At 37.8% G+C, this 144,179-nt stretch overlaps 1 protein-coding gene and 1 long non-coding RNA gene across 2 annotated transcripts in view; one reads left to right on the top strand and one right to left on the bottom strand.

The window, feature by feature from the left end:
* The first annotated feature begins 11,549 nt into the window (after positions 1-11,549).
* ENPEP (glutamyl aminopeptidase) lies at positions 11,550-97,817 on the top strand. Its single transcript, XM_031010405.3, has 20 exons — positions 11,550-12,674; positions 24,172-24,313; positions 26,666-26,797; positions 42,278-42,398; positions 45,292-45,446; positions 45,884-45,997; positions 49,023-49,157; positions 50,987-51,052; positions 55,640-55,705; positions 55,847-55,998; positions 66,822-66,901; positions 78,400-78,536; positions 78,665-78,720; positions 83,810-83,960; positions 84,991-85,064; positions 85,174-85,278; positions 85,362-85,532; positions 88,927-89,067; positions 95,252-95,330; positions 97,013-97,817. Exons 1-20 carry the CDS (start codon positions 12,031-12,033, stop codon positions 97,163-97,165), a joined length of 2,874 nt encoding a protein of 957 aa, XP_030866265.3. The 5' UTR covers positions 11,550-12,030; the 3' UTR covers positions 97,166-97,817.
* A 34,839-nt stretch (positions 97,818-132,656) lies between these two features.
* Positions 132,657-144,179, bottom strand: part of LOC129532919 (uncharacterized) — a 20,595-nt gene continuing 9,072 nt past the window's right edge. Inside the window, exons 2-3 of the long non-coding RNA XR_008678860.2 lie at positions 140,785-140,888; positions 132,657-132,959 (exon numbers count right to left, since the gene is read on the bottom strand). This is a non-coding gene — a long non-coding RNA (uncharacterized lncRNA). The remainder of the gene's footprint in view (positions 132,960-140,784; positions 140,889-144,179) is intronic.

The following is a 144,179-nucleotide window of genomic DNA, read 5'->3' on the forward strand; positions in this document are numbered from 1 at the left end:
TTTTGTTAATTGCTCACATAAAGATCAGTTGGTGGTGTGGCGTTGGAAAGGAGGATGTGTTCATTTGGAAGCTCAGGCTCCTTCCATCTTGTGATGCTTCCACCTTCCATAAATGGCATTTGAGATCTCCCTGGATGGCAACATCATCTGGAGCCAAAGGAAGAGAGAGCACAGGATTACACAGATGGTTTTTATACACCAGGTCTGGGAGAGAATATACCACTTCTCTCCAGATCCTATTAGCCAAAACAGAGTCACATTTCCACAGTAAAGATGGCTGAGAAATTCTGTTCAACTGTGAGTCCAGGAAAATGGGAAATATATTTCATGAACAATTAGCCAATTACTGCCAATAAGCCAAAAGCTACCTTGAACCTCAAATGTAATTTTGTCTTTGATTATAAAAGGTGAACGTCTACATGGGTCAAATTAATCAAATTGTTAGACAAATGTCCATGTATTTTATTGCCATGTATGGACATAGTTGTTTTAGAGTCAGCAGTATTGAGTTTCCGATGCTAAAGAAAAGCAACAAAGCAAATAAGTCTGTAATAAATGACACATAGTCATTATGCAAATTATTTTATAGGCAATTGGGGAAAATGAGCAATGCCAGCCTTCAGAAAGACGTGGAATAGAAGGATCGAGTATTATGACTGAAATCACAGGAATGGTTCAGAACTTGAATCATAGCCAGAATCACCACAGGAAAATGATGTGGCCAACTTCCTGGATGTGGATGTGGGTAAAGTTACTTTATATCTATCATGCTATATTTGAAACACATAAAAAAATCATTGAGAAAGCAAAATAGACAATTAAAATAATCACATAATTAAAATCATCTAAAATTTGAGACGACTTGATGACTTCTTAAATCTATGATTTGTTTAAAAAATAGAATTACAATCAGTTTGCATTAAACAACATTAGTGCATCACACTTGGCCACCTTATTTTTGTTGTTCTTTCCGTATTCTAACATTTGTCATCATTTACCATATAAGCTAGGCAGTATTTATACTACCTAAATTACAAGGCTGCTTTCTGAACACGCCAAGCAGTTAGGGACACCCCCAGGACACTAGAGGACAAAAAGTAATGCAATGTCCACCTCAGTTGGCACATGTTGGGGTGGGGATTCTCTCAGTGTATTGATAGGCTTGACACCCAGATAAATACATGTGTTGGATCTTGTAGTACAGTTTTCATTAGAAACTGTATTATAAATGTGATTTGTTGTCAATGCTACCTGCAAAGGTCTGGATAGCCCATAATGTAGCTAAAATACAAAATTATTCATGGGGAGGTCTGGACTAGGCCATAAACAGTACCAAATTCTTTCTATTAGATTTGGAGTCAGCCTGCTATGGTAAGTGGCAGCTGGGACTCATAATAACAAACTCATAACTTTGCTGGATGCACTAAAAAGACAGCAAATAAAAGACATCTGGGACCAAGTATGTGCCATGAAGGTTGGTTCTATTTCATTCGGTTTCCTTCCTCTTTTCTTCCACCTGAATATAATTACCTTAACTCCCATCTGTTTCTATGATATTCTGAAGTACAAATAAAATTATCTTTTGGAAAATAAAATAAGGAGTTGCAGTACCTGAGCCATCTCTAGAAGCAGTGTGGGGTCTAGGGCAAATCATTTAGCATGTGACCCCTCACAGTAAACCAAGTCTGCTCAGGAAAAAAACAGTTAAAATAAATATTCGGAACAGCCATGACAAGAAATAAACATAAACTGTGAGCATGTAGCTGAATGGTTTTTCTACGAGTGTGAAGAGAGAAGAGATTTTGCTTCTGTACACATTTTAGCAGCAACAGTGAAACATTTTTCTTCTTATGGCCTATCCATCTGAGTCATTGCACTGTACCAACAAAGTAAGTCCTAAAATGAGGGGAGGCCAGTATGGGACAGAGCAGCTAGGTGATCACCGAAGACACCTGCTTCTCTCTCTAAGGGTAGCGTTGTTGATACCTATGTACACCAGCCCCCTTGATATTAAGAGTAGCCACATGGACAGGGTGCAGTGGCTCCTGCCTGTAATCCCAGCACTTTGAGAGGCCAAGGCGGGTGCATCACTTGAGGTCAGGAGTTAGAGACCAGCCTGGCCACCATGGTGAAAACCCGTCTCTACTAAAAATATAAAAATTAGCTGGGTGTGGTGGTGCATGCCTGTAATCCCAGCTACTCAGGAGGCTGAGGTGGGAGGATCTCTTGAACCTGGGAAATGGAGGTTGCAGTCAACTGAGATCTTGCCACTACACTCCAGCCTGGGTGACAGAGCGAGACTCCTTCTCAGAAAAAAAATAAATAAATAAAATAAAAAATAAGAGAAGTCATATGATTCCTTATATTAGATTAGAATAGATTAGAATGGCCAATGAGTATAAGTGAAAGTAATGTGCATGACTTCTCGGCTGAGGTGACCAGTCATCCAGTGGAAGCTCCTCATGTTCTCTTCTGTGGCATCCTTGGAGGCGATATGAAGAGGGAGGCACCGCAAGATGAAAGGAGCCTAAATCCCTGAGTCACTGCTTGGAAAAATGTTTCCCAATAGAGTTCTCCAACAAAGAATATGCACCTTGGATGTGGCCAGAGTGAGAAATCAATTTTTACTGTGTTCTATCACAGATATATTGGTACTCTTTATCTCGGCATTAGACTCATCTTATTAATACACAGCATAATTGGCCAGATTGGGGTTGGTCTGAAGATAGCTGGCAAGTGAATGATATCAAGTGTGAAATTTACAGGAGATTAGAGAAGGATTGATCATTGAGGTCTGTCTGGATCAATGAAGGTTTGCTTGGGAAGAGAGGTAAGTTGGGTCCTGAGAATGTATTAGAAAAGAGGGAGAGGAAAAGAAACCCAGGCAGGAGCACGGTGATGACAATGTGTAATTTATATCTTTAAGACATAAATAGATCAGTTTGGCTTGGAGGTAAATTTGAAAAGGGATTTTGAGAGGCTAGGAACCCTTTGGAGAGAAAGGAAGTGGGGTTTTGAGTCCCATACCAAGAACTTATCTTATCAGTGAGTGGGACTCACTGAAGATGTTTGCATAGTGCAATGGCAATGTGAAAGATGATTCTAGGAAAAAGTGAAGAGATAGGAGAGAAAAAAGAAAAGAAAAACCCAGCCAGTTAAGGTGCAGGAGAGGAGATGGGTGGCAGGTAGTGAAGGACAGGAAGTGAGAACTTCCTGTTCTCCTCAGCCCTGTCTTTCACTCTCCCATGAGTATCTTGCACTCAGGCCATGTTTGTGCTCCTCGAAGTGTGGCAGCAGTATTATCGTCCACCCAAAAGCCATTTTCCCCTTCTTATTTGCCAACAAATATTCCGACTTTGTGGCAGCAATGTGTCCTGTTCTGGAGATGTACTGGTGTTATTCAAGTCAGTCACTTCTATTACATTCCTCTCAACAGAATATGGTTGAAATTACAGAAGGAACTCATGATTCAGGCCTGGACAAGGCGATATCAGGGGAAGCCTGCTGAGGGCTTCTGGGAAAGATCTTCTTCACTGATAAAAGGAAAGAACTACCTAAGAGAAAATCTTTTACTCTTCTTCCCTCTCTCCACTTCTTACTTTCGAATGATATTGTGATAGTTGAAGCTGTGGCAGTCAGCTTGAGTCCACACAGTAGAGATGGTGGAATGAAAAGACAGGCAGAGCTTAGTTTCTTGATAGCATCATTGAGCGCCAAGGCATGTTGATAGTCTCTACCTCCAGACTCTTTTTTTGAGATAAGATCTCACTCCGTTGCCCAGGCTGGAGTGCAGTGGTGTAATCACAGCTCACTGCAGCCTCGACCTTCCAGGCTCAAGTGACTCTCCTGCCTCAGCCTCCCGAGTACCTGGGACTACAGGCATGCACCATCACACCCAGCTAATTTTTGTATTTTCTGTAGAGACAGAATCTAATTATGTTGCCCAGGCTGATCTCAAACGCCAGGGCTCAAGCGATCTACTTGCCTCAGCCTCCCAAAGAGCTGGGATTATAGGCGTGAGCCACCACATCCGGCCCCAGACTTCTTATGATGAGAGATAATTAGATGTCTTAATAGATTAAGCCACAATTAGCTAAATTTTCTGTTATTTGGAACTAGAAGAATTCCTGACTACTCCAAAATAAATTCCTTCTCAAAAGGTATTAATATCTAAAGTTTTTGTATGCTCCAACCCATGGTGGGCTGTAGCTGATGATTTCACACATGGAGACATATCTGAATCCTGAGTAAAGAGATTTAAACAGTGAAGCTAAGACCCTTACAATACATGCACATAAATATCTTAAGCCCAGGTACAAATGATAAACCAAGAATGAAAGAGTCACATGAAAACCCTTTAAAAGCTGAATGGAAAGCGAGATATCAAAGGAAATTATCTAAAATACAGAAGTCAAACAATCCACCAGACTAGCCATCACTGAGGACAGTAGAAATAAATGAGGCAAAGCATTCAGAAGATGGAAGGAAATTACTGTACCCCCAAGAAATAGTGTTATTTTGCCCTGGATTTGTATATCATTGACCTTAAAAAAGCATCTGTAATGAAAGCTTCAAAATCAGAGGTGGGTATAAGATTTCCCCAGACATAAATTTAATGAAAGATTCAAATAAAATCAGTGGGAGTCATATTGCTTATACAAAATGACATACAGCCTGTTAACTGAACAAATAATTTATTAACACTGTAAACAAATATTATGCCACGAAGACAACTGGAAAATAAACACACAAAAATCTTTGAAACCATGAGCAACATACCTCCCAAAGGACAAAAACCAAATTGTCAAGTATATCTTTAGAAAATCCGAAGTGAATGAAAAAAGAGAGTGTGTTCTTATTCAAAAAGCTAATATTCTATCTCATTGTGATCCTCTTTCTACTTGAAAAACAACTATTCTGTCCTGAGGCTAGGTTTTCATTTGTGTTTTTATTTAGTGCTTTTCCAACATTTGAAGTGCCTGGGACATTATGGTTTTCAATAAATGTTTGTTGAGTGAATATGTAAAATCTGCTGTACTCTTTTTCTGTGGCTGCTGTAACAAATTACTACGGACTTGGCTTAAAATAACAGAAATGTATTCTTTCACATTTTTGGAGGCCAGAAGTCCAAAATGAATATCACTAGGCCAAAATCAAGGACAGCAGGGTCATCTTGATCCAGAAGCTGTAGGGGAGAATCTGTTGCTTCCCTCTTCTGGTGACTGCCAGCATTCCTTGGCTTGTGGCTGCATCACTCCAATCTTAAAGACCAGCACCTTCAACAGCACCTTCAAACCTCTCTCTGCTCTGTCTTTACATCACCTCTGTCTGTGTGTAAAATCTCACTGCCTCCCTTTTATAAGGACACATGAGATCATATATTAGGACCTATCCTAATAGTACAGGATAATCTTCCATCTCAAGATCTTAAACTTAATCATATCTGCAAAGACGCTTTAAAAAAACTATATTTTTTAACATGCACAGGTTCCAGGGATTATCAAGTGGATATCTTTTGGAGGGGGGCATGTTTTTTTTTCAGCTTAAGACAAAAGCATTCTAAAAAAGTCATAAACTGAAAACAGAAGAGATGCTAAATAAAGAGAACAGCAACAGGAGAAATAATGTTTCTATTACCCATATGGATGACTTTGATCATCTTAATGCAGTTAAAGTCTTTACTTCCAAGGAAAACAAAAATTGAAGACAACTTTATTTTGTTAAAGTTAATGTGGCAATAAAGAAATTTTCAAACCAAACAGCTAGCACTAATAAATAAAAATTGTAAAATTATAGGCCTTTTCTTTGAAATAAATAATTAATATTACCTAAGGTAAAGAAAGGGTCTATTAGAATTTTTGTGGAGAACATAATCCAAAATAATCATTGCTAGTATAATTCACTTGGACTCTTTATGGAGTAAAAGAATATTGGATGAAATAGTTTCCCTATACCAACATTATTTTTGCAGACTTCTGCAGATAGAAGAGAAGAAAATATTGCCGAGAATTCTGATACCATAAAGGCTGAAAGGAAATGTTGAGTAAATTAAACATTTCAGGAAGTTTTAAAACTCTGCAGAATACAGGACTATTATTTAGTGCACTGAAAAAATATATATAATTTCAAAATTCTTAGAACAACAGAAATCTAGACTATATTATCACTATTATTTTTCTCCTGCTGTTTTTATATCCAACCACTTTCTCCCAATGCATTATTGCACATTAGGGAACTCAATACAAAAGCAGTTAAAAATTATAGGAATCATAAATATCTTAGTTTTATTTTGTTTGCTTTTCTAAATATTTTCAAAATCTCTACCTGCTGAGAACAAGGCAGGGCTTTACATATATGCCTTTAAGAATATTAAGAATATTCACTATTATTTCTTTTAAGGCTCACATTTTGAAGTTTATCTTAGCATTCCTTACCTAATAAATATTTGTTGAAAAGTAAATATTTATTTAGTCAACAAATATTTGTTGACTTATTGAATGAATGAATAAATGAATAAATAAATAGTGGCTGAGAAACACTTTTCTGGCAGCAGGGGGTGGGGGGGCGGGGGAAGCAAGTGAAGTGAACAGATTCTCTCTAGAGTGATCCAAATGGCTAACAGGAGCATAATTCTTGCTTGTGAAATGACATCTCTTGGCATTCGGGGATTAGTGGTGAGAGACATTATGAGCATCAGTCTGGGTATCCCAGAAAACTGCAGAGAATTCTCAAATCAGCCTGGAAACAACAAGGAATAGAGAAGATAGAAACGTATTGTTTCACTGATTTTTATTTTTATTTTTTATTTTTTTGAGACAGAGTCTTGCTCTGTTGCCCAGGCTGGAGTGCAGTGACGTGATCTCTGCTCACTGCAACCTCACCCTCTGGGTTCAAGAGATTCTCCTGCCTCAGCCTCCTAAGTAGCTGGAATTACAGGTGCCCACCACCACGCCCAGCTAATGTTTGTACTTTTAATTGAGATGGAGTTTGACCATGTTGGCCAGGCTGGTCTTCAACTCCTGGCCTCAAATGATCCACCTGCCATGGCCTCCCAAAGTGCTGGGATTACAGGCGTGAGCCACTGCACCTGGCCTGATTTTTATTTTTTATTAAATTATGTTTGGTGTGTTTTGGAGGTTTATTTTCCTTCTCATCTATTTTGAAAGTCCTCCTTTTTCCTCTCTCTTTCCTTTGCCTCTTGTCTCTTTCTTCTTCTCCTTTTCCTCATCTTTCCTCCCTCTCCCTTTATTGCGCCAGTCATTGGACAAATTCATCATTTTCCCACCAATAAAAATTAGATGTGGCATGCTGAACATTTTATGTCTGAAAACTACTCCTGACATCTGCATCAGTTTTCAGCTCTTGGAAAAAGTTAATCTAGTTCACTTAGTCTTAAAACCAACTGAACCTTTTAAAACAGTTGTTGACGCCAAATAAAAGATGACAAATAGGGCACAGGCATTGGAAATACAGGTGAATTTATCAGTATCATAAAGAACATTGCCAATATGGCTTTAGACCTCACGGTTAGCCAAGTCAGTTGCAATGACTCTCTCCTTTTTCAACTCTTACAGCTCACTAAACCTTTAAAGTTTGGAAATGCCTGAATTGACCAAGGGTGTTTATAGAATTTATGAGTTTAATAATAGTGGCCCTGTGGCAAGATGGAAAGAAACTGGTTCGGGCCCTCCTTGTTCCCTATGTATACAGCCTAATTTGCAGATTCTATTTCCTCCATTGTGAATCTAACTTGACACTTTTTTTTTTTTTTTTTTGAGACTGAATCTCACTCTGTCGCCCAGGCTGGAGTGCAATGGCATGATCTCGGCTCACTGCAACCTCTGCCTCCTGGGTTCAAGCAGGATTCTCCCACCTCAGCCTCCCGAGTAGCTGGGATTACAGGCACCCGCCATCATGCCCGGCTAAGTTTTGTATTTTTGCAGAGTCGGGGTTTCACTGTGTTGGCCAGGCTAGTCTTGAACTCCTGACCTCAGGTGATCAGCCTTGAACCATAGCATTCAGCTCAGATCACTGATTAAAGGGCCAGCCAAATAATCACACGGTAGTGTTAATTGCTGACTACATTTTCTGAGATGCTCCTAGTGCCCAGGTGAGCCAACAGCACATGTTATGGTATGGATATGGCTTGTTTGTTCCAACAGAAACACATGTTGAAATCGGATCCCCAGTGGCAGTGTTGCGAGGTGGGGTCTAACGGGAGGTGTTTAGGTCATGACAACTCTACCCTCATGGGTGGCTTGGTGCCCTTCTGTATTCTACAACAGTAAATGAATTCTTGCTCTGGCAAGACTGAATTGGTTATTGTGGGAATGAATTAGCTCCCGTGAGACTGTGCTGTCATAGAGCCAGGATGCACCTTGGGTTTTGCCACTTTACACATGTCTGCTTCCCTTTTGACATTCCCTAATGTTGTAATGGTGTGAAAGCCCTCACCAGAAGCCAAGCACGTGCTGGTGCCATGCTTCTTGTGCTTCCTAGCCTACAGAAATGTGAACTAAGTAATCCTCTTTTCTCTGTAAATTACCCAGCCTCAGGCATATGTTATAGCAACAAAAAACAGACTAAGACAGCACCGTGTATACACAGAAGGCCCAATAGCACTGTAGGATGTGTAATTCCTGGTACCTAATAGAAAAGCTTTAAATGGAAGCTCTAAGTGAAAAAGAGAGGTGCATACTTGGCCTTTGATGTTACAGTGAGTCTCTTGCATCAGTCTACCACCTATGGGAAGGAATTTGCCAAGAATTTCCTCACCTACTCAAGATCAGATGTGATTTCCAGGTCTTCACCCCAGGGAATGTCTTTCTAGTCTTTTCTGGAATTCGAACAGAGTTTCTCTCAACATTCCTGGCACAGTATGTCTGTTAACCCCTCCCATTCTGGATTATTATTTTTCCTTCCTCTCCTTGTTCATTTATTTGTTCATTTGTTATTCACTAAGCAATCAATAAACATTTATTGAGTATTGAATAGGGAACAGATATCTATTGAATGTTAAATAAGGAACAGGAGCAGATACTGGAATTTTAGTACTCAAAGTAGATCATGATAATGTATGTATCAAAAGGGATGGAGATTGTCATATAGAACCTACAGTAAACTGTTGTTCTTTCACTCCACTGGCTTGGACCTAATAAGTGGAAATTGACCAGCAGTAGTCTTTTGAAATTATTTATATCCAATGTAGATTCATTCAACGTTAAGATTACCCAATATCGACTATTTAATCTAGGAGGGTGCCTGTGATGGTGCACATGCTGGCCCTTCTACCTCTGCTCATCTGGCTGTATTAGGTAACCCTAATATGCTGATCCTCACAAGATGTGGTGCCCTTCATTGGATGCAGTCAGCTCACCGTTGGTACTAATAAGATACCGTGGCTAGAACTGGGCTGTGGACTCAAAACCTACACACACACACACCCCATATGTGGACTTAGGGTATTTTATTTCTTCTGGCAAAAAAAAATACATTTAAATAGTATATTCCTTATGGTAGAATTTCAGGCAGAGTAGTAGAGCTTTTTCATAGCAGGTGGCCATTCTTAATCTTCCTTAAGTGTACCCAACCCAAAGGTCTATTATCTTCTCTGTACATAAGACCTGGTGATAAGATTGTTGTCTTTCTAAATAAGGGCAAGTTTAAGAGATTTCATATATGTTTGCCACAAGGTCAAGTTTAAGAGATTTCAAATGTTTGCCACATCTGAGATTTTAAAAAATACTTCCAGTTTAACATAATTTTATGTACATTCTTCCAAATACTTTTTGCTTTTCCTTTCACTGTGCTTAGGTAAATTTGAGCCACATTTTTGCCTTTCGTTCCTAAGAAACATATCAAAATATTTGACCTATCAAACATTTATTGAAATGTCAGATGATCTTTTCAATAAAAAGAGGGTTTCAAGGGCTAAAATTCAGGAAGTTAATGTGCCAAACTTAAACATACTATGATCTCAAGAAGTTTAGGATTGCTTCAGAATGTAAAATTAATCAATACAAGATGGGCCTACAATTTAGAAAAACATATCCCTTTTTCCTTTAATCCTTTTTCTGTTACTACTATTTTGTGAGAAAAACAACAGAAATGTTACAGAGTAAAATGGACCTGTTTGCTTTTAAAGTTTTTTTTTGTTTGTTTGTTTAGTTTGTAATTTAGAACCGTTTGAAACAATGTTTCTCAGAGTGTGCTCTGTGGAACATAGGACCCTCAAAAGGTACCTCACCAGAAAAAGCTGTCTTGTCAACTAAATGGGGAAAGTACTCCATCGCGTTTCCTCTCTGGGAGGCTCATAATGTGTGTCACCATCTGGAGGCTCTGCAAGAATGGAGAGTAGTAAAAGAAGATTTTTCACTTTAAACCAGCATTGTTTGCTTGGCAAGTAGATCTGTTAATATCCATGGATTGTATCTGGGGAAATACCAAGTTTTTCATAGTTACTTAACCCTTGAATATTTATCCTCCTCAGAGCATGGAAGCAGTAGAATGCAATAGTTGATATATGGACTTTAATTTTTTTAATTTTATTTATTTATTTATTTTGAGATGGAGTCTTGCTCTGTCACACAGGCTGGAGTACAGTGGCACGATCTCTGCTCACTGCAACCTCCGCCTCCCAGCTTCAAGCAATTCTCCTGCCTCAGCCTCCTGAGTAGCTGGGATTACAGATGTGTACCACCACGCCTGGCTAATTTTTGTATCTTTAGTAGAGACAGGGTTTCACCACGTTGGCCAGGCTGGTCTCAAACTCCCGACTGCAGGTGATCCACCCGCCTCAGCCTCCCAAAGTGTTGAGATTACAGGCGTGAGCCACCACACCTGGCCAGATATATGGACTTTAGACTCAGACAACGTGGGTTCAAACCCCAGTTCTGCTATTTGCCAGGTGTGTGACCTTGAGCAATAGCTTAACCTCTCTAAATGTCAGTCCATAGCTAAGCTGCCAGTAAATATGAAGTTCATTGCGATTTTTCTTCCTGAGCTTGCCATTCAGAAACAAAATGATAGATTTGCATGGATGATGGATTTCCCAACAGGTCAATTTTCACATCTGGAATCTACTTTAAACGTGCTCTACCACATCAAAGTCTAAGGAAGTCAATCTCACTTGGAGGCACACTGCAGAGACAAGCAGGCCTTCTTCCTTGTCCCTCTGTCCTTTCAGACTTCTCCCCCTCTTGTTCCCTCTCTCTTTTTAAGCTTTCCAGCTCCACTACTGCTTTGGCTAATTTCTTTGGGTTCCCTCTCTCTCATTCACCCAGCACCAGCTGAACTGATATAGGGTTACCTGGCTATGCTTTCCTAATCTAATTCGACAAATATTTACTGAGTACCTAGGTGGGCCTTGAATCACCCTGAGCACCCAATTCCAGGATATGACTTCTTCAAAGGACAGAATTGGAATGTTTACATAATATGAGGGGAAAAAAAAATAAAAGAAAACACTTAGCTTCTTTGGCAAGCTATCTGATAAAATAGCTGAAATTCAAGAAGCCCTTTAGTTAGGAGGGAGAGATTGCGAACACAACAGGAAGAAGCCCCAGGCTGAGTGGCAAAGGTTGAGATTTTCTATCGTAAGCACACCTCACCCAAACGCTTGCTCCCTGAAAGCTGCTGACGGAGCTTTGGCGAGGGCTCATCCTCCCGTTGGCTGATAAGCGAAGCCCTGTTTTATATTTAACTCGCTGCAGTGCAGGAGGGGTAGGGGTGGAGATGCGTCGTTTATAAGGGGAGCTGTGACAATCTTCTTGCCAGCCCTCTTCCTCCCACTCGGCTCCTCTTACGGAGTCCTCATTCCACCCCCCTTGTTTCCGCATTCATCCTGAGTGGCTGGTGGGAACGTGAAAAGGGAGAGGAAAAGGCGCAAGAAGCCAGAGAGAGGGGTGTGGGAAAAGCGAAAACAGGCTGCCAAATCAGGGGATTCCTTCCAATTTAAAAAGGAAGTCTGCTGACGTTAGTTAGTTAAATTTAACATCTTTTTATGTGTAACACTTGACTTTGGAAGCAAAAATGAACTTTGCGGAGAGAGAGGGCTCTAAGAGATACTGCATTCAAACGAAACATGTGGCCATTCTCTGTGCGGTGGTGGTGGGTGTAGGATTAATAGTGGGACTTGCCGTGGGCTTGACCAGATCGTGTGACTCCAGCGGGGACGGCGGGCCGGGCACTGCGCCAGCTCCTTCCCACCTGCCTTCTTCCACGGCCAGCCCCTCAGGTCCTCCTGCCCAGGACCAGGACATCTGCCCGGCCAGTGAGGATGAGAGCGGACAGTGGAAAAACTTTCGACTGCCGGACTTCGTCAACCCAGTCCACTACGACCTGCACGTGAAGCCCCTGTTGGAGGAGGACACCTACACAGGCACCGTGAGCATCTCCATCAACCTGAGCGCTCCCACCCGGTACCTGTGGCTGCACCTCCGGGAGACCAGGATCACCCGGCTCCCGGAGCTGAAGAGGCCCTCTGGGGACCAGGTGCAAGTCCAGAGGTGTTTCGAGTACAAAAAGCAGGAGTACGTGGTGGTCGAGGCGGAGGAAGAGCTTACCCCCAGCAGTGGAGATGGCCTGTATCTCCTGACCATGGAGTTCGCCGGCTGGCTGAACGGCTCCCTCGTGGGATTTTATAGAACCACCTACACGGAGAACGGACAAGTCAAGTAAATATTAATTTTTGCTTTACCTCCCTTAAGCTCACATATCTGCTTTCCATTTCTTTTCCTTTCCTTTTCACTTTCCACTTTTAATTATTTTGTTGGTCTGATCTTGATCGGCTCTTGGTTTCAATTCTGGCTGTCCATCTGGGAAGCCAAAATTGCTGCCCTGTTGTATTTCCAAACCCTGTCATAAAACTTGAAAGTAGTGAATGAGCTTCGTAGAGTCAAAAGTCAGTGTAAGTCTTTTATTCCATCAGGAGAAATCATAATATACTGCACCCTATCTTGAAGATTTCCATAAATTATCTCAGGTTTGAGAACTGCCTTTGGTAAATTTCACTAGTGATATTCCCAGGCTATGTAGCAATATATATATAGCAATATATATGAACTTTTAAAGTGGTATTACACTAAATTTACGTGAAACATCAGTAAATTTCAGTTATTATTTTGTCCTTTTTTTTTTTTTTTTTTGTCCAATGTCTCTTTTTTGGAGAAGAGAGACATTGAAAAATCACATGTGATCCACAGAATTGTCTTTGTGTCTTCATCTGGAAAGGAAGACAGGACTGTGTTTTTTTCTGTCTCCAATGGCCAGGACCATGCTTTACACATAGGCTTTCAGGAAATATTCATTGAGTCCACACATCAGTGGCATAGGTAAATTTGGAGGCTTGTTGATCATGATGCAATGTGCAAACATAGTGCTAAGCCTTTTACAACATAAAAGATATATTAAGTAGTTAAATACATACAAATATTTGTATACAAATATCTATCTAGATAGATAGGTATTTATTCCACTTTCCCACCTATTTGTCTAGCCTTTGTATTGATCAGTGGCTACTACCAGAGCTATGTTAAAGGCATAAACTCTCTCACTGAACTCCGAAAAACTTCCTTCACACTGTGGATGTAGCCCTTGCATCAGGGAGGAAGGCTACACTACACCTTGTGTTGTCTCTGGACTGCTTTGACCTTTGCTGGCTTAGATTCTGAAGAGGTAAATGATTAAGAAAGCTTCTTGTCACAGTTTAGAGATGTGAGTCTTGGGCCAGTCCACCCACAAATATCCCTTTTTTTCTGTTGTTTTAAGCATCTTACAGAGCAAGCAAATTTTTTGGTCAAAATTCTTTCTATTGTTTGTCAGACAGACCCACGGACTAAAACAAAACATTTAAATATTCCTATATTCCTGTGTGGTAAACTGATAAATTGAGTAGAAGTGATAGTTTGAAGAAAATATCTGTAGGGGTCATGCTTATATAGATCTTATACCTTAATACTGCTAGCAAAAAAACACTCTTACCATTTACATATTTTTTCTGTTCATAAAAATTACATCATTGAAAGCATAAAAATTATCAAAAATGATAATCAAAAGAATCTGTAAGTAATTTCACTGCCCAGTGGTAATCCCTGCTAGCATATTAATGTATATTCTAATGTTTTTCTAGGCAATCAAACCTTTAATTGCATTATATCTGTCTATCTATATGCCTTTTTTACTTAATGTCTTGAGAAGTTCCCCTTATTCTTACATGTTTTCAAGAATCTGTTTTTTGTTCTTTATTGAGACAGGGTCTTGCTATGTTGCCCAGGCTGGTCTTGAACTCCTGGACTCAAGCAATGCTCCTGCCACCACTTCCCAAAGTGCTGGGATTATAGGCATGAGCCACTGCACACAGCCAAGAATCTGATTTTAAAGATGTGAAATATTCCATTGCTTGAATACATTGTAATTTTTTAAAACAAATTATATTGTTGAGCATTTGAGTTGTTTCTAGTATTTTATTATTATAAACAAATCATCAAATAACATACTTCTAAATACCTCTTTGTGTGTGCACCTGTTTATTTCCTTAGGTTAGGATATAGTCCTAAAAATAGAATTGCTAGGTCAAAGTGTACAAATATACCAAGTTGTATTAGTTACTTTGTTTATTGATAACATAAATAATACACATTTATTGAAGAAAACTCAGAAAACAGAGAAAATTATAGGAAAACATAAATTCATCCATAAATTCTTTACCCAAGTGTAGCCATTGTTAACATTTAGGCAGAGACTCTTTTAGTACTTTTCTGGACATAGATAGCTGTGGCATAATTATATTATACATAGTAATGTGTAACATGCTTTTTCAATATAGCATCAATGCTTTAAGATGTCATTTGATGTTCTTCCACAAATGACTCGATGGATACATGGTAGGCCATTGTATGACTACAATGTAGTTGATTCACTTTTCGATTAAATATGAGTATTTAAGTTGCTCCTATTTTTTCACCTATAAGGATCTAGAAGAAGGCGCATCCTTATATTGACTATCCTTGTAAATAACTATTTATGGACATTTTCTAATATTTAAGAAAATTCCTAGAAGATGGGCCAAAACTACCTGTGTATAAATGCATGTATGTCTGTGTATATATGTGTACATGCATATACATATATATGCATGAACATGTGTATGCATGTGTGTGTGTATCTCCAAACTGACTTCCAAAAAATATGCCCCAAACTCCATTTCCACCAACAATGTATGAAAGCGACTATTCCTCTGAGCCTTACTAACAATACAATGATTTTTTAAAAGTGTTTGCCAATGGTCGAGGGAAGGGCAATATTCTGAAGAATATCCACCTTAAAGAGATTCTAAAAATTCATTGAAGTGAAAGCGAGTCAAGACTTTTTAAATACTATTGCTAAAACTTTAAAACTGCTTCTTAGATCATAAAGACAAGAGAAATTTTATCTGAGTAAAACCATCAAAATATTTATAAAATAATAAAATAAAATTTTACACATATTAGGAAGGCCAAAAATTGGAACTATGTAGTTTCCATTAATAAGTTTCTATTATGTACTTTATAAGTCTAAAAAAAGCATTATATACACAAATACTCTCACTCTTTGAGTTATTTTAGTGTACCAGTTAATTTTGCCATAAAATATATACCAGAGAGCTGCCCTTCTGAAGCTCAGTTGACTTAACTTTTGATTGGAGATTACGAAATGATGGCAACATCGGTGAGGAAGGCTGATGCTCAGTTCAGTTCTCACTGAGGATTGGTGTTCCCAAGTTTGTATGTTTCATTGGGAGCAGTTGAAGCTCTCACATTACAAAAGATGCTGCCAGTTCTGTACTGCACACACATGGTTTTGGAACAGATCTGGCATCAGCTCAATAACCTCATTTAGGCTAAATGGAATACTTTTTGTTATCCTTGTCTGAAATATTTCAAGCATATGAGAAAAGTGCATCATGCTTTTTTTTCTAGCCTGTGAGTAATATTTTGGCAATGCAGCCTCTAGGAGTTCTCATCCACAGGCTCCATATAAGGGCCACCAGAGGGAGTTCACTGGGGGCAGTGCCTTTCTTTCATACCATAGAGTGAGCTTTGTCATATGTGACGTTTGTATCATTTTAAACGTCATCATAGTAATACATTTGAAGTACGAAGTCAAAATTATATTTTCTGACCTTAACGTAAAATGTAACTCCAGGATTGAGTATTAGCAGTTAGGGATATTAATGTGACAACCACAATGCAAACTAAACAGGATTGCACTCAGTAGTAACCGAAATTACTTAATTTCTGCAAATACAATCAGGACTTTGAGCTTCACAAACTTCACAGCTACCCAAGTTGCTTTCTCTCAAGATCGAGACATGGGGAAGAAAGGGGACAAAATTTAGAATTCCACATTGTCTTTCTGGGGACAGAGTTGTAGTGGGGCGTGGAAGGAGAAAGTTTGAGAAACATCCAGTCGCTTTTCCTTTATCGATCTACCTCTCCCTACTTGCTAGTCTATTCTTCAGGGTCTGAGGAAAACCACTTGGAAGGATTGGAACCTTTGGAATGTTTCTCTGACCACACCCTCCTTCTTCCCATTTTCTCACCGTGTTATGTAGGATTTCCAGCTGTTCCCTTCCCTAAAAGAGTTTCCCTCTACTCAAACTCCAAAGTATATATTTTCTTCTCTCCAAGATTTGGCTTTTCCTTGTCAGCATTTGGATTATGCTTACTTAGCACTTCCCAAAGTATGTACCGCAGAATTCTAGTTGCATGGGGATCTTAGTAGATATTACCAGAAAAATAGCAGGGGAGAGATTCTGTGGCTAAATCAGTTTGTGCAATAATACTAAATACAAAATGATCTGTTTTGGATTTTGTTTTTAATTATGGAACTTTTCAGAGACTTTTTTTTTTTTTTAAAGAGATGAGGTCCAGGCTGGGGTAGAACTCCTGGCTTGAACTCATGAGTTCATGAGTTCAAGTGATCCTCCCACCTGAGCTTTCCGAGTAGCTGGGATTATAGGGTTTTCAGAGGCTTTTATATGATAATGTCCTCTATGTAGTTTCCCAACTGTCTGTGACTATGGATTCTTCTGTGGGGTTCCTAAGAGTAGAGATATATGTCTTTCCTTCACTGTTTGGCACACAGTGAGCACTCAAATATTCTCAAATGGAATATATGGAAATATTTTCATACAAGCGCTCACATGACTAGTATCCTCTGGCAAATGCTGGGACACATTGCATTACCACAGCTCCTCTCCCATAAACGAGCCTAACTTCCACCAATAACATCTCTACATTCCCACTTAGGGTGAAAATTTTCCCTTGGTTCCTTTTCCGCCTACCCTGTGGAAGGGAAGAGTTTATATGTGTGTGTGTGTATATATATATATATATATATATATATTTGTACTTAGGAATGCAATCTCCATAGTTTAAAGGCAGAGAAACAGTGGAATTGACAGGAAGTACAACCGGAATTTTAGAGATCATTTCTAGTTTGGGCTTCCAAGGTGTTCTTCGTAACGCTAGTAGGATTTAAGCTGAATTTTGATGTTCTGGTGGGAGTTCAGCAGCAGAGACAAGTGAGAAACTAAAATCAGGCAAAAAGGAAAGGCACCAAGTCAGAAAAGCAGAGTGGGGACAAGAAAATTAGTTTGTAGGGGAAGTTTATATGAACAGGCTAGCTAGGTATCACTGAGGAAAACCCTTATGGAGGAAAAGGAAAAATAGCCATGATAGGCATTATGAAGGGGAAATTACCCCATGACTTTTTGGATACGGATGGCGAAAGAAAGAGTTAACTCAACCATACACTTGGATATGTGAAAGATATTGGAGCAATCCAGGACAGAGAAGATAAGGATCAGATAGGAAAAGTGATTTCAGGTTAGAGAAGAGAGGGCACAATGGAGAAAATAGTTTGGAGGTAAAGTAGTCAAGATTTGCAGATTGATTGACTATGAGGAAGGGTGAGTTAAAGTTGTGGGTCTAGGATACCCCAGCTAGCCTTCACCTCAATTGATATTGGAAATAGGTGGGAAGTAGCCAGGTTAGAAGGGAAGGTCATAAGTTCAGTGTCAGATGTGTTGATGGCTTGTCAGACATCTAGGAAGAGATGACTAGTAGGCACTTGCATAAGTATGTCTGAAGCACAAGGTTAGAGCTTGTAATAAAGATTTAGGAGTCGAGTGGAAACATCGGTGAGATAATCATCATTAAGTGTGTGTGTGTAATGTATTCTTACCTGCATGGATGTGTATGTATACTCAAGCACATGTAGTTTTGATCTTGAAATTTTTGTCGTATGTCAGTTTGTTCATTATATTCTTAGATTAGTATGCTGAACTATTATCCCATTGTCAATAAAAATGTCAATAAAGAATAGATTTTGGGTTGGGCAAGACGGCTCATGCCTGTAATCCCAGCATTTTGGAAGGCTGAGGTGGGCGGATCACCTGAGGTCAGGAGTTCGAGAGCAGCCTGGCTAACATGGTGAAACCCCGCCTCTACTAAAAATACAAAAATTAGCCGGGGGTAGTGGCACATGCCTGTAATCCCAGCTACTCTGGAGGCTGAGGCAGGAGAATTGCTTGAACCCAGGAGGCGGAGGTTGTAGTGAGTCAAGATCGCGCCACTGCTCTCTAGCCTGGGTGACAGAGTGAGACTCCATCTCAAACAAACAAAAAAAGAATACATTTTCTTTTTGGTCTTGTTTACTTGTTGCAGGAGGCTAAGTAAATTTCTTTTATTTTGGAAGCAAGAAAACAAAAAGAAATTTTACTTGACCTTGAATATCTTCTACATAGAAAAAAAACAATTGGAAAATAAAGTTAAATAACTAACTGGTTCATTCAAACCACCATAAAAATACATAGAGGTCTGAACAATCTAGAGGGGTTGTTTTTCACCAAGCTGCTCCTCTATGTATTTCTGGAACCCTTTATTTAGTCTATATAGACCCCTAGCAATTGTGACTACCTGTCCCGAATCAGAAGCTCTGTGTTTAAGGATTTCACTCAAAGCTTGCTGTTTATTTTACTGGTTCAACTTATAAAATTGCTCAGCACAGCCAGAGAGTCTTCACTGGAAACAGCATGCCAGATGATTTATGAGATAATTAGGTACCTTTTTTGGTTTTTTTTTTTTTTAGAGTCAATTCAGAGTGATCCAAGCCATAACTTGTGCCATCGCCCATTCTCCCTCAGTTTTCTTAAAGTCACCTTGATCTGATCCACTCAGAGATGCCAGAGAAATGCTCTTCCCTTTTGGAAATGACAAAATTGCATAGACTATCATTTTATTGTGCTAGGTCTAGTAAGTGACTTATTAATGTGGCATAGGGAGGCCCTTGTGGGAAGGTGGTTTACTCCAACACATTTGGTCTGGCGCGATAATTATTCAGGACGTACCCACAAGTCACTCCTGAACATATTGTGCTATTAGTCAGCCTTTTTCTCTTAATTTGCAACACAAGTCATCTGATTTTAATCACTGAATAAAATCTTCCCAAAGAAGTTGTGATCTAGAATTGTTTTGTATTGTTACCTCTTATTCCTTGTTTTCAACTTTGCACACACTTAGAAAAGTTTAGGGCCAACTGATGGAATTTAGGATATATAAAAAGGAGCTTTTGAGTTATTCTGAAGTTCATGAGAAAAAGAACAGGTTACCATTTTAAAAATGCTTATATTGCCTATAGTGTATATACACCAAGTAATTTTGTTCCAGTATATATTGCAGTCAAATGAAAGGATTTGAAATATTTCAGATTGTGAAAGTGCTATGTCAGAAAGCACGGTTAGCATTCTAGATTTATAAGATGTAGAATGAGGTATATCCTAACCACATTATGTAAATTTTAAGGGAGTTTCAAATGTATTACTACATGTAATCTACCCCTTCTCACTTCCCCATAACGCTGTGAGAAGGCCATACATGCTCTGGTGACCAGGTTTTACAGATGAGGACACTAAAAGTCTGGGGTTTTGTGACTTGGTCAAGATCACACTTTAGTAGCTGAAGTGGATTAGAATGTAAGAATGTTTGCTCTTAGAAAAGGGTTTTCCCCATAAAATCATATTGGCTCTGAACTTTAAAAAAGAAAAAGAAAATAAACATTATATAGCTCTTCGGGTTGATGAATGTCACTGTATCTATATCTGGGTCACTGTGATTGAGTTAGACTTGCTGTGACTGGCATTTGCTGAGAGGACCACTGAGCTGGACCAAACACACCGCACAGAGAACTCTCCCACACTGTTCTGTTCCATGTCTGTTGGCAAGCTCAGGAATACGTTAGTTTAGGAAGGTAGTTTTTGCCTAAAATCAAGCAGAATGTCTTTTAAAGAGAGAAGGTGAGAAAAGGATTGAAAATTATTTTCTTTCCTGGGATCTTAGGAATATATATTATATATATTATATTATATATATTATATTATATATATTCATATTCTGGCATCCAGCCAAGAGTAAAATAGAGTATTTGAAAACATACCCCATGGCTATAGCTTAGGAAAGTGTAATTCCACTTCCTCCTTCCTCTCACCTCCCACACACGAAGATGTGTGTGGTGCGTGCATGCACGCACGCACACTCACACACACTCATCTTCTCAAATTAGTCAGCTGGCCTATTTCTGAGGTGTGACTCAGAGGAGACATTCTTGCAAGGAGTGACTTTTCCTTTTCCCCTGCCTCTGGAAGACATCAGAAGTCAGAAGAATTCAGAAGGAAAAGGCAGCTGACTAAACATGGGGTTGGAGCTTCGTGGATCTTATAAAACTTTCAAACTCTGGGAAAGTGTACAGGCTTTTTTAGAGTCTGATATACTTGCAATTAACTACAATCTGCAAGATGTTTAGAAACTTCAATTGACTAAACTGTTAATGTCACAAAACTAGTCAATGATTGTTCTATTGCAGAATGAATTCTTAACTGAGGCTTTTCTTGGGTAACTTTATTGTGACATAATTTCAGACTCATAGGAAAGTTATAAGAATGGTACTAGGAATTCCTAGAAATACTTAACCTAGATTCACCAATTGTTTGCGTTTTAGCCTGTACCCCTTCCCCTTCCTTTCCAGAGCACATGGAAACATCCTCTCCCTTTACCCCTCGACATCAGAGCATATTTCTTAAGCACGGGGGCATTCTCTAAAATAAACATAGTACAGTCATCAAAATCAAGAAATTTAACATTAATACAACTATCTGATTCACAGTCTGTAATAAAATTTTATCAACTAGCCTAATGATGTCTTTATAAACGATTTTTCCCCCAGTCCAGTACCCAGTCTGGAATGGTGCATTGCACTTAGCGTCATGCCCTTTTAGACTCCTTTAAACTGAAACCAGTCCCTTAGTCCTTCTTTGTCTTTCTAAAGTTAATATTTTTGAAGAATACAGGCTGGCTATTTTGAGAATGTCCCTCAGTTGTAGTTTGTCTGATTTTCCTCATGATTTAAAAATGCAAGTTAAGTTTTTTTTTTTTTTTTTCTGTCAGGACTATCACAGAAGTGATGTGTCTCTCTCAGGAAATCACATTAGAGACACATTGTGCTGATTTGAACTATTATTAGTGATGCTTCCTTTGATAGCTTGCTTAAGGTAGTGTCCACCAAGTGTCTCCATTGTAAAGTTACAAGGTTTCTCTTTAGGTAACTTTCAGGGAGTTTTTGAAACCTTGCAAATATCCCTTCCTCACCAAACTTTCACCCCCTGGTTTTGGCATCCACTGATGATTTTTTAAAATAATTTTTTCCTTCAAATATTATTAGTAGGCAATCTACTGGAAGGAATAACTTTCCCTTCTCACCCATTTATTTATTCATTTTAAAAAATCAGTGTAAGGACTCAGAGATTGTTAATTTGTTCAATGAGTTATTATCCCGTTGTTTATTGTGATGTTCCAATACTCCCATAATTTGCCAAAGGCAGTCAAATCCTTGGCTGTAATAAGTCCTTGAATCAAAATAAAATGCATGCTCTTCTCATGATCTCTGATATTTTCCTGATCTGGCCTCTGCTGACCTCATGTCAAACTTATCTCTGGCTCCAGTCCGTCTGGTTCAGTGTTCTTTAGCCACACTGGACACCTTTCAATTCTTCAACCACAGCAGGTTCTTTTTCATCTTAGGGACTTTGCACTTACGGTTCCTTCTACTTGAACATGTTTCCCTGAACCTCCACTTGCCTGGCTTTTTCTCATTATTCAGATCTTGGCAAACCAAGAGATTGTGACCACTCTACCTAATGTTGCTTACCACTTTTCCTAGTCATTCTCTGTCTTTTCCAGTGTTTTATTTTCTATGTAGCTGTCATCACTCTCCTAAGTTATTTATTTATTTGTGTGTCTCTTGTCTAACACTCTGTAAGCAGTCTGGAATCTTATCTATACACGTAACTGCCAAATGGGTTCACCTTGCCCGCTGCCTAGACAGAGCCGATTATCAAGATGGGGGGAATTGAAATGGAGAAAGAGTAATTCACACAGAGCCGGCTGTGCAGGAGACTGGAATTTTATTATTACTCAACTTTGTCTCCCCGAGCATTTGGGGATCAGAGTTTTTAAGATAATTTGGCGGGTAGGGGCTTGGGAAGTGGGGAGTGCTGATTGGTCAAGTTGGAGATGGAGTCATAGAGGGTCGAAGTGAGTTTTTCTTGCTGTTTTCTGTTCCTGGGTGGGATGGCAGAACTGGTTGAGCCAGATACTGGTCTGGGTGGTGTCAGCTGATCCATCAAGTACGGAGTCTGCAAAATATCTCAAGCGTTAATCTTAGGTTTTACAGTAGTAATGTTATCCCCATGAGGAATTCGAGGAGGTTGAGACTCTTGCAGCCAGAGGCTGCATGACCCCTAAACTGTAATTTCTAATCTTGTAGCTAATTTGTTAGTCCTGCAAAGGCAGACTGGTCCCCAGGGAAGAAGGAGGTCTTTTCAGGGAAGTGCTATTATCAATTTTGTTTCAGAGTCAAACCATAAACTGAATTCCTTCCCAAAATTAGTTCGGCCTATGCTCAGGAATGAACAAGTGCAGCTTAAAGGTTAAAAGCAAGATGGAGTCAGTTAGGTCTGACTTTTTTCACTGTCATAATTTCCTCTGTTATAATTTTGCAAAGGAGGTTTCATACAGCAGCTAGAAAAATGTCTGCAAATGTGTACATGCATGCATAGGTGCTTGTGTGTGCACGTGTGTGTGTGTGGAAGGGACTCAATTAATATTTCTTGGATGAATGGATGATATAATAATTTAGCCTGATATTCTTTATGATATGTCTTTCTTAGTTTCCAGAATCCTGAAGGACAAAATTTTTGTTTGTACAAATTATTAATGAATAGAAATTACCATTTCTTTACTTTTATACTTTTTACTTTGCTTCATTTTCTAATAAGCCAATATACAATATTCTCTTACTGTAATATGTTTACGTGTAAAAAGTGTATGCTATTGATTTTTTTGAGCAATTACTCAGAAAATATTTTCACCTTGAAATTATGAAAATACTAAACATTAACATTTTAGTTTATACCAGCATATGCCTAGTTAGAGCCATAAAAAAAAAATGCTGCTCTCTCTTTTTAAGAGTGAGCTTTAAACTAGGACAAAGGTTACTTCACCTACGAGATTACTCAGCACTGCCTTTACATGGAAATGAAACTGGGGGTTTTGTCCCTGTTGTAACATAAATAACAAAGAATGTGCCATTAGGGACAGGGACGGGGGACTCTGGAATAACCTCCACTCTGTGACAGAAGACAGCTGTTCACTTCCCATAAGGGCAGTTAGACACAAGCTTTTAAGTTTGGCTTTGTGTTTATCTACTTGTTGCTCAATGGGTTTGGGGTGGAGAGAGTACTAGCTCATAATTGGATTTATTTTTGCTCCTCCACAGAGTTTTAGTTATGGCACCAAAATAGCTGTTAGGTTGATGCAAAAGTAACTGTGGTTTTTGACAAATAAATATGTGAATGAAATATCTGAAGCAATCTGACTCAGAATTTTTAAAAAATTTGTTAACCTAAAAATTCTGGGAAAACCTTTGACAAATATTTGATAGTCTTCTAGATGGAACCTCATTTTTAGAAATGTAATAGTTATAATTGCATAGCTGATTTTTTTTTTCCCTAGGAATAGAGACATAGGGGTTGTCAGAAGAGGCAGCATGCATTTTGTTTGTGTGTTTGTTTCTAAGGAGCATAGCGGCCACCGATCATGAACCGACAGATGCCAGGAAATCTTTTCCTTGTTTTGATGAGCCCAACAAAAAGGCAACTTATACAATATCTATCACCCATCCGAAAGAATATGGAGCACTTTCAAATATGCCAGTGGCGGTAAGTACTTTTTAAATGTTTTGTTTATGCAGAGTCTATTGACAACATTAGGCCAGTTACCTGATTTTCTGTGAAAGAGAACCCATTGAATTCTAAAACTAAATGTGCACTAATAGTTTATTTAGCCGAGTGAAATACATTTTGGCAATCTTTTTTCTTTGAGTACTAGAAGTCTGTAAGGTATCACAGTCCAGTAAGAAAGCCAGACTGGTGTTTCTATGCAAGAGACAATGCCATAGACACACACATCAGCTTGGGCTCTGCTTAGTTGCCAGGATCCGTGAGTCATGACAGATTACAGTAATGGCAAACTAATGGAATTACAGATTTGAAAATATTTGAGGGCTGCTCACTATTTAGTTTTCAGGTGAATATAAATCCAGTTTTTGTTTTGTTTTTTTAAAAAAGATAAAGCTACTACTTAAAAAAATCATCACTTAAATAGTGGGTTGTGGAAGCAAACTCCAGGGAACACTTTGCCCATAGACTCCTTTGGTGAGTGGGAAGTGCTTGTTAAATGTCTGGAGAAAAAAAAAAAAAACAGGCTATAAAAAAGGATGAGTTCATGTCCTTTGCAAGGACATGGATGAAGCTGGAAACCATCATTCTCAGCAAACTAACACAGGAACAGAAAACCAAACACCTCATGTTCTCACTCATAAGTGGGAGTTGAACAACAAGAACACATGGACACAAGGAGGGGAACATCAACGCCAAGGCCTGTCAAGGGGTGGGGGGCTAGGGGAGCGACAGCATTGGGAGAAATACCTAATGTAGATGACGGGTTGATGGGTGCAGCAAACCACCGTGGCACGTGTATACCTATGTAACAAACCTGCACATTCTGCACATGTATCCCAGAACTTAAAGTGTAATAAACAAATAAATGAATAAATAAAATTTAAAAAATAAAAAAGAGAAAAATATTTTAAAAGGCTGATAATTTCTGCCTGTATAAATTATTTGTTAACATAAAACACTTCTCTCTGTTATTGTGTCTCATCCCTATAATGGATAATGTTGTTACCTAGAGTTTCATTACCTCAAAGTTGAGGTTTACATACTTCACACATTCGACATGTAAAAGGGTCAGGCTCATCTTTAGGTACAATAATCAGAAGGACACCAGCCCCAAATTATGTCTCCCATCTTTCTGATCCACTATTTGAAATATTGTCATTAAAATTCATCTTTTTAAATGATAAAATATTCCTTGAAAAAGCAACAACAAAATAAAGCAAATAAACACTTAAGAGGATTAAAATGTACTCTTAGCAGCCATCCATGCCTCAGTGAGAGTTAATTATCAATTTGTTTTCTTCTAAGGTTTGATTGGAGAAGAAAGAGGAAAGGATAGACTTAAAGTATGACACACCAATCTAGATGAAGGTGGGGGGAAAAATGGCAAACTCACCAACTTCTGCTTAAGATCTTCCCTTATGGCCTTTTCACTGTGCAGAGTTGCACTTTACCTTCTACTAGATCCAGATAGTAGTCCTGGAAGAAGGAGAATATTCTGGGTTCTTAGGAGATCAAAACTAACACTACTAGGTTTTTATGGTAGAGTAATGTAGCTGGAGCCCCACCACGATTATACAAGGGCATGCACATCCGTGCTTGAAGTGTCAGCGTCACCCATTCTAACCCAGCCTCCCTCGCTTAATCTCTTTTTAAACCATCCCAAACAGAGTGGCTGCAGGAGATGTGGAAATTGTTTAATAATGGAAGCAGGAGTTGGGCAAGTATTCATGGTTGAAGTGTTAGGATTGGTAATCGACAGTGAGGACAGCAGAGCTGGCATGGACAAAACAAGCCAGATAGGTCAGTAGTTGTGTCAAGCAACAGAATCCTCCTCTCTGTCCATGGAGACCGAGCCACTGACTTTGGTGACCATACCTTTGGTGTTTGATGTAGACAACCAAAGACGGAAAAGAGAAGCCAATGTTCCGCTACACCAGGTACAGCAATTGCCCTCCTGCCAGTCGAATCAGCAAATATCTGAGCACGAGCCTGTTTTTCATTAGGAGATTGCAGTACTCTCAAATATTATGGTCAGCATGATGTGTTTAGTGTAGACAGATAAACTCCTATTCAACTGATAGTCCACTCAAAATTTTATTTCTCTGTGAAAAACCTAATACAGTGTGTAATTCAGTCAGTCTTTAACAGTTCTAAAAACAAAGTAAATTTTCCTATAGTCTTTTCAACATCACCACAAACAATTTGACCTCTAAGCTTTGACAAAGGGCTTCTGGCTAGAAAGCAAGGTTTGGGGCAACCGTTTATTTGTTTGTCTTGCATATATATGGTTGATATTTTGATCGATAAAAGTTTATCTTTTCTTTTCAATAGAAAGAAGAGTCAGTGGATGATAAATGGACTCGAACAACTTTTGAGAAGTCTGTCCCCATGAGCACGTACCTGGTGTGCTTTGCGGTACATCAGTTTGACTCTGTAAAGAGAATATCAAATAGTGGAAAACCTGTGAGTCTCATTATATTTTAAAAATTTACCACCTATGCATTTGTAATTAATTATCTACCTTTTTGGGTAGTTTTTTTTTTTTTTTTTTTCAAACAACATGCCAGAAAAGCCCATTAGTCCCCAGGGTCTGTGGACTTGATAATACATAGAACAATATAGAAAAATGTAGGCTGAAAGGATACAGGTAAAAAATAAACCAACACAACAGACATAGATATTTATGGCCTTAAATTATTTCAAGGGAAACATGTGCTGTAAGTCAAAAGCTAGCTCCTAAGTATACCAGCACAAATATATTAAAATGTTTGGGTATGCCCAATGTAATAAAATGTTTGGGTATATGTGTACCTCTCCCAGATACAGACTAGAGAGAGAGGAGGAAACCTGAGGTAAAGGAACATCCTTCGAATGACAAGGCACTGAAAAGTTTATGGCTCCATTCCTATATGTAATCAAAATAGGTAGCAACAAAGTATCCAAAAGCATTTTTTAAAAGTATGATAAAATATAAATAAGCTTTTTTTTAAAATATCAAGATGACTAGTTCAATAGTTTTCTTTCTTTCTTTTTTTTTTTTTTTTTTTGAGACGGAGTCTGGCTCTGTCACCCAGGCTAGGGTGCAGTGACACGATCTCAGCTCACTGCAACCTCCACCTCCCGGGTTCAAGTGATTCTCTTGCCTCAGCCTCCTGAGTAGCTGGGACTACAGGCACCCGCCACCACGCCCGGCTAATTTTTGTATTTTTAGTAGAGACGGGGTTTCACCATATTGGCCAGCCTTGTCTCTAACTCCTGACCTCAGGTGACCCACTGGCCTTGGACCCCTGAAGTGCTGGGATTACAGGCATGAGCCACCGAGCCCGGCCCAATCGTTTTCTTTTGAAGAACCACATACTTTTACCTAATTAATTTTTTCATTTTGGAGGCCCCCATTTTGCTTATGTCCTGAACATATGTTTAGGTTGTCTATTAAGCGAGTTAATTCACCTCTGTGTCATATATGTCATATATATAAAGCCTCATCATCTTTGCAATATAATTTTATAAGGAGGAAATCATCACCCCCATTTTAGAGATGAGAAAAATTGAAGTTTAATAAATTTAGGCTATTTATTCAAGATTACCCAGCTGGCAAGTGGTAGAAACTTAAATTCCAAACTCCTTCCAAATACTGTATCTTGCTTAGCCTTCCGATGTGTGATATTCTGAAAATATCTTTACCTCTTCATCAGTCACTGGAGGAGAGGGGATGGGTTCCTCTATTTCTGTGAAATGAACAAAGGGAAAATTTGCCTTTGCTTTGGTGTGGTAGGAGGTGATATTCAGATGTCCTCAACCTGGGTTGCCAGCATGCTGCCTATACCGTATACAAATTATAGCGAGTGGGCGAAGTCCACAGACCTTTTCAAAGGGGCTGCATATCATGAGGACTCATCCGTATTCTAACTTTCCCTTGACACATAGGTTGCTTTGATGCAACCTTCAGTCGTGGTAAAGGGAACTACCAGTGGCTGATAGATAATACTGGTATGAAAAGGAAATGGCATCAGAAAGAGGAAGTTGTTTTTTCTAGATTGTGCTGAGTGCAGTCGATGGCATTCCTCTTGCTTAATATAGAGGTGAGAACATTAGTCAAGCTTGGTTTTTTCTTTCCGTCTCATAACAAACATGCAATTTTCATCTGAAGCTGCTTTCTTCATCATTGACAATTCAATTGCATGACTGTCTTTCATCATGTGCAGGTGTTTCCCATACCAAGTTTTAAAAATTATTATTATATTCTGAGCAAATTTTTCTATTTGAGGTAGAAATACCAAGAGGAAACAGAAAGGCTAAGAAATTGTACTAAAGATGACAAAGTCTCATAGGTAAGAACAATGCATTTAACCAATCAGCAAAGGACATAGTACTTGGAGTTATTTTCTAATAGTGACAGTGAGCTTGAATTTCCAATATGACTCTATCACCAGGTCCTCTGACCAAGGACATTTACTTGTAATATTATACTAACTAGGTAAATCACTAGAGCCTGTACCAGTTAGTTAGCTGTGTTCTTAGGATGGATTTTATATAAAGGATTTGAAGTGACATAATGAAAAAATACAGTTTTGCAAAAGATCCCAAAATGTCCTGTAGGTGGTAATTATTTCTTAAATGGTTCTTCTATGAAAACTAAGAGCATAACATTTTGTTTTAAATAAGTGATGCGTTCCATCATTTGGGAGGGAAACAAACATAATATTGTTTTAATACATTACTGTCCAATCATCTATTTTATAAGAGATCAACAGAAGCCAAATTCCCTTTTGAAACTTCTCAGAGGCTCTGAGCCAGAAAAATTACAAAAAAATGAGATGTGCCACTTTCCCCTTCCTCCAACCCTTCCATAGAAGACAGGCAGCCAGAGTTTCCCCTCCTGAAAAAACAGTGGGGCTGTTTCCTTTAAAAGTTGAACAGAACCTTATGGGAGAAATTTAAGGCATCTAGTGTGAATGCAAATGCTCCACAGTGAGTTCCTCCTCTTTGGCATTTGGGAGGTTCCCCTCCTGGCTCCCTACCCACTCACTGTAAGTTGAAATCTGATAGTTGACACCCACCCAAGTACAAACTGCTCCTGGTATGATTTCCCACTCCAGAGAGTTACAGAAAAACCAACCTACTTAAATCTATTGAAATGTAACATCAGAGGAAACTCACACCAGCCTCAGAGTCCTACATTCTTAGAACTTAACAGACAAGCTAAGAATAACCAGGTATATGAGGAAAACAAGTAACATAAAAGAAAAACATCCAGGACAAATAGAAACACCGTGGGAGTAAATAGTGATAACTGGAGAAACAAAAGAAAATTCCGAAAAAGTCATAACAAAATTAAACATGCATACACACAACCTTTAATTAATATATTCAAAAATTCAAGAATATGATAGTCATAAAAGAAAAACCAAAAAGTGATGAGAAAACAATCAGAAATAGTAGTCAGAGTTTTAGAACGTGATTTCCAAAGCATGGCTTGGGTCTGATCCCCAGGAACCTGTTTCCGACCCATTCCTTCCAAAACTGGAGCTCAATATGCTTATAGCTTCCGATCCTTATGTCTTGTTCCCATTTTTATATTTTATCACTAATTTCTGAGTATTAGGATTAGTGGGGTCCATCAAAGCATCCCTTTACTGTACCACCTGTACCCAAAGTCCTTTATTACTTTTTTAGTAAAAAACAAAAATAAAAAATGAAGCCATGTATTTGTTATGTACACGATTAATAGGTGACTATTCTTATCCATTCTTCTTCTGACAGTATTATTCTGGTACATTAACCACCTGCTATTCATAATCAGATTATATTATGCAATCTAAGAATCTATAATGCCCTGATTCAACTTGCTTGGGTATATTCACCTCTCTGACAATAGTTCCTTTATATCAATAAACACAGAATCAATGCCTGCATTCTTAATAGTTTAGTTGGAGAGAGTACAGCAGACTTTAGAGTTGAGCCATTCATTATGTTTAAAATATCCTTGTTGCTCATGAGAAAAATTAAATTGGTTTTGAAGGTAGCTCAGAAGTCTTTTCACTCTTCATATTTTCTTTTTAAATTAATTGCATTGCATTTTGATTCAATGCTAAACAGAGTAACATGAAGAGTTACTTAGAATAGTTTAGCAACAATTGAAGCCAGCCACTGATGGAAGTAATTTTTTACAATTCTGCAAGAAATCTACTCCTGAGGCCTTCTTCAGGTTTAGTTGATTGATTAGGGTTTTAAAGTAAATGAAATCACTGAATTTCACCCCAGAAAAACAAACAAGTGGACACACCCTGAACTGTGCATAGTATAGAGAGATTATATGACTTTTTAGTTATGTGAACAAACTGTTGAGTTATTGTTTAAAAAAAAAGTAATCCTATTGTTCCTGCAGGAGTCATCAGAGAGGAAACAATATCCCCAATAAGCATGTCATGAACCTGAGAGTTCAGCACAAAGTTCCCCATTGGAATTTATTGCAATTCATTTTCAAACCAAGAACAACGCACATTATAAATATATTTTTGAGTTTTTTAAATTATAGGTTTAATTCATGTACATTATTGAAAATTTGGAAAACGCAAAGTAGGAAAAAGGAAAATCCCCCGTATTAGTATATATAAAATCATTTGAAGTTGTTAGGTTTGTGTTGCTTTCTGAGGTACAGTTGACCTACAGTAACTTTCCCAGAATGCTTTCGCTTTGCATGATTCTTTAAGGAATCAAATTCAGGACGAGTTAAATGGCAATGGTGGTCGGGCGCGGTGGTTCATGCCTATAATCCCAGCACTTTGGGAGGCTGAGGTGTGCAGATTACTTGAGGTCAGGAGTTTGAGAGCAGCCTGGCCAAAATGGTGAAACCCTGTCTCTACTAAAAATACAAAAATCAGCCGGGCGTGATGGTGCGTGCCTGTAATCCCAGCTACTCGGGAGGCTCAGGCAGGAGAATCGCTTGAACCCAGGAGGCAGAGGTTGCAGTGAGCCGAGATGGTGCCACTGCACTCCAGCCTGGGTGACAGAGCAAGACTCGGTCTCAAAAATATAAATAAATAAATAAGTAAATAAATAATAAATGGCACGAGTGATTTCGTTCCTGAGAAACAAAAATCTCAGGAGCCCTTGAATTTCTTTGGGGGCATTTGGCATCTGTATTTTATAAAGAAGTATGTGCAAAAACAAGAAATTACCTTGTTGGAGATTATTTCAACTCTAGTCAAGTTTTCCTTGGCTTTCCTGAACAGAGGAGGAAGTTGGGAGTAATTATTCACTAAGGGAATGCTGGTGGAAGATATTATCCATTTAATTAGGTTTGTACTATGAGCATATTAATTCTAATATATCAGTAGAAGGGATTATGTTGTACTTTCTTCCAAAAATCTTACAGGATGATCGCTGAATAATTGCATCTAGGATTCTCTCTGTGAATGGGTTCTTCCTACTGTCTGTGTCTTCTTACTTGCTTCCATCTTAGTCGGTTGTTTGCCTGGATTAGAAAGATAGGCTGAAGGCAGAGTATGTATGTATATATGCCATGGATTTTTAAAAACAGCTTATCTTTATAACAGTTTTAGGTTTTGTGCCGTAGACTTTGATTTATGTATTTCTCTTCATAGAAATAATCTTATTTTTTAAGTTTCATTGCTTTAATGCTCAGAGAGATATTTTTAAACTTCTTATTTTGAAATAATTTTAGATTTACAGAGAGTTGCAAAGACACAAGAGTCTCCATGTAACCTTCCCTTAATGTTAATATCTTATATAACCATTTATCAAACATTCGTCAAATCTAAGAAATCAATGTAATACAATACTATTAACTAAACAACAGTCTTTACATGGATTTCACCAGTTTTTTCACTAATGTCCCTTTTCTATTCCAGAATCCAATAGATGATACATCTACATTATACTTAGCAATGCTGTCTCCTTAATTCATTCTGATATATGACATTTCTCAGTTTTTTTCTTTTTTATGATCCTGACACTTTTTAAGAGTACTGTTCAGGTATTTCGTAGAATGTTTCTCAGTTTGGGTTTGTGTGATGTTTCCTCAAGATTAGACTGAGGCTTTGGATTTTGGAGAATACCACAGAGGTGAAGGGTCCTTTTCATCACATCCTATCAGGGGGTACATGACATCCTCATGACTTATTCCTGGTGATGCTAACTTTGATCACTTGGTTGAGATGGTGTCTGCTAGGTTTCTCTGCTTCAGTTTACTAGGTTTTTTTTTCCGTCTTCTGTTTTTTGGAAGCAATCGCTAAATGCAGTCCACACCCAAGGGGAAGAGAGTTAAGCTCTACTTCCTGGAGGGAGGAGTCACAAAGAATTTATGGATATACATTATGACCACCACAGTGATTAATAAATATTTAGGGAGTGATAATTAAAGGCTGTGTGAATATCCTGTTTGTTCTTCAGGTTTTGACCACTTATTGTAGCATTCCCCAGTGGATGTCCACAGCAGCTGTTATTGTGGTGTTCTAAAGGTGATTTTTCTGTTTTCCTCAGAATTATTTTTGACATATGGTCATTTCATTATTTTAAAAACTTATTTTGGCTGTGACTTTGCTAAGTTTTCAGAATAAATTTGATTTCTAGAACATTTTAATTAGTTTTTTTTAATTAATTTCTTTACTGGAAGGGTTATCTTTAAATGGAAGGTTATTAATCTTCCTTGAAGGAATCTGTTTAATTTAGTAAGCCATGGAGGATTGCTAATGATTCTTATTTTTTATTTAAATTTACAAAAATATAAACAAAATAATAAAAATAATGTAAGATTTTATGGGGTAATTTAGATTTTTTAATGTTCATTTTTTAATTTCTTAAAAATTATACTGCAGTAATAATCACTAAGCATCAGACAACTTAAATTTTAACTGAAATGGAAAGTAAGTGGCCAATAAATGCTTTGTGTAACCTAATGGCCATGCTGAGTTTCTTCTCAAACAGCAATTCATAGCAGGTGAATTCCGACTCAGAGTCCGAACATGTTTTGAACCAGCATAGCCACAGTGGAAAAAAAGGTGTTTTTTCACCTAAACTTCAAACCAAGGTTTTGCATATTCATACTAATTTATCTATGAGGAAGGAGCAAACTAAAATTTAGAAAGAATATATCACATTGATAAGGCAGAACTTAAAAAGAAAAAAACTGATGTATCACTATTCCTTTCAACTAAGTACCCTCCTCTGCTAACTTTCCACCTACCACTGGAAGAATATTTAAAAGAACATAAACTTTATAAAATTTAACACATTAATGGCGTGTTCAGTAATACCAGCTATGTACCTTAAATATGTATTTATAGATTTAAAAACAATATAGATTTATTTTCTCTTTCTCATCCTGGCTACCTCTTGATAATGAAACAGTTTCTTCAAACTGATTATTGTGTACGTTTTTATTGAGCATCTACTATGTGCACTGGAGGATGCTAAACCCTGAAGGGAGTGAAATATGCTGATATCTGTACTTCAGTTAAGATGTGCACCAGATACAGTCACCACTGCCCTGTGCCACCCAAGTGTGTTTTCAGGTCTTTCTTGGTGTTACTAGCCCTGAGTGCCAAGGATCTCAACTTGTTTTTGGGGGATCCTTTAAGCATGCTCGTCATTTAAAATGATGTGGCTCTTTGGAACAGCTCAGATGAGACCTTGCAAAAAAAAAAACCTCAAGAGGTAAATGGTGCTACTTCTGCGGGATGATCAGCAGTGAAAAGTCAGGCTGCTGTCAATAAGTAGAGTGACCATATATTTTATCATCTATAAATATATATATAATAAATAATAGAGGAGGTGTTATTAATTAAGCTGGAACAAGACGTATAAACAGGTAAGCAACAGATTTACATTCCAGGGACATTCCTGGGCAAACCTGAATGTATGGTCACCTCTATCAATAGAAAACACTCAATAGACAAGGACAATAAGGATGTGGATCCAGGGCACGGCGGGGCTGCGGCACTTTCCAGGTGGAACCATGCAGGGCCCTGCCTGGCTTCTGACCCAGGTGACGGTGGCAATGGTAACGGGCAGTCTGTTTAAGCTGATTCTTTTCTGTTCCATGGCCTTTCCAAGTTCAGGGTTCTCATCTCAGTCCCCTCACACTCTTTCAGGGTCTGTTTCAGGTCTTGTCCTTTCAACCTTCCCTCACCTTCCCTGGCCCAGGTAAATTTTGTCTAGTTTTTTGAGACAGAGTAGCCTGGACATCTCTTTATTCTCTTTTCAATTATTATTAGAGTTAAAAACCCTGTGGTTTGCTTCTTTCCTGGCCTTCTGTTTTTATTGCTAAAAGTCTTTTGAAACCAGGCCCTTGCAATCCAAAAAGTTTGGGCTTTTAAATGTGTTGTGTGGGCATCAAGAGCCTATTTTGAAAGTCAAAACCAACATTTATTTTTTTCCCTTGCATTTTTCAATGTTCTTACTGGCAATGTGGACACCATAGTGTGAGTATCAATCACATATAAGGAAGTATGCACACAGAAAATTACAGAGGTTAATAATTCAGTGTATTATCTCTCATGATACTGATACTTTTGATGCGACACATAGAACTATTACATGTCAAACATTGCTTATGTGCTATCTTATTTAATACTCGAAATAACCCTATGACATAAGTGTTGTTGTTATAACTGTTTTACAGCTGGGGAGGTCAAGATTCAGTCTTACAAGTAGAGAAAATAGGCAGCATGATATAGTGAAAACAAACTTTGTCCTGAACTCTAGCGTCAGTCCTGTCTTAGACTTCATTTTTCTCATGTATACAATGAGGAAGTTTATTTTCAAATCACCTTCAAACTCTAAAATTATAAATAGAAGTCTACAATCCTTATCCCAAACCCTCATGGCCAGTTGTATGTTGGAATTCAGAAATTTTCAGATTTGTGAAAGGTAATGTAGTTTGAATACTATATGTTAATGATTAACTGCAGTGGGATTTGGGGCAATGCCTTATAATCAGTGATACTTCTGCAGCAATTTTTTATAGTGAGAAAAATAAAGATTTTTGAAAACCTCTTAACAGTTCAGGTCATATGATATTGCCAAATTAGTTTGCTTAAACATATAAAAAGTTTTAGAACTCATTGGATTTATTAGTGTGGATTAGGGGTTGTGGGAACTGGACCAGTGAAAAGATTGGGGTAATTATCAGTGATGCAAAATATTTTTTCTATTATTATTAATAATTCTGGATTCATAGAATTGATGTGTGGAGTAAAAGAAATGTTGCATGGAAACTGCTTATCACATTCCTTGAAAAAATTTAAGTTCTCAATAATAAGACTAATAAGTAATCATAATACTATCGCTGAGCTTTGTGCTTGGTTTTGGTTGCAGGGACATAAATAATCATTGAAGATAAAGATGGTGCACAGCCTCATTAAATTGTTCAAGGAAGATTGATCTAGTGCATCTAGTCATGATTGTCAAGTGAAGTCAAGTGTGGCAAAGGGATACATAAAGGAAGTAATGGTAATCAACCAGGAATCAATTCTCATGGACTTAAGTTCTATCTCTCAAATGGTTTGAGACACTTGAATGAAAGGGATAACATTAAGAACTCTAAGAGCCTACATTACAGTAGGCTCCAATATAAGGGAAAAGCAAAAGCTGTGTTAGAGCAGATATATCTTACCTCCCAAAAGAATATCAGCTGAATAAGGCTGTATAAAGCCCAAAGTTTTTCCACTGATACTAGCTCCATAGATTCAGTGCTTTGAAAGACGACTGATGGTATCCAACAGTAGTATACCAGGTAATTTAATTTGCCTAGGGAAGTTACTATCTTCAAAAAGTAAATATATGCATAAAAGTTAGGTTCTTGAAGCCTTACAAACTTCATTTATGTTTATATATAATGTTTACATATAAAGTGATAAAGTAGACATACGAACTTTATATTTAAATGTTAATAGGGTTCTTAAATTTAAAAAGTCATGTATGACTCTTTTAAAAGATAAAGAAGAAAGAAAATACTTGTATGCATCCCTCCTCACTCCATGTTATTTCAATATGGGTAGTCACACACTTAAAAAATCATCTCAGTAAAGCAAGCACATAAACTAGAAAAATGTCAATTATTAAATAATGATGACAAGTCAGGGGTAATTGCCTGAACTTTATCATGGACAGAAGTGCTGAGGCTTAGCAGATGATAGGGGAGAGTCAGTCACCTCTGCCAAAGCCCAGAGAGAGGAGAAGGAGATGCAGATGGAGCATACATTAAAGGTGGGGTCAGAGAGCGGGAAAAGTGTGGTGAGGATGAGTGAAGGCATCAGCACAAGGGAGGATGCTTTCAAAATCACCAAATCCAAACATCACAGATGTTCTGTTGTTACATGGATTACAGAAACCATGTTGGAGCTTTAAATGACAGAAAATGTTGGCATGTTGGTAGAGTCTTTGATATAAAAATGTTTGTGATATATGGTAGTTAAGACACAGTTATGCTTTGGCTTAATACGTTACAAAATAAATGGGCTGTAGCTATATATTCTCTGATTGTTTGGCTCTGTTGATCAAAGTAGCAGTTATAGAATAAAATCTATGACCTGATTTTTTTATGGTAACTTCTGTAAAATATTTCTTTTTTAAACTTTTATTTTAGGTTCAGGGGTATATGTGCGGGTTTGCTATATAGTAAATTGCATGTCATGGGGGTTTGGTGTACAGATTGTTTCACTTCTCAGGTAATAAGCATAGTGCCCGATAGGTGGTTTTCTCATTCTCACCCTCCTCCCTCTCTACTTTCAAGTAGGTCTTGATGTCTATTGCTTCCTTCTTGGGGTCCATGAGTACTCAATGTTTAGGTCCCACTTATAAGTGAGAAGATGTGGTATTTGGTTCTCTGTTGCTATGCTAGTTCTCTTAGGATAAAAGACTCCAGCTTTATCCATGATGCTGCAAAGGACATGATCTCATTCTTTTTTATGGCTGTGAAGTAGTCCATGGTGTATATATACCACATTTTATTTATCCAGTCTACTGTTGATGAAAATAAGTTGATTCCATCCATGTCTTTGCTACTGTGAATAGTGCTGTGATGAACGTATGGAGGCCTGTGTCTTTACGGCAGAACAGTTTATATTTCCTTGGGTATCTATATCCTGTAATAAGATGGCTGGGTCATTTGGTAATTCTGCTTTAGTTCTTTGAGAAATTGCCAAACTGCTTTCCACAATGGATAAACTAATTTGCATTCCCACCAACAATGTATAAGTGTTCCTTTTTCTCTACAAGTTTGCCAGCATGTTATTTTTTGGCCTTTTAATAATAGCCATTCTGACTGGGTGAGATAGTATCTCATTGTGGTTTTGATTTGCAGTTCTCTAATGATTAGTCATGTTGAGCGTTTTTTCACATGCTTGTGGGCCATATATGAAAAGTGTCTTTGGAAAAGTGTCTGTTCACATCCTTTGCCCATTGTTTAATAGGGTTGTTTGTTTTTGCTTGCTGATTTAAGTTCTTTACAGATTTTGGATATTTTACCTTAGTTGGATACATAGTTTGCAAATATTTTCTCTCATTCTGTATGTTGTCTGTTTACTCTATTGATAGTTCCTTTTGCTGTGCAGAAGCTCTTTAGTTTAAGTCCATTTGCCTACTTATGGTTTTGTTGCAGTTTCTTTTGGCATCTTTGTCATGAAATCTTTGCCAGGTCCTATGTCTGGAATGGTATTTCCTAGGTTATCTTCCAGGGTTTTTATAGTTTTAGGTTTTACACTTTTTAACCTGTCTTGAGTTGACTTTTGTATATGGTGTAAGGAAGGGGTCCAGTTTCAATCTTCTGCGTATGGCTAGCCAGTTATCCCAGCATCATTTATTGAATAGAGAGTCTTATCCCTATTGCTTCTTTCTGTCAACTTTGTTGAAGATCAGATGGTTGCAGGTGTATGGCATTATTTCTGGGCTCTCTATTCTGTGTCGTTGGTCTGTGTGTGTATTTTTGTCTTAGTACCATGCTGTTTTGGTTACTATAGGCTTGTAGTATAGTTTAAAGTCAGGTAATGTGATTCCTCCAGCTTTTTCTTTTTGCTTAAAATTACCTTGGCTATTATATTTTTGGTGCCATATAAATTTTAAAATAGTTTTTTTCTAATTCTGTCAAAACTATCACTGGTTGTTTGATAGGAACAGCACTGAATCTGTGAATTGCTTTGGGCAGTATGGCCATTTTAACAATATTGATTCTTCTTATTTGATGTTATCTTTTTTTTTTAATTATTATACTTTAAGTTCTAGGGTACATGTACACAACGAGCAGGTTTGTTACATATGTATACATGTGCCATGTTGGTGTGCTGCACCCATTAACTCGTCATTTACATTAGGTATATCTCCTAATGCTATCCCTCCCCACTGTCCCCACCCCATGACAGGCCCTGGTGTGTGATGTTCTCCTTCCTGTGTCCAAGTGTTCTCATTGTTCAGTTCCCACCTATGAGTGAGAACATGCGGTGTTTGGTTTTTTGTCCTTGCGACAGTTTGCTGAGAATGATGGTTTCCAGCTTCATCCATGTCCCTACAAAGGACATGAACTCGATGTTTTCTTTATTTTTGTCGGACTGAGTTAGTTTGGGGAGCCAGTTTTTGAGCTCTGAGATTTTTTCTTCAGCTTGGCCTATTCTGCTGTTAATAATTGTGATTTCATTATGAAATTCCTGTAGTGTGTTTTTTTAGCTCTGTCAGGTCATTTTGGTTCTTTCTTATAACGGTTATTTTGTCTTTCAGTTCCTGTACTGTTATATTGTAATCCTTAGTTTCCTTGGATTGGTTTCAACTTTCTCAATGGTTCTCAATGGAATCTCAACGATCTTCCTTCGTATCCATATTCTGAATTCTATTGCTATCATTTCAGTCGTTTCAGTCTGGTTAAGAACCCTTGCTGTGGAACTAGTGTGGTTGTTTGGAGGAAACAAGGCAGTCTGGCTTTTTGAGCTGCCAGAGATCCTGCACTAGTTCTTTCTCATCTGTGTGGGCTGACTTTCCCTCAACTGTGGTGGCTGATGTTCCCTCAACTGTGCTGTAATTTGAGTACAGTCAGTTGATTTCTTTCCTGAATGTTTTCAGAGGACGAAGTGTTTGTGCTGGGTCATTATTTGTGGCTGAATTCATGTCCTTTGTTTCTCAGGGGGCGTTATGTTAGCAAAGTATTTTTGGTGCTGAAGTTTGGGCTATGATCCAGTAGATGGTGCTTAAGCATAATGGCCAGTAGTTAGGCTGTTGCTCAGCCACATGGCTCCTCTGTGTTTCCTCCTGATTGCAGCTGTGCTCTCCCTCAGTGCTCTGAAACTGTCTACTCCTCTCCAACTCGAGTACTGGCTGCAGATCTCAGCTTGGCACTCCTGGGCTGCTCACCACAGCCTTGGAGCAAGCTCAGGTTTTATGCTTCTTCTGCAGCCTGGAGGCAGCAGGGGAAGGGACCTTGGCAGTCGCTGTGGCAGAGGGCTTTTCACCGGTCTTTTGGAACTCCACCCCAGAGAAATGCAGAGCCACTACCAATTGGTGCAATCAGCCCGGGGTCAGGTGGTTGTATTGTGGGCCCAAGCCAAGGGCCTGCCTGGCGATGAGCAGGGGTAACAGGGGGTTGTGGCTGGGACAAACTGGCTTCTTTTCCTTAGGATGGCTGCAGCTTACTGGAGATATGATTAAAGCACTCAGGGTCTTTGATCCATACCTAGTCCAAGGGCAGCAAGGGCAGTACCATTGCAGCAGCCATGGCAGAGGGGCTTTCAGTTGCCTCTGGGAGATCCACCTTAGAGAAATGCAGAGCTGCTGCTACTGGGAATGTTCAGCCAGGGAATGGGGCCACTGCACTGCTGGCCTGAGCTAAGGTCCCTGCTTGGTGAAGAGCTAACCCTGATTATGAAGGGTCATAGATCACAGATGATCTGCAGACTGACCAGGCTGCAAAGACAGAGCATATTTCTATGGACTTGAGTTTCTCAGAAACAAAAGAGGAAGGGACTGCTTTTATTTTGATTGAATTTACATTAACATCAATCTTCTTTAAACACATTGCCTTCCACTGTCACCAACAGAAATACAAAAAAAGAAAAATGAATTACATTGTCTCAGAAGCATACTGCTTAAAGGGAGTTCATTTACTGACATGGGAAATGAGAAAATATTAGTGGAAAGAACACATTGAGTCTGTCTCCTTCCCATTGCTCCACCTACGGTGGGAGACCTCACCATGATCTTTCAACTTCTTTCACAATTCTCTTTTGCTCACCAAATGTTATGTGCAGCACCAAAGCACTGAATATGTAGACAACAGTGGAGCGGGTCAAGAGGACTGCCCTTCCTGAAGTTTTTAATTCAGAGAACAGATGTGATAGAAAATCTGAGAGTTTTGACACACCAATTAGTTCACAGAAGAAAAATTCTGAGACTCTTGGTTTATGACATGGCAATCCTGTACGAACGTGATGACTTTTATTTTAGACGGTTAATTCCCTTTACTCTGTTCAATGGCCAAAATCTGGAGCCTTAGTTTCACTCAACTTCTTGGAAAAATACCTGTCATTGTTCACAAAGAGGACAGGAGGGTAATCCAAACAGTTTCACTTTTTGATTGCTTAACAACTATTAGAGAAAATGTATCATCACTTCTGTAAGAAAAAAAAAACTTCTAAGAGTATTGAGATGATTGAGTGAGTTGTGCCGTCTTTGGAGGTGAAGACGAACACATCTTTATTTATGCAAATAAAGCAAGAATGCCAATTACCTAGTGGATGTGAGAATAGTGAGCCAGCACTGGTAATTTAAGGGATGCTCTTTCAGAATGTGTTCTTTATATTAGTGAATCATTCCAGTGTTCTTTGCTTCTAGGAAAAGGTGGTTCAAGATGTGTGCCTAAGTGAATACCAAAACTAGCAATGCATTGGGAATAATAAAGAGAGTGGGCAATATTTTCTTTTTTTCTTGTTTAAATCCTGAGTCAGCTGTTCTAATTAGGTAAATGGTCTTGAACTTACTAAATGATTACATCTTTTGCTTTCCTTGAGGGTTTTGAATCAGGTTGTAGGCTTAGCAGGTATATTTTATTTGAATTTCTCACAAACTTTTAGCAGACACTCGTTGTCTGAGGCATTGCTTTCTCTTTCAGATATTGAGAAATGCCTAAACACCTGTAATATTCTTGTCCAGAGACCACATCTGCTTTCACGACACTATGTTGAAGAGGATTCTTGAAAATTTTTTATAAAGTCAGACATGCTTAGAATTGGGGACAAAAATCTGTACTTGGTTTGATTTATAAATTATGTCATAAGGACACAAAGTAGTGACTTAGAGAATTGATGTAGCTTACCAAGATGACTTTCTCTCAGGGAAAGTTTGGATCATTATATTTTAGGCTCTGGAGCTGAATAGTTGGAATATCAGAAGGGTTATTTCAAAATAACTAGATAGAATAGCACAAGTAGATAACACGTATTCAGGGGCTTTTTACATGAGAAAAGTCCCATTAATTCAATTCCTCAAGGACAAATGACACAGAGAGAAAGAGACAGAGACAGAGAGAGAAAGAGCGCGCAAGAGAGAAATTGATAGGTGGGTATATGGATGGATGAATAGATAAATTCATAGATTTTAAGAAGATAATATATGTTCTAAGTAGAAAAAATTAATAACATTTTTCAAATGTCTGGGACATCGTGCCAACCGTTGTGTCTTACATTATTTCTAGTCACTAAAATCACTTAGTGAGTTGTGAAGTTTTATTAACATTTTGCATAAAATTCCTCCAGAGTCTCAGAGAGACTCACTTCAGTGATTTATGAGACAACACAGCTAGTATGAGGCAGAATTGGAATTCAAATTAGACATATCTGGCTCCAAAGCCCGCTTTCTTTCAAGTGTGTTATGCATCACAGTTTTTGTATTTCGTTGAATGAAGAATAATTTTCACTGAATTTTTTGTGTTTTGTTTAATAGCTTACAATTTATGTCCAGCCAGAGCAAAAGCACACAGCCGAATATGCTGCAAACATAACTAAAAGTGTGTTTGATTATTTTGAAGAATACTTTGCTATGAATTATTCTCTTCCTAAATTAGGTGAGGATCATTTTTTAATTTTCTTATTTTTAATATTGCCTTTGTTTTTATCTAAGTTAACTCATTTCTTCTAATTATGTCACCATCAGTTAACAGTTATCCTTAAGTCCTTTTATTCTATGCCGACAATATCTTGGGCTCAAGCAAGCCGCCTGCCTCGGCCTCCCAAAGTGCTAGGATTACAGGCATAATCAACCATGCCCAGCCTGTACTGTGTTCTTATCTGATGAATATATAATCTTGTGTTTCCAAATAAAGATGAAAGTATGTGCACAAAATGGCAGAGCTTGGTAGTGATGGAGCCACAAATAGCAACCCAGATCAGTTGATTTCAAAATCGGCATTCATCCCAATACTTGCTCTGCCTCCGTGTCATCAGCGAGTTAAAAAATAATAGGGATAAATGGTGTTGTAAGAGTCCCATGTGCTTCCAGTCTTTCCATTGTTGTACAAGGCAAATTCTAGATTCCCCAGCAGTTTAATGAAATACTGGTGCTCCTTCCAGCAATAATTTTTTCTAATACAGAGGGAGACATGCATTCTTCATAAAGCAAAAGTGGGGCTACAACCAAAATGGTGTGCATATGACATTTCTATCAATAGTGGAAATGCTTTATTAATAAGCTCAAGAGCTATTAACAAAGACTTTAAATATAACACCCATATAGATGTTTGTAGGGATGAAATGAAGGCAGTAAGAAAACAAATTAGCCAGCAGTTGGCCTCCCTGTTTCTGTTTCTGCCTTTACTTTAATAAATTATCAATGCACACGAGGGGAATGCCAAATTCTCTGCATGGGAATGGCTGTGGCTCAGAGCAAGCTTGTAGATGCTGCATGTCTCTTCAATGGATACAATTCTATTTTTTGATTGCTTAACAAATGTTAGAGAAGGAGCTGGAAAAAGAAACAAGTTTTCATCAAAATCAGAATATTGGGCCAGGTGCAGTGACTCACGCCTGTAATCCCAACATTTTGGGAGGCCCAGGCGGGCGGATCGCTTGAGCCCAAAAGTTCAAAACCAGCCTGGCAACATGGTGAAACCCCATTGCTACAAGAAATACAAAAATTAGCCAGGTGTTGTGGCACACACCTGTAGTCTCAGCTACTCAGGAGGCTGAGGTGGGAGGATCACTTGAGCCCAGGAGGTTGAGGCTGCAGTGAGCCATGATTGTGTCACTGCAGTCTAGGTGACGGAAGACCTCATCTCAATTTAAAAATATCAGAATAATATTTAATAAAATATTGTGCACATGAATTTAAAGATCCTTTGCCTTTTATCTCAGTTGTAGCACCCAGGATAACCTGAGAAGTGGAAATCTCACAAATGTATTACTCTCTTCTCCTCTCTTTCTTTCTCCCTCTCCCCAACTCCTTTATTCTGTTTTATGTGCATTTTCAACCCTCTCGGAATTAATTATATCTTAGACTCCTTAGAAGTGACTTCTGCATTTATTAGACTCCAAAGAGTTAAATATACAAGAATTAGTTAGTTATAATGCCAATACTGACCAAAAAAAAAAAAAAAAATGAGATTGCAAAAAATTCCTTTTGTTCAAGGATTAAGTGCAAACTGCACTCCACAACATTATGAAAAATATTGGCTCTTGGGGAAGATACCTCTCTACTTTTGAAATGACTGTCTTGTGATAAAATAACCAAACCTAAAAATGAGATAACATGAAAAGGAAACTACTATTGTAATCTTGACCTCTACTTAAGATACATCCCTCTTCATTCTTTTATAAAAACTTTAAGAATATTTATTTTGGCTGGGTGCGGTGGCTCACGCCTGTAATCCCAGCACTTTGGGAGGCCGAGGCAGGTGGATCACGAGGTCAGGAGATGGAGACCATCCTGGCTAACACGGTGAATCCCCGTCTCTACTAAAAATTCAAAAAATTAGCCGGGCGCGGTGGCAGGCGCCTGTAGTCCCAGCTACTCAGGAGGCCGAGGCGGGAGAATGGCGTGAACCCAGGAGGCAGAGCTTGCAGTGAGCCGAGATCGCGCCACTGCCCTCCAGTTTGGGCAACAGAGCGAGACTCCGTCTCAAAAAAAAAAGAAAGAATATTTAATTTAACCAGAGAGAAAGGGCCTTCTCTTATCCGTTAAGTGAAAAATCAATTTGTTTTCATTTCTCTGCCTCATTTAAATTATACATAATAATAAAGAAATTACATTCTGTTTACAGTTCATTAACTGGGGAAGCTGTATTTTGGCCACTAATCATCTGAGCATTTTCTGTCTTGGGATTTAACATAGAACTGATCAACACTGCCTCCTCCTGTCAGATATTATGTGTAAGACTATAGAAACTCCTGTCCAACATTTTAGAACTGTAAGGGAATCTAGAGAGAATATAGTCAACTCCATGTTTCTCCAATCGATTTAATACATAAAAGCGGATGATAAGCTATTAGATTGGTATTTCTATCAATATTTTATAGAATTAGAGAAAAATGGAGTTTTATATTCTTGAATAATCTGTGTCTTTGGATGGAAAACTATATCTATACACTTGGAAGCTCAGAACTTCTAAATACTAATTTGAAAACTTCTCTTTTTCCTCACGGCTTATCCCCTAAAACACATGTAGCTAATAAAAATGAAATACAGAGAGAAACAAAAGACATAAAATTATAGAGGCATTGCCATTATTGTCCTTCTTTAAAACAAAAGCAAAGCATTGATATCTGGAGCCAGCAGGGAATGCTCTATGGAAATTTTGAGTGCATTCGGACTGAAATGTTCACACACATGATTACAGTTCTTTACTCTAAGAAATTATTTTTAGCCTTTTAAAAAACATTCATCCAAATAACTTAATTTGGTAAGAAAAGCTATGAACAAATGGAAAGAATGTATTTCTCACTGGACTCTTTCTTCTTCTATAGATAAAATCGCTATTCCAGATTTTGGCACTGGTGCCATGGAGAACTGGGGACTCATCACGTACAGAGAAACGAACCTGCTTTATGACCCTAAGGAATCAGCCTCGTCAAACCAACAGAGGGTGGCCACTGTGGTTGCCCATGAACTTGTGCATCAGGTACAGAATCTTAGCACTGAATCAGCTTGTTTTTTTAAAGTGGCTTAAGACCACAAGAATAATTCAAATTATTTATGACTTAGCAAATAAAAAATAGCCAACTCAGAAAAACTTGCATGAAAATCTTTCTTGGTACTAATAAACATTTAGCCATAAAGAGACTTTGAACCACATTGTTTTGCCTTTAGGAAATACACACGAGGCCTTCATATAAATTTATGTACCCCAGTAATAACTAAATAAAGACAATAAACTAAAGACAATTTAATATCATTTAAATAATCAGAATAAAGCAGGAAATAAATGTTAAGTACAATGCCTGCCACTTCTGTCACAGTGACAATATTGGCACGGACAAATAAATGTTTTGACATTTTCTAGGCCTCTCTACCATACCCATAAGAATGTAATTATCTCTTTATTGCTTATAATTTCAGTGGTTTGGAAATATTGTGACCATGGACTGGTGGGAAGACTTGTGGCTAAATGAAGGATTTGCTTCTTTCTTTGAGTTTCTGGGAGTAAACCATGCAGAAACAGACTGGCAAATGGTGAGTCCTAAACACATAAACTTGAAATCTCTCTTTTCCTCATGCAAAGCAGATGGAAGCCTTTGGACTATGATAATGGTCCCGAGTCAGATGGCAAGTGCAGTGGTGAGCGGGGAATTCCACTGTGAGGGTAGGGTGGAACCAGCTGACTTCCACTGACTACACCTTGCCTACAGCCCTTTCCCAGTACATAGAAGGGCAGCTGATCATCACAATCTGGGGATATCCTTGACAGAGTCACTCAAAACACATTATCAAGGCAGGAAAAAAAAAAAACAGGTGGCATAGAAAATGTTAACTCTGTGTTCCAGAAAGTATCTATAGCACTAACCCTTTGAAAAAATGTCGGAGTCTCATTTGTGAACGACTTACTTTATTTCAGACAGATTGCAGAAACAGTGTGATGAAGAGATAACATAAATTTAGTAGTTAGATTAGTTAGATTGAAGTTCAAATCCTGAACACATCATTTCTTAGACGCATGACAGGGAATATGACCTTGAGCAAGTTACATAATATCTGTGTCCATTTTCTCCTTTATGAAATAGAACATTATTTTCTATCTTGTAAGCTTAAAAGCTCCCAAATGTGCATGTAATGACTATTAACAGGTAGTGTGTCCCTCAGAGGCCTAGAATAGAAACTTTTATGAACCCTAAAATTTTTTTTCAGAAAAGCTAGGTATAGTTGTTATTTATATCATGGGAGTATTCTTGATTGCGTATATGAGTGTGCAAATATGTGGATGTGTCTAATTACAAGAGGTTTTGTACTGTGTAAAATACTGCCCTCTACTGGACAGAACAAAAAAGTTAAATGCTTGAAGCCCTTACAGTTTCTCTAGCCTGCTTTACAAAGCGAAAAGGCTAATTTACAATTACTTCTTTAAAAATCTTATCTACATCTGGATTTTTTTCAACTATGGAACTATTGACATTTTGGAGTAGATAATTCTTTTTTTGTGCGGGACTTTCCTGTGCGTTATAGGATACTTAGCATCCCAGACTTTAATTAACTAAATGCCAGTAACCTGCCAGCCCCTGTTGTGACAACTAAAAATGTCTCCACATATTTCCAGGTGTCTCGTGGGGGGCAAAAATCTCCTCCAGTTGAAAACTACTCATCTACATGGAAAATTGCTGATTTTATAATTTATTGAAAATAAACTGTATAAATGGAAAATTGTGTTGTCCTTTATTTTCTCCCATACAGTATACTGAGGCCCTTATAGCAAACTGTTATAAGAAATTATAACATTTTAATATTGTCTAATATTCCAAGTTCTGTGTTTCAAAAGCAATGGCTGAATTCCAGAAGAATTTGCTATGCACTTCTTAAATGAAATTTAATCACATCGTTCAACACAACAATTAATTCATTCCTTCATCTATTCATTCATTCCTTTTTTTTTTTTTCCTTTTTGAGATGGAGTCTCACTCTGTCACCCAGACTGGAGTGCAGTGGAGCAATCTCGGGTCACTGCATCCTCCACCTCCTGGGTTCAAGCAATTCTCCTGCCTCAGCCTCCTGAGTAGCTGGGACTATAGGCCCTCGCCACCACTCCTGGCTAATTTTTATATTTTTAGTAGAGATGGGGTTTTGCCATGATGGCCAGGCTGATCTTGAACTCCTTACCTCAGGTGATCTGCCTGCCTTGGCCTCCCAAAATGCTGGGATTACAGGCGTGAGCCACCGAGCCCAGCCCATTCATTCATTCTTCATTCAGCAAATGGAGGACTCCAAAATGAATAATGAATAAAATACACTTCTTGCCCTTAAGGAGTTCTCAATTTAAGGTCTTGTGGATGGAAGGGTCAGATAGATAAAGATATTTTATAAGCGAGCTCAATAAATACCACAATCATGGAATACCTCATTTCACTGGTGAAAAATCGGAAGGCCAGGAAAATGATAGAACTTTCCAACATCACAGAGATAGGTGGTAGCAAAATCCAAAATCACACACACAGCTGGTATAGTCAATCTTCCTGACACTGAGAACAAGATCTTTCTACTCACCATACTTAAACTTCCTAGGTATACAAAAATCAAAGTCCAAGTCAAAATTATCTTGATTGGCAGTCATCACTTGACAGCAGTACCTTTTCTGTTATAAATGAAACCCGCATAATTGGAAAATGTAAGCTAATACAGCATACTCCTGTTTTGGAAATATTTTTAATTAAGTAGAGCCAATGAAATTTTTAAAGTTAGTAGTGATTTAGCAGAGTTAGATTTCAGAATCTTACTGCTTAAGAGTCAAAATAACTATAGCAGCTAATGGGTTAGGTTCTCATTCTGTGCCAGGTACTATGCCAAGTACTAACCATGAATTTTATCACTGAGTCCTGTGCACAGTTCCAAAAAGTACAGGCCATAATTACTTCTATTTAATGGGTGAGGAAACTTGCTTAAACTTACATATCTAGAAAGTAAAAAGACTGAGCTTTGAACCAAGGAAATCTGACAGTACTGCTAGGCCTGTCAACCAGTCTGTATTGCTGACAAAACCTAGGAGGGAAACGAGAGGTGATTAGAACTAAAGGATAAACTGCTAATATTTTCTTTCATTAATTATGAAGTATCCAAATTCCAATAACAAGTTAATATTAGAAAAACCTGAACATCAATATTTGGCAAATTGATATGCAACCTCTCTTAATTCTTAGACCAAATCTGTGGAGTGATGTCATCATTCTCATTGCACAGATATAGAAATAGGGCTTGAAAAGTTTGGCACATATCCAAAAGTCATACAGAAGTAGCAGAAGCAGAATTCACAGAAGTTGATGTCTTCTTGGCCTGTCATCTGGGGGAAAAATTAAAAGGAATTAGAAGTAGAAGAAGGGAATGAAATCAATATAGCTCAATCAGTGCAAAATATGATTAATTTGAAGACCTAATGTTTAAGTAACTTAAGTCATTTATATTTATTTTCCTCCAATTTTTCTTATATATGGTATTTTAGTTTATAAACTAGTATAAAGGAAATACTATATTTCTTTGGCTCATTCTTTCATTTCAGCGTGACCAAATGTTACTTGAAGATGTATTACCTGTACAAGAGGATGATTCTTTGATGTCTTCGCATCCAGTTATTGTGACTGTGACAACCCCTGATGAAATAACATCTGTTTTTGATGGAATATCCTATAGCAAGGTGGGAGAAATAGAACATTGTTTTGAACGTCTTCCTGTTTAGTGACTTTTCTTTTAGTGGATACCTAAAAATGGTAAGAATGGTCACACTGTGCCAGTGAGCTTTGGAAAACAGTGTAGAAGTTATTCTGAGTGCTGAATATTCAATAGTTTGTACTTTTCAGTAGAATTTAGTGCTGGTCATTGTCACAGAATTTTAAAAGAGATTTTTAAGAATTTCTCTTTACACATTTGTATATAATTATTTTCATTCTGATAATTTAATATTTAGACTTGAAGCATCACATTTCAAATTGTTTTATTTGATTTTTTAAAAGACAATAAATCTTTTTCTTCTACGTGGTCAACAAGAAATGCCATATATGTGCACAGCTTTTCTAGTAGAACATTTTCATGCCTGCAATAAACATTTAAATCCAACTCAGAAGGAAATACTTTTATTCCTTTTTAGAAGATGTAAAGATGAATTTGTTAGCATATTGTAGGTGAGGATCTTTTCTCCACTAATATTTTATGAAAAGTTGCTGGAAATCTGTAACTCCAAGATTTATGTGACACATTCTGTCCCACAATATTTCATATAGTCTCTCCTTCAAACATATTCCATATCTGTATGTAACATAATTTAAATTTTTATTTTAGTCATTTTCTACTTCAGCTTCTCATGGGTTTCCCACTACACTGAGGTGCTTAGAAGCTACTGCAAGCTAATACATTTTGTTATCCTGAGTAATACCTAAAGTTTTATTTGAGTCAAAAATATTATAATTATTAAAATGAATACTTGAGTGAAAAGGCTTCTATGTATTAGCATTTGAAATTCTTAGCATCATATTTTTGACTTTCCCTCTCATATGATTCCCATGGTGTATATTCAGCCTTCTTGTATTCATTTTTCTTTGATATTATGAATGATTCCTTTTATCTTTATGTCAAAATGAAAATTTCGAATCCACTTATAGCCTATTCTAATTATTCACATGGGAGAAGTTTAAATTTATTCAGTCATTTTTCCCCTTAGTCCTAGATACTCCTCAGGTTTAAGATATTATGTCCAAGATAAATAAATGTTTCTAGGCCTTTAGCTTTCTAAATAGGTATAAAATTAATTTAGAATGCTTAATAACTTACAGTAAAAATTACTAATTTAAGTGGGGGGCAGTGTTCTTTTTTCATTCAGTTACTTGAAAATTGATTTAAAATATTAAAAATTGTGCATTTCAGTACTAACCTTATAACACATAAAAAGAAAGTACAGAGCCAAGATGTTCATCAGATTCTTCAGATGAAAGGAAAGCAAATGAGATAGACCACCGAGAAGAGAAAGATTGTATGCCTAAATTATGTATCCATGTATATTAAGCTATTTGACCAGATAATTCCTTGACTATCTACTTCCCTCTGCTAAATCTAATTCTTATTTTCAAATATGGAAATATATTTAATAAGTTGGCAGAATTTTACCCTGAAACTACTTTCCTCATTCATCAAAGAATGTGATTTTTTAGACTACTTCTCTTTCATTAAGAAAACCCCATCTGCTGGTTTATTTGGGGAAGTGCAATAATTATTTGAATCTGAAGTCCCTGAAATGATGGCCATTTTAGCAATTTCTCTTTACCTTTTAGTTATTTTAGATGCATAGATACAGGGACTGTGCCAAGTGGTATTTTCATCCTAAAATCATAGAGCCATATAATTTAGCAGAATCATCTTGAGGAACTAATCTCACAAATATGATCATGAAATACTAGTTGCAAGAGTAATAACTGATCATTGTTCCTTACATAGCCTTTATTAGTTTCATTTGTCTTTTTTTCCCCATTGTAGGGATCTTCCATTTTGAGAATGCTTGAAGACTGGATAAAACCAGAGAATTTTCAAAAAGGATGTCAGGTATGATTTATTACTTTTAGTGATATCAAAAGTAAACTACATTGATATGTGGCTGGTGAATGTTAAGATATGTGATTAGTCAAGGATAATTTCCTTTTTAATCTCTTTACTGAGGCATAGATAATATAGCAAAAGATAAAAAGATGATTTTACATCCAATTGAGTACCTACATTGTATCTGTAATGATCATTTAGCAGAAGTCTCATGGAGAAGTTGAAACAGATTACTTAGTTATTTTTGAAACTCCTTACGTGTGTCTTAGTCAGCTTGGGCTGCCATAAGGAAATACCATAGGCTGGGTGGCTTAAACGATAGAAATGCATTTTTCTTGCAGTTATGGAGGCTGGAAAGTCCAAGATCAAAGTGCTGGCTGATTCCGTTTCTGGTGAAGCCTCTCTTCCGGGCTTGCAGATGGTAGACTTCCCACTGTGTCCTCATAGCAGAGAGAGAGAGAGGGAGAGAGAGAGAGCACTCTGGTGTCTCTTATAAGGATACTGGTTCCATCATAAGAGTCCCAGCCTCATGATCTCATCTAAATGTGACAGCTCCCAAAGGCTTCGTTTCTAAATACTATCACACTGGGGGTTAGGGCTTATATGAATTTCAGGGAATACGATTCTTTCCATAGCAACATGATATAAACATCTAAATTTATCTATAAAGGTCATCCCTTATACTGAGTATAAGACTTTTCCCTTATTATTAGATTAGAAAAGATCAATATTAGTATGCTTATTACAATGGAGTCAGTGAATAAAGAGGCTTACTTCCTTTTGGTAACAGAAATGACAATAAACTTTCTGAAACATTTCACACATCCCACTTAAGCGTATTATTCCAGGAGATGTTTCTGTTTCATTTTCGTTTTTCTAACAGACCCTACGCCAATCGTCCCAGGTTTGTTTTTATTTTTAATTTTATCAAAGTAGCTACAATGTGTCCCTATAACTGCCGTCTCTGCAGGTTGGCCCCATTCCAGCCTAGAAATGAAGTTCTCTTCCTACTCTTTCCCTTCCACCTACATCCTGCCTGCTGCGATAACCCAGGTAGTCAGGAGTAGCAGTGCTGACGGTATTCATCCCAGAGAGCAGAAAACAGGTTGGAGAAATGCCCCCTGCTGGCTGCCACAGAAAGTACTTCTTCTGTATGTGATTCCCCAGGAGAAGGTCACCATTCACATAGATCTCACTCCCATCAAGCCTTCTTATGTGGCATTTAGCCCTCTCTGCACTACTCTAAAAGAAAACGGCCCCCTTATACCCAATAGTGAAACATCTAGGTGATTATTAAAGTAAGAAATAAAGTCAAGATTTCGGAAATATTTGGGAAGTATATCAGTATATTTTAACCCTTTGTCTATTAGTAAAATATTTTGTAGAGACATTAGGTGCAAAGAGAGAAGCTATGTGCTTGTGCTTCTGCATCATGAGAACATCTTGTAACTTTTCCATAAGTTTCAAACTCAAATGTTATCATATATTCCCTCACTGTAAGCATTATTATTATTATTATTATTGTTATTGAGACAGAGTCTCGCTCTGTCGCCGAGGCTGGAGTGCAGTGGCGTGATCTTGGCTCATTGTAACCTCTGCCTCCCGGGTTCAAGCGATTCTCATGTCTCAGTCTCCCGAGTAGCTAGAATTACAGACACCACCACACCCGGCTAATTTTTATATTCTTAGTAGACACGGGGTGTCGCCATGTTGCCCAGGCTGGTCTTGAACTTGTGAGCTCAAGAGATCCGCCCTCCTCAGCCTCCCAAAGTGCTGGGATTACAGCCATGAGCCACTGTGCCCAGCCCATTGTAAGCATCTTTAATCAGGGACTCTGTCTTCTATATCTTTACCTATACTGCAGGGCCTAGTTTAATTACACATGTTACGTCGTCCTGAAAATGTTTGTTAAATGAATGAATGAGTGAATAGCCTATAATAAATTATACAGGACATAGAAATAAAGAAGATTCATTTTCAAAAATTAAGTTAAAATTCAGTTTGTATAGTTTTGATTCTAAATTAAATTGTAATTAATAAATAACATAATTTTGGCATCTTCAGAGCTGGCTTCAAATTAAATAATCTTTCATATTGACTTTGATAGAGAAGTACTAAGATTCCTTGAAAATGAATAGCTATCCTAATAATTCAATAAAACTCTCATATTTCCTTTAACCCAGTATCTATGTTATAATTAATTAAAAAAACCGGTTTTGTCTAAAGTTAATAATTCTTAAGTTAAAAGTCTTCCTTTAACTGTGATCACAGATGGTGCTAAAAACTGAACTATGAAGAATAGATGTTAATATTTCATGCCATTATAGTGCTATGGAATGAATTTACACAAAACACCCAAACACCCTTTTCCTTCAATCTTCAAACACTAGCTAATATCTGAAAATAGTATATGATTGATATGGGCCACATCCAATAAACCCTCAGACCAACTGGAACATAGTTCCACAGTTCACATAGTTTGAGCATCCCAACAATATCCTCCTTGAGTTGTCATCATCACTCTACGATTGTTGCCCTGAAATCCCACAGGCTATGAATGGGAGTTCAAGGTATTTCTGCTGCAAATACTAACTTTCTGCCCAAAGTGACTCTTTATTAGCTAACCTGGTGTGGAACTAAATCTGGGGCTGGCCATTTGTCTATTCTCTTTCATGCTGATCACCTTGCCCCAAACTCAACCTCAAACAGCAAAATAGGTGCAGGATGGGGGAAATAAGAGCAAAATTATCAACTGGAAAATCTTTAAGGCTATACGTGTACATAAAAGATGTAATAGAGAAGGGGACATTCATAACAATATGTGGTCATGAAATAGAAACCGAGAATATATTCTTTCTTTCTTTTTCTTCTAGTATCAGTAGTACTGTCAATAAGACAGGAATGGGTCAGCTGGAAAATGTCTTTTCCCTTCTTGGGATACTAGTAACAGAAACATTGTTCGTTTCCTTTTGTGCTCACTGATTCCAACTAATAATGAACTGTGACCTAGGTCATCGTGTAATTTTGACTTGAATGATTACATGATTATTCAAGGTGAAGAGGGAAGTGTCTTAATATAGAATATTCAAAAGCACTAATCTAGACAATATAAAATTAGTACCTTTTAATATGCTGATTACATAAATTTCCATTCAGCCTGTGGTTCATGAGAAGCAAGAAACTGCAATTTTAAAAACAGTAACAACAATAACAGTGATGAAAACCACACACACTGATGATCCAGGGTTCAGAATTCTCCTCATCATAATCTCAGGCAAATCTCTTCACCTCTGAAGGCACCCAGGTAGTTAGGGAGAGCAGTTTCCTTCACCTCAAAATGTGGGAGCTTTATTAAATAATATTTAAAGTCCCTTCCAGTTCCACGATTGCACGGTTCTAAGCTCAAGGCCTTGTAGTAGTCAAACTCCTCTAAATTAATTTTAAAAGATATTCAATAGAAATTGTCATCAAAACACAGCTATGGTTACAATTATTACTATGCCACGTATTCAATTATTATTATTTAAAAATATTAGACATTTGATTTGCCAAATATTCAATTATTTTATTAAGATATGATGAATGATTTGTGCAACTTTCTGTAATGAATACCTAAAAGTGATTGCTGCTTCTCCCTTCCTTTGCCTGCCCTCTGGTGGCAGTGCCAAGAAGTGAATTAACCAAAAGAACAAATATGGAGGCAGCATTCCAAAGTGGCTTCATCCCTCTTCCAGGCTTCTTGGAGTCCTTCTAATACTGTTTTATCTCTATGTCTGAAAAGAAGAGGAATTTAGGAGGTAACGTGATTTAGGTACAGCACCTACTGAAAATTAGAGCAACTTAGAGTGAAAATGATATGTGCAAAGTTAACATTAAGAACACTGAAGATGGTTCCATTTTCTATCAAAGACCTCCACTTTCAGTCAGGACAATTCTAGAAAGCAACAGAGGAGTGATACAGCAGGAACTTAAGAAAGTTTACTGGCAAACTCCAAGTGGCTCCCAGTGGCTCCCAGTTATGGGATTAGAAGACTGGGAATTTTTTCTGGGGATAAATCACACTATATTTGAAAACTCACATATAGAAAGAGGTTTTGTAAAGAAAATTGCCAAAAGAAGCTTAAATCTAAAAGACTTGTACTTTAAAATATTTGAAGAGTGAAGACTTATGCTTTACAGTGAATAATGTCCCCAATTCATCCACCACCACCACCACCACCACCACCATCATCATCATTATTATTCAAAAGGTTGTATATTTATTTCCTTAGAGCAGAGATCAGCAAGCTACTGTCTGCTGGCCAAATCTGGCCCACCATCCATGTATTTTTTTTAAGGCTCATAAACTAAATATGGTTTCCACATTATTAAATAGTTGAAAAAAATCAAAAGAAGAAGAATATTTTATGATACATGAACATTGTATGGAATTCAAATATCAATGCAACAGCCGTGCTCATTCATGTACATGTTATCTATGGCTGGTTTTGTGCAATGGAGGTAGAATTGAGTAGCAGGGGTTCGGTTCATCTTGTGAAAGTATGAGAAAAGCAAACATTGACTTCTAACATGCTGATTATTTTTTACACACAGATGTACTTGGAAAAATACCAATTCAAGAATGCAAAAACTTCTGATTTTTGGGCAGCACTGGAAGAGGTAAGGAAGGGTATATGTCCCCAAATATTTCTTTGTCTGATTTACAAATGGCTTACCAATCATTTTCTAATATAACTATTCTATCCTTTTATTTTCTCATATTTGTTAATTAATTAATCTCCATTTTGTTTCCAATCTTAGGCAAGTAGGCTACCAGTGAAAGAAGTAATGGACACCTGGACCAGACAGATGGGTTATCCTGTGCTTAACGTGAACGGTGTCAAGAACATCACACAGAAACGCTTTTTGTTGGACCCAAGAGCTAACCCTTCTCAGCCCCCTTCAGATCTTGGGTAAGGCTCTATAATGCACTGAAAAAAACACAGAAATTTGGCAGAAATATTGGTAATTTGTTTATATCCCATTCTTGAGTACATGATGGATGAGTGATATATAAGTATAAAGCCACAGTGCCTTTAGGGGAACAAGGAATTCAAAAACAGCCAAGTGATTTCCAGGTTTGAAATGGTGGGCAGAGCACATCCATCCGCATCCTGTTCTTTACAGATATTGAAGAGAGGAATGGAATTACGGAAAGAAATAAACCTACAAGAATAAAGAAAATAAAGGGAGGGGCTGTAAGTGTCACAGAGTTCTGAAGAAGTAAAGCAGAAGGAGAAATACAGACTGAGGAAAATACAACCAGATAATAATAAGGGAACTTCCCTATCCCTAGACAGGTTCTAGGTTCAGTGTTAGCATGAAGACTGAAGGGTAAGAGTGAGAAGTGAGGCTGAAAATAGGACAATGAATTGAAAGTCTAGTCTCAGGACAATTTGTGCCAGTTGGACCCACCCCTCACCCCTACTTTCTCTCCGCCACCTACCATTTCTTTCTCTGCACAGAGCTCTCAGAAATCTGGCAATGGCTCCAGGAAAAAATACAGTGGGCTTGTTTCCTAAAGAAATTGACTAAAACAGTAGAGGAGAGCTAAGGATTTCCATTTGGTTGAGACTCTCAGAGTAAAGCCTCCCTCATTATGTTATTTGCAGGATGGGTGGGCTGGAGCTGACAGCACCCCTCATACACACAGGCAGAGCTCCCAGTCAGACCTTCTGCTCAGCAGAGAAACTTACTTCAAAAATACAACTCCCTTCAGCCTGGGCAACATAACAAGAGCCTGTCTCTACAAAAAAATGTTAAAAAGGCACTGGAGTATGGTAGTTCATGCTTGTAGTCCTAGCTAGTCAGGAGGCTGAGGCATGAAGACGACTTGAGTCATCTCAAGTCAGGAGTTTGAGGCTTCAGTGAGCCATGATCACAACACTGCACTCCAGCCTAGGTGGCAGAGCAAGAGCTCATCCCTAAAAATAATAAAATAAAATAAAATAAAATAAAATAAATAATTATATATATACACATATATGTATGTATAAAATCCCTTCTCGATAATAGAGAGAGTACACGCCAGCCACTAGAATTTCTTAAATATGAATGACAAAGATCACAAGATACATGAAAAAATTTGGAAGGATAAAAGGTTAAAATTTCATGTGAACAAACAACTCCTGACTTTATAAGATGCATAATTAAGGAAACAAAATAAATGTATGAGATGCATTCAGAGATGAAGAACTATTACACCAATGAACTAGGAGCAGAATGTCTTAGAAAGGACAAATTGAGAACACAAAAGAACCTGAAAGATTAGATTTCTGATTCTCAAAAGAATTAATAGACCAACTAAAAATAAATTTGGCAAATCCTCCAAAAATACAGGGCAAACACACACAGAGCTAGCAAATATGAAAGAGAAGACAAATATGAACAGTCTAGCACCCAACAGATAGGCATTTTTATTTTTTGGCTTTTTTTTTTTTTGAGACAGAGTCTCACTCTGTCACCCAGGTTGGAGTGCAGTGGCGCAATGTCAGCCCACTGCAACCTGTGCCTCCTGGGTTCAAGCAATTCTCCTGCCTCAACCTCCCGAGTAGCTGGGATTACAGGTGCATGCCACCACACCCGGCTAATTTTTGTATTTTTAGTGAAGGCGGAGTTTCACCGAGTTGACCAGGCTGGTCTTAAACTCTTGACCTCGGGTGATCCACCCACTCAGCCTCCCAAAGTGCTGGGATTACAGGCGCGAGCCACTGTGCCTGGACTAGATAGGATTCTTTTTTTTTTGAGACAAACTCTCACTCTGTCGCCAGGCTGGAGTGCAATGGCAGGATGTTCGCTCACTGCAACCTCTGCTTCTCGGGTTCAAGCCGTTCTCCTCCCTCAGCCTCCTGAGTAACTGGAACTATAGGTACACGCCACTACACCCAGCTAATTTTTGTATTTTTTAGTCGAGATGGGGTTTCACCATGTTGGCCAGGATGGTCTTGATCTTCTGACCTCATGATCCATTCACACTGGCCTTCCAAAGTGCTGGGATTACAGGTGTGAGCCACCGTGCCTGGCCAATAGGCGTTCTTTAAAAGGAAAACAGAGAAACTTGGAGGCAAATAATATCGAATACATAATAGAGGACACAAGGATTCTGATTAACAGACCCCACTTAGTAAACAGTACAAACAGGAAAAACCAAAACCCCAAAACATACATAGATACACCCTCACAAAATTTCAGAAAACAGAGACATAAGTTAGTGTGGCATTAGACTTCTCCACATCAACCCTGAATGCAAGAAGCGAATGAGGCAATGCTTCCAAAACACTGAAGCAAAAAATATTTTCAGCCTCTGGTTCTATACCCAGTAAAATTAAACCAAGTGTGAAAGTACATTAAAGACACTTTCAGAAATGCAGCCGCAGAAAATGATTTCCACATAACACTTTTTTGAAAGTTACTTAAGGCTGCACTTTAGAAAGGGTTTGGGGGGTTGGAGGAGAAAGAGAAAGAAAAGAAGGGAGGATATGAATAAATAAAAAAAAAGTGAAATACATGGGACACAGGATCCAGGAAACGGTACATCCAACCTAGGAAAACCACGAAAGGAAATGCTCAGGGTGCTGTGAGTGCCTGTAAGGGCAGGATGACTGGGGCTGAGGTAGGCGATCTCCAGGAAAAAGAGAAATTCTCTCCAGTGGGTAGTGCGGCTGGGAAGATGAAAAAAACTTGAGGATTTGGTGAAAGCCCATCCGTTTGGTCAACTATAAAAAAGAAAATTAGAAAAAACCCAAATCAAAGACTGTATATAAAAATTATGATCCAAAAATATGAAGCGGAGTTCTCACAAGATCTGATGGTTTTGTAAGGCCATTTTCCCTGCTCTTGCTTGCTGTCTCTCACCTGCCGCCATGTAAAATGTCCCTCTCCCCCTTCTGCCATGATTGTAAGTTTCCTGAGGCTGCCCCAGTCGTACAAAACTGTGAGTAAATTAAACCTCTCTTCTTTATTAAAAAATAACAAAAATATGAAGCAGAATGATTTTATGCCATTGATACAGTATAAGAAAAGGCTCTGATATTAGAGAAATTTTACTTAAGTGGCTCAGGGGCCATGAAATTGGACCATGGTGTAAGAAATAGATCTCCCCACACTCTTTGACCAACACTATATACAATATACATGCTATAATTTCATAAATATTAGGTATTGACTTTTAACTTTATAATCAGCCAATGGAAAATGTAAACATTTTTGTTATGGTGGCAGAATAAATTGCAAATATAAAGTCTTGACATTGTAACAAGAAAAATCAACTGACAGAAAAAGGACATGGAAGAGGGAGAAAAGGTGGGAGAAAGTGTTGGGATACTAGTTCAGTGGTGTGCAGGAACGGCTGTCTTCCCAACTTAGTAACATTTTCTTGTCAGTGACATGTTGGTAGCTTGAAAATGCTCCTGATGGGAGTATTACGTGGAAATGAGCAAATACTACGTTTTGCCCATATGAAAACTGGGTGTTAAACATTTACCAGTACTCCAGTGGATATCCTCATTTAAGTCAGGAGAGTAGTTAAGACTAAAATTTATGAAGCAAGAAATGGCAGTATGAGTATATTATTTAGACGCACAATTACAAACTACAGAAAATCTAAAAATAATTTTATTTTATTAAATTTTATATTAAAAGAGAAATGGAAGAGAAAGTAATATATGTATAAGCTCAATCACCCTCTTTCAATGGGCAAGTTAATAAATATTATCTAAATAAAACAACAGAGGCATTTAAAGTCCAATTAGACTACAAAAGCACTAAAACCAGGTCACTTAATAGGGGATGCTTCCGAGCAGGGCTGGCCTGTGGGAAGGGTGAGTAAGGAGATGGTGGTTTTTCAACACTAACTTTTTAAGTTTTTGAGTAGTGATGAATTTATCTACAAATTGCACACATTAAATTCTCCTGAGCATTTAAACAGCACTTACAAACTTAATCAAGTCCTCTTAAGGATATATCACTTACAAGAAACTTATAAATGTAACCAAATTCTTCTAAACAACGCTAGCTAAAATTTTACCGAATTCATTTATGATTTCAAAATACAAACACCACCAAAGAAGCAGATTTATAAATCTAATTAAAATTTTTTCTATATATTTTATGAATCCAACAAATTAAAACTCAAATATAGTGTATCAAATTTCTTGCACATTTTCATTATGTTAAAAATCAAACCCTTAACAGGATTTTTCTAGACATTTAAATATGGCTACTGAGTTAAGATTTTCTAAGTATTTCAATTAAAACAATTCCAGTATGTCATTTTCTCTACTTTGCCAAATGTATTTATTTATTTAATTTATTTTCTGAGACAGGGTCTTGCTGTATCACATAGGCTGGAGTGCATTGGTGAAATCACAGCTTACTGCAGCCTCAATCTCCTGAGCTCAAGTGATTTTCTCACCTCAGCCTCCCAAGTAACTGGGACTACAGGTGCTCACCAACATGCCCAGCTAATGTGTAAAAAAGTTTTTGTAGAGAAAAGATTGTTCAGGCTGGTCTCAAACTCCTGAGCTCAAGTGATCCTCCTGCCTTGGCCTCTCAAAGTGTTAGGATTACAAGTGTGAGCCATCGCAGCTGACCTCAAATTTTAAAAAATGTTTTATATATTGTAAAGGCTGATAAAGCATGCAAAGCACAGCTGAGGATTTCAAAACTTATCACACCTGCATGAATACAACTTGCACAAAAATCTTAATACTATAAACATTTCTGCATAACTAAATCGTTATTTTCGTATGTATTTCTTGGGTGCCAGCTGCTCCCATCTGAAGGAAACAAATTCAAAATCTCAGGAACTCCAGTCCTGGGCCTGGCCCCAGGAGCTGGGATGTACCAGTCTGGGGACATCTTCCTAGCCCGGGTTACCCAGCTGAGCCCCTCCTAGAGTGGATCCTGGCAGCATAGCACATCACTAGTCCTCTGGACGTTGTTCCCATTTCACCCATGCCCAGTTTTTATTGCCCCCTCTTTCAACATTTGAATGCTTTGAGTAGAGAGAATCTTTCACCCGTTCCCACCCACGTGTCCTCTAATCTCCACTGCCTGATTGTCACTGAAGAGACACTTTGTCTTCTTTTTCTCCTTCTTAATGACTTCATTGACATTATTTTATAGTCACATACATAAATTATTGTAAGATCAATTATCTTGTAGCAATTAGAATAACACAAAAAGATGTTTTAGAAAGTCTTTAACTCTAAACTGGTTCCTTTATAGTTACTGGTCTATGTTCTAGCAAATTAGGTTGGCCAACTCTAATAACCACTGGAATATTTGGATATTATATCTAAAAATATGTCTCTTGTCAAACAAGCTTCCATTTGGAAAGTTTCACAGTAATTATTCTCTCTTACTATATGAGTCCACTGATTTGCTGAGCCTCAATTAATTGGGAGAGGGAAGCAGGAGGTGGAGTAGGGCAGGGAGGGTCACAGAAGGCTTTCTTTTCCAAGGATGTGATATTTAAGGTGAGCAAATTGGTGTGGGGAAGTGACTGCTCTGGATGTTCAAAATAGAAACTATGGCCAGGCGTGGTGGTTCATGCCTGTAAGCCCAGCACTTTGGGAGGCCTAGGTGGGTGGATCACTTGAGGTCAGGAGTTTGAGACCAGCCTGGCCAACATGATGAACCCCGTCTCTACTGAAAATACAAAAATTAGCCGGGCATGGTAGCACACACCTGTAATCCCAGCTACTCGGGAGGCTGAGGCAGGAGACTCGCTTGAACCTGGGAGGCGGAGGCTGCAGTGAGCCAAGATCATGCTACTGCACTCCAGCCTGGGTGATAGAGTGAGACTCTGTCTGAAAAAAACAGAACAAACCCCCCGCCCCAAAACAGAAATTACAGCATATATGAAAGCCCCAAAGTCTTGTACACATGATTTACAACACTTATTGAACATTGACCAAGTGGTTGGCACTATTTTAAGCACTCAGATGTATTTTATTTTATAGTAAATGAGGAATTTGTGGTAAAAGTGATTAAGTAATTTCAAGGTCACACAGTGTAAATAATGGAGGCTTGATGTGAACCCAGGCAGTCTGGTTCCAAGAAACGGGATAGCAGAGAGTGACTGGGAAAAGTGGTGTGAGGTGAAGACGAAGAGGAAGGCAGGGACCAGGTATGCAGACCATGTTAAAGATTTTGAAAATAGTATGCAAATTTAAGGATTTTAAGGACAGAATTGGCAGGGTCACATTTACATTTTTCAAAGCTCTCCTCTGGCTGCACTGTGGAGAACTGATCACAGATCCTGGGCAGTTGGGGAGGAGTGGAGGCAGGGAGACCAGTTAGGACAATATTGCAATGAGCAGCCCACGTGATAGTTGATGGAAACAATAAGCCTGGACTAGGTAGGAGTGGCTGTGGGCTGGAGGGCATGCCAGATGTTCCAAAGATTTTATTGAGCTAAAATTCCTAATTAAAAAACAATGTGGAAGGAATTCAATCAGGTGAATTGGCAGAGAACAATCTCCTTTTAGAATATTGTTCTCATCTTGCACCACAGTGATCGTAGCCACATTTATTCAGAAGAGAAAGATCTTTATAGTCTCATTTCATGATGGGTAGTCTATAAGGGGGGTAACAGAGCCTGTTTCCTGGATTACAATTCAGGGCTTGGGGAAATAAGTCACACTACAGCACACTCAGGTGTTTCCAAAAATTAAAATTGCCGAAGCACTTGACTTTCCAAGGCATCAGAGAATGATGAACTCTCAGAATTATTAAATTAGCTGCTTCCAAGATGCCAGTTGACACCTGAACTGGAGAAGCATTGAGAAAGCCGTTGTACTCAACTCGTTGAGGCTCATTTCCGGCCTCTCTTCCTGGAAACCTCAGACACCCAGCCTCCCACACTAAGTGACATTCAGAGAAACTGGGTATCCTGCTATAATGCGAGTTCTGAAAATCAATAGGTCACACCACAACAAAGGAAAATTTGACTACTTAGACCAATATGAGGTCCCTTCAGGGAGTGTCTGTATACTCCCTGAACTATGCAGGTAAGTGTACTCCTTACCTTTATTTTAGAAAGGAAAGATTAGATGATGATGGAGAAAACATTTGTTTTTCACTTTTTCCTCTTCATGATACATGAATTGAAACATAGATCTGACTTGTTTTCAGGTGATAATTCAACTACAAAAATCATAGAATAATCTCTGTGGTAGTTCTGCTAACAACTATAAAGTGTTTCTTTTATAGTTACTGTTTTGTGTTCTAGCAAATTAGATTAACTATTTAATACTGCTGGAGCCTCTGGATATTAAAATTTAAAAAGTATTTCTCTCTTGAGAAATAAACTTACACTGGGAAAATTTCCCAGTAACTGTTACTTCCTCTCATATGTATCCATTAATTTGTTAAGCCAAAGACAGTCAACAATTTAAGCCAAAGACAGTCAACAATTTAAACTAAGGAGGTTTTTTAATTAATGGGGTTGGATTTTTACAAGCTGCTTGTTGGTTATGAATTTCTCTTCACACAAATCAAACAATTTTACTGCCAAGTGAACTAAATATATCATCATGGTATAAAATCAATTTTTGTAACAATAAATTTTAAAATTTTATTCACCAAGACTTAGAATATAGAACCGTATTAACATTTATACTGTCTTTAATATTTGTCTTCAGTTTCCACCTTCAGATACTATTTTCATTTTATTTATATTCTTAGTTGCATGAATTTTTTGTGATGGCTTATCATAAAGTTAATATGTTCATTCTATTTTTATTTTTTAAGAAGTCATATATGCATAGGAAAAGAAACTTAGAAAAGAGGTTCTTCTCTGTTGAGACAGTTTGTTAAAAATCCGTAGTAGCTCCTGAACAAATAAGAAAGAGCCATTATAGCAAAAGGATTCTTCTTTGTTTAAAAGAAAAATTTGATTATAATAAATGCCTTCATGCACCCATAAAGGAATTAGCTTTTTTTCCAACCCTAACTTCCATCTACTTTCTGTTCAGATGTGTTCCTGTTTGGTAGACAGTGTGGCCAGTTAAGTTGTACTGTGAGTTCAATGATCTTCTATAAATATTTTCTCACTGTTTAAATAATCCAAGATTAGGGAATTCTTACTGACTAGAACCTTTTTATAATTCAAATGGCTCACCCATGTATAAGTTATTGCTTTAACACCATGTCCTCAACCATCTCTTAGAAATGAGCCAGTTTCACATCTCCATCCCGGGATGTCTCTCTCAGGAAAGCATATGTGCCTTTGATAGTCCACTCCATGTAAACAGGCAGAGGGAATGGGAGTAAGTGTGTCAGCTTGGTGCAATCAAAGTCAGTTTCCTTAGAGAAAATTACAGTGGCCATATTTCATACTGCTAGAACCTCTTACATGGTTAGATAGTGAAGAACTATGTCTATAAAAATGAATCCTGATACTCCTGAATGTTAGCCAATATGTAGAAAACTCAATCATTTCATTTATGTAATTTCCATTTCTTCACACTTTATACTCTCAAGTCTGTGATTTTACTCAGCTTAGATTACATTAGATTATGTGATTCTAAAACTATAAAATTGTATAGCCTCAACTTTCTATCATTTTTATCTTATGATACTCTTAAAGACCTCAGAGCAGTATTTTTGTACATGAGGTTAGAAGAACAGCTTCTGCCCTTTTGAGGCCTGGTGTAGTCCCAGAGGCCATGTTTTAGAGAGGATAGTCAAAATAGGAAATCTTAACTGTGGGCCTAGGTCATCCAGACGCTGCCTGCTCTGTTGTTTCAGTCAGATTGGCATTGGGGAAAGAAGAGGAAGCATAAAATGTGAGTTTACATGGCAGCACCAATTCAGCAGACCAGTGAAAGTGAGATATATAGGTAAGATGTGGCATTTTAGGAATGTTCTTTGTCGGTCTTCTGAGAAGCTGCAAGTGCTCTTAGTTTGGTGTCCCTAGAAGCAGACCCTGAAATGATCATGTGTGTGAAAGTGACTTGTTAGGAAGTGTTTCCAGGAAAGATCAGTGGGGGAGCAGGCAGTGGGATAGAGAAGGAAAGGAAGCCCAGCAAAGGTGCTGTATGAAGCAGGTCCTGAAGAGAGTAACTTTGACTCAGTCCTGCAGGAAAGTCCTGGAGCCAGTGCAGATCATACTTCAGAGTGCTCCTGATGGATGGGGCAGGAAGCATTCTCACACCTGTCAGTCACTGTTAAGGGCCACATCCAGAAGGACGTAAATTCCCAGGAACTTCTGGCTTTCCTTGCTCAGGTAGCTGGAAGGCAGTCCTCTGTCAGAGAGACCCAGGTATTGATTGTAGGCAGGGAAAGCACACTGGTATCCAAGGTGTACAAAAATGACAAAGGGGGCCGGGCACAGTGGCTTATGCCTGTAATCCCAGCACTTTGGGAGGCCGAGGCAGGTGGATCACCTGAGGTCAGGAGTTCGAGACCAACCTGGCCAACATAGTGAAACCCTGTCTCTACTAAAAATACAAAAAAATTGTCTGGGTGTGGTGGCAGGTGCCTGTAATCCCAGCTACTTGGGAGGCTGAGGCAGGAGAATCACTTGAACCTGGTAGGCGGAGGTTGCAGTGAGCCGAGTCCGTGCCATTGCACTCCAGCCTGGGCAACAAGAATGAAACTCCGTCTAAAAAGAAAAAAAAAAGAGAGAAAGGGGTCTAAGGAGATAAGGAGGAAGCTCTGACAGTGTCCACTATAAGGCCCAAGAAGCAATTTATGTGTTGGTTTTATGAAACGTATAGCCAAAAACATTCCACTGCAGTAAAATGCTCCAAAGGAGCTGATTAAAAAAAAACTCAATCCTGTAAAACACTTCAATAGTTATAAAACAAGGGATTACTTCTTTCAGGTATATAGCAAAAATATATTCTCCTTGAATGACATAAATTTTGTTATATCTTGAAAAGGTGAAATGTTAACCCTAATTCTCTGTTAGGGAATTGAATGTTGACAGATAAACCAACTTTGAGTTGAAACCTAAACCAGCCAATGGTACGTAGATTCACCGTCTCTCCAGATCTGCATTTTCTGATATGAGATGATATAAGAACAAACCAAAAAAAATGAGATTTCAAGACAAAACTGTTAAGTATATATATTAAAATACAAAGTTAACTCCCACCTACCCACTCTGCAGGAAAATACTAAGTAGCTAAAGAGAAGCACTGAAAACTCCTGAAACATGCTTACCTGATGATTCTTCCCTTGAGCACCTCAGTTCTAGTTCTAAATAGGAGATATTTAGGGGAGGGTATGAGAGGCTTTAGGGGATGATGGTGGTGGTAGACTTTCAGCATAATTTCTAAAATGTGTTATTTCCTTCACAGAGTTTACTATTTGTCTTCTAATTTCTAAAAATGTTTTGTGTTCCTTGATGGAAATGGTAGCATATTAGACTGTGTGCAAGTATGTGTGTGAATGTTCAATATTATAATAAGATGTATTATATTTGTGTAATTTATGCAATATCTTTATTCTAAAATGCCAAAGCATGTTATTGAAATAATCTTTTTCATGCTTAGCTAATTTTTGATGCAATTTCTAAATTTTATAGATTTATAGAAATTGAAAACAGTTACACAGCTTATCTTCATCACTAAAATGTTGTATTAACTACATTAATTGTATAGTATGGACTAAATAATCATTTAAAAGAAAAATATACTTGTCTATTGCTTTTTAGTGATTTTTACTCTTGAAATTTTATCTTTTAGTAATAAAAGTTAAATTTTTCTTTTTAAAAAAATTTTAGTTATACATGGAATATCCCAGTTAAATGGACTGAAGATAATATAACAAGCAGTGTGTTATTTAATAGGTCAGAAAAAGAAGGTAAATATTATTAATTGATTTATTTCTTCTTTGAATTGATGTACCACATTAAACTAATATAAGTATAAAGATGCAACAGTAAAGCTGGAACTTATGTAAACTTCAGCTAAGTGATCTCTTAAATAATTTATTGATGATTCCAAATCTTCACCTACAATCAGAACTGTTCTACCTTGAGATATTCTTTTCAATGATTTATCTTGACTGACTGATTTATCATAAATACCCATATCCAAAGGAGAAGGGTCACATGCCCAACAATTGGAAGATCAATGTGTAAGTTTCCTTCCTTCCTTCCTTCCTTCCTTCCTTCCTTCCTTCCTTCCTTCCTTCCTTCCTTTTTGTTTTTTATTTTATCAGATAAGCCACTGAATTTCTTTAACTGTTATATGACAAGCCTGAGGATTTTTTTAATGCTCCCATTAAATTAGACCATTTTTTGGAAACATATTTGTGTTCTATCTCCATTGATTTATTTTTTCCTTACTTGAAAAATGTTAGAGTTGTATAAAAACAAGTAAACCTTCTCACGAAATTCCAGATTGATGAAAAAAATAATAGATAAGGCAAGCTTTAGCTGCGATCTCGGAAGAATCCTTCTTTTTATATTTTTTCCATTGTATTTGTTTTGGTGTTTCAAAACTATTTCTTTTCTAAGACAAACCAGACTCATCTTTGCCCCATTTCATGAGGACTTGATTTAGAATAGTATTTGGTATGGACTTTCACTTGTGTCTTCTTGAAGATAAAAGTAGATCACTCATTCTTTATTTACATATGCCTAGTCGCTCATGTAAAATATTTTAAAATATTAATGAGGTATGATTTCTCCTGGCCAATAAATTTTTACTCTGTTTCCAGTAGATTGCCTTTTAAGAACAGCTTTACTGAGATATAATTCACATACCATAAAATTCACCTATTTAAAGTGTACAATCCAATGTTTTTTAGTATATTCACAGATGTGTAATCATCACCACAGTCAGTTTTAGAAACCCCATCCCCTTTAGCTATCATGCCTGCAGCCTCCCATATGCCCAGCCCTAAGCAACCACTAATGTATTCCCTACCTCTATAGATTTGTCTCTTCTGGTCATTTCACATAAATAAAAGTGTATATGCAGTATTTTGTGACTTTTCAATTAGCATAATGATTTCAAGGCTCATCCGTGATATAGCATGTAACTCTACTTCATTCCTTTTTATTGCCAAATCATATCCCATTATATGGATATACCACCATTTGTTTATCCATTTATCAGTTGATAGATATTTGGATCATTTCCACCTTTCGTCTGTTATGAATAATGCTGCTATAAACATTTGTGTATAAGTTTTTCTGTGGATCCAGCATGTTTTTTCCACCTTTGGGCCTTTTAAAAAAAAACGTTTATTGTTAACTGTTTTTGTGATTTTTTTACTATTACTACAAACTACCAGCTTTGTCATTATAGAGGTGAAATCTTTCTGAAGCCCTTCTGCACAGGGATTGCTATTACAACAAAACTCTCTCTTGCTTATTTATGTTAATAATTATTGTAATATCGTGATAAAAAAATTCTAAATTTTTGCAGAATTCCCAGATCAATGTCACTTTGTTTTAGTATTTTATGCTGTGTTTCAGTGCGAGGCTCTATCTTTTGTGGTCTTCTGACCATTTTCTTATTCATAAGTACATTTGCCAGAGGAAAAGGGAGAAGACAGGAAGAAAAAAGACATTTTTAACAATGTGTAACATCACTGATAAAAGGCATAATAAGAACGTTAGAATTCCACTGGAAGGTTTTCAGTGGATTTGGTTTAACTATTACTAAATATTTTCCCCATTGGTCACCATAGTTAATTGAGGATTGGAAGAATATCTCGGCAGCTGTTTGATTTACTGTTTACAAGTTTGAAAGCGTGAATAATTCATCTACCCTAGTACAATTCACCCAGCACTTTCATGGAATGAAGTTTCCATACAAGTGAATTTTCCAGATAACTAAAGCTCACTCAAGTGCTTTGTAAAATGCATTCCAAGAGTTCACAATAGACATTGTTCTAATATGTGTTATGTACTCCTTAGAATATTTGGAATAATAAATTTAATCCTTAATTACTAGATTAATTCTTTCAAGCACGTATTGCTTATGTGCCAAACACAGAGATAAGAATGGGGGTAGTGCTGGAGCAAAAAAAAAAAAAAAGCAATCCTAACCCTTGTGTAGATGGTTGTCTAGGGATGGGTTTGCAGGCAGATATAATGCTGTGTCCTAAGTGCCTCTGTGGCAATGCAGATCACCAAAAGCACTCACAGAAGCATCAGCCCAGGTTTGGGGGTTCAGGAAGCATTCCTAAAAAATATCTAGGCTGAGAGTTCAGAGGCTAAAGATAGAGTATAAATGGGTGACAAAAATTGAATGTAGAGGAGACGTGTGCTCTGGACAGAAGCATGACTGTGAAAGTGAAAGAGCAGGGAGTTCTCACACTCCTTCGTATCCCTTTGTCAATACATTTCACACATTTTTTTGTTCTAACTATTGACCTATCTATGTCTCCCCTCCCCACAGAATATTCTTAGAGGAAATGGAGCTTATTTGTTATTGTTGTTCTGGATCTACAGCAGGCATCTAATAATTGTTTATTGAATAAATGAATGAATAAACAAATAAATGAAGAGGCTGATAGTCACAGAGCTTTGATGACAAATCTGCCTTTATCTGAAACTTCAGAATCATGTCTGGTCAGTGAGCCAGAAGCAAACTAGAGGTCTTTTTCTACTTCAAAGTGCCTGCTCCATTTTTAGGCTGTACAATAAGTTCCTGTTTCCTGTTTGAGGACATCTTCAGCTCTCAGCTTAGAGCACGGATGACGAACATGTCCTGAGTGTACTAAATGGGCAACCAGCTCATGTTACCAGTCCTACCTCCCTCCTCTTGGTTTCTTTGATGATTCACTAGTTAGAAATTCTTCAGGCAATAGTGGGACTCTCCCCAAGGTCTTTTATTTACATTTCTATTGTATGTGCTATTTTAGGCGTTAAAACAACAACTAAACTCATAATTTCTAACGAAAGAAGAGAACCTGTATTACAAAACATTTTCTGGCTACTCCAGTTACCCTGAATAATCTCTCCTGTCATCATCTCCTGTCATAAAATATAGTATATTTTATCCTGTCACTTTCATCAGCCCTTATTCCTAGTATTATTACTTTATATTTTAAACAAAATCATTGTTATTAAGCTTCATATGTTCTCTCTTTTCGTTCTTTCTTTTTTTTTTGGGATAGAGTTTTGCTCTTGTTGCCCAGGCCGGAGTGCAGTGGAGCGATCTCAGCTCATTGCAACTTCCGCCCCCTGGGTTCAAGTGATTCTTCTGCCTCAGCCTCCCATGTAGCTGGGATTACAGGTGCCCGCCACCTCGGCTGGATATTTTTTTGTATTTTTAGTAGGGATGGGGTTTCACAATGTTGGCCAGGCTGGTCTTGAACTCCAGACCTCAGGTGATCCACCTGCCTCAGCCTCCCAAAGTGCTGGGATTATAGGCGTGAGCCACCGCGCCTGGCCTCTCTCTTTTTTTTCTCAACTAAATTATAAGCTTCTTGATGACACAAACTACACGTATTTCTTGTCTCCTGTCCACCCTATTATCAGCAAGGTGCTACGTACATTCTGAGTTCAGAAAGTCCTAGTTTAATGAAGGGTTGTTTGCCCCAGAATGCTGTACTTTTAGAGGTTAACTGCATATATTTTAGTTATGTCTCCATCTTTTAGTATCAGCTGCTATTTTGGCTATTGTTAATGCATCTACATTTAGTAGCATACCACCTTTTTGCATTTAATTTACTGCTTTCTAACATTTAGAAGGATTGAAGGTTGTTATATGGTATCAGGTAACCAATCTTGCTAAAACATAATATTTTAAAAGAGACATTTCTAAGTGCATAGGATCTGGGCTGGGTCTAAGTTCTAGGAGATGGTGTGGACTCTACAATAGCTGTTTTCGCAACTCTTACTTTCAGATTTGAGGGTGTCCTCTGGATGGTTTGGACTATCCAGACTGTCCAGTCAGTTTCTATAGAAATAGATTTACTAAACATCTATGATAATTATATATAAATATTTAATACAAAAATAATGATGGGCATGTATTTTTGTATTTGATGACAAAGAGGGAAGCACTTTCTTCATTTTTTCAAGCTAAGCCTCATGGAATGCGCAAGCTTTGATTGGATGATTATGGGTTCAGTTTTGCTGGTTTAGAAACTCAATTTGTCAGTTCAGCCCTAGTCAACCAAGTCTTGGAAGATCTACTCATCTAAACCAAACATACAAGAGATTAACTAAGAATGCTAACTTGTTAATTTACACAGTTAAAATATACTAGTTAGTGAATCCGAATACTCATGTCACCTAATTAGGTATCTCTTTCCAGGAAGCAAGTTACTTAGTAAGAATTAAAGGGCTGGGCGCAGTGGCTCACGCCTGTAATCCCAACACTTTGGGAGGCCAAGGCAGGCAGATCGCCTGAGGTCGGGAGTTTGAGACCAGCCTGACCAACATAGAGAAACACCGTCTCTACTGAAAAAATACAAAGTTAGCCAGGCATAGCCATCAACACTGAGGCAAGACCCTCTATCAGTAAAAAAGATTACAACTGGCTGAAGGCTCAGATGATTGTTAGCATTTTTAGCAATAAATTATTTTAGTTAACGTATATACTTTTTTATACATAGCTGCCTGTAATGCCAGCTACTCGGGAGGCTGAAGCAGGAGAATTGCTTGAACCCGGGAGGCGGAGGTTGTGGCGAGCCGAGATTGCACCATTGCACTCCAACCTGGGCAACAAGAGTGAAACTCTGTCTCAAAAAAAAAAAAAAAAAAAAAAAAAGAATTAAGGAAGAGTTAAGGTAGATTAATTATTTTACAGATGTCTTTAAATTGTGATAGTGTGATATATTGCATTAGCCAGGTGAGTCTAATTATTGCACTTTAGAAACAATCAATAGTGGCTTGGTGCAATAAAAGTTTCTTGTTTATGCAACAGTCTAAAGGAGATATTCCTGACTGTCATCTCTCCTAGGTGGCTCTCCACCAAATAATGACTTGGAAATCCTGTCTTCTTCCTTCTTATGGCTTTACCATCCCCTGCATCTTGGAATCCCTCACTGGTTCTTTTGCATCTAGATCAATGACGGGGAAGATAATGAAGGAATCAGGCCTAGAAGTGCATCTATTACTTCTGCCCACATTTTACAGCCAGTTCTCAAACCATGTCCTGCAAGGAAGGCTAACATAGTCCAGCTCTGTACCCAGGAAGAAAAGGGAACTGTGTGGTAAACAACTAATAGGTCTCTGTCACATACACTGTTTTCTGTAGGACCAGACCTGTCAAATAGCCTGAAACACATGTTCCAGCTCAATTTGGCACCTACTTCCATGGGCACACTGGAGACACATTGACAGATCTTCACTACCCAACTCTCTTTTGCAGTTATTTTTTTTCAACTACCAAAATTATTGCTAATTGTAATCTTTCCTCATGATAATTGGGTTGCATTTTTCCAGTTTCCTATTCATTGCATGTTACATATTAAAGCCACAGGCATACCTGAGAGATACTGCAGTTTTGGTGCCAAGCCACGCAATAAAGCAAATATCACAATTAAGTGAGTCACATGAGTTTTTTGGTTTCCCAGCGCATATACAAGTGATGTTTACACTATACTGCAGTCTACTAAGTGTGCAATTGCCTTATGTGTAAAAAAGTATATATGTTAACTAAAATAATTTATTGCTAAAAATGCTAACAATCATCTAAGCCTTCAGTGAGTTGTAATCTTTTTTACTGATAAAGGGTCTTGCCTCAGTGTTGATGGCTGCTAGCTAATTAGGGTGGTGGTTGCTAAAGACTTGGGTGGCTGTGGCAATTTCTTAAAATAAGACAACACTGAAGTTTGGTGCATTAATTGACCCTTCCTTTCACAAAAGTTTTCTTTGAAGCATGTGATGCTGTTTAATAGAATTTTACCCACAGTAGAACTTCTCCAAAACCCTGGTGCTGCTTTCTCAATTAAGTTTATGGAATATTTTTAATCCTCTGTTGTCATTTCAAGATGCTCACAGCATCTTCACCAGGAGTAGATTCCATCTCAAGAAACCGCTTTCTTTGCTCACCCATAAGAAGCAACTCCTCACCTATTCAAGTTTTATCATGAGATAGCAACAATTCAGATACATCTTCAGAGTTCGCTTCTAATTCTAGCTCTCTTGCTATTTTCACCACTCTGCAGTTACATCCTCCATATAGGTCTTGAACACCTCAAAGTCATTCATGACGGTTGCAATCAATTTCTTCCAAACTCCTGTTAATGTTGATATTTTGACCTCCTCTTATGAATCATGAATGTTCTTAATGGCTTCTAGAATGGTGAATGCTTTCCAGAAGGTTTCTAATGTACCTTGTCCAGATCCATCAAAGGAATCACTATCTATGACAGCTATCACCTTACAAAATGTATTTCTTAAATAACAAGACTTGAAAGTCAAAGTCACTCCTTGATCCATGGGCTTCAGAATAGATACTGTGTTAGCAGCTGTGAAAACATTAATCTGCTTGTACATTTCCATAAGAGCTCATGGATGACCAGGCACACTGTCAATAAGCAGTACTATTTTGAAAGGAATCTTTTTTGGTGAGCAGCAGGTCTCAACAATGGGCATAAAATATTCAGCAAACCATTCTATTAACAGACGTGCTGTCACCCAGGCTTTGTTGTTCCATTTATAGAGCACATGCAGAGTAGATTTAGCATAATTCTTAAGGGCCTTAGGATTTTTGGAATGGTAAATGAGTATTGGCTTTAATTTAAAGTTACCAGCTGCATCCACCCCTAATGAGAGAGTCAACCTGTCCTTTGAAGATTTAAAGCCAGGCATTGACTTCTCTCTAACTGTGAAAGTCCTTGATGGCATCTTCTTCTAATATAAAGCTGTTTCATCTACACCGAAAATGTTTTTTAGTGTAGCTGCCTTCAAAAATTATCTTAATTAGATCTTCTTATTAACTTGCTTTAACTTCTATATCAACACTTGCTGCTTCACCTTGAAGTTTTAGGTTTGGAGATGGCTTCTTTCCTTAAACCTCAAGAACCAACCTTTGCTAGCTTCCAGCTTTTCTTCTGTAGCTTCCTCACCTCTCTCAGGCTTCACAGAATTGAAGAGAGTTAGGGTCCTTCTCTGGATTAGGCTTTGGATTAAGGGAATGTTGTGGTTAGTTTGGCCATCTATTTGGAGAGCTAGAACTTTCTCCATATCAGCAATACAGATATTTCTCTTTCTTATCATTCATGTGTTCACTGGAGTAGCACTTTTAATTTCCCTCAAGGACTTTTTCTTTATGTTTAGAACTTGGCTAACTGTGTGATACAAGAGGCCTGGCTTTCAGCCTGTCTCAGCTTTTGACATACTTATCTTACTAAGCTTAATCATTTCTATATTTTAATTTAAAGTGAGAGATGTTTAACTCTTACTTTCATCTGAACACTTAGGGCCATTGAAGAATGATTGATTGGCCTAATATCGATATGGCTGTGTCTAAAAGAATAGGGAGGCCCAAGGGGAAGGAGAGAGAAAGAGAGAGAGAGAGAGAGAGAAAGAGAAAGATAAAAAGAGAGACAGGGGAGTAGCCAGCTGGTGGAGCAGTCATAACACACACAACACTTACCGATTAAGTTCTCACCTTATATGGGTGTGGTTCGTGGCTCCCCAAAACAATTGCAATAGTAAAATCAAAAATCTCTGATCACAGATCACCCTAACAGATATAATAATAATGAAAAAGTTTGAAATATTGCAAGAATGATCAAAATGTAACCTAGAGACATGAAGTGAGCACATGTTGTTCGAAAACTGGTGCTGATAGACTGGCTTTGCTACAAACCTTCAATTTGTAAAAAATGCAGTATTTGCAAAGTGCAATAAAGTGACTTCTCTCTAGCGCAATAAAGTAAGGTATGCTTGTACACCTTTCTTTACAGGCAGATTCTCTAGGCCACTTGCTGAGATTTAGAATGGACCCTGTAATTACTACTAAAACAATGACTAATACTTTCTTGAATGGGTAATTTGTTGAAAGCATTACCCTAAATGGATAACCAATCCATTTTATTATGGATCATGTTAGCTTTAGTTTCAGAAATTAAAATTTTCTTCTATGACCCCAAAGTCTAATAATGCATTCTACTTGAAACTTTTAGCTCTTCAAATATATTTTGCATGTCATTAGTTAAAAAGCACTACTCTTGTCTTTCAGTTGTTCTTTGCTTTCTTAAATAAATTGAGATGGGGGTCTTGCTATGTTGACCAGGCTGGTCTCAAACTGGTCTCAAGCAGTCCTCCTATCTTGGCCTCCCAAAGTGCTGGGATTACAAGTGTGAGTCACCGTGCCCGGCCTCAGCTGTTTTACTATCAAATGATACACAAAATTTAATAAGAGGTAAACTCTGTAATTTTACATTGAAAAATAATTCACTTAAAGGATTAGTGCAACACAGCATTCATATCACCTAAGAAAAATGTTTTTTTTTCTTTAGGAATCTCAGGCTATCATAAGCTGTCTACTTGTCTAAAATTTTTTATAATTATTTGTAATAGATAGTAACATTAAAGAACCGTTACCTGTGCCCTGTTACTGAAATCTATCAGGGTTGAAATTAAAGAGGCTCTGGATGAAATTTTGAAAAGGTAATTATCACTTTTCTCTATCATTTAGGCAAATAATAAAAGAAAAAAGTAAGAATTTTCTAGAAAGAGCTCCTACTCAGAAATAACTCATTCAATACTTTTTGGCATAGATAGAACTAATAAGAAACAGAACAAAACAATTTTTAAGTTGATAAGCATTATATGTCCATTAAACTTAGATTTCCAAATATATAAAATGAAATTGCAAGGTGTTTAAAATATAATTTCAAATGAAAAAGGATTGCTAATCATAAAAACAGTAGGGTCCCATTATATTTGTTGTGTGTTTGTGCATGTGTGCATATAGAAGATACACACACACACACAACAGGTAAAAACATGTTAACTGTGGTGGGTAATTTTTATATTCTTCTTTATACTTTTTTGCATTTTCCAAGTGCTCCATAAAGAATACATACTATTGTTATAATCAGAGAAAAAAATAGTAAATGGAGTAACATAAGGAAACATACAGTATATTAGTCCTGTATTTTAATCTTACTAGAGTATTTTAGTTCTACTCATTATGTAACTAAACAACTGAACAGTATTTTGCTGTTGACAACTGTTCCAAAAGTAGCATAAACTTGGAAAGTCCTTAACTACTGACTTCCTGGATCTCAGCTTCCTCATCCATAAAGTGAGAAAAATCACAGTAACTCTAGACAGGCTTAACTAGGTACATATAAAGCACACTAAAATATGGCAGTATTTAGATGGATTGCCAGGAACTTCTCAACGTTATTTATATTTGCTTCGCTATTTATAGAACTGGCAGCATATCCCCTTTCATTATAATGGAGATAGCTACCATCTGTTGGATACGTAGCACATAACTATGTGACCAACACTTTACCTATGTTATCTTATTTAATCTTCACAACAGCCCTGTGAGGGATTTTTGTCCCTGTCTTCCTTGGGGTGAACTGGGACACAGAGGGGTCAGGTGATCTGGCCAAGGTCACACAGCTAGTAAGTCACAGAGCAAGGATTTTATCCTAGGTCTGTGAGACTCAAAAGTTCATGCTCTTTCTCCTGTAACATATGGCTTTATGCTTAGCAAGCAAATCTCCTTCTGATACAAACATTCAAAGTGTACAGATGCCAAAAGATTAGCTTCCTTTCAACAACTTGTCCATGGGAGGATGACAAAGAAAGAGAAATTCTACATGAGTGAGGTAAGGGTTTATAATTTATCAATTACCTACTCTGAAAGTTCCTAAAGAAACTTATTGTCTTGTTGGAGAGGTTACTCATATATTATGAAAAACTACTGTGTCCTGGATATCTTCCAGACCTTGCAAACACTTCCAAAATTTAAATCATATTTCCTCCCAAACTGACTCACCTTCCTCTATTCTCTACTGGCAGCACCATTATTCATCCAGTTGTGCAATCCATTTTCCCCTCCTCTGACTGTCCACATCATCAAGTCAGAAAAAGGATTTTATTGATTTTACCTGTGATAAGTCTCTTGAATGCATCAACTTCTTTCTAGTTTCATCATCTCCACATTAGTGTAAGCCCTCATCCTCTATTGCCCTACATGACTACAGTGGACTCTAAATTAGTCTTCTTGTCGCTAGAATCGCCTCCAAAATATCTCCCATACCACTATTGAAATCTTTCCAGAAAATAGACTTGAGCATGCTATTTTTCTGCTTAAAACTCTTTTCCCCTCTCATAAGATGGATTCTTAACATGGCATGTGGCTCTTCATACTGGAGGCCAGGCTTTTATTTCCAGCATCATCTCCTATTTTTCAATATCACAACCTACATTGTTGGTACCTTAAAATATTTGAAACTTCTCAACTATACTATGTTCCTATACCATTATTTAAATTGTATATTGTTCATTTAAACAAAAGAGTGTATGATGTATGAACTGAAAAATATAGGAGTAACGCTAACGAACATGGTTATATCAAAGCATAGCTATTATTTTAAGTACATATCTTTTACCTAAAACATACGTCTCTGCTCCTTCAGCATTGGGCTTCTAAAATCTATACAATAGAGCCTGACATATATATGGATGTTGTTTTAGAAAGAATGCTAATTTGATAAATCCATTGATGGAAAAGTATTGTTGTAACCAACTGAAATAGGAAGTAGACGGCTTTAGAAAGATAAATAAATTGGAAGAACAAGTGTGAAGTCGATTACAAAATCAAGAACGTTTCATTCAGATCTCAATTCTATTGCAGGTCTTCTTGATACAGTAACATTTTAAAAGTGTTGCTGATTATCAATGTATTATCCTGCTTAGCGATAGCCATTTCCATCAACTTCAATGTTGATTTTAATAAACAAAGTATTATTTTGAGTATTTACATTTGTATCCCCTCCCCAGGCTGCCCTGGTGAATATTCTTTGTGTAATCAATCCATTATGATTAGGGATCTATGGACTACCCCGAAGGCATGGACTTCTCTGTCTCGAGGCATTGTTTTCTTTTATTGATGGATTGACCAGCACGAAATTATTTCGCCCATTTGACAAGCTTCTGCCAGTAAAAACTATCCATCATAAATTACAGTATAATTATTTATATTACTTATTTCTTTTTTAGCTCACTCATTATAGTGGTATTCTAAAGTTAGACAACTAAGTAAAAATTAGGCTTTGGGTTTTGGATCCAAATCAAACCTGCCTCCTTGAGCTAATATTTCTTTTCTTTTATTTTCTTTTTGCCCTCTGGGTCTAATTTCTCTGTGTTCACAGTGCATGCAAACATGTTGCTCATTAGTGTTTATTTACTACTACAGGAATCACTTTGAACTCCTTTAATCCTAGTGGAAATGCTTTTCTCAAAATAAACCCAGATCATATTGGGTTTTATCGTGTAAATTATGAAGTAGCAACTTGGGACTCGATAGCTACAGCGCTCTCCTTGAACCACAAGGTAAGAGATAGCAATGGTTGGAAACTTTCATTTTTGTTCTAAGAACAGCATCTTAATGATATTAATTTTTTTCAACATGCTTTGCCTTAAGAATTGTGTTTTTTATCTCTCTTTCTCCCTCTTCCCAGACATTTTCTTCAGCAGATCGTGCAAGTCTTATTGATGATGCTTTTGCCTTGGCAAGGTGCGTTTTAGAATGAGACTAAATTACTTAAAATACTGTGGGTTTTGTCATAAATCTTTTAAAAATGAATTAAACATTGCAGTATTAATCAATTTTAGCTTAAAATATCCAAAGCCACTATTTAAAACATTATTGTTTTCCTTAACTCTCTTTTCAAAAGTTCACGTGAGCCTAATAGTCAAAATACTGACATTAGCCCTTAAGGTATACACAAAAACTTACCTAACTTATTGACTTTGAGTATGGTTTGTCTATATCAGGATCCTTGAGCTAATTAGAAGTGACGTTTGCAAATGATCAAAAATGTACCTTCATAATTTGATTTAATATAAAGACAAACAATGTATTTTATTAATTCAGTTCTGTGAGCCCAAGCCCAGTGTAAGATTTTATGGCTAGAATTGTCAAATCTTGTTCAGGTCACTGGGGTAAGAAGAATGAGCTATGGTGCTTCAGAACTGATCAGAATTAGGGGACCATTTGGAAAATTTGACTCTTTTTCTCATAGTCTGAAGGTAACCTGCTCTTTAGAAAAAGTGTAGATTGGAAGAACTAAGTAGTATCCATGGTACCTCTGTTTTTTTTTAAATTCACGTAGTCTAACACCAGTAATTTAACAAGCATTTATTGAGTTCCTGGCACTTTGCAGAAGCTGAGGACACAGCCAATTTTATTTCTCTGGCTTTGTAGTGGCCTCATTCTAGATATGAGCAATGTGCTAAGAATGAGGAGCCACTTCCCTCAGTAGCCTCCCATGGCCTCTTTCTCTGGATTGGGTATCCTTCTTATGGGACCCTATATTTCCTCATAATATTTTATTGTTATTGTTTATTAATTGTGCATTTCACCCATCAAACTGAAGGTTCATGAGGGTAGGCACCCAAACCCAGCTCCTGACTGTACATGGCCAATAATAGTTGATAATAAATACTGACTAAATAGAGAGGTGGAAGAATAGTATAGTAGTACTAAAGGCATGGGGAAACTATTTTACACAGAGTTCCTAGATAGTATATTAAAAGTCAGAAAACCTTGACATATTTCAAGGAAGGAATTATGGGGTTCGAAAACAGGCTCTTGAACCCCATTAAAATCCTGGTTCCATATAGTCTTAAGTAAGTCTCTTAACTTCTCTCTGGCTCAATTTTCTTATCACCAAAGTAGAGATGACCTTATAAGACTTCTGTGAGGAATAATTGAGATAATGGACATAAAACACTTAAAAGATTATCTGGCATGTAGAAACTCAATACATTGTATTACATGACCAAAATGCATCCAGCATTAATTAGTAGTGAAGATGCGTTTAGAAGAGCTCTTCTGAATTTGTAATCTACACTCGTTTTGTAGCTAATAGAAAATATGATGTTCTAGTGAATCTCCAAGTTTAACCTCCTGGATATGTAATAGATTATTTTCACTATATTACAGTATACCACTCACTCATTTAATAAATAAACATTGGCGACTTACTATGTGCCAGGCACTGTGTAGAATAGAATCTGGGAAATTAAATGATGAAATAAGATGATCAATAAGTATTTTTAAACAGAATCATTTAGTTTTTATTTTTAAATTGTCCTGTTCCAAAGCTCAGCTTCTTCACTGTTAGAAATTACAAAGAACTGTACTATCTCTACAGTTTAATTTGCACCACAATGTAGGAGGTCCTTTCTATTCCAAGATGAAGTGAAAGCCTCTTGAACAGCTTTCTCTGAGGAACTGAGTATAAAGCAAATAACTTACACTACTGAAAGACTTGCTCACATTTGCTCAGCTCCTTGGCCACAGCCCCATAAAATTGTGAAGAGCTATGGAGAGGAAGAAAATGAAACAAATTTGAAATTCAAAACATATGTAGGATCACACAAGAGAGCTAGAAAATACCTGTGCTATCACCTGGCTCAGCGAGGTTCTGCAGCACATGAGGAAAATGGGACTCGGAGAGAAACAGATTCAACGAGCATTGGTTAGAGCCAAGAGGGCAGCTTCAAAGACCACTTAAGCTAAGCCCATTATGAAACTTGTTGGAGGGGGTGGAAGAGAGAAGAAATGCGTAGTTAAATAGGTGAGCAACTGTGGCAGGATTAGAATTTAAACAAGTCTACTGAGGTATTCAAAGGAATGTAGTAACCATTATATTTAATAATCAGAACTAAATGATACATCTGAAAATAAATGAATTTTTTATTCCCCTGTCTCTTCCAACTTGATGTGAAGAGGTAGTACTCTTACTGCCCTGGCTGGGCATATGACTCTTTTCAAGGTAAGAAATTTACCCATCACCACTAGTTCATCCAAACCCTCTCAATTCCATAATTTGCTCAGTCAAGTAAAATCATCAAAGCTTTCTACTTCATTTAAAGCTTCTCCCTGCCCTCAGCTTAGGCCAGGTTCAGGCCAGTCACCTGCAATGGGAATGGGGTGATTGATTTCCTCTTCGTTTCTCTGCTTGGAACTTCTATGTCTCCCGAGTCACCGTGCTGCCTCTGGTTTCTCCAAAGTTAAGGCAAAGAGAACAGGGTGGGAGAGTAGGTGAGAGGCAGAAAAATCCTGATGTGCTGCCTACTTTTCGTCCTCTCTGAACTTTGTTGGTGTTTAATGCTGATTCTTTTCCTTGTGTTGTGTTTTTATGGGATTTTTGTTACCCATATCCATTCCATTGAGAAGGATCTTTCTCCTGCAGTTTCCTTGAGGTGGGCAGGTGGACACTTCTGACCCACTTCTGGTCCATAGGAAGTTGTCATGTATGCTTTGTCCTGACAATATTTGGAAGAACAGGCCACCCCATGCAGTCCCATCTCTTCACTCTGAGGCCAGAGCAGCAGCCAAATAGCCTCTCATCTTTTAGATTTCTCAGGGTGTCAGACACCAAGCCACGGTGTCTCCAACTTCCAGGAGACACAGGTAAACCTCTTCAAGTGGTCCCACTGAAACCTCTCTCCTGAGTCTTAATTAGACAGAAAAACATCTGGTCCCCTAGCCCTTGGAGGGGAGAGCATTTACAGTGTACTCAGTATACTGGTAGCACTCTTTGAAAGGCCTCCACTAAAATGTCTCTCCTTAGTTTCTCCAACCTCTTTTATAGGCTGGTGGTGGGCTATCAGCAAAGAGCCACACAGTCCTGTTCTTGACCATGTTAGTCCTGCTTTGGGGTCCTGCGTCTTTGGAGCATTGGAGCATAGGACTTAGTCTTGGGGCCTTGCCAAAACACACACAGAAATAATTCTTCCCCCCACCCCACCCCCTGCTTGTTACAATAGTTTTTGTTGTTTTTTGTTTTCTGTTTGCAATTACTTTATATTGTCCTCTTCAGCCCACTTCTTGCTACAGCCAGGAGAGGGTGGGTAATAACATAAGGGAAAGCAGAGTATGCTGGCTGACAAGGCTGTGGGTGGGGGCAGGAGTCACTAGGTAAGGGAAGAATGGCAAAGAGAACAGCTGAAAGGACCACCTAAGCTAATGATCTAAGCAGAATTTCAGCCAGGTTTCAAGGACCACTGGCTCCAAGGATATGCAAGGTAATGGCCACGTTAGCAAATAAGAACCAGCAGGTGAACATCAGTCAAGCCAAAATCATGGACCTTAGATACAAACATTTTTGTAAGTGTTTGCAGAGATGAGCAGAGAACAACACAGAACTCTATAAGCAACTTTTCCCATCCTCTCATGGACTTCCCTTAAAGGAAGTGAGAAGATGGGGAATGGGAAAAGAATCCAAAGGTGATTTAGTTAATTGCAAAATGACTGTTTTAAGCCAGAAACCTGAATTTAATTGGCAAGTTCAGTTGAGTGACTAGACAGCTGGGAACTTTATGCCCTTCACATCACCTGAAAAACTAGCCAAAGAACCCAAGCACATGGGGTCAGTTTTACTCCCCCAGGTACCTCTCAACAATTTTTATTGTCCCTTTAGGGAGCCATGTTTGACAAGACACTATACTTAACTACTTAACTCAGGCTTCTCTAAGCAGGACTGTGCAGTCTTTCCAAATTACACTCAGGAAAACAAAAAACAAACCTTCTGCTGTAAGAGTCCCCCAACCTTCCTAGGTACCTTAGCTCAATATAGAAGAGCAAGAATGCTCTCATATGACCTTTGTCCTCTTCTTCATTTTATTTGGTGGAAATTTTAAGCTATAGCTTCCAAACTCTCTACACTATAGAATACAGTAAACTTCTATAATTTAAGTCCCCCAGGCTGGGCTCTCACTATATAAACAGAATATTTTTGAACAAAGAAAATTCTCAATCAAGTCTGGCCTTCAGAATTGCTGTTTGTCTATGGACTTAAATGGAGTTTGAGACCCAAAGTTGAGTAAGAATGCTAGCAGTCTTGAGTTGAGTTCCCTAGAAGTAGAGTCAGAAATAGAGGTTCTTGTACTAGTGGTTTCTTGAGAGAGTAATTTCATGAGACAGGGAATACAAAAAACAGGACAGGGAAGTGGGGAAAGCTGAGCTGATTTCAAAAGGTTCTAAAATTCTTTCGAAAGGGGAAGACAGTGGATTCTTTAACCTTTAAAATATCAATAGTGTCTTCAAATTTTCTAGAAGAGAAAAATTTACTTTTTAAATGAATATTACTGGGAAATGTGTAAGAAAGAAGATGTTATAAAGGACAATAAAAGTTCAATTTGAATGTTTTAAGCATTCAGGATTAATGAGTACTGTTATTTATGTTTCTTCTTCATAAGCAAATGTAAATAATTTCAACAAAATACATTTATAATAGTGCCTTTATGTGTTATAATCCACTTGGGAACCTAAAATTTAAAAGTTTCTATTTGTCAATATTAACTGTACAGCTAAATGGCTTTTGTTTTATTTGAAATTTTGCTGTTGTGCTTTTTCAAATGTACATCTTAATGCTTTTCTTCCTCCTTACTATTGAATGTATGAAAGCCCTACTGTATAATTTCAGACAAAACTTTTTGATTGGGCTTCAACCAATAAATGCAATTCCTTGATTGTTGAATGGAAGAATCCTCATTAACATGGGATGCTTTGATCGCCAAAACTTTCTGTTAAATGGAAACTAAAGTCTGTGGTTTTTAATTAACTGTGGGTCTTTTTTTTTTGTCTTTCTCAGAGCTCAACTTCTAGATTATAAGGTGGCTTTGAACTTGACCAAGTATCTCAAAAGGGAAGAGAATTTTTTACCATGGCAGAGAGTAATTTCAGCTGTAACCTACATCATTAGCATGTTTGAAGATGATAAAGAACTATATCCTATGATTGAGGTGACGTTAATGCTATGGTATCATATGAAAGTAAATGTTTAGCCATTAGTAGAATAGGATGCTTTCTGAGAGAAGGAGCTCTTGGGGACCTAAACCATGTTTGCTTGCCAGGTGGAATCAAAAGAAAGTGCAATGACTTGACTAATCAAAGCAAAGCTATGCTGTCTATTCTTTTTCAATTTGAAGTACATCAGAATTTGTTGTTCTGCATACATACCACTTAGGTGCATTTTAGTGTTAGAAGGAATACAACAATTAATATTTTACTTAAAATATACAACATTTTAAACAATAAATACTAATTAGATCTTTTTTAAAATGGACTTTATCTATGTTAAAGTGAATTACTCTTCTAAAATATAATATTATATCTTCTTATTCTTACTGCTGGTATTTCCACATTGAGATTTTATCATATGTAGTCATTCTAAATACCGTTTCTTTGCTTTGTGATTTCTGTAGCACGTAAGTAGGACACTTGTAATTTTAAACAAATTCTGGATTCAAATCTCTAGCTCTTCTGTTTACAAAATGAAAGATCTTGAACAAATGATTTAACATTTGTGAGTCTTAATTTCCTTTGTACATTAGGAATGCCAGCACTTGCCTGCCTATGGTAATGGGATTGTGAGGATCAAATAATATGAAAGTGCTTTGTAAAACCTAAAGCAATATACAAATATCAGTTATTTTTATTATTTCATATATGCTTAAACAATCTTCTTAGTGCAGAAAGTAGGTTGAGTGTTTTCCTATTTATTACATATGTTAACTAAGAAATAGGGATTAAAAGGGCCTTACCCAGAGTTTTATAAAACATTACAGGAAGGTCCGGGATGGTTTATATTTTCAGGATTGAAAAAAATTGCAATGTGATAAAAATTAAATACATTGTTTTTCTAAGGACAAGCGCAAAGTTCTCTGAATTAGTAGGAAAACAGATTATAACAGGGGCTGCTGAGTATAATAACTGGGATACTACTGATATGTAGTAAATTATTACTTATTGTACATAATACTTTTATTTCAGGAATACTTCCAAGGTCAAGTGAAGCCTATTGCAGATTCTCTGGGATGGAATGATGCTGGAGACCATGTCACAAAGTTATTTCTCACTTTTTAACAACTAAAATTCATTTAACATTTGTTTTTTGTTTTAAGACTTGTTGAAAAGTGCTTAAGGCCCTGGATTTGTGTTTGTTTGTTTTTTAAGGTTACTCCGTTCCTCCGTGTTAGGGTTTGCATGCAAGATGGGAGACAGAGAAGCCTTGAACAATGCTTCCTCGTTATTTGAGCAGTGGCTAAATGGGACTGTAAGGTGATTACTCACATTGTTATGCTTAGAAGACACATTTGAGAAAAGAGTAGTTGAAATCTCTGAAACACTGTTTCTTCTTCTAGTCTTCCCGTAAATCTCAGGCTTCTGGTGTATCGGTATGGGATGCAGAACTCTGGCAATGAGATTTCATGGAACTACACTCTTGAGCAATACCAGAAAACTTCATTAGCTCAAGAAAAAGAAAAACTGCTGTATGGATTAGCATCAGTGAAGAACGTTACTCTTTTGTCAAGGTAAGTTGGGCTTTTATTTCACATATGTAAATGGTATTTAATAGTTTATGTGTCACAGTCTCTTTAAGAGTCTGATTAAAGTATGATGTTTTGTTTCCAAAAAAATCCATTAAAAGTTATTTTCCCTGCAAGAAACAAAATATCCATGTAAGACTGGCCTAAACAATAAGGAAATGTAATCTCATATGAACACATTCTGGAGGTAGGTAGCTTCCAGTTGTGTGCAGCGGCTCAACATTTTCACCCAGGACCCAGGCTCTTCTCTTTCTGATTTTCAATGATCGACATGTTGGATGTCTCATGACTTCCAGAGCTTGAAACATTTTGTTTTTACACAAACATGTGTAATGGAGGTAGGACAGGAGCAAAAGAGTTTCCTGACAAGGCTCTGTCTCTTATGCCAACAGGACAATCGTCTCCAATTCTCCTCATAATCCAGAACTGGGTCACCCTTCATCATTGTGAGTCACACTCTGGGTCTACTACTTGATCCTTTGCTCACTAGGGTGAACTTGAATTCCTTTGGCTGATTTGAGTCAATTAGAATGATCTGGGACTGGGGTAGACGTCTGTTTTACCTAAGATCAAGGATATCTAATGGTATCAGAGCAAAACTGGGCTCTGTGAGTAGAGAGAGAGGAGTGTCTGCCACAAATGTATTTACACTTTACTGAGAAGGCACAAAGCTCATCTATGACTCATTTCCCACTCTGCATTTATACTTGAAATCAACAACCTTCTTCCTTAATTCATTTTTTGCTTAGTTATAGTGTCTGAGTTATTTACTTCATTTATTTAACCAACACTTATGGTGTCCTTTCTATGTATAGATATATAGATTGTGGAAATAAAAATGAATAAATCATGAATAAAAATGACATCTATCCTTGAGATACTTACAGCTTCATGGGAGAGGCAGAATGTAAACAGTAAATTACAATGCAATACCAATTTAAAAGGACGACCAGAAGCAGTTTGCTTTTACCAGGTAGAGCCAATAATATACCTTCAGCCTCTTTCCTCAGGGCTATATATTAATTCTCCTGCTCTCTGCCATGACAGTTCATCAAGAACTTGATCATCTTGGCTGGGCACAGTGGCTCATGCCTATAATCCCAGCACTTTGGGAGGCCAAGGCAGGAGGTTTTCTTGAGCCCAGGAGTTCAAGACCAACCTGGGCAACACAGTGAGACCTCGTATCTATTAAAAAAAAAAAAAGAACTTGATCATTTTCACATTTCACAAAACATCACTAATTCATTACTTTGATGACATTGTGCTGATTGTATCTGGTAAGAAAATTAGCAAGAACTTTAGATGCCTTAGTAAGAATCTTGTGAACTAGGGGATGAAATAAATTCAGGATCCCACCACTTTAGTGCAATTTCTGGAAGTTCAATAGTTTAAAGCATATCACAACATTCCCTCCAAAGGAAAAGACATTTGTTGCACCTTGACTGACATGCCACAGAAAAAGATTATTTTAGTGGACTTAGTAAACTTTTTTTAAATTTTGGAAGCAACATATCTCACATTTGAGTGTGTTACTTTAACCATTTACAGAGTCTTCCAGTTTCAAATAATGACTGGAGTAAAAGAAGATTCTGCAGCAAGTCCAGGCTGCAGTACGAGCTTCCTTGGAATCCCTTTCTTATTTGAAACATGTGATTGATATGTTGTATTTTCATAAAAGTAGATCTACCCACACAACTGCAAGTGCAAAGAAAATGTAGGACCTTGATTTTCTATCTGATTATTCCCAAGAGTTCTCACACTGCTGAGTGATGAGCCAGTGAGAGGGAGAATGACTGATGTTGACTATCTTTGTCTGCCAGTCTAGTTTTTAAATGAGTTGTTAAACTAGAATTCTCATTGAAATAGTCTCTTGGAGTAAATGTTCAGTCTTCTAGAGTCCCTTCCCTTCCTCATGGTCCTTCTGCACAGGGAGACATGCCACCCTTGTGGTGATGGAGAAAGAGACCTCTGATTTTTGCTGCTTTGGCCTTAAGGTGTTGGCCTGTTTTGGTCTGGGCCAGAGTCTGCTGAGTTTTCATTGATCATATTTTACCTTCTGGTGCACTATCTGTCATCCAGAGATGAAAGCAGTGGTCTCAGTCACTTGCTTCTGTTCATGAAGTACCTGTGCTGTATGTATGGTATTTTTGTTTTCCCATCAGGTCTTCCAGTGTCCCTGCCTCTTATTGCTAGGCTGAAGAAACTGATAGCTTCCCATAAACAGGACCCACAAGTCGAAGGAACCAGGATCATTACCTTAAACTCAGTCATATATTCACCTCACCTTGCCTACGATGTACTATCACTCTCCCATGCCATTTTGGCATAGCACAAAAGTACATGCTGAACTATAGACCTGTTCTTAAGGGGTTGTGTTTTCCAGTTTCACATGTGGCATGGACTTTATTTAAGCTTGAGTTTTCTCCAGTCTCATTTAGGGTAAATTTCTACGTCAAGTATGCTAAGGGTCTTGATATATTAATAAAAGCATACATAATTTAGAAATACCTTTTCTGTTTGACAAAGGCTGACTCTCAAAGGCTCACAACTCAAGTTGAACAGTGATCCCTTTGTTGTAGTTATTATCTCAATATCTTCCTAAAGATATAAATGAATTAAGCCAATGGGTAGGATGCCATGGGGCAGCAAGACTTGAGTAACATGAAAATACATCTAATCTATCAGTAGTAGACATCTATTTTTGAGGTTCCCTTGTCCCAGTGAACAAAATGTGTGCTGACCTTATTTGGAAACACTTTTTCAATACAATATACACTTGTAAGATCTTGGGCTAGAAACGCTACTCTAGGTATAGCCGTGGCATACAATTAAACCTATCCATTTAGTCATTTAATTTATCTTGTACTTATTTGTATTCTTAATTATTGCCAACTAATAAAACCATATAGGTTACATTATAGGTTTATTTCTTACAATCTAGGGAAGAGCAAACAACTGCTTTCCTATAGAATATAAGAGCATAGATACATTCTCTTAATTTACTGGCTTCTTTTAAAAATCCAGTGGGATAATAGGTAAGTGTGTGAAGTACTCTATTCAATAAATGCTGTTTTAAAATATTAATGGTTAAAATTCTGTGTTTTAAAATTGTTTTTGGTGCTTCTAAAATAATTTAATTTTTAATGTTTTATAGTTTACATTCCACTAGTCTTTAAAATCATAGGTTGGTCTTTTAAAACAGTTAAACATATCAGAAAATTTTAAGTTGTGTTTCATCTTTTGTCATATTTAATTAACTTTGTCAGTTGATACCTCAAGAATTGAATTGCTGGCATGAAAACTATTTTGTATTGGAATTTAGCTAAGGGTGAACATTAAAAGTTCACTTTGAATTGTTTTTCTGTTTGGCTTCTCTTAGGTATTTGGATTTGCTCAAGGACACGAACCTTATTAAAACTCAGGATGTGTTTACAGTCATTCGATATATCTCATATAACAGCTATGGGAAGAACATGGCCTGGAATTGGATACAACTCAACTGGGACTATCTAGTCAACAGGTGGGATGATCTGATAATGGTCTGCTGTTCTCTTTGTTTCATACTATCTACTGGTTCCTTCATTTTTCTTTGGGCCACTGTCTCTGACATCTATACAATATCTAAAATGGCATATTATTAGAGGTAAAGGATCATGGTATTATCCTTCCAGGGAAGCAATGTACTAGTTAATTTTAAGAACAATTTTTTTCTGGAAATTATTGTTTCAACTGACCTATAGGATTCTGAGATCTGGAAGACTAAATTGCATTATTTTTAGTTTGGTTAAAACAAGTTAATACAATTCTGCCTGTTGTGCTAGTACCTAGCATAATGCCAGGCACATATTTAGTTCTCAATTAATGTTTGATGAAAGCTACGTAAAAATTATTGGACCTGGGTTCAAATTAGAGTTCTATATCATACTGAGCTTATGTGGGTGATAGCTATTACCTATCCTGACCAGATAATGAAATTTCAAGTATTTTGAATGTTTCTTAAAAGGGAATTATATTTCCTAGGCAATAGGACTTTTAAAATGGGAAATAGCAAGGACAAGAGCAAAATCAGTTAAAGAGATGCCTTTCCAAACTTCGTATTTCCTCAGGCCCGTGCAGAAGAAAGATTGCTGCTCTTGGTTCTGATACTCTAAATATAATGCACAATTTCCATCCAAAAGGCAGTTCTTTGATAGAGTATAAAATAGAATATAGAATAAACGTATGTCCCAAATAAACATATAAACATTGATGAAAAGACCTTTACCATCTGTAATCCCTACATTAGGAAATAGCCTGTGTTATCTCCTCTTAATCTCTCCTGTCAATCCAGCGGCACTGTCTCATTGATAATGACTGCCTTGTGAGAAATACCAACTCTAATTATAACTTTTAATTATTTTCTCTTTTCTACCCCACAGCTCACCAGAGTGCTATTATGTCCATTTACATTTCTTTTCCTTCTGAGATTCAGATTCTACCTCTAGCTCCCAACCAAAATACACTACATTGCTTCTGCCTGCTTGTGATAAATTTTTACCTTTTCTATTCTTGTAACTATTGAGTGTCACCGTTCATCCATCCCTATGAAGATTGGTTGGTGTGCATGTGAGTGTGTTTGTGTGTGTGCGTGCACATATGTGCATTGTTCATCTTTTATGATTGTTTAAATGAAATGCTTAATTTAGAATGAATGAATATACCTATTAAGAATATGTTATTATCTAGATGTAACAGTTTATATCATGCAAGGTAATACCCTCCATTTTGAAAAACATATGGCTAGTGATAAATACTGCGTATTTTGTTTTAGTTGAAAAGACCATACAACTATCTCTTTTTCTGTGGTGTATGGTGCAGGAAACCTATGTAGATGAAGCACAAAAGTTACTTTTGAGTTACTATGCAAAGATAAGTAAATAATGGTTTATTTTGCATAAAATGGCCATTAACTTATTGTTTATTGAATAAATATTTCACAAGGCCTATTTGAGTAGCTATGCTGTGATTTATTTCAAATAATGCATTTTTCATTTTTAAAAATTAGTTGTTTCACTTCAGGAAAATTAAGAAGTAGAAAAAAATAGGTTTTGCCTTGTCATAAAATTCCTAAGTGTCTGGCCTTAAAATAAATGTATTAGGCCTGGTAAATTGATTATTTTTCAAGATAAAAAAAGAAGATAAACTATTTCCAGAAGTACTCCAAAACTCTTGCCCAAGGCTTTAGCATTTCTTCATAATCTAATGATCTAATTCTCATGAGACATTATTTCAAATGGCCCCAAACGTAAAATTGCTAATAACCACATGTCTAATACACACAAACACCCAATATTAATTGTACTTGGCTTGAATAAACAGAACTTCCCTATGAAAATTGGATAATAAAAATTAAACAAAAATGAGCCAAACTTTATCCAAATAATCCCAAACACTTGAACATTTTCCAAATTTCAGGATGAATAGTTTTACTATCTCCATTTCTGAACAATTTATGGTCATCCTGAAATAAATAATCTTCTATTTAAATAAAGCTTTTGTCATGTGATTTTTATGACAACTGATGGCCACACTGATAATGTCCTTGCCAGTTTGAGACTTAGCCACAAAGTCCCAGAGATACTTCAGAAATTATTCTTTGCTTTTGTTTCTTCCAATAAACTCTTAGATGAAACTGTGAAGTTGAGTTGACCCAATAATAAGGTGGTGTGATTTTAGTTTATGACAGTAGATGAAAAACTAAGTCATTAGGACATGATTGAAACCCTTCAAATACTACCTCATAAACCAAACAATTTAATAAGCACTTAAAAGTTTTGTGTGTATTAAAATTATTTCTTTGGATAACATAATAATACTTGTATAAATATTAAATCCAAGAAGACAATATTTGTAAATTTTTTTCAAATTATTTAAAATATAATTAAATCCTTATTTTAGTTTTTAAAAATAACCAATATGATAAGCATGCAGTATATTTTCCCTTATTTTCTATACTTTATATGATATTAGTTTCCTGGGGTGTACATATTTTGTTCTGGCATTTCTGGTATTTAAACAAGTAGTTGCAGTTTTCACTCAGCATATTCATTGCTAGTTTCTAAATATGTCCTTTAGACAAAACAGAAATAAATATTACAGAAATTATAGAAGGTCACTGAAAAAATTGTTTTATTAGCTGCAATTAGCAGACTTTCTTTGAATCTATAGAATCTCATCAAAGCAACTCGGTGTGATTTGCTTTTTTAAATTCCTATTTTCTTATTGTGAAACTGGTATGTGTTTTTTGCACAAAATGCATACAAACAAAAATAAGAGTACAAAAATTACCTGTAATGCAACTACCAAGAAATAACTCCTATTGTCATATTACTGTTTCTCCTTGAGTTTTTCCATGGCTGTTTACTTAATTTACAGAAATGGAAACACATTATAAATATGGTTTATAACTTGCTTTTTTTCCTCATCATCCTATATTGTGGGTGCCTTTTCATGTCTTTAAGTGTGCATCTTCAATATTATTTTGAATGGCTTAATAATGTTTCAATGTGTACATACATCTTAGTTTATTTAGCCAATCCCTATATGTTGGACAATAGAATTGTTTCCCTACAACTATACGTAGTGTATTGATGAACAGTCTTGTATACTGAATCCTTCGTTGTTTTTTTTAATATCCTTGACAATTTCTTTAGAATACAAGTAGTGGTAGAAGTAATGCTACTGGGTGAAAAGATGTGTTTATTTTTAGGGTTTCTGATAAATGTTGCAGAATTGCCATTCTAAAAACTGTTGCTAGTAACTGCCTATGTTCCCAACCCTTTTCAATGCTCAGTGTTGTTATTTTTATGTATCTTTGTTAATTGAATATATGAAAACTGATATCTCACTTTAAATTACATTTCTTCCATCCAGTAAATATTGTGGAGCGCCTACTCTGTGCTAGGCATTATGACTGGCATTGGGGATGCAGTAGTAAGGAGAAGCAGACCTGGTTCTCTGTCGTCATGAAGCTTTGAGTAGAGACAAATTTTAAGTAAAGAGTCACACAAATACGTGTATACTTTATTATACATAAATTATTAAAGTATAAAAAAGTTCAGGTCTTAGGCAAAAATGTTATTCAAAATGGTAGACCATGGAATCTAAACTACATAGAGAAATAAATGCAAGAATAGGAAGATCTGATGGTTTAAGTGATAGAGGGGTGGGAATAGTCAAAGGGCCAGAAGTCCAGGTAAAGTGAAAGAACAGTCACAGTGGAAACTGAAAGACATAACATGTCATAGAGGGTGAATAAATTAGCAATTTTAGAGGCAGATGACTTATGGATGATCACAAAGTATCATAGGAATTTGGTGGCTGAAGTCGAGTGAAGAAAATATCATCGGAAATAAGGTTAAGGAACTAAGAGAAGAGATGTTATATCATTCATCTGTGTGGATCTAGAAATTACCTAGAATGATGGCATGGCTTGGAGGAGTTAGGTACCAGAATGTATCATTAAATGCGAGGGACTAACATAAGGGAACAGAGGCTTTTAAAGAGGCTGGAGGAATGCTGGTCTGGAAGCGGCAATGGGGAGCATGAGCACACTGACTACTTCCTGACCTGATGCTACAAAGGATGTGGGAATATAAACATTCTCTAAGTGAGAATGAGAAGTAGTGTTCCCTGTAAAGGGACAGTTCCAGAGGGCTAGGTGAAAGGGTTCAAGAGCCTGGGGAGATCTAGGAAATGTGTCAGAGGCAAGAAAGTACACACTTTTAGGGGCAGCATTACTAATGCCTCAGAATCACATTTTAGGTAATGACTGATGAATTAGGGATGAAAAAACATATTGGCTTTAAATTCAGTGGCTTCTGTGATAAGAGTGGGCACTGGATCTGGTACACTGAAATCATGCTTGATTATTAGAACATTTTATTCTTTTCCCATTGGTACATTTTCATTCCTTTGCTAAATTCATGCTGGCATATTTCTCCCTGTTACCAATTTGTAAGGGTTCTTTATATGGCAAAAATATTTGCTCTTTATCATATATATTACAACGATTTGTTCTCGATTAGCATTTGGCTTTTAATTTTGTATATGGTAGGATTTTTTTTTTTTTTTTGTATAAAACTATTTTGTTACCCAGACTAGCCTTGAACTCCTGGGCTCAGTGGATCCTCTCATCTCAGCTTCCCAAGTCACAGGGATTACAAGGGCAAACCATCACCTCCCAGCTCAGTATAAAAGTTTTTAATTTGCATAAAGCAAACTATCAGTTTTTATCTTCATGATTTCTGCTTTTGCATATATATATAGGAACGGAAACATTTAATATTTATAAAAATTATATATATGTATATATATAAATTTTTTTTTGAGACAAGGTCTCACTCTGTCACCCAGGCTGGAATGCAGTGGAATCTTGGTTCACTGCAGCCTCAACCTTCCCAGTTCAAGCGATCCTCCCGCCTCAGCCCCGAAAGTAGCTGGGACTACTTATGGGGCGCACACCACCACGTGCCCAGCTACGTTTTGTATTTTTGTTAGATATGGGGTTTCGCCATGTTGCCCAGGGTGGTCTTGAGCCCCTGACCTCAAGCCATCTGTCCACCTTGAGCTCGCAAAGTGCTGGGATTACAGGCGTGAGCCACCGCAGCCAGCCTGTAATAATTTTTAAATGTAAAATTTATCCTATTGCTGTGTACATATTTTCTTGTATCCCTCCTCAACATTCCAGGGGTTTAAAGTTTATACATAATTTTGTGGGTTTCTTGCACCGTGATTAGTTGTGATGAGATTTTTTTTACCTCTATCACAACCATTTGTGGTCTATAAGGAAACTTCTGATTCTTGCTTTTTATGAAAGAAAATGCAAAGAGAACAGGGATAGAATATCATCTTTAAAATTCTATCTTGGAACTTAGCTTTAGGTTTCTTTGCTTAGGCAGACTGATACAGATCATAACCCCCACATGCCAGCAACTAATAAAGCTTTTTGAAAGCAGAATAAATAGCCTGTATTTAAATTTCTGTACCAGTAGGAAGATGCATAGAGTATTAGGATAACGATGCTGGAGGTGTTCTGCCGTAACGGAAACATAGAAAGGCAGCCGCTGAAAGGGCATGTGTGGGTAATTAGTTCTCACTACGGTTAGACTCCTGAAGTGAGTGGTCCAAGTTGTTAGCGTGCTTCTGCTCTGTGAGGCCAGGCCAGTATCCTGTCTGCATGGCTGAAGACGAATCACTGGTATGTACATGTTCTAGCTTGGGGGAAGAGGAGAAAAAAACCAAGAAGTCTAGGCAAGCAATTTCCCTTTATTTAAGCAAGGAAGCTGCAGCTGAACATTGTGCTAATGTTCTGTTGGTAAGAATTGGGTTACCTGTGGACATCTAGCTATGAGAGAGCCTGAGAAACAGTCTCTAGCAGGGCGCTCATGTGTGCAGAAAAAAAAGAACAGATTTGGGGACTACAACAAGCAGCCTTCCATATCTGACAGGGTCGTGTCAATTTGTCTACCAAAAGAAGTGCAGAGTGTACTAAGAATTTATCTTGAATAGAATGATTTTAAGTAAAATGGGTTTTCTTACTGTGTTTTGCTTACTTTGAAAGTTACTTTTAAAAACTATGAAATAAAAAGGAAACATCTGCATTTAGAGAAAATATGTAACATGCTGAGCACTTACACTTCCTTTTACTCTAAATTTCTCCCCAGATATACACTCAATAACAGAAACCTTGGCCGAATTGTCACAATAGCAGAGCCATTCAACACTGAACTGCAACTGTGGCAGGTATGAAGATAAATTCCTCTGCATTTGTCCAAGAAGGAGCAGAATGAAACTTTTTTTAAAAAAATTTTACTTTAAGTTCTGGAATACATGTGCAGAATGCGCAGGTTTGTTACATAGGTACACATGTGCCATGGTGGTTTGCTGCACCTATCAACCCGCCATCTAGGTTTTAAGCCCCGCATGTGTTAGGTATTTGTCCTAATGCTCTCCCTCCCCTTTCTCCCCACCCCCTGACAGGCCCTGGTGTGTGATGTTCCCCTCCCTGTGTCCATGTGTTCTCATTGTTCAGCTCCCACTTATGAGAGAGAACATGCGGTGTTTGGTTTTCTGTTCCTGTGTTAGTTTGCTGAGAATGATGGTTTCCAGCTTCATCCATGTCCCTGCAAAGGACATGAACTCATTCTTTTTATGGCTGCATAGTGTTCCGTGGTGTATATGTGCCACATTTTCTTTATCCAGTCCATCACTGATGGGCATTTAGGTTGGTTCCAAGTCTTTGATATTGTAAACAGTGCTGCAATAAACCTACATGTGCATGTGTCTTTATAGTAGAATGATTTATAATCCTTTGGGTATATACCCAGTAACGGGATAGAATGAAACTATTTTTTCAAATAGAAATGATATTTTCTCAATTCAAACCACAGAAGAAAATTAGAAAGAAAGAATTCTTTTTGGTTTTGTATTTTTAAATTGTATATATTTAAGGTGTAAAACATGTTTTTATTTATCTTGATAAGTATACATAGTGAATTGAGAAATAATTCTTGTATCTAATAAAATGTACACCTATTTTTTTTCTAAACGTAAAACAATTCAAAGAGCCTCTAAGAAAGTTTAAAAGCTGCAAAAGTTGAGGTGGCGGGGGGCTGAGAAGGCCACACCAGACAGTTCAGCTCATGAAATCATGGGCAGAAAGTCTCGCCTCTCCTGTAAATGTAACTCTGGAACAAGTTGGTCAAGATTTGATTCCATTCAGAATTCATAGTTTTGCAATTTCAAAACTAATCTCAAATCTTTCAGGTTTCAAATATCTCAAGTCCAAAGGAGGAGAAATGTCTATTAATGTTGAACAGGTAGAGATTGTATGAAGTTTCAATATCTGTGCATTAGATATTGAATGCTAAGAGTTTTCTGTATGTTAAAAAGCCAAATTATTCTTATTTTTATAGCAAATAATCCTAGTATGGTTGAGTTTGGGGTAGGGCTTTGGAGGTCAGAGGTAGTACAGCACTAATTTTAAGAAAGATTTGTTTTATGAGTCCTTAATAAGTGAACTGAAAGTACATTAAAATACTCCAGACTCCCGGAGTGAAAGGCTAAGCAAAACCATCACTCCATAGGTGAGATTTTCCAGGGAACACCTTGGGGAATTCAGAGAAAATAGAGAAAGCAGCAGAAACAGAAATGGGCATGCTAGCGATTGACATGCTGCCATCCTTCCCCAAAATGTCAGAGCCTATTTTGGCTTGACATGCTGTGGGGATCCAAAAGCCATGGGTAACTATTGCTAATCTGAGAGATGGGTTCAGTCTGAATGATGCGCCAGAGGTGTAGCTCAACGTTGTGCAGTGATACTGAATTTCTAGGTAAGAAGGAAGCAAATCCAGTTTGTGAATGAAATTCTTGAAGACTAATTTGGCTATAAATGACAATCCTAATTACTCCCCTCTCTTTTCTAGATGGAGAGCTTTTTTGCAAAATATCCACAAGCTGGAGCAGGAGAAAAACCTAGGGAACAAGTGCTGGAAACAGTGAAAAACAATATCGAGTGGCTAAAACAACATAGAAACACCATCAGAGAATGGTTTTTTAATTTACTTGAGAGTGGTTAATGTATTCAAATGTTAGAGTTTAATTTCGTGAATCTATTGTTTCTCCTCTGAAGCATTTGGTGGCCTAATTTACAAGCACGATGGAGAGAGCCTTATAAACAGATAATGCTTTTACTAAGCACTGTGTTTATATGTCTTGCAAAGCCTTTAAATTGTTCCTCTTTGTTTATGAAGAAAGATACTAATAGAGTACTTAATATACTCAGGGATTTCTTCTAAGTGTACTTCATAAGAGATTCTTTACAAACTGAAGATAATGAAATAGTTATTTTAATACCTTTAAATATCATTCTTTGTAGCTTAAATCTGTGAAGTAGAACAATTTGGTCTTAGCTTTACATTTTCAGTACCAAAGAAACACCACTTAATCTTCTCTCTTGATTGATTTTTAAAGTTTAAATACCAGTACTTGAGGGACCAATATTACCATCTTAATCTTTATTTTATTATTCAGAATTATACAGACCTAATATCATTTTATTCACATATGTCTTACTACTTTAAATCCTACCAAAGTAACCTGGGCTTAAGTTTTACTTGAGGATCATATGAATTAGCCAAAAGAATGGCTGATTGTTGCCTTTGGTCTTATAAAATCAATAAGAGAACTCTCCTCTTTTTCTAAAAATAAATCTAAATGATTATCTTGAAAGAGTATTGTTTTCCAGTGTCACTTGACTCTTGAATAAAAATGACTGCAGTGTTCCCCAAATAATTTAACACATTGCAAATATGATTCAAGAATCTGGCCTTTTTCATGCTTGGTACTCTCTTCTCTTGCTCCATTCCTTACAAAGCTCCTTCAAATACGCTATGAAATTAGAGGGAACATAGTGCTTAACTCTGCTCCATGGATTTTAGAGGAAAAAAGCTAAATAATTGGAAACTGTTCAGGAAAGAGAGAAGGCAGATTATTTCTTAAAACTAAATGGAATTAGAATTTAGCTTTGACCTCACCTAGCAATCTAAGTGTGAAAATGGGGAGACCTGTGGGCATCCCCAGCATGACTCTGCATATCTGAGCATATATCTCCTTATAGATCAATTTTATGTATAAACCCTTAGGTCCTAATCCATACAGAATAGCACTGATCAAATTTAAATGCGTGACTTGATTAAAGACATCAATTTCATAGAAGCTGGTGGCAAGAATATGTTTAATATGGCACTTGATACCTCCTAGATCCATAATGTAAGTCCAATAGGCAGAAAAGATGGTAAGTTACTATGTTTCAATCTGCTATATCTAGAAAATCTAAATTTATTTGGAACTTTCAAAAATGTAAGGTAATTTAGAATCAGCTTGATGAGAATTGAAGCATATGGAAACAAAACTTTAGCTTTAACTTTATTTATACAATAATGTGCCCTAATCATGTACTCTAAAACTTTATAAACTTTCCTGTTGCTGTTTCTTAATTATCACTTCTCAATCCGTACAGCCAAACTAGTAAATTCAAATGTAGACTGGGTTGTGGGTGGCAAATATAGAAGAAGAAATTTCCAGACTAAAAAATATTAAATATTATTATAAATTATTTCAGAAGCAAAAACGTATTAACATCATAACTTATCAGAAAAACCCCACTATCCTCATAAGATTAACTTAAAATTCTGACCACAATAAGAACCAGCACTTGAAGTCTATGTATTGTTTCAAGTAGGACATATTATGAAGTGAGATGGTTTATCCTTCTGTTTTATGAAATTAATACATTTTAAAAGAAAAATGTTAGTTTAAGGGGGTGGTAAATAAAACAGATTTCAACTTGCCTACAAGACATTCTATTTCATGCCTTTTCCTTTTGTTGTTCTATTTCATTCTATTTTAAGCATTAAAACTGAGAACAAATTGTTTACTTCTTTTCATTCCACACGCGAAAGAGTTATATATACTTTGTCAGAATAAGTCTTCTAGACCATCAGGTCCTTCTCAAACAATACCTGTTTTTTAAAAGGCTGATGCCTAATAGATAGATCTATGCCAAGCACAGTTTATTACTTTGCTTGCTTGGTTTTGCACAGTATTCACAGGGGACAAAAAATTTAATATGATGTTTCCAAAATTAAGCCACAGTAAATTTAAATAATTAATTTTAATTGAAAAAAATGTAACCATCTAATTTCAAGAATTAACTGGAAAATATGTGAAGCAAGGTCATGTAGCAAAAAGCAAGGCCAGTATTACTGCCTCCCTCTAGGCAGCCCACTCCTGTATTCCAGATCATTGCTATGTACCCACATAATTATAAATTAAGAGTTTAAATAATAAAACATAGATGTAAAACTGACAGGCAAGGGAGGTTTGGGAAGCAGGGGTGAGATGTATACCTGGGTTGAAGGTAATGATACTCCTACAGCTTACCCTCCAAGTTGGTAAAGTGTTAGTCCAAAAGTAGAAAAAAACAGAGTAGGGGCAAAAATCTAGAACAATAATTCTCAAAGGGAATTGGGGGATGAGAAGGAAGTAGAAAAGAGGAGATTCAAATTACCAGTGGTGCTTCCTAAAACACGGTTAGGTAATCATCATCATCAAACTTTCCTTTCTTTTTTTTCAAGCATTTTTATAAACACTAGCACTCCCCATAACATTAATCTTTACAAAACCCCCTTAAAGTAGATACTGTTATTGTTCTTATTTTAGAGTGGAGAAATTGAGATGGAGAAGTTATAGAACTTGCACAAGGCTACAAAAGTTGTATTTGGCACCAGCCAGTATTTGAACCCAGGCAGTTTATCACTCTAATCTACATTTTAATCTGTATTAGAGTAAAAATATGCTTTTGAAATCAGAGTGACCTGGGTTGGAATATCAACTACTTGGTAGTTGAGTGCTTTTAACCTCTCCATTGTTGTTTCATCTACAAAGTAAGGATCAAAATAGTAGCTACCTCAATGGTAGTTGTGAGGATTAAATACAAAAATGCATGTAAAGGACATATGTATAGGAAATAACAATCACTCAGTAAGTGTTAGCTCTTATTATTGTTACTATTATATCTCCCCATCCCTACTTAAGACACTAGTTTGAAGAATAAAATAAACTTTGGTTCAGGAATAACCAAACCTAAGCAACTGAAGGCACTAAGGGTAGGCTATGTGTTAGCCTGTGTTATTGTTCATAAATAGTAATTGCCCTGGTCTGGAAGAGGATTCTATATCCTACCCCACTGTAGTCTAGCATGGTATGTGACTTGCTTTGGCCAGTGAAACAGAGTGAAAATGATGTATGTCAATTTTAGGCAGAAACGTCCAGAGCCAGCACTTGGTTTGCCATGTTCTCCGTGTTTCTTCTGCTCCTAGATGCAGCAGTATTCCAGACAGAGGCCGCACTATGAGCCTGAATTCCAGGATGAAAACAACATGGAACAGAACTTAGCCAGCACAGAGTACACATGTGCTGTAAATGAGAAATACCCCTTTGTTATTGTAAATCACTGAGATTTTGAGGTTGTCTGTTACTGCAGCATAATCCAGCCTAATATAAACACCAAACTAATATACTCCTCTACCTAGTCATTTATTTCTTGTTCTTTCTCCTCCTCCTTCCTCTACTTCAGGGTTTAGCGACCTTTTGCCTGCCTGTTTTTGTAAGGCCTGAAAGCTAAACATAGTTTTACATTTTTAGATGGTTGAAAAAATCAAAAGGAGAATAATAGTTCATGATGTAAAAATTATATAAAATTTAAATAAATGTCGGCATCCTTAAATAAAGTTTTATTGGAACACAGCACATACATTCATTTATGTATGGATTATGGCTGCTTTTCCTGCTACAACAGCAGTGCTGAGTAATTGCAATAGATTTTATGGCCCACAAAGACTAAAATATTCACCATCTGGCCCATTACAGAAAGTTTGGTGACCCCTGCTGGATATCATCTTTACTCCTTCCCTCCATTTGCATTCAATTCTTTTTTTTTTTTTTTTGATAGAATCTTGCTCTGTCGCCCAGGCTGGAGTGCAGTGGAAAGATCATGGCTCACCACAGTCTTGATCTCCTGGGCCTAAGTGACCCTCCTGCCTCAACCTCCCAAGTAGCTGAGACCACAGGCATGTGCCACCACCCCAGGCTAATATTTTGTAGAGACAGCATCTCACTATGTTGCCCACGCTGGTTTCAAACTCCTGACCTCAAGCAGTCCTCCTGCTTCAGCCTCCTAAAGTTCTTTTTTCTTCTTCTTCTTCTGCACTCTAACCCAGAGTTTCTCAACTTCAACACAATTCACTTTTGGGGCCTGACAATTTTTTTTTTTTTTTTTTTTTTTTTTTAGACGGAGTCTCGCTCTGTAGCCCAGGCTGGAGTGCAGTGGCGCGATCTCCGCTCACTGCAAGCTCCGCCTCCCGGGTTCACGCCATTCTCCTGCCTCAGCCTCCTGAGTAGCTGGGACTACAGGCGCCCGCCACCAAGCCCGGCTAATTTTTTTTGTATTTTTAGCAGAGACGGGGTTTTACTGTGTTAGCCAGGATGGTCTTGATCTCCTGACCTCGTGATCCACCCGCCTTGGCCTCCCAAAGTGCTGGGATTACAGGCGTGAGCCACCGTGCCCCGCCGGGCCTGACAATTTTTTAGGGCTATTCTGCACACGGTAAAATGTTTAGTACCATCCTTGATCTTTATTCTCTAGTTGCCAGTAACACTTCCTCCAAACAAAAATGTCTTTAGACATTGCCAAATGTCCTCTGGGTGGCCAAATAGCTTCAATTAAGAATCACCGCCTGACCCTAAACTTGTGAATAGAAGCTGCAGGCATTATTTAAGCACCCATAATGGTAAGAGAATGCTGCTGACTTAAGGTAGTCCTACCTAAGGTTACAGAAATCAAGAGACCAAAAATGCCTGGGGAAAGGAGCAATAATAAAGAGAATGCTAGCATAAGTCAGGGTTTTCCAGAGAAATAGAACCAATAGGAGCTATATCTATATATAATTTATATGTGTAAATGGAAATTTATTTTATTTACATATAAAAGAAGATATATAAGACTTAAAAAAGAATTTTATTATGAGGAATTGGTTCATGTGATCATGGAGACTGAGAAGTCCCACAGTCTGCCATCTGCAAGCTGAAGATCCCGGAAAGCCAGTGGTGAAATTCAGCCTAAGTCTGAAGGCCTCAGAACCAGAGAAGTCGATGGTGTAAATCCCATTTACAAAGGCAGGAAAAGATGAGATGAGCTCTCCGAAGTCAAGCAGTTAGACAGAAAAAAAGAGGGGCAGGGATGGGCAAATTCCTCCTTCCTCCATCTTCTGTTCTATTCTGGCCCCCAAAAGATTGGATGTTGGATGGTGCCCACCTATATTGGTGAGTACAATCTACTTTCATGAGTCCCCTGACTCAAATGCTGATCTCATCTGGAAACTTCCTTACAGATACACCCAGATATAATGTTTAATATGGGCACTCTGTGGCCCAGTCAAGTTGACATATGAAACTAGTCATTACAACTGAATAAAGTACTCCTTCATTCATTCATTCAAATGACTAATATTTATAAATTTTCTGTTACATAATAAACCCTATTTTAGATACTGGTTGTCCTACATTAGTGAGTGGATTTAGAAAACAATTGGAAAGAGAAACTAAGTTAAGAGAATAATGGGATAGGATGAGACAAATGGAGCAAGAAGAATGACTAACTTCAGCAGTTGACAATATGTTGGCCTGATATTCCGCTAGAGAGCCCTTAAATATTAACCTTTGCCATGTACATAAATAAAATGTCCATGACCTAATGGCAATTTAGATTGTAAATGGCAATTTAGATGTAAAGATCTGCTAGATATTGTCTGCTGGCACTGGGCCACCAATTCTCCCACCTTCTATATCCTGTCCTCCTTAACTGCAGGGCTGGGATGCTAAAGACTGCACTCCCCAGGCTTCCACATGATTTCAGTTCCGCTGATGATGTGCAGTCGTATGAGATTCGGAAGGAAATGAGAAAAGAGGCTATTCTTCTTTCCATGACAGTGCAGGGGGAAACAATGTTGAGGGTAGACATGAATTGGCAGCCTCTGAACTCTATGTCCCTGTCTATTTACTAAAACTCTGCGGTGCAGGGAAGCTCAGATATATTCTCATAATGTCGTCATTTCTGGGTGATCTTAGCAGTTTTTAATGTCTGGATCAGAAAGGTGGAGACATGCCACCTTTAAACCAAAAGGCTGGCATGTACCCTCTAATTTCTATTCCTCAAGGCCTTTTAATGGCATGTAATTGCCTAATCTCCTGAACTAATCCATTTTTGCTTGGAATACCTTGAGAAGTTCCTGAACTGGCACCTGAATTATAAAAAATGGAACTGCAGATTTTATTTTGGTTTATATTTTCATTTAACTCTGTGTTTCTTTCCTGCCCATTGTCTTTAGCATATAAAAAACTGCAAGCAGGGTCTTTTGCTTGGCACAGACTGATGGAATGGACTGACTCTCAGAGAGTCTACTTCAGCCTTGATAATTTTGGGAGTATTAGATAAACGATTACATGTAGCATTTGGAACAGATTATTTCCTGTGGTAAAGGGAAAAGAGCTGGAGCAATGTGTTTTTCTTTTCTGTTAGGACACACAGACCTATTCGAACGCACCATTGATAAGACCATCAAGATTGATTTCCCTAGTTCCTCAAATGCTAAATGTAGAGTTACCAAATGATATAGCAATTCCACTCCTCAGAATGTACCCAGGAAAAGCAAAGCCTATGTCCACACAAAAAACATATAAATAAATGTTTACAAAAGGATTATTCAAATAACCAAAAAGCAGAAATGGAAATAATTGAAATGTCCATCAACTGGTGAATGGATAAACCAACGAGGGTACAGCCACAAAATGGAATATTATTCAGCCATAAAGAAGAACATAGTGACACATACTTTAACAGGGGTGAACCTTGAAAATACACTAAATGAAAGAAGCTATTCACAAAAGGCCACATATTATATGATTCTATTCATATGAAATGTCCTGAATAGCCAAATCTATAGTGACAGAAAGTAGATTGGTGGGTGTCAGGGGTTTGGAATATGGGGAGAGACTGCTAAAGCTTTTTTTTGAGGTGATAAAAATGTTCTAAAATTAGATAATGGCGATGGTTGCACAATTCTGTAAATATACCAAAACCCACTGAACTGTATACTTAAACAGGGTAAATTTTACAGTATATGAATATATTACATTTATCTTTCAATAAAACTACTGCTTAAAGACTTATTTTTCCTCCTGAGCACTTCACTAAAATAAATCACAGAGTGGCAATGGCTGAGGAAGAAGTCTTACAGTCCCTGCAACAGATAGTGATAATTTTCCTTTTGTCAAGATTCTAATGAAGTTTGTCTCCTTCAAATTGCTTCTACTTTCAGATTTAAGAATTTGCATCATTAATTCTGAAAAATCTTTATATTTTTATTCAAAGACAAAACCCATTCTTATATTGGATTCTTCATCATCAGGACTCCATGTGATCTTGGTAGAACTGAAAATCACAGAGCTTCATTTTCCCCTACCTCTCACCATAATATCCCATCCTCCAATTGCAGTAGTAAATTCAGGAGTATTCACTTGATCTGAGCAGAGTAAATTAATGTATTTATTCAGGGTTATGGCACATAACTATTAGGGCAGCAAAGTTTCTCTTTCTGCTTGGGTTACTAATCTAGGAGATTCCTGGAGCTGTTGCTGGTCATTTTACTGCTACATGGAGAGAAACCAAGCAGAAAAAAGCTGAGTTAAGAGAGGAAGGATACAGAGAACCTGACATTATTTGGGACCCTAAATGTATTTAATAGCTACCCGTATATAGACATCCCTTAGATCTTTGAAATAAATGAGCCTATAAATATCAATGTGTAAGCTGGTTTAAATGGAGCCTCTCAGTTTCAACGAAAAGAGTCCCCCAGTGCAATATTTCTTTACATCACCCCAAGAAAAATTTATAAGCTAGGGAAGAATGTTATGGAAAATAATTGTTAAGACTAACAAAAGGAGCCAGTAAGTATTCTTGAAAAAAAAAAAAAGAAAGGAATGACGGAAGGAAGGCAGGAAGGAAAGAAGGAAGGAAGGAAGGAAGGAAGGAAGGAAGGAAGGAAGGAAGGAAGAAAATGACAGAAAAGAGGAAGGGAGGGAAACTGAAGTAAAGATGGAAGAAAAGCTACAAGTGAGGGGATACTTTACTTGAAAAGGAAAGGAAGATAATAAAATTGTCATAATTATCACCATATATCAGCATGTGAATGGAAGGAATCTCATTTCTTTTCCAATAGTTTACTTCCCAAAGGGAAAAATGACAGGCATTTTATTTTTCCATTTGAAAATTTAGAAATAGAAACATTAAACAGTAGTCCTAGTAACTGAGATCAATGTTATATGCATTATCATTAAAATAAAGGCAATCAATTGTTGAAATTCTGGGTCCATGTGAAATACAAATAAAAACTCTCCCCTTTCACCCATAAACTGAGACTAGCACTGGGGAAAGCAGCTAAACTACATAAGGAAAAAATAAAAACAAAATGAAGCAGGATAAAACAAACGGCTTAAAAGATATTAGTTTGTTAACTTAATCATGTGTCATATTAAATTATGTATTTTTAAATGCCTAGGGAAAATTTTAATTTTTATGACAAGCACAAATTTTTAAAAAGTTTATATTGTGTTACTTTTCTACAAGAAGGAAAAAGGCTGTCAACTGCAAAGGCTTATTCTATATTCTTGAATCCTCAGCCTTTTCTGGAATGCACATACTTGTCTAATTAAAAGAACATAATCTGGCTGGACGCGGTGGCTCACGCCTGTAATCCCAGCACTTTGGGAGGCCGAGGTAGGTGGATCACGAGGTCAGCAGTTCGACACCAGCCTGACCAACATGGTGAAACCTCGTCTCTACTAAAAATACAAAAATTAGCCGGGCCTGGTGGCATGTGCCTGTAATCCCAGCTACTCAGGAGGCTGAGGCAGGAGAATTGCTTGAACCCGGGAGGCGGAGATTGCAGTGAGCCGAGATTGCGCCACTGCGCTCCAGCCTGGTCAACAGAGCAAGACTCTCTCTCAAAAAATTTAGTCTCAATAGTTGTTTCTGATCATCTAAAATTTTGCTCTTGTGCCCATTCTACTCAGACTTTCATCCCCACTCTTCCACTAACACTGTGCTTGCTGAAGTCACCTTTCTAAATTCAGTAGTCAGTTCTCAAGGCAATTCTACAAAAAGCCAAAATAATAATGTCTAAGTACAGACTTAACTGATAACTGGCTAAGTCTAAAGTTATATTTTAGAATATCTGACAAATTAAATGATCTATATTCTTCAGAAAATCTCTCTAAAATACTCAGTTGAATTTTGGTAAGTTTCATGAAAACAAGTGAGTTTGAGTATACATGTTCTCTATTGCTACTTTCACAGTCAGATGAACTGAGGAAATGTTGAAATATTCTTATGAAAGTTGAGAGGTAGCTATCTCAATAAAATCCACTCCAAAAATCGAACCATTGCGCAAAGATAAGGTTTTCTTACATCAATAATTTTACATGCATATACTCTAACACAGAGGCAAAATTATTAAGTTCCCCAAAATTACAGGATGCAGAACATGGCTCCAGTTGTTTTAGTCTATAAAATGTTTTAAGAAAATATTGCTGAGCTTCCTCCTCAGCCATCTCCCCTTAGAGAAAAATAATAATAAAACAACTCTTGATAAAGTAACATAAAATCTATAACTTTAATCAATACATGTTTGCAATTAACACTTCAAGATAAATTGAACATGTATTATAATTGAAAAGATCTATGTCAAAATTATAACAATGATTATGCCTGAGTGATATAACTGGTTCTTATCCAAAGAGTTAAAGGCCTAAGTCTAAGGATCTATAAAAGCTCAAATGAATGTATGCTTTTAGCGAGAGATTTATGCACAACATGATTGTGAAGAGACTACGTGCTCTCTAATTTTTCAGAAAAGTTCAAACTTGAAGTTTATTAGGAAGAAAGTTATAAAAATTTAGACACAATGCCTGGTAAACTGAGGAGGGGCTTCCTTCATGGAGAAGAATCAAAATGAGTAGATAGTCACACTTCCAATAGATCATCTAAGAGAGAACACTGGAATTCAACAGAGAAGTGATGGGAAGCACCTAAAGCAAGTAAGGAGGGGGAAACAAGGCAGGCTGTTCATTTGGGATCAGCTGGGAGGCTGGGAGGCTGTGGGGAAAGGGAAAATGAGAGACCCACAGCACTACAATTCCCTATAATCCTAGGCACAGGAGAGTCCCTTGACTCTTGAGGGCTTTAAGAATAACATAGGGAGCTGCCTGCAGACTGTAAAAAGGCATTGCTCCAGACAGAGAGCTCATGCTGGGTCCCACAAACCACTGAGTCTTAAGCAGCTGCATCATGGTACCATTTTGAGAGCCCAGCCCCCAGTAGAATGCATCCTGTCCTGGGGCTCAATAGCCTATGAATCTCCACATCCCTGGAGCCCCATTGACATTGCCAGCTCACAGTGGCTACCACCTGGGCTGAGGCAGTAGCCACAATCAGCAACCCTGGCCACCCCAGCAAAAGAGTGGTTGTGCATGTTCATGTGTTCTGAGGACAAATTCCACTGTCTGCAGCTGCCGTCGCTGTGATATCCCCCAGCCCCATCCCAAGCCACCTGCCTATTGCTGCTCCCTCTTATTGCCACTCTGCCCTCCCCATTAACAGGGCCACAGTACAGCCACTGTTGCCTCCACGTGAGCATTCAGCCAGAGGCCTGAAGATTACCCTCCCCCTGCCTACAAGAGCCATCACCTGCACATACTACAGGGGCCTGAAGGCAGTACTTCCCAGCCTGGATCAATCCCCTACCCTCGTACCTGAGCACACCATCCAAGGGCCTGGGGATTGCTCAGCCTAGTCCACTGCTTTTGACACCTGAGCACTCCTCCCAGGGTCTGAGTTTGGGCTTTCTCAACCTGCTGCTACCAACACATCTGGCACCCACCCACATGTGCCACTGGTGGCCCTGGGGACTGATATGCCCAGCCTGTCACAGCCACCAACAACACCAGAGCAGACCTCTTGGGCCCAAGGGGGTTGCCTCACCACTGCTACTGATATCACCCACACCATGCCCACTGCCCAGGGGCTCAAGAGCCTACCCACCTGCCTGGCCCACTGCTGCCATTCCTGGTGTCTGAGCAAGCCATTTGGAGGCCCAATAATTGGCCTGCCAGGGCCCATTGACACCAGTGCCAGCATACACCACCCTGAAACCCAAAGACAGACATGTTCAACCCATTGCTGACACCACTGGGACCTAAAGATTGGCCTACCTGACATCCCACTCCCCAGCAGAACTTGCCTCCACTAATAACTGCACCCTAAGCCACTGAGGAAATCACAGACACTATTGAAACTGTTTACAGCCAAAGAAATCATATGGAGACTACACTACTGCATGTACTCAGAACCAAAGCCAAAGTACCCTACCCGACTAACGCCATAGATCCATCTTCCAAAAAAAGTCCTTCCCTGGGAAAGCAAATTCAAATAATTGGAATAAGTGACTGTTACATCAAATGCACAAATATTAAAGTATGGACACAGTGAACATGAAAAAGCAAAAAAAAAAAAGACACACCCCAAAAATAATTAGCTAGGAGCAGATCTCAGCAAAAAAATCTCAGTGAGATACATGGGAATATTGAAAAACAATTCAGGATATGAATGAGAGATTTACCAAAGAGAGATATATCATAAAAATGAACCTAACAGAAATTATGAAACTGAAGAATTCATGGAATGAAATACAAAATACATTCCAGAGCTTTGACGATAGACTAGATCAAGAGGAAGAAAGAATCTCACAAACTGGGGGCAGGTCTTTTGAAATAATCTAATCAGACAAAAAGAAAAAAAGAAGAGGAAGAAAATGAGCAAAGCCTAAGTGACATATGGGACACCGTAAAGTGACCAAATACTTGAGTTTTCAGAGCCCCAGAAGGCAAAAAGAAAACAAAAGCATTAAAAACCCCATGTAACAAAATAATAGATGGAAACTCTTCAGGTTTAGCAGGAGATTTAGACATCCAGATACATGAGGCTCAAAGATCCTCAAATAGACACAATTCAAAAAGATTTTCTCTGTGGGACATTATAGTGCAACTGCCAAAAGTTATAGGCAAAGGGAAAATTCTAAAAACAGCAAAAGAAAAGCATCCAGTCACTTATAAAAGAACCCCCATCAGACTAATGGAGGATTTCTCAGCAGAAACCTTACAGGCCAGGAGAGAATGACATATTCAAAATGCTGGAAAAAAAACCTTCCAGCTAAGTATACAATACTCAGCAAAGTTATCCTTCATAAATGAACAACAAGGTAAAGAGACAACCTGTGAATGGAAGAAAATCTTTGCAAACTATTCATCCAACAGGGGATGAATATCCAGAATATACAAGCAACTCCAATAGTAAAAAGCTAAATAATCCCATTAAAAAGTGGGCAAAGGGCATGAAGAGACATTTCTCAAAAGAAAACATACAAATGGTCAATAAGTATATGAAAAAATGCTCAACATCATGAGTCATCAGGGAAATGAAAATCAAAAACCAAAATGAGATATCGTCTTACCTCAGAGTGTCTATAATTAAAAAGCCAAAAGATAACGGATGCTGGTGAGGATGTGGAGAAAAGGGAACTCTTACACACTGTTGGTAGGAATGTAAATTTGTACAGCCACTATGGAAAACAGTATGGAGATTTCTCAAAAAACTAAAAATAGAACTACCATATGATCCAGCAATCCCACTACTGGGCATTTATTCAAAGGAAAAGAAATCAGTATATCAAAGGGATACCTGCACTTGTATATTTATTGCAGCACTATTCACAATAGCAAAGATATGGAATCAACCTAAGTGTCCATCAGTAGATGAATGGATAGAAAAATGTGGTATATATACACAATGGAGTACTATTTAACCATAAAAAGAATGGATCTTTTTATTGGAAACAACATGGATGGAACTGGAGGTCATTATGTTAAGCAGAGAAATAAGCCAGGTACAGAAATACAAATTTCACCTGTGCTCACTCATTGAGGTAGAGAGTAGAAAGACAGATACCAGAGACTGGGAAGGGTATGTGCGTGAGAGCAGAGTAGGGGAGGGATGAAAAGAAGTTGGTCAATGGGTACAAACATACAGATAGATAGAAGGTATAAGTTCTAATGTTCAGTAGCAGAGTGGGGTGACTATAGTTAGCAACAATGTAGTGCGTATTTCAAAATAGCTAAAAGAGAGAACTTGAAATGTTCCAACACATGATAAATGATAAATATTCAAGATGATGGACACCCCAAATCCTCTGACTTGATCATTACACATTCTATGCATGTAACAAAGTATCACATGTACCCCATAAATGTGTAACATATTATGTCTCAATAAAAAACTTGAATGCCTGGTAAACTAAGAGATCCATAATTTGGGGCAAGCAAAGGGCTGTGCTTTTTTTTTTCCTTTTAAATATAAAGCGATCAACTATGCTGTGGATCCAGCTAAGGTTAATCAATGACTGTACATAAAGTTTCAAAATTTAGCTTAAACCCTTAAGTCAAATGTGCAGTCACAAAATGAGAGTAGAACAGAGCAACATGAGATCTATAATATTTAGAGCAGGTGGGCTTGATTTATGAAGCGAAGAGTCCCGGGTTTCAATTGAGATCTGATCTTTGTCATTCACCAAATTCATACTTCAAGTAATTGTGCCCAGGAATCCACTTTAAATCCTGGTTCTGACTGTCATGTTTAAATTTTCTCACATGGATTATTTTTTTTTATGTTGGCATTGAGAGGAAAAGGTTCTTTATTTTGAGGCAATAAGGAGTAAGATTTAAGTGGGACAAGATCTGATGCGGATGCTTTGATTTCAAGCGGTACCTCACACATAGGGACATAATTTTAGTTGTGCCTTGTTTTGTTAACTGCCAGTCTTTTTCAACCCAAAAACTAGAAATTATAACTATTAATTCAAACGTATAGGTATCCACAAAGTAAACTAAAGAGTTAGGTTAATCTTTGGGCTATTTTAGAGAGAGTGGAGGGGAAGGATTCTTTCTTGAAGTTTTTCAGAATACTGATCCAAGTGCTATGAGTCCCTAGGAAACTTCTCAGGAAGAAATCTTTCCTGACTGTTAGGTGTGAACTTATTGCTGACTCCTAATGTGTCCTTTAAAGGGGAGGCACCTTTAAACAGAGCAAAAGTACTGGCCTTTCTCTGCTCCTCTCTCACTTACTCCCTCCTGTTTAGCAGCAGGAATCAGGCACAAATGGGTCAACCTACCCTTTATTTTTTCTTTCAGGGATCTTCTACCTGTTCAAAAAAACATGTGTTCTAATATGCTTTCAGCAATGAAGCAAACTTAGCAATAAAGGCTCCCTATAGGATAGGGGAAGTGAGGATGCAGTTTCCCAGAATGGCTGTGACAGAGTGGTGAGTCTACCTAATTCTTTGGGTTCGTTGTTATTACCATACACCTAAGGTATGTCCTCCAATCCAGTTTTAATCTGTAATAACTCCTTATTTATCTCTTGGTGGGCTGAAAATTCAGCTGGAGGAAAAGGAGGCATATAATTTATGGATGCACTGAAACCCAGTATCAATATGGAGTTCCTTCTAGAGTGGCACAAAGCTTTACTTGCTTAGCGATTTCAGTTGACTAATGGCCTATGTAGGATTTTTAGATAAAGGCAGGATTGCTTGACTACTATTATTCAGAAATAGTCCCAATTTTCCACTATTTGCCTCTGTAGATACATCTTTAAATGTATATTTGTAAATAAAACTAAATTGTTAGCTTTTAACTGACATTTTAATAACAGAAGATGGTCTTAATTACTAGTTAGAAGAGACAAAGTCCTAATGGAGATAGAGCTTAAACTTTACCTTGAAGGATAGTAACATAGAGCTAGAGAGGAACACAAAAAAAGAAAAGGAGGCTGGAGTTTTTCATAACTTTCATATATGTAAGAGAGAGTGAGGGACTAGGATCCCAATGCAGAAAGGAAAATCTGAATTGGCATAGTAGGGCCCAGAATATGTGAAGTCTTGAAAACAAACCCAAGGCCTTTATCCTACAGGCAATCAAAGAACCACTAAAAATTTTGGAACAGAGAAATAAAATGCTGAAAATAAAAAATTAGAAGGAATAAGCCAGTCACAGTGGCTCACACCTGTAATTCCAGCACTTTGGGAGGCTGAGGCAGGAGGATCACTTGAGGCCAAGAGTTTGCGACAAGCCTGGGCAGCATAGCAATACCCTGTCTCTACAAAAAATTTTTTTAAAGTTGGCCAGACATGGTGATTCATGCCTGTAGTCCCAGGTACTCGTGAGGCCGAGGCGGGAGGATCACTTGAGCCCAGGAGGTAAATGTTGCAGTGAGCCATGATCATACCACTGTACTCCTCTAGCCTGGGCGGCAGAGTAAGAACCTACATTAAAAAAAATTAAAGGAGAAAGACTAATTTAATTAAAAAAAAAAAAACAAGATGGACAGAAGTAGCCAGAGAATCAATACAATTAAGTAGGAAGTCTGAAGTGATGAGAGCCTCAACAAACCACCTTCCCTTCCATGTGTCAAGTTTATTTAAAGTAAAACGTATGAATGGTTTTATTCGGTGTGCTACTATGCACTCCTTGATCCACCAAAATAGGATTTCTCCGTCTGAAATTGTTCTTGCTAAACTATCACTGACCTATTAATCACTAACTCAATAGGTTTTTTTTTTTTCATTTCTTATCTAACCAGAACAATCATTAGTAAGATGGGCCAGACATAGTGGCTCATGTCTGTAATCCTAGCACTTTGGGAGGCCAAGGTGGGAGGGCTGCCCGAGCCCAGGAATTTGAGAACAGCCTGGGCAACATAGCAAGATGTTATCTCTGCAAAAATTTTAAAAAATAGCCAGGTATGGTGGTGCGTGCCTGTGGTTCCAGCTACTTGGGAGGCTGAGACGAGAGGATTGCTTGAGTCCAGGAGGTCAAGGCTGCAGTGAGCCAAGATCACACCACTGCACTCCAGCCTGGTTGACAGAGTAAGACCTTCTCTCAAAAAAAGTAAAATAAAATAAGCAAGATGACTGACCACTCCCTCTTATTAGTTTGTTAGAGCTGCTGTAATAAAGTATCACAACCAAGTGGCTTAAACAAGAGAAATGTATTGTCTCACAGTTCTGGAGGCTTGAAGTCCAAAATCAAAGTGTGGGGAGGGTTGGTTCCTTCTGAGGACTGTGAGGGAAAGATCTGTTCCAGGCCTGTCTTCTTGCTTGTAGATGCCCATCTTCATGTTCACATGGCATTCTCTCCGTATGTGCATCTCTGTAGCCACATGTTCCCTTTTTCTAAGGATATCAGTCATACTGAATTAGAGACCACCCTAATGATCTCACTTTAACTTGACTGCACCTATAAAGACCACATCTCCAACTAAGGTCACATCCTGAGATATTGAGGGTTGCAACTTCAGTACTTGAATTCTGGGGTACACAATTCAACTCTTAACACCCTCCTTGAAATTTTACTCCCCTAGAATCCTTAGGACTCCTTTTTGTACATCTTGGACCACTCTTTCTCATTCTCTTTTTCTAGATTACTTTCCTCCACCTGCTGCTTAAAAATTAATGCTTTCTATGATTCTGTACCTTTTTTTTTTTTTTAGTTTCTCCTTTAAAAAATTTATTTTAGGTTTTGGGGGTACATGCGAAGGTTTGTTACATAAACACGTTTCATGAGGGTTTGTTGTACATATTAATACATCACCAGGTATTAAGCTTAGTACCCAATAGTTACCTTTTCTGCTCCTCTCCCTTGTCCCTCCCATCAAATAGACCTCGGTATCTGTTGTTTCCATCTTTGTGCTCATAAGTTCTTATTTAGCTCACCCTTATAAGTGATAACATGTGGTATTTGGTTTTCTGTTCCTGTGTTAGTTGGCTAAGGATGATAGCCTCCAGCTCCATCTGTGTTACTGCAAAAGACATGATCTCATTCTTTTTTATGGGTGCATAATATTCCATGATGTATATGGACCACATTTTCTTTATCCAGTCTGTCACTGATGAGCATTTAGGTTGATTCCATGTCTTTGCTATTGTGAACAGTGCTGCAATGAACTTATGAGTGCACGTGTCTTTATGGTAGAATGATTTATATTCCTTTGGGTATATACCCAGTAATGGGATTGCTGGGCCAAATGGTAGTTCTGCTTTTAACTCTTTGAGGAATCAGCATACCGCTTTCCATGATGGTTGAACTAATTTACACTCCCAGCAACAGTTTATAAGTGTTCCCTTTTATCCAAAACCTCACCATCATCTGTTGTTTTTTGACTTTATTAATAGCCATTCTGACTGGTGTGAGATAGTATCTCATTGTGGTTTTGGTTTGCGTTTCTCTAATGATCAGTGATATTAAGCTTTTTTTCATATGCCTGTTGGCCTCATCTATGTCTTCTCTTGAGAAATGTGTGTTCATGTCCTCTGCCCACTTTTTAATGGGGTTGTTTGTTTTTCTCTTGTAAATTTGTTGAAGTTCCTTATAGATGCTGGACATTTGACCTTCATCAGATGCATAGTTTGCCAAAATTTTCTCCCATTCTGTAAGTTGTCTGTCTACTCTGTTGATAGCTTCTTTTGCTGTGCAGAAGCTCTTAAGTTTAATTAGATCCCATTTGTCAATTTTTGCTTTTGTTGTGATTGCTTTTGATGTCTTTGTCATGAAATCTTTGCCCGTTCCTATGTCCAGGATGGTATTGCCTAGGTTGTCTTCCAGGGATTTTATAGTTTTGGGTTTTACCTGTAGGTCTTTAATCTATCTTGAGTTGATTTTTGTATACGTTGTAAGGAAGCGGTGCAGCTTCAATCTTCTGCATATGGCTACTGTGCTCCCTCTGTTTTTATACCACATGCTATTCCCTAGGGCTCCATGGCTGCATGTTTTTTAACTGGCATCTGTATAGGGATGCCTCTAAAACTTGTATTTGAAGGCCAATATCTTGCCTATACCTTACCTAGACATATATATTCGTTCATTAACCTAATACATATTTATTGAGTGTTTATATGAGTTACACATTATTCCACACAGTAGGTAAAATAGACAATGTTCACATGGACATAATGGGGGAGAGGTAAAAATCTAATAAATATATAATGTCAGATCGTGATGAGCTATATTATACCAAAAATAAAAGGCAAAATTAAGGGGATAAAGGGATGAATGCTGTTTTAGATAGGGTTGTCAGGAAGGCCTCTCTGAGGAGGTAGCCCTAAAGAGACCCGTACTTCCAAAAGCTAAATGAAAACCTTTCACTGGCTAACCCCCAAGCACCCCAAACTTTGTCAAGTTTTAGTCCAAAATGAAACTTGTTGTCCACAACCCCCACTAATCTAATCTTCCTGTATTTCTGATTCTGGCCAGTGGCATAACCACTTTTCCAGAAACTTCTGAATCACACTTATCCTATATCCAATTAATTAGTCGCTAAATCCTATCCATCTATCAATTTAACTTCTGAAATATCTCTCAAATATAAGTCTTTTTTTCTATCCCCACATTCACTACCTTGGTTCTTACCAATTCTCATGTAACCTATTACAATAACCTTTCTCTACCCTGCTATACTACCAGCAAAGTAGTCTTTCTTAATGAAAATCTTGGCATGTCATTCGCCAGCTCGCACAGTCCCTTCCTTTCACCCTGTCTTAAGAATAGACTTCAAAGCACTCAACTTGACACTCTCAATCTACTGGGATCTGCACCCCTTCAGCCTCAGTCCTCACTGCCAAGCCATTGAACCCTAAGTTCCAAAAGTGAATCGACCAAATACTGTTCCTGCCCAGAGGGCCTCCTACAAATGTTATCATTTAGCAAATACTTATGTCATTTCTATGATGGTGCTTTCTTTCTCTTCCTATAGAACTATCTACTCCAACCTTTTCTCCCCACAAACCTGTAACACTTATCATATGTCATTACCACTATCCATCTCCACTTATTAAATTGTCAGCTTCTTGAGGGCAGCACTCTTCTCAGTTACACCTTTGTAATCCTTGTATCTACATCATACCTGGTACACAATAAAAATTCTATAACTGAAACTGCAAAACTCTTGTGAAAGAAATTTTTAAAAATCTAAATAAATGAAGAGAGATTCCACGTTCATGGATTGGAAGATTCAACATGGTTAAGATGTCAATTCTTCCTAACCTGATCTATAGATTTAACATAATCCCAATCAAAATCCCAGCAAGGCTTGTAGTAGCTATCGATAAACTAATGCAAATATTACATGTAAGGTAAAATACCTAGAATAGCCAACACAATAGTGAAGTAGAAGAAAAAAGTTGGAAGTCTCAAACGTTCTGACTTTAAAAATTACTATAAAAATACAGTCATCAAAACAGCATGGTATTGGTGAAAGAAGAAGCATAGATTAAAAAAAAAACACACACACACAGTAGAGAGCCCAGAAACAAGCTACAAAGATAACCAACTGATATTTGACAAAGGAGCAAAGGCAATTCAAATGGAGAGAATGTCATCTTTGTAGCAAATGGTGTGGGAACAATTGGACATCATATGCAAAAAAACTGAATGCAGACACCGATGTAAGCCTTCACAAAAATTAACTCAAAATGGATCATAGGCCAAAATGTAAAATGCAAAGCTATAAAACTTCTAGAAGAAAATATAGAAAGTCTTAGGTTTGGTGATAATTTTTATATACAACACCAAAAGCACAATCCATAAAAAAACTGGTAAGTTGAACTTACTAAAATTAAAAACTTCTGCTCTGTGAAAGATACTGTTCAGAAAATATTTGTAAGACACATATCTGATAAAGGTCTTGTATAAAAAACACACAAAGCATTCCTTTTTTGTTCGTTTGTTTGTTTTTTGAGATGGAGTCTCGCTTTGTCACCCAGGCTGGGGTGCAGTGGCACGATCTCGGCTCACTGCAAGCTCTGCCTCCCGAGTTCACGCCATTCTCCTGCCTCAGCCTCCTGAGTAGCTGGGACTACAGGCTCCTGCCACCATGCCCAGCTAATTTTTTTTTTTTTTGTATTTTTAGTAGAGACGGGATTTCACCATGTTAGCCAGGATTGTCTCAATCTCCTGACCTCGTGATCCACCTGCCTCTGCCTCCCAAAGTGCTGGGATTACAGGTGAGCCACCGCACCCGGCCACAAAGCATTCATTCTTAAGACCCAGAAAGGAGAAAAAATATGTCCAATTTTTTTTTTTTTTTCAGATGGAGTCTAGCTCTGTCGCCCAGGCTGGAGTGCAGTGGCACAATCTCGGCTCACTGCAACGTCCACCTCCAGTTTCAAGCGATTCTCCTGTGTCAGCCTCCCTAGTAGCTGGGATTACAGGCACCTGCCACCATGACCGGCTAATTTTTGTCTTTTTAGCAGAGATGGGGTTTCACTGTTTTGGCCACGCTGCTCTCGAATTCCTGATCTCGTGATCTGCCCGCCTCGGCCTCCCAAAGTGCAGGAAGTCCAATTTTTAAATAGGCAAAAGATGTGTATATTTTATCACAACGAAAAAATATGAATACATTTTCATCTACCACTATGTCTATATCTGTGTTCTGTATCTAGTATTCACTAGGATTGTTCATGAATTTTTGATTGTTTACAAGTTTTCTCTTTTTTGGGGCCCATGGTAGAATTGCATCTCCCCAAAGCAATAATCAGACATGGTCATTGTACTTGGTTTGATCACTGAAATGTAGGGGTAAATATCATGTGCCTTTCTTAAGCAAAAGCTTCCAGAGCAAATAGAACTTCAATATATTCTGTTTTCCTTTTGGCGCAGCAACTGTCAAAGTTCTAAATAGTGGCTGCATCAGCCTAGTTTGAGAAGAACTGTTATGTGTGAAAAAGAGCCCTCAACCATACCTCAATGGACATTTAACGTGAGTAAGAAGTAAACATTTTCCCAGCAGTTTGGGAGGCTGAACGGGAGAATCACTTGAGCCCAGGAGTTCCATACTAGCCTGGGCAACACAGAAATACCCCATCTCTACAAAAAAAAAATCGTTTTTTTAAATTAGCTGGGCGTGGTGGTGTATACCTGTAGTCCCGGCTACTGGGGGTGGGGAGACAAGGGCAGCCTGAGGTGGGAGTATCACTTGAGCCCAGGAGGTCGAGGCTGCAGTAAGCCCTGATTGCACAACTGTACTCCCGCCTGAGCAACAGAGTGAGACCCTGTCTCAAAATAAATAAATAAAATAAATAAATAAATAAAAATAAGAAGTAAACTTTTGATGTATTAAAGTAAAAAAAAGCCTGAACAAACTGTTTACCAATGAAGATCTGAAAGACAGTTTACTGATTAAAATATGTAGATGGTAAATTAACATATGAAAATATACTCACCATCATTTGTCATTAGGAAATTGAAAAGTAACATATCACTACAAACCTATTAAATGACTAAAATTTAAAAACTACCAATACCAATTGACGTGGAGCAGTAGGAAGAAACTTTTTTTTTTTTTGAGACAGAGTCTTGCTCTGTCACCCAGGCCAAAGTGCAATGACGCAATCTCGGCTCACTGCAACCTCCGCCTCCCAGGTTCAAGCAATTCTCCTGTCTCAGCCTCCCGAGTAGCTGGGACCTCGAGTGCGTGCCACCACGCCCGGCTAATTTTTGTATTTTTAGTAGAGACGAGGTTTCGCCATATTGGCCAGGCTGGTCTCAAACTCCTGACCTCGTGATCTGCCCTCCTTGGCCTCCCAAAGTGCTGGGATTACAGGCATGAACCACCACACCCGGCCAGGAACTTATTCATTGGTACTGGGAACACAAAATGGTACTTTTTGGATGACAATGTTTCTAACAAAGCTAAACATAATCTTACCATATGATCCAGCAATTGCACTCCTAGCCATTTACCTAGCTTATTTGAAAGTTTATGTCCACAAAAAACCCTGCATATGAATGTCTATAGCAGATTTATGCATAATAGCCAAAAGCTGAAAGCAACAAAAATGCCCTTCAATAAGTGAATGGAAAAACAAACTATGATAAATCTACAAAATGGAATATTATTCGTCAATAAAAGGAGCTATCAACTTATAAAAAGGCATGAATGAATCTTCAGAGACTATTACTAAGTGAAAGAAGCCAGTTTGAAAGGGTACGTGCTGTATGATTCCAACTATATACAATTCTGGAAAGCAAAACTATAGAGATGGTAGAAAGATCAGTGGCTGCCAGGGGCTTGAGGCCGGGGGGAGAGGTAAATAGGTGAAGCACAGGGGATATTTCAGGGCAATGAAACTACTGGATGATATTGTGATGGTGGATACATGGCACTAGGCATTTGTCAAAACGTAGAGAATACACAGCACAGGAATAAACCTTAATATGTGCAAATAAAAAAAGTCATTTTGGGCTTTAGGGGGGGTCCCAGATCAAATACAAAAAGTAACCAAAACTAACTGTATTACAAGTACATTTACAACCTCATTTAAAGGGGTTGGGGGAAAAGTGCTGACCTCTGTAACTATGAAAATGAATGAAATTTGCAAGATTGAGTGCAAAAGAAACTATACATAAGCACTGTACTTTAGTTGACTGTTATTTTCCATGGGAATATTGATTAACAATTCTGATCTGCTCTACATATATGGGGAATTGAACAATTACACAAATGGAAGATGGCAGGATCCAGGTTTCACACTACCGGAGTGAGAGGTTACAGACAAGCAAGGGAAGGAGGCTAGAATGAGCCATGTGGTAATGGATTAGAGTTTAAGGCATCAGTATTAACTCATGCTTAGCTTAATGTAGAGACAAATGGTCACATATAGAGATATCTATAGCTATGTGTATATATAGGGGTCAGTATATACACGTTTTTCCTTGCTCTGTCAGTTGACGAACACTAGAAGCAATGACACAGTAGTATGGAGCACATTTAGCACCATTCTCCCATAAAAGAAACCAGGGCTCCTTGGAGAAATGGCTCATTCTAGGACTGGGGCAGGAAATATACAAGATGAGCCAGTAGCATCTTATAGCATCAGAAAGCAAGGAAGTGCTCAAAAACCAAACAAAGCAAAATAAAAAAACTTCATGATTGGAGTATGTCAGAGGGACACAGAAGCCAACTCAAAGAGCTCCCAGTGGCCAAAGCTGGACCAATTGGGGCAAGAAAATAAATAACATAGTATTGAATTATAACCCAAAGTATAAAATAAATATCCATGAGTCCATAGTGATATAAATAAATGTATAAATCAATAAATGGGAGACACAATCTCCTATGCAGAAGTCCAAATAAGTGATGTAGTTGCTTCTGCCTCAAGGAAGTAAGGCATAGCTACCCCTTCCTTAAAAGCAGACTGCGGGCCGGCGCGGTGGCTCACGCCTGTAATCCCAGCACTTTGGGAGGCCGAGGCGGGCGGATCACGAGGTCAGGAGATCGCGACCATCCTGACTAACACAGTGAAACCCCCGTCTCTACTAAAAATACAAAAAATTAGCCGGGCGTGGTGGCAGCCGCCTGTAGTCTCAGCTACTCGGGAGGCTGAGGCAGGAGAATGGCGTGAACCCGGGAGGCGGAGCTTGCAGTGAGCCGAGATTGCGCCACTGCACTCCAGCCTGGGCGACAGAGCAAGACTCCGTCTCAAAAAAATAAAAATAAAATAAATAAATAAATAAAAGCAGACTGCGCAGAGTGACTTCCTCCCAAAAAATACAGTAAAAAAAAGGGAATGGCGGGGGGAGGATATCTGGGTCAGGTGCAGTGGTTCGTGCCTATAATCCCAGCACTTTGGGAGGCCAGTGAGGGAGGATCACCTGAGCTCAGGAGTTCGAGACCAGCCTGGACAAAAAAGGGACATGTAATCTCTATACAAAATGATAGTAAAGTGGAGAACTTGAGAAACAATACCACAGCCAGGTGTTCCAGATCAACATTAACAGTGACAAATCATATTGACGTGTACCCTTGATATGATATAATGAAGATGGCACTTTACTTCTGTGGCCATCCTCCACAAACCCATAACCCTAGACTAATCATGAGAAAAATATCAGACAAATCACAATTGAGAAACATTCTACAAAATGTCTGACCACTACTCAAAACTGTCAAGATCATTAAAAAAAAAAAAAAAAAGTGAAAGTGTGAGAAACTGTTTCAGCCAAGAGGAACCCAGGGAGCCCTAAAACAACTAAATGTAATGTGGTGTCGTGGTTGGGATCCTCGAACAGAAAAAGGATATTAGATAAAACCCAAGGTAATCTGAATGAAGTATAGACTTTAGCTAATAAAAATAAAATTCAATAACTATCAAATGTATGAATGATTCCTTAATAATACTTTTGTCCTTGCTAAACTTCTTTTTTTTTTTGAGACAGAGTCTCACTCTGTCGCCTGGGCTGGAGTGCAGTGGCATGATCTTGGCTCACTGCAACATCCGCCTCCCTGGTTCAAGCGATCCTCCTGCCTCAGCCTCCTGAGTAGCTGGGACTACAGGCATGTGCCAACATGCCCAGCTAATTTTTTGTATTTTTAGTAGAGATGGGGTTTCACCGTGTTAGCCAGGATGGTCTCGATATCCTGACCCCATGATCTGCCCACCTTGGCCTCTCAAAATGCTGGGATTACAGGCATGAGCCACCACACCTGGCCCGTCCTTGCTAAACTTATAGTGTGATGAATTAAAAAGAAGGTGAGCTTTGGCATCACCCAAATCAGATCTGCTCTCAGCTTCACTCCTTGGTCGCTGTTGAATTCTGAATGAGTTCCCTTTTTTTTTCTTTTTTTTTTTTTGAGATGGAGTTTTGCTGTTGTTGCCCAGGCTGGAGTGCAATGGTGTAATCTCGGCTCACTGCAACCTCCGCCTCCTGGGTTCAAGCAATTCTCCTGCCTCAGCCTCCCGAATAGGTGGGATTACAGGCGCCCGCCACCACACCTGTATAATTTTTTTTTTTTTTGTATTTTTAGTAGAGACGGGGTTTCACCATGTTGATCAGGCTGGTTTCAAACCCCTGACTTCAGGTGATTCACTCACCTCGGCCTCCCAAAGTGCTGGGATTACAGGCGTGAGCCACCACTCCCAGCCACGAGTTACTTTTAAGCCTATTTCCTCATTTTAAAAAAAAGTGATAATATCTGCTTCGTAAAGCTGTTATAAAGAATAAATGAGATAGTGGTACATAAAACACCTAGCAGAGTAATTGGCACATAGCAGAAGTTCAATAAATGTTAGAATCCATCCCCTTTGCAAGTTACAATGAGATGTGGGAGTCAAAAAAGCCGGGTGTATTAGTCAGGGTTCTCTAGAGGGAAAGAACTAATAGGAGATATATATACATATATATATATGAGAGTTTATTAAGCAGTATTAACTCACACGATCACAAGGTCCCACAATAGGCCAAGGTAGCCAGTCCGAGTCCCAAAAGCTGAAGAACCTGGAGTCTGATGTTCCAGGGCAGGAAGCATCCAGCATGAGAGAAAGATGTAAGGCTAGGAGGTTAATTAAGCCAGTCTAGCCTTTTCACGTTTTTCTGCCTGCTTTATATTCTGGAAATGCTGGCAGCTGATTAGATGGCGCCCACCCAGATTAAGGGTGGGTCTGCCCAGCCCACTGTCTCAAATGTTAATCTGCTTTGGCAACACCCTCACAGAGACACCCCGGATCAATACTTTGCATTCTTCATTCCGATCAAGTTGACACTCATATTAACCATCATGGCAGGTCTTGTATATTATGTAGAAGGCTAAATGTTTATTTGAAGTCTCATGTTGCAGATTAATACTTTGCCATCTGACACTTAAGGCGTGGGTATCACTTGTCAGAAATCCAAATATTTCTTAATGCAATATGCGTTTGATAAGAAATAAAGCTCTATACACTACTGGAACATTTCATAAAACTTCACCTTGTACTCATCCTGTATTTGCTTAAGATCTAATTATATCTTGCCTATTTAAAAAGTCCTTTCTGAATATCCCTTATTTTATTAAAAAGGGAATGGCAAAGAGAACAACCATTTAATTCACTGTAATAGTTAATAAGAAAAGCGATAGAAACAATGCATTTTGGTCATAAACTGTGCCTTAATAAAAGATGAATTTTCTTTCAAATTGCAAAAAGGAAAATTTAGTAACAGCAACCAAAAACACCGTAAGCCTATGTACTGTGCTGAAATACAAAAGCGTAAGCCCAAAGTAAGTGTCTTTATTTTCTATTTGGATGCAAGCCAAAATCAAACAGAACTGACGTAGTGCCATTCTGCCTCTCCCAAGAAAGAAAGAAAGAAGGAAGGAAGGAGGGAAGGAAGGAAGGGAGGGAAGAGAGAGAGAGGGAGGGAAAAAGAACGGTTCGCGGGAAAAAGACATCAAATAACAGCAAAGAAATGCAGCTTCTAAAGTAATCTCCAGTTCCTCCTTACTGGCTGTGAGGAAAAAAAACTTCTCACTGGATTAGTCCTGACATATTAAGAATTAAGAGCAGCCTCTAGTGGCAGATCAAAGATTTTACAAAGTAGCCTTGCAGAAACCAAAATGCCTTCTATTTTTTACTGCTTGCTCTAAGCAAGCTCAGAGCCAAATTAGCTCATCAACTTTTGCAAGTATGAATAATTTCATCCGGCTTTGAGTGTTCTTAATACTTATATTTTATTTATATTCTTTTTATACGTAGTTTAGCTGGACTGTTATAATATCATGGTGGGGTAGGATGTGGTGGGGGAGGATTTTTTTTCAAAGAACAAAGGATTGACTGAAGCCTAAATGAAGACAGATTTGATGAACTGAAGTCCAGTTCTCACTTAGCTTTTTCTGTCTCCTTAAATGAGGGTGATCAAAACTAGAAATATCCTAAGGAAAACAGAAATACCTGAGAAACAATGAATTTCCCTGAACTTCATCTTTCCAAAAGGAGCGCCTTTCTCCAACACTGAATATGCCAAATGTCTCGTTTTACACACCTGCGTTTCTCCTTCCTCTGAACTCTATCATCCAAACCCTTGGTTTCTCATCACTTATGAAATTAAAAATAAATGAATAAATAAAATATTCTTCCTCATCAGTTATTGCTACAAAGACGCTGTTATCTTGGGATAAACTCAACACGCCGTGATACGGTGTGAGGATTACCTATCATGGCAGCTGTCCACTATCCAGAGAAACAATCATTAAGTTTTAGGAACACCCAAAGGGCAGATTTTTTTTTCGTTTCAAATTTTCACAACGGACAGTACCAGGGAGCTGGGGAGACATTGCTGAAAGCTGGGACACAAACGGGTGACTCAGGGTGGATAGAAGTCACCCCATCAGAGAGACCAAGGAACTTTACCTACCACCAACCACTTCCCTGGACTTTTTTGTTTGTTTGTTTTGACGAGTGTCTCTCTGTCGCCAGGCTGGAGTGCAGTGGCGCCATCTCGGCTTACTGCAACCTCCGCCTCCCGGGTTCAAGGGATTCTCCTGCCTCAGACTCCCGAGTAGCTGGGACTACAGGCGCCCGCCACCACGCCCTGCTAATTTTTTGTATTTTTAGTAGAGATGGGGCCTCACCGTGTTAGCCAGGATAGTCTCGATCTCCTCACCTCGTGATCCGCCCACCTTGGCCTCCCAAAGTGCTGGGATTACAGGCGTGACCTACCGCACCCGGCCCTTCCCTTGACTTTTAACCAGGCTTTTGGAGAAAGCGTGGAATAGTAAAAGGCCAAAACAATAGCCTCCCTTTCCCGGGTGTGGACACCCTTCCCGGTCCTCAGGAGCCTCAGAGGATCACCCTCTCCGCCCCTTCCTCTAGGGCCCCGCTTGGGAACGCAGCGAAGGCGAGGCCCGACCCGGCCCGGGACGCCGCAGCCCTGGCCCACCAGTGCTGCCAGCCTGCCTGTTCTCAGGATTCCGTGCGTCCAGCGTCGGGCTAGTGCCTCCTCCAGGTCAGAGCGCCGTTCCCTCTAGGATGCAGGAGCAAGAGATGTGCGCGGAAAGGTCCCCAGGACGAGGACGAAGCCTCAGGCTTCTCAAAATAAATGGCGCACTTGGCCTTGGAGGGAAAGGAGGAGGCCTCCGGGAAGGTGTGGAGGAGACCGGAAGCCTTGACAGCATCGAACTGGGTTCCGCCGACCGAGATTTCTGCCTCGAGGACCTTGCGGGGCAGCCTCATGCGGGTGCCCAGCGTGCGGGACACGAGGCTTCTGCTCTTGGCGGGGTCCAGTGAACCCCAGGAAGGGCCTGGCTGGGTGCCTGGGGCGAGGGTTGTTCTTGGCCTGGGACTTGGTCACGTCTCCATGGAAATATTGCTAATTGTTCCTTCACTTGAAAGACGAGACTGTAGACAAAATCTCTTTAAACCTTGATGGGCCTGTTACTCCCAAGAGCTTCTCTTCAAATTACTTGGAGAGAGAATGAACCATAAAATAATATTGCCTTCTTTCATATCCTTATATAATCATTTAATTTTTTAGAGCTTCTCTGCTTCTCTTACACGTGTGCTTTCAAGTAAATTAATCTAGATTATATTTTTTTATTAAAAATTCTTACCTCCTCATAGGAATGCTACAATGATGAATTAATATTTGCTAAGCACTTGGAAGGCGAAAACTACATAAAATTTGGTGGAATTACTCTATTATTATTGATACAGGAAAACAGTAACTTGATGGGACTGGTAACCCGGGCTATCTGCATGTTCAATGTAATCATTATTGTAAAAATGCTTTGCCTTTTCAGACAAAGTGGTGGAGTACAGAAATAATTATCCAGGTAATTCAAATTCCCCAGAAAATGTGGTCCTACTTGGAAGGAAAAGTGAATCTCCTCACTGATTTTGTTTTGTTCTTCTTTATTATTATTGTCACATTTAAGTTAATCACTTGTATAAATGTAATCACCTGGATAACTTTTCCATTTTAATTTCTCTTTCCTGTGATTTAAAATGAAGTAAGGCCAGATCTGCATTAACAAATTGAGAATTAAATAATACTTGTCCTTTTACAGCAGCCCCACTATTTTGATTTATATTCAGGTGTTGTAACAGCAATTTAAATACAAGTCCAATAATTTCAAATATCTTACATCTGTATGATTAGTTGCACAATATTTCTGACTAGTAGAGAGGAATAAGATTGATAATGTCTAATTTTTCTTAGGTATATGGTAACCAGAGCAAAGATAGGCATTATGGCTAAAATTAGATTTCCAGTTAAACTTACTTTCCCCAGAACACTTTTAATTATTAGGACAATTGCATTAATTCCCCTCTTTACTCTGCTAATGTCAACTTTGTCATAGCCCTCAACATCACATAGTACCAATAGTGTTTCAGAAATAGTCTCAAGAGTTTTAGAAATAAATTATTTTTTCAACACAGAGTTTTTAAATGTAATGATCTAAAATATCCAGTAAACAGCTGTAATCAATCATTATTAACTTTCCTGTTTTCAAGCACAGAAAACATTAAAATTTAATATCACAAAAGTAGGCCAGACCACTATCATCAACATAATAGTCATCATCATTTATAACATTTATTAAATTACTCAGTACAGGAGTGCCAGGAAATGAAATAATATTGTGACTTCACTAGAGGGAGCAATTCTTTTTAGTAAATTGTATTACTTAGTTCTATATACTTAGTCATCCTAGAGTGGATCTAGACATTTAACATAATTTGAGAATTAAAATGTGCAGAATTCATGAGAGATCTCATTGAAGATGTACTGTCATTTCAAGAGTTGTTTAGAGGTTTTCTTAAACTATCTGAGGAGAAAAACAGGGCTTGAAAACACAATATGGAATAAGTCCAAGGTAGTGATACTTTAGCTGAACATCTGTCAGCATTTCCATTTTGTTGTAATTTTCACACATTTGTACTTTTAGAGAAGAAATTACGGTCTGCTAAAATTGGTGCAGCATGTAATTCATTAAAAGTTCAACAACAATCACAGCAATAATAGTTAGTTTCCAAGTATCTGGTCATAAATGCAAATAAACTCCAGACTCAATTGAATAAAGATACTTATTCTAGTTAACCAATTAAGTGACAGATGTTCAGGCCTAGTCACATCTCTGCTATACATTTCTATTACTAGCTATTTATGACAACCTCAACAGTTCACTTAGATTTCCATCCTATTTGATATGTTTCATACGCTTGTTTTTGCCAGGAAAATGTTTTTAAGTAAAAATTAATATGGAATTAATACAATTAATAATATTGTTACAAGTATGACTAATTATGTTGTTTTGATTACATGTTAAATGTTAATGTTTAATGATATAGATTTGGCCTTTGAAAATAAAGTAAAATTTGAGTTATTATCATTGAATTAATGCCAAATCTAAAAATACAAAAGTAGCTAAATTTTCAAAAATTATGGTATTATTTTATTTTAAAAGTAATTCATTCAATACATATTTAGTGAATTTCTAACTAATGATGGATACTGTTAGGGTCTGAGGATACAAAGATAAGTAAAGATCCATCTAGGCTCACAATTTAATGATCCTTATAAAATGTAATTGTTTTCTAATTAATTAATTCCATTTATGTTTTTAAAAACCTATGTTTTTAAAAGCTTCCTCAAGTCCTTTACTGAAAGGAGTAGCTTTTCTCCTTTTTTAATCACTGAGAAACCATGACAAGGGCTCAGAGGTTAAAGAAAGTTTTAGTCTTCCAGCATATGAGACACGTTCAGAATGTAAATTGTCAATTCCGTTTGTTCCAACAATTTACTACTATTCGTTTGTATGTCTATGGGTTAGATGTTCTTCAGACTGCATTTCCCAAACTTTTCCCTAAAACCCTTCTCAAAAACAAAAAAAATGCAATCTGAATACTTGTGCTACTGTATTGATGGTTTTGATCTTGATTTTACCTAGGAAAGCAGAAAGAGAGCAGGTAACTGATGAATCCCTGGTAATAGTGTATTCCACTTAAATCTATCTTCTTTCCTCATTATATCATCTAAAATATTTTATAGTCCCACAGTGTTACAACAGACTGAGTTAACCATAGGCTTTTGTGAAATATAATAATGTATCAAGGTTTCTGTGAAGTTATATTCCAAAATATTGAAATGCATATCGTTTGTTGCACTGATAGTGTCATTTCACATATTTTTGTGCTGTGAATTAAAGTATAAATATCAGAGCCACAAAGGGAAAACCATGACTGAAATATATTAGGGCTAAGGATTACACAGCGGAGATGGATTAATTTTCTTTTAAGTGAAGTACTGTGAAAACTAACTTTAAACTATGACAAAGAAAAGGAACATTGGATTTCATAAATGTTCTACGTACTTATAATAATGAGGGATTTTCATATTGGCATGTAATTTATGGAGACAGTTGAGAAAACAGAAATCCATTCATTTTATACTTTAAAATTTATCTTCTTTTAAAATTATGTGAGGTTAGTTCCCATTATAGAAAATAAGTATATATCAATAAAAATTTTACTCCATATTGAAAAACATTCTGGCAACATTTTACTTAGTTTATGCTATAATATTCTTAAAACTAAATCTACAAACATAATGTTAAAGTGGCTTTAGAAGTTAGAAGCCCTAGCCCTTTCAAAAAAGGGAACTAAATACATTAAATTTTTTAGTATTTTAATATTTAACATTGAGTCTTACATAGCCATCCAATATGAAAAGCGGGATCCTCCTATCATTATCAGAAATCTACTTTCTTATGCACTTTAGATTCTAAACTCAGACCAATTGAGTTTTTAGAGAAACTTAATTTAATTGCAGTATACATTGAAAATGAGAGTTCTCCATTCTCCTTAATGATGATTTGTATTACCTCATTTTACCACTGCAAGGAAAACGTATTTATACCTATTTGGAAATCCTTGGCCCTTGGCTTTTTGTGTATTTGCAGTTTATAAATGTTAATCCCAGTGGATCCTAGGGACTGGTAAAGGCTCATAGGCTAGGAAGGTACTTTATAAGAAGTGAAAAAAACAGACTTTCCCTTTCAGTTATAAAGCAAATAATTTAAAAACTTTGAGCTAGAATCTAAACACCTTAGCATAGTAACTAAGGTTTGGAAAGGCAATTATACATAATACATGAATGTTTTTATGCATATTTTGCTTTATTTTTTTTCTACTTAATCTATACTAGTAAGATAAAACAAAAAGAAAGCTGATGGACAAATAAGGCTTAGCCTGAAGGAGCAATGATAAGAAAAAGTCCTGAACATAAGATTTTTTTCAAGACAGCAATGGAAGAATGGGCTTTTATATGGGCCAGGCTCTTGGGGGAAGAGCTCAGAACACTGGGGCTCTATAATGTCAAAAAAAGTTTACTTCGGGCTTAAAGTCAGCATTTTCATATAAGTTATTCTACTGAAAATAGGATTAATGTCTTAATTACTTTGAAAAATGAAACTATTAACAAAATATTTTACAATTACCAGGCTGTTCACCTTCAATGCACAATAGATAACACGTAAATGTTTGTATAACGTTTATATATATTCTACATACATGTTAAACCCAGTTTCTATGTGGTAAAACTAAGAAGATTCTTAATTTCAAAGACAACTGGTAAAAGACTATGGCTTTATTTTCCACATTTCTATTTAAGGAAATATTATTACATTAGGCAAAATTATTGATATGCTTTGGTTCTGTGTCCCCACCCAAATTTCATGTCTAATTGTAATTCCCACATGTTGAAGGAAGGGCCGGGTGGGAGGTGATAGAATCATAGGGGTGGACTTCCCCCTTGTTGTTCTTGTGATGAAGTTCTCAGGAAATCTGGTTCTTTGAAAGTGTGTAGCACCTCCCTGATCACTCTCTTCCTCCTGCTCTGCCATGGTAAGATGTACTTGCCTCCCCTTCATTTTCTGCCATGATTGTAGGTTTCCTGAGGTCTCCTAGTCATACTTCCTGTTAAGCCTGTAGAACTGTGAGTCAATTAAACCTCTTTTTTTCATAAATTACCCAGTCTCAGGTAGTTCTTTATAGCAGTATGAGAATGGACTAATTCAATTATCTAATAAAGAGTATTGCAGATATATTGCTGTTCTTATATTATCCCTACAATAATTTCTAAGTTGTTTTTAAGAATTAGGGCATGAACTCATCTTCTCTCATTCTTTTTATTATTCAAGAAAAAATAAAAAACAACTATGTCTTTTAAGGGACCCAAAATTGTGAGTATTACATAGAAAATTAAGAATTTAACATCCTGTCAGGGGCTGAGTGTGGTGGCTCACATCTGTAATCCCAGCATTTTGGGAGGCTGAGGCCGGCAAATTCCTTGTGCTCAGGAGTTCGAGACCAGCCTGGGCAATGTGGTAAAACCCTGTCTCAAAAAATAAATAAACAAATAAAATTTAAAAAATTCGCCAGGTGCCGTGGCTCACGCCTGTAATCCCAGCACTTTGGGAAGTCGAGGTGGGCAGATCACGAAGTCAGGAGATCGAGATCGTCCTGGCTAACACAGTGAAACCCTGTCTCTACTAAAAACACAAAAAATTAGCCGGGCGTGGTGGCCGGCGCCTGTAGTCCCAGCTACTCGGGAGGCTGAGGCAGGAGAATGGCGTGAACCCAGGAGGTGGAGGTTGCAGTGAGCCGAGATGGCGCCACTGCACTCCAGCCTGGGAGACAGAGCAAGACTCTGTCTCAAAAAAAAATTAACTGGGCATGGTGGCGCATACCTGATGCCTGTAGTCCCAGCTATAGGCTGAGGCAGGAGGTTGGCTTGAATCTAGGAGGTGGAGGTTGCAGTGAACCGAGATTGTGCCACTGCACTCCAGCATGGGTGACAGAGAGAAACCCTGTCTCAAAAAAAAAAAAAAAAATTCTTGTCAGGAATGGTGGTTTATGCCTGTAATCCCAACACTTTGGAAGGCCGAGGCAAGAGGATATCTTCAGCTTAGGAATTCAAGACAAGCCTGAGCAATGTAGTGACCTCATCTCTGCAAAAAATTAAAAATTAGCTGGTGTGGTGGCATGTGCTTGTAGCCCAGCCACTCAGGAGGCTAAGGTGGGAGGATCACTTGTGCCCAAGAGTTCAAGGCTGCAGTGAGCTGTGATTGTGCCACTGCACTCCAGCCTGGGTGACAGAGCAAGACAAGAAGGGGAAGAGGAAGAGGAAGAGGAAGAAGAAGAAGAAGAGGAAGAAGAAGAAGAAGAAGAAGAAGAATTGTGTAATTTTGGTTTACTGACTGAAAGTTTAACACATGTATGGCATATAATGGACCCTCCTGATAAGCCTCAAACAGTATTAAATAAATGATTCTCAGCAAATGATTTGTGCTTATCTTCTTTATACTGTGTGATATGCAAGTTAGCTTTAGATTTTAGAAATCATTCTAACCCAGAGTGTTTTTACTTTAAAATGAAGCCAAAGCTGAATCTGAATCTTAGCTTCAAGAAATACATTTATCCTGGAGAAGCCTTGAAAAAAAATCTTTAGACCAAATACTAATGAGCGGTATCTTCCTCTGTAGTGGTCTTTTGGTCTTTCTACTTCATATCTAGATCCTGGTGTTAACTGGGAAAACACTTAAATAACATTCCATGGATCTGCAGAAAGTTCACTGTGTCACCTAAGATGGTACTTCTAAGTACTTTGGAGCTTTGGGTAAGGGAGTGCCTCCAAATTTGCTGGTTTATTGCAGAAAACTAAGTGTATCTTAGATCAAATGGGAAAGCAGCCTCATGGCCATTTTGTATAGTTTATTCAACATTCCAGTCTAGGATTTTTCTGAACTACCTTTTTCATAGGTGGTAATCCTGCCTATGTTTCAACTTTTCCAATGTGGAAGTCATTATTTTGTTAAAGAATTTGAAGCATCAAAAAATGCTTCCATATATTTTGTTGAGATCTACCATTCTACAACATTTAGCCTTTTGTTATTTTTCTCCCCTTTGAAGAAACACAGGATATGCAGAATATATCTATTATTTCTTCCCTGCACTACTTCTTTACATACATGTATAGATACCATGTAATTCCTTAGTCTACTCAAGGTTAAACATCACCAGTTGTCTGAAGCACTCCTCATGTTATATTTTGTTGTTTTCACTATCTTGATAGTACTTTAGTACTCTCAATATCTTTACCAATGTCTGTCATACTATACGACTCAAGCTATAAACAATATCCTACATTAGTGTAAGTCTAGAAGTGGATTATTAATAGATGATATGAAACCTTTATTCAATTGATGTAGCCAAAAAACACATAACATTTTTAAACAGTCTTACCATTGCCTCATGTTGAGATTGCTGCATAACAAATTACCCCATAATTTAGCCTGGTGTCATGGTGCATGTCTGTAGTCACAGCTATTTGGGAGGCTGATGTGGGAGGATCACTTGAGCCCAGGAGTTCAAGGCTGTAATCTGCTACAATCGTGCCTGTGAATAGCCACTGCACCCCAGCTTGGGCAAAATAGTGAGACCTTATGTCTAAAAATAAATAAAAAATAATTTAGAAATGTAGTGGCTGAGAACAACAATAAACATTTATTATCTCACATAGTTTCTATGGCTCAGGAATTTGGGAACAGCTTGGCTGGGTGATTCTGGTTCAATGTCTCTCATGAGATTGTGGTTGACATTTCAGCTGGGGCTACAATCCTCTGAAAGCTGTCTGAGGCTGAAGGTCTGCTTCTAAGATGGCTCTCTCACAAGGCTGTCAAGTTCATTCTAGCTCAGTTTCTTACCAATGAAATTCTCCATAGGACTGCATGAGTATCTTCATGACATGATATGACCGTTGTCTTCTCCCAGAATGAGTGATCTGAGACAGAGAGAAAGTGAGAGTTCCAAGCCACAATATCTATGTGCTAGCCTTTGAAATCACACGTTGTCATTAACAAAATACACCATTGGTGCACAGGTCAGCTTTATTCAGTATGGGAAGCGGCTACACAGTAGCTTGAGTATCAGAAAGCAGGGATTATTTGGAGGTCATCTTGGAGGCTGGCACTAGAGTCTAACCTCTATCCCTCAATGACTAACCGCCATCCCACATGCAAAGAATACTTACATATTCTCAAGGCCATCAAAAATCTCGTTCCACAATGAGAACACATGGACACAGGAAGGGGAACATCACACTCTGGGGACTGTTGTGGGGTGGGGGGAGGGGGGAGGGATAGCTTTAGGAGATATACCTAATGCTAAATGACGAGTTAATGGGTGCAGCACGCCAGCATGGCACATGTATACATATGTAACTAACCTGCACATTGTGCACATGTACCCTAAAACTTAAAGTATAATAATAATCAAATAAAATAAAATAAAAAAATAAAATAAAATGTAAGATGCAGGATGAAAAAAAAAATCTTGTTCCATTACAGCATCATCTCAAATCCTACAATCTTGCTGTCCCAAACAGACTTAGATGTGAATAAGGCTTTTTGAGTGTGGTTCCTCGAGTATAGCTCCTCGAGTAAAATTCCTTGATCTGAAGATCTGTGAACTAAAGAGCTAAAAAGTATGCTCTTCTTTACCCACATACACACCCAACATACAATGATGGGACATAAATAAGATAACCACTATAGACACTCCCGTTCAAAGTGTGGAAAACAAAAGGCATATGAGTCACTGATCCATAGCAATTTTGAAATCTATCTAGGCAAATATTGAATGCTTTTCACTAGTACTCATTCCTACTGCTTCTTGGGAATGATTTTCTATGACTTTGGCTTAGACCTTTGAAGTTTTGGTTTTACCTTCGGAGCCAACTTATTTTTCCATGAAAAGTAGCCTAGGTTTGCAGCTGTATATTTTTCCTAGTCTGGTTCCTGCCTGTAGGAATTTGGAGGTACAAAAGCCTCCTTTCTTTTGTTCTCTTCAGTCCAAACTGTTGACGTTTCTAGCAGTTAAATACTCTGAAAAACTTTGTGAGTCTCCTGTGAATCTTACTGGAGTTAATTCCATTATACAAAAGCCACACCTGCAAATCTGTTTGAGATAAGCTCTGCTCTACTTAAAGCCTGTGGTGAGATTATTCTTAAGCTTCTCTGAAGCTCTAATGTGACTTGATGGTTCTCTGAAGTACAACCTTAGATATTTCTAAGGTCTTAGCAAAGGATTTTATAACCACATCCTCAGCTTCATTTTTACACCATGGTTGTCTGACATCTGGCAATGTCTAAGTTTGGTCTTTGTCCAGAAGCCATTTCTTTATTTTAGCATTGTTTCCCATCTTGAGAGGCTAGCAATTTTCAAGGCCAACAAGTCTCAGCTTCTTTTGGTTTGACAATCTGTCCTGTAGCTTATTTTCTTCTTTGTCACATTTTACTATAAACAACAAGAAGAAACCAAGCAGCACCTTCCAAATTCTGACTGGAAGTTTTTTACCTAGATCATCCATTTTATTAGATACAATTTCCAGTTCCACAGTATTGCAGGTAATTGTGTTGCTTAACTTTCTGCCACTATATTAAAACTATCCCCTTTTCCTCCAGTTTCTGATAATGTTTTCCTCAGCAGAAGCCTCCTCAGAGATGTCAGGCTTATTAATAATAGTCTATTGAAGACATTTTCAGCTTCCACTAACACTCTCTTCAACATCTTTCAGTTTCTGCCATTGCCTAATTCCAGTGCCTCTCCTATATACTTAAAATGTGTTAAAATGGCAGCAACTCACTTCCAAATATATTAGTTATCTATTCATGTGTAGCAAATAACCACAAAACTTGATGACTCAAAACAACAATAATGATTTATTATCTCATTCCTGAATTTGACAGCTGCTAAGCTAAATGGTTCAGGGTGTCTCATGAGGTTGAATTCAAGATATTGGCTGAAATTGCAGCATCAAAAAATTTGACCATGGCTGTAAATTCTGCTTCCAAGATGCTCCCTCACATGGCTGTTAAGTTCATGCTGGCTGCTGACAGACAGCCTCAGTTCCTTACCACATGGACATCTCCTTAGGGCTGTCTGTGTGTCCTCATAACATGGCAGCTACCTCCAGAGACAGTGATCAAAAAGAAAGCAAGGCAAAAGTTGCTGTATATTTTATGTGCTATCCTTGAATGGCACACATCGTTATTTCCACAATATTCTATTAGCTACATAGGGAAACTTCATTCATTGAAGGGGGGGTGGGGCATGACATTGCAGGAGAATGTGAATTATAGGATCCTGGAATCATTGAGGCCATTGTGGAGGCTGGCTACCATATTCACTGAAGTCTCTAATAATTTAATTTTGAGATGCTTTATCCCTTTAGGTATTAATTGATTTTTTGAAACCTAAACTGTACCCCTATGTATCATTAAGTTTTTATTGTAGTTTTAGTTCTGTATTTCAACCTCTTCAGATTTTTTTGAATTTTACTTTTGTCATATCAACAACACTCTTGAGCTTTGAATTATTAAGCATGCTAAGTTATAAAATTTTTGAAATCCAACTTATTAATAAAAATGTTGCTAAACACTTGTGTCTCCAGGCCTACATACACTTACAAAGTTCATAAAATAAGTACATATATATTTACCTGCACCATTATAGAAATGACACACACACTAAATTCACTTTTTTTTGTTAGATATAAATAGGAGTCCAGTTCCCCCATGCACTATGATAATATAGTATACTAAGCAGTGGGCAACTCCAGGTTCACCAGGAACTCTAATATATTTTTTTAAAGACTGGATTAATTATACTGACAAAAACCTTAAGAAGTGAGTACTAAAGATTATAAGTTCTAAATTTTCTAATTTGGAAAACTGAAACTTATAATCGAATTGCTAGAGTTGTACACAAAATACTAGCCTCTGGCAAAATTATGAGGTAGGATAAAGTCATCAAGAATAGAGACAATGTTGTTGTTTTCTCCCCTTAGATTTAGCAAGGTGCCTTATTTCCAGTAGATCATTAACAAATATTTCTTAATTGATGAACTTGTTAATCAGTTATTGACAGATTATGCCCTGAAGTCTCTTGGTATCTGTATTAGTCAGTTTTCATGCTGCTGATACAGACATACCCAACACTGGGTAATTTACAAAAGAAAGAGGTTTAATGGACTTACAGTTCCACGTTGCTGGGGAGGTCTCACAATCAAGGCAGAAGGTAAGGAGGAACAAGTCACGTCTTACATGGATGGCAGCAGGCAAAGAGAGAAAGAGCTTGTGCAGGGAAACTCCTCTTTTTAAAACTATCAGATCTCATGAGACTTATTCACTATCATGAGAACAGCATTGGAAAGAATTGCCCCCATGATTCAGTTACCTCCTACCAAGTCCCTCCCACAATACGTTGGAATTCAAGATGAGATCTGGGTGGGGACACAGCCAAACCATGTCAGTATCCAATTCATCCTTCCCCAAGGAACCTTCCCTTGGCACCCTAAAAATGCCCCCAGTGTTCCAAACTGAGAGTATTTTTAAATCTCCAACTATACAATCAAACTTTGACTAATTCTGATAAGGAAGAAGTTGGACATTCTAATAAAATTTAGGGAACATTTGTTGTCAATGCCTTAATCTATAATAGACTATCTAATGGTGTAGATTTCCTGATAAAGTTGACAAATAAATGAAAAGTTTGAGGCAAGCTTCTGGCTGCCTTGCAAACCATAATAATTGTCATTTCTTGATCTCTCAGTAAGGTCAATCTTAGATGAACATGTTGATTGTTTCATTCTTTACCAAACGTCTGGGCTTCCTGATGCTGGAATTCCAAAACTTTATTTCTTTATAGCTGCCTTGCCATGAGTGATTCCCTTTCTTGTTCATCCAACTTAAGAAACTCCTCTTCAAATAAATAGCATTTCTGAGTTTTGTTAATAACATTCAGTCAGTCACATAAATTCAAAAACTTGAAGTTACTTGTTCTTTCTCTAAACCCTCTCATCCATTATTTGGTGGTCTTCCTCAGCTTTGTCTTCTTTTTTTCTCTACCATAATCCCAGTTTAAACCCTTTAGTTTACTTCTTGTTGCAGTTCATCTGGCCACATATTCTTGCCCCATTAACTCACTAAAGCACAGCCTCTTTCCATTTATTCACTGCTCAGAAACCCCAATGGAAATCCCATCTCCTCACTGCCTACACAATAAACTCTAAACTTCTTAGTCTAGTTTTCTATGTCTGCCACATTCTAGTCACAGTTTAGCGTTCCAGACTTATCTTCCACTATTACTTCACACTAGATTATTCTTGGTTCACCAAACTCATCCCACATCTACCATCAAGTCTTCATTTTTTTTCTTTTCTTCTTTTTTTGTTTGAGACAGGGTCTCACTCTGTTGCCCAGGCTGGAGTGCACTGTTGTGATCTCGGTTCACTGCAGTCTCCGCCTCCCAGGCTCAAGTGATCCTCTCACCTCAGTCTCCAGAGTAGCTGGGATTAGAGGCACGCCAACACACCCAGCTAATTTTTTTTTTTTTTTTTTTTTTTGAGACGGAGTCTGGCTCTGTCGCCCAGGCTGGAGTGCAGTGGCGCAATCTCAGCTCACTGCAAGCTCCGCCTCCCAGGTTCACGCCATTCTCCTGCCTCAGCCTCCCGAGTAGCTGGGACTACAGGCGCCCGCCACCACGCCCGGCTAATTTTTTGTATTTTTAGTAGAGACGGGGTTTCACCATGTTAGCCAGGATGGTCTCGATCTCCTGACCTCGTGATCCGCCCGCCTCGGCCTCCCAAAGTGCTGCACACCCAGCTAATTTTTGTATTTTTTGTAGAGACGGAGTTTCACCACGTTGCCCAGGCTGGTCTCAAACTCCTGGGCTCAAGTCATCTTTCCACCTCAGCCTCCCAAAGTGCTAGGATTATAGGAGTGAACCACTGTGCCAGGCCTATTATCAAGTCTTTACTATGCTTTTTACTCTGCCTGAAATGATTTTCTGATGCTTTTATTAAAACCCTGCCTGGCCGGGCATGGTGGCTCATGCCTGTAATCCCAGCACTTTGGGAGACCGAGGCAGGCAGAGCAAGAGGTCAGGAGATCGCGACCATCCTGGCTAACACGGTGAAACTCCGTCTCTACTAAAAATACAAAAGTTAGCCGGGCATGGTGGCGGGTGCCTGTAGTCCCAGCTACTCGGGAGGCTGAGGCAGGAGAATGGCGTGAACCCAGGAGGGGGAGGTTGCAGTGAGCCTAGATGGTGCCACTGCACTCCAGCCTGGGAGACAGAGCGAGACTCTATCTCAAAAAAAAATAAAAATAAAAAATAAAACCCTGCCCATCTTTCAAAGCCAAAATCAAAAGAAATCTCAAACACGATGCCTTGATCCTCCCAGCTAGAAGTATTCTCAATCCTTTCTGAAAGTCTATCATACTTTGTACCACTCTTAAGGTATTCACTGAATTCTAACATAAATTTCAGTTATTTGCCTACACGATTTATCTCTTCTTGTATATTTTAAGCATCCTGAGAGCATAGGTTATCATTCTATGTGTAGTAGTTAACACATCTGCCTTACTTAAAAGTGGTTCTTCCTGAGTTGGAATCATCATGAAATGAGTTGGCTAAGTATTATACATTGGTTTGGGGGTGCTGGGTAGGAGCACAGTATAGTGTGGTTAAGAGAAAAACCTTTAGAGGTCAAATGATCCCAGATTTAAATTCAATTTTACCAATTACTAACTGAATGATCTTGGACAAATTAATTAATCTCTTGGTACCTTAAGTTCCTCATTGGTAAAATGGGAATAACAATGCCTATTTCATAGATTTGTTGTCAGAATTAAATGAGATATAAATTAGGTACAAAACACTTTTTTTTTTTTTTTTTTTTTTGAGACAGTGTTTTGCTCTGTCGCCCAGGCTGGAGTGCAATGGCGTGATCACAGTTCACTGAAGACTTGACATCCCAGGCTCATGTGATCCTCCCACCTCAGCCTCCAGAGTAAGGAATGCACCATCATGCCTTGTTAATTTTTGTAGAGATTCGGTTTTGCCATGTTGCCCAGGTTGGTCTTGACCTCCTGGGCTCAAGCGATCCGCCTGCCTCAGCCTCCCCAAGTGCTGGAATTGCAGGTGTGAGCCACCGCACTTTGCCAAAACACTTATCTTAATAAATAATTATTTTCTTATCCTCTATTGTGCCTAGCACAGAGCCTTGTAATAGTGCTCAACAACTTTTTATTAAACAATTTAGAAAACAAAAACATATTATTAATTTTGATACATCTTAAATATGCACTTGTATTTAACAATTAAGAAAAATCTTAGATATAACAGAGAGGATAGAAATGGCAGAGTAGAGTAAGGAAATAAGATATTGCTTTTTTTTAAGTGAGTGGGAAGAAATTTAATTTTTGACACAGACTGTGTCATTGTCTTAACAACAGAATATGCTGGGAATTCCTTAATATTTTCTAATGGGAAAACTGGAAAAAGCCAATTACCTACTGTTAGTTCTAATAGTTCACATCTTAAATTACATATAAAAATGTTTAAATACTGAAGTTTATGGGAGGCCTGGGCAGGCTTCAGATTCTCAGCCATTGGGGAATTTTTGTGCCGGACCACCCACTGCGAAAGTGAAAAGTTGGTACCTTTGCCAGTGTGGATATCTCTTCAGAGGAGTGCTCTAGGCTATTGTAACCATTTCCCCCAGGAAGACTAAGAGGGGAAAAAAATACATGAGAAATTACTGGACAAACACTGTTTGTCCAAGTTTCAAAGTAATAACCAAAGCTGGAATTAATGCCCTTAACATCACCACTCTCCCTAACCTAAATCTGTTTACATAGATTTAGGCTGACTTGTTTTGAGTCTGCTTCTTGTGGGGACACAAACTTATATGAATAAAGCTAGAATTTCAAGGCAAGTCACGCTATTTAGTTATAGTTTGTTTCAAATTTTTTGTTTATTTTTAATCATCTTTCTCAAAATTGTCTTTAGAAACAAGTCATTCAAGCAGTAATACTAAAATGGCATTTATATTTGAAATTCCATTACATTTTTGGGGGATAAACTTATAAAAGCAAAAGAGACATCCAAATAGTGGTAGGTTAAACCTGGAGAAGGTATGGAAAGGTGCACCTAATCTTTACTCATAACGTTTACATTTTGTAAAGACTAATATTTAACATCTTTTATTTTAAAGATATCATCTCATCTATAATTAGGAACAGTGTGAAAATCTAGTGTCTTGGACTAATGTAGAGCAGCTGTTTATGAAAGTGCCTGAAACATAATAGATCTCCAATAAATATTATTGTGTTGGCGAAAAAGCTTAACAGGTGTGGGTGTGTATACACAACTCTCCTTCCTCACCCCCTCAATAATTCCCAGGCAGTGTTTGTAGAGGGCCACTGGAAGATGAAATTTTTCTACTTACACATGAACATCTGAGGATTCCAAAAGACTATCCCAAATCCTGACTTCAAAGGCACTTTTTTTGCTCTCTGGGGGAGAGACTATTTATGGGGGAGGGAGGGAACACTAGTCTACTGAATCAGGAAGTCTTTTCCAAGTGACAGAAACCCAATTTGAACCACTTTAGGCAAAACAGGAAATATGCTGACCAGAGTAGCAAAATCTCAGGAAGGGCATTTAACTGGACCTCCAGGATCATAGTAACGGACAGGAGAGACAGCAGGACTCTCTCTCCCTCCAACTCTCATCCGTGCTTCTCTCTGAGTCTGTCTTACCAGAGACTGAAATCTTCTGCCCTGGAGAAACTGGGCTTTTGACAACTCATCTCTTCATCATGAAAAGGACTGCTTCTCTTTTCAAAATTATCATTTGAAGATTCCTGTGGAAGGACACAAAAGGCAGCCGAGCTCACGTGCCTACTCTTGCGGACACAGAGATCAGTTCTAGAATTGGCAGCATCCATTAGAACAATATAGCATAAATAAAGAGAAGAACGGGTTCCCCCCAAAGAGGACAGTTCTGTTTCCAGAAAGAGGGGAGGAGATGGGCAGACAAAATAAGTGTTTCTAAGATTATATTTTTAAAAACCATAATTATATTTACTAAATGTGAAATAAAGATGTCTTTTTCAGTTGCTTTCGATTTTCCATAAAATGTTTTTCTTTGCCTTCTAGTGTTTATCTCATCTTTCTTCTGGCGCAAATGCTTTTCTTACACAGCATCACCAAGTCCTATCCCTTCCTTCCTCCAAATCTGCACTTAATATTTACTTCCTTGGACTTCAGGTAAAATTTGGTGAATTGACTACATTTGTTTCTCTCTGTTTTCCCCAGAGTGCTATGAAAGTGGCAACAGAAAAGAAAAAATACATAAATCCCCAAGTGCAGAGGAGGAGAGAGACCATAATAGATGAAAAGTGATGAAAAATTTGGGAATATAGAATGTAGGTGGTGTATTAACTATTACAAAGCAACAGATTACCCCAAAATTTAGCACCTTAAAACAATAAATATTTGTTATCTCATCCCAGTTTTGAGGTTGAAGAATCTCACAGCAGTTTAGCTAGGTAGTTCTAGCTCAGAGACTCTCAGGAGGTTGCATTTAAGTTGTTTTCTGGGGCTGCCATTATTTGAAGAGCTGGAGAATCTGCTTCCAAGCTCACTCACATGGCTGTTGGCAGGAGGTTTCAATTTCTCACCATAAAGCTGCTCATGAAATACTAATTACAATGGAAAAAGCATAATGTTAATAGAGAAGCAAATAAATAACTTTTAAACATTAAAGTAATGAAGCAGACTCCACCTTAAGTAATGAATTAACATAATCAAGTATTGAAAAATCACCATGTGTGCCTCCTGATATGACGCAGTAAGAACATTGCAGCACTATGATATCTTGAATATCATAAAAAATATATAATCTGAATCTAATCATGCAAAAATAGCTCAAAGGGCAAGCTGTGAGATGCTATAAAATTACTGATCTCTAATCTTCAAACGTGTTAAGTTCATAAAAGTGTGTTAGGTGCTTTGATATGGTCATGGAAACACACAGGAGGGGCACGTTGACCTAACCTAATGCCAGAGTGTCACGGAGGCCTTTCTCAAAGTAGGGACGTCTAAGCTGAGATCTGAAGTTAGCCTCAAAAAGGGTCAATGGGGGTGGAGAGAAGCAAGAAAGGAGTGAACAGGTCATAATGTACAAGACCAAGGAAAAAATCACTTGATCTTATGCCAACTGATACGTGTGTATGTATATATATGTATATATACACAAACATACATACGTATATATGTGTATATTTTTGTATTTATATGTGTATATATATAAAGGAGGTATGTGTATACATATGTGTGTGTGTATATATCCTTTCCTTAATATCAGCAAGTTGTCTGCTTTTCCTATCATGTCTAAAATGTCACATGTCAAACTGCCTTGACAAGTTGTCCGTTGCTTTAGTGTAGGAAATGTGCACTGAAACACACGTGAAAGAGTAAAACATCTTTACCTTTGATTGGCTCAGTTACTATAATCTCTATCTTTTTCAATCACTACTCATAAGATAACTAGGAAATACTATTTTCATAACACTTTTAATTTATAAGTAATATTTTCTAATCACATCATAAGAAAGTGATACAGAAGACCAGCAGTTCTTTGGTCCTGTCATATTGTGCCTAACTTGAGTCCTATTCTAGTTTTGACTCTGACACTCATTACTCAGGCAGCCTGAGGCAAGTTACTTCTGAGAATCAGTTTTCTTATCTGTCAAATAAGGAAATAATATTATCTACTTTATAGGATTGTTGTGAGAACTGATTGAGATAATATTAACATATCAAAGGCACTGGCGCAGTTCTTGGCTCATAGAAAGTACTCAACAAACTATCTTCTGCATCACTGTATATTGTTATATTTAGAGATGGTTATGAATAAAATAAAGGTAAAAAATGTTAAGATAACTGTGAAAGCCCAGGTGCGGTGGCTCATGCCTGTAATCCTAGCACTTTGGGAAGCCGAGGCAGGCGGATCCCCTGAGGTCAGGAGTTCAAGACCAGACTCAACATGGAGAAACCCTGTTTCTACTAAAAATACAAAATTAGCCGGGAGTGGTGGTACATGCCTGTAATCCCAGCTATTTGGGAGGCTGAGGCATGAGAATTGCTTGAACCTGGGAGGCGGAGGTTGCGGTGAGCAGAGATCATGCTATTGCACTCCACCCTGGGCAACAAGAGCGAAACTCCGTCTCAAAAAAAAAAAAAAAAAAGAGTACTGTGAAAATAATATTGACCCATTGCTTTATGAGAGTGTAGATAATTTTTAAAATTATGGTGACTGAGACAACCAAAGATAAATGTGTCAAATCTGTTACCTTTTTGTGAGTTCCCAGTCATCTTCCCCCTTGGTTTCTGGAATCTCCAGCCATCTACCCTTCCCTGCAGTGCCGACCAGGACTAGTGGTTTTCCACTAAAGACTGGGGTCTTTGAAAGTTCTGCAGGCATTGCAAAACCCACTGCATCAAAATTCATTAAAATTTCTCTACCATTCCAGTCCCTATCATTTTATTTATTTGTTTGTTTATATATGTATTATTTATTTATTTAGCACAATGAGGTGAAACTTTTTTTTTTTTGGTATATATTAAGGGTTACCAAATGTTCCATGGATGTTTCATCAAAGGTAACACCATTCTTCCCACTGTTTGCAGTGACGTGTGTCTAGTTTGTTGTTTAGGTAACAGCTGGAAAGTAGAAGTGGATATGGTCAGTGTTCTAAGGAATATTCTACCACCCAGAAATTCATCAAAAATATGTGAGGCCTACTGGACAAAAATGAGCAGAAATAAAGATAACCATAACTTGTTTGGTCTGTGACCCTAATCAAAGTCTGATTGGGTTAAGTTTTTTTTTTTTTTTTTTTTTTTTGACAGAGTCTTTCTCTGTTGCCCAGGCTGGAGTGCAATGGCAATATCTTGGCTCACTGCAAACTCCACCTCCTGGGTTCAAGCAATTCTCCTGCCTCAGCTTCCCAAGTAGCTGGGATTACAGGTGGCCACAACCACTCCTGGCTAATTTTTGTATTTTTATATATATATATATATATATATATATATATATTTATTATACTTTAAGTTCTAGGGTACATGTGCACAACGTGCAGGTTTGTTAC

Source organism: Gorilla gorilla, chromosome 3 (assembly GCF_029281585.2).
Source record: "Gorilla gorilla gorilla isolate KB3781 chromosome 3, NHGRI_mGorGor1-v2.1_pri, whole genome shotgun sequence".
NCBI classification, from domain to species: Eukaryota; Metazoa; Chordata; class Mammalia; order Primates; family Hominidae; genus Gorilla; species Gorilla gorilla.

Excerpts from the sequence above, each read along its gene's own strand:
- ENPEP (XM_031010405.3), top strand. The coding sequence starts at position 12,031 with ATGAACTTTGCGGAGAGAGAGGGCTCTAAGAGATACTGCATTCAAACG. Across the intron at positions 24,314-26,665 it reads TTTCAAATATGCCAGTGGCG|AAAGAAGAGTCAGTGGATGA; the intron begins GTAAGTACTTTT and ends TCTTTTCAATAG. Across the intron at positions 78,537-78,664 it reads CGCTCTCCTTGAACCACAAG|ACATTTTCTTCAGCAGATCG; the intron begins GTAAGAGATAGC and ends CCCTCTTCCCAG.